Here is a 144,179-nt window from a genome sequence, read left to right as displayed (position 1 = left end):
CAGATTCATTCCCTATTTCTGCAAATACAGGTAAACCTGTGGCCTCTTCATATCTGCCACCTCCAAACAAAAGCAGGGTCTATGAACAAGGCAGTCCTCTTTTCCCTTCCCCAAATTCACTTCTCAAACTGCAGTACAGTAACTAGAGAGTCTTCCTGCATGCTCAGTTTATACACTGCCTGCAACCAGCATGCAAAGTCACTTGTTGGTCGGCTGCAATTCTGGTAATTTGAAAGAGTGTCATTCCTTGCTCCTGGGTGCTTAAGAGCCTCTTCTTAATAGGCAGCTGTGATAGGCAGCACTGTCACAGAGCAGCATTTTGGTGGTGTGTACATTTAGGTTGGTGTTCACTCAGGGGACCATTAAAAGAGCTCTTTGCTATAACTGATGATGCTTTAACTGGCTACCTATTTACCCTTTATGAGCTGTGTAGTGCTCAAAAGTGCCTCAGTATGTCTAGAGGGAGCACTTTAAACACTTAAAGAAGCACACATAATATATTTTATGGGCATTAAAATAAAAATAAAGACAAATAAAAAACATATTCTAATAACTATTCTCTTAAATAAGACCCTGAATAGGGAGAGATATTTCTTGTGTGAACAAATATGTATGTGTTGTGACCGTGTGTGTGTGTGTGTGTGTGTCTGTGTCTGTGTGTCTGTGAGATTACCTCCCTAAATTGCTATGCTATCTAACATCAAGCTTTTCCCATCTCTCTCTCTTTCTCTCTGTTGCAGCATTTGTTCTCTGTTGGAGCCCCTACTTTCTTTTTGATATTCTGGACAACTTCAACATACTTCCTGAGACCAAAGAACGCTTCTATGCATCTGTGATTATCCAGAATCTGCCGGCTTTAAACAGCGCCATCAATCCCCTCATATACTGCATCTTCAGCAACCGTCTCTGCCCTCCTTTTGAGTATTGCTCCTTTATTATCACTAAGAAGGTGGTGGTGGGGGGAAGACACATAGATACAGTTGCTAAACTTCACCAACTGATTACCTGTTTTTGCATGTCTTAATTCTGGCCTTTTTTATTTTCTTTAGGGAAAGAAGGACAAGAAGGCTAGAGGGAACTTTCAGAGACAGAAGTGATGCAGGGCAAGAGATGCAGGTCCTATCCAAACCAGAATACATCTAGCGCAGGCGATGTCCCCCAAAGTCACGCTGGGACCTGTGATGAGGAAAGTGGCGGTTCCTCCCAAGCTCGGCGCGCTGTGAGCATGGGTGCACATCATATGTGTACCAACAGAAAAAAGCAGCTGCCTCCTTCTCGATCTGCAGCATAAGTATTTTGAATGGTACCGCAGCTTCGGTGATTGCACACCTTCAGGGCCAAATTTTTCAGGGGTTTGCATGCATTGCTTTTGTGATGGCTCCTTTTGGCTCCCTGTTTTCAAACAAGCTGTAATATGCACATATGACAAATACCAATGTAAACAGAGCCTCATCAGAATCTTCTCTCTATTTTTAAGGAGTCTCTTGAAGCCATCTACTATACCGTGTGGCTCATATAACTGGTAAAGAGCATTTAAAAGTAATTACAGAGGGAGAGCCCTACTTAAAATGAAAACACTGGCACTTTTCCCATCGGTGCACACACAACCATCGCTCTATGATCTTGTCTTGTTTTCACACACCACCACCTACAATGTTGTACTCGGAGAAGAGGGGAATAAAGGGCTGGATTACTGCCTTCCACATCTCCCGGCCCCGCTTTTCAGCCCACGCCAGTCCTCCCAGCTCCACTGTCCATACAGGTGCTTCTCCTCCATCCCTTGCAGTAAGTCCCTATTACCTTACCTTGTTGCATCAGTGGCACTGTAGCTTCCTTGCAGCACTGCCATATGACACACCCAGGGAATTATTTTTCTCTAGGCTACTGTATGACCAAACTGTTTGCCAGCCCTTACCAAACCCTGCGGTGCTCAGATTCCCACGTGCTTCCGTGACTCCAGAGCACAAAGCCCCAAGCAACCTTTTGGGGATCCTGCGCTCATGCCGGTCAAGGTGAGCTGCCCACGCAGAGCACTTCAGCAAATCCCCGTCAACCTTGCCACCACGCAGCAGCATTGCCCTCACCCGGCTGCCGCTGGGTGACCCGGCCCATGCCATTCCTGCCCTTCGCTTTAGTTTTTCCCTGTCATTTAGGACTCAGGTTTCAACCAGTCAATGTACTTTAAGAGCGCACACACACACACACACACACACACAGTTTGCATTTGCAGGATACCTTGCTCACTTGCATAGAGACTTAATTCCCTGCTTGACTGCGCACACCACTAATGCTTTTTCCGTAACTGCTGCTGCCCCCTATACCTCCCAGGGGAATGAAAACTGCTGCTTTGGACAGCAATTGGTATTTTACTGTCTGGTGCCCTACATAAAAAGTCCATGCCACTTTAATCATGGTTACAAATGGCATACATCTTCAGAGAACCTAAGAGGCAGAGAAAGGCCTGGATGAAATTGTAAAATTCAGATTATATTTATGAGAAATTTATTTTTTAATGGTCCACTCTTGTATATTCATTCCTAGGGTCCACAGAGCACAGGCCATTGGGCAGAGAGCTTGGTGCCCCAACAAGCTGGGTACTTTCTTCCCTATGCTCTCAGGGGACCCTCCTGCCACAGTGCTTTCAAATTTAACGAGAAATGTGCTCACATAGGTTTAGCATGTGGGTAAATGATACTGATTTCAATGTTTACTTTACTGTAAGGCAAGTTGAAGTGTTTGCATGATAATACACTCTAACCAGCTGTACTACACCGTGCATTATAATAGATCTTCTGATATGTTATATCTTCTGCTTTATTCTCTCACTACAAGCTTTGCATTATTACATAAGCAGAATCTGTTTAAGCAGGGTTTTCTCTATTATTATTATTATTATTATTATCCTTTACAATGAGTTTGTTCCCTGCAAAACACGAACTGAATAAAATTTATTTAGTTATCTATATTACAATAATCTTTCTTCCTAAATAAGAGAGATATAAGATCATGGGGCTTTATATTCTCAAGAAAATTAGTAACGTTTCTATTTCTATTATTAAAAAGTTCTGTTATATCTAAATTTTGGTACCAAATTAATTAAAACCATGAATCTATACCACCCTTTACAACAGCCACACTAGATATACTGTATGTAAGGACTAGATGACTTTTTTCCTTGTTGGCATCTTATCACTTTCCCAACAGTGGACTTCTTGATTTAAGCCTCGTAATGAGATAATATATGTATAAACTTTTTCACCAGATACAAATACATTGGCTGCCTACTTTTGAACAGCTAATGGAGTTCATCAGCTTAATACCTAAAAATCACATAATATTTTTGAGCAGCACTTTGGCAAACTTAACATGACCTCAACCTCACTAAAGCTCACTCATCATTTAGCTGGGTCAGCACGTGAATTATCCCATTTAAATTAAGCATATACATGATGACTGTAGCCTTAAATGAAATCCTTACCCATTTACTTTCAGAAAAACAGCCATTTTGTTTCAACCATTATTGTACTATGCATCATTTTCATGTTATTTACATTATTTTTCCTGTGGACCTGCTTGGGATGCTGCTCTTCATATGGGGATCTTTCAGTTTAAATGGTGCCACACCACTTGTGCCCAAATCCCTTCCAAGCAGTTAAATACACATTAATTTGCTTCATTTTCTTCTCCCGCCTTCTTACTGTGCAGGAGATGGATCTTGGCTAGGTTTTTATGTTCTCCAATATTTTTGTTGTATGCTAGGGTGCACTAAGTAAAGAAACCGAAACTAAGCTGAGTTTTGCCATTAGTCCAGAAAACAGTCTCACAGGAGAGGTAGTGAATGTCAATCTCAAGATCTGAATGCTGAGAGAGACTCTGAACGTAACAAAAAAAGGGCACCCAGGTAGCTGGCCTGTGACAGCCCCCAAAAAATAAGCTTCATGAGGAGGTCCGTTTTTCATCAGTTATAGCATTTCGAGGTGCATTTGTCCTTCCAACACTCCCACAGCCACCATAACTATTTGTATGCATGCCTGTTTGGACATAAAATCCTGTATGGTCATGCATTCCCAGGAAGCACGAGAAATCAGATACCCACCCCACAGAAAACAGGTAAGTGTTATAACTCCCAGCCACATCAAACAGCACATGTTTACGATACTTTTCAAAGTAATACGTTAATTCAAGAGAACAGAAGATGTGTGCTTTCTGTGACAGGTGCCAATAAAATCTGAATGGAAAAGCTATTTTAACTTGCTCTTGCACATTTTCGGATGTAATTAAAAATCCAGTTCTCTCAGTCAGATTTCCATCTGTTGCTAAAAGTGCAAAGGCTGTATTTTGTCTTTCATGCTGGTTTTGCCATTGAAATTTCTATTTCCATTTTTATTTTTTACTTTGAAAAAATTAATGAAAGACAATGAAATTAAATGCTCAAATCCCTGGGTGGGTATACTCTAGTAATTTTCTATAATATTCAGTATTGCAACCATGGAAGAATAACAAAGTAAAAGCCTATCTTGAGGCATTTTGCATCCTCCTGCACACTGCAGATCAAGAGCTTGGAGGTGCAGATATTATTGGTCAAGAAATACAGTAGCCAGTGCAGCTAACTGAGCAACACACAGTGCAGATTTCAGTGCTTCAAATGCATAAAGATGTGCGAATAGCCCAGGTTTCTATACTCATTTACTGGCTCAGCCATACATGCATCCCACAACCAGGGGCAGACTCTCATCTCTGAAAAAATTTATGCTGTTGGGACTGGACAGGGGAGGCAACATCTGTCCCAATCTCTGCATACACTGTGCTTTTAGTGGTGTTTTTCTTGGATGGTCCCCATGAAGACTGACTTTTCCCTTTGCTGCGTTGTCATTTAGCAGCATAGCATTCCATTTTAATATTTTAAAAATGGACTCTGCAGTACCTGTTGTTAAGTCGATGGAAAATTTTAATTTTTCTTGAACATGATACTTCTGGGAAGGAGTACGTGTACACAGGATACATAGCACTATAGCTACTCAATGCAATTTTGGAAGAAAAGGATGAGTTTCTGGAATAAAAGCGTTCTCTGCCTCCTAGGCTCCCTAGTTGTCTATGTCTCCACTTGATTTTTTTTCCCCCCAAAGATGTGTTCCACAGAAAAAAAATGTACTTTTTGGCATGATGCAGAATGGTTTGTCTTCCACTGAACAAAACTTCAACTTCTTACACATCTCTAGGTATTACAATCTTTGAATGAATGAGGGTCCCTGTTATACAAGCTATCTAGACATTTAAATGTGAATTCATTTCAATGGGAAACAGGCACATAAATGTCTTGACACAATATAGCTTCAGTGTATCAGCTATTGCAAGCATCAAACCCGTACTGATAGCAGGCTCTAAGAAGGCTGCATAAACAGGGGAAGCATAAGCGAGTCTAGTACTTATTTTAGTTCAAGCCCTGGCATTTGAATAAAAGAAAGCTTTAAGATTATTAAGATTTCTTATATTGTTTTCTTGACATTACAAGACCAAATAGGAAAAAACAGGCCTCTTCTGAGAGCATACGAACAAGTGACTTGAAAAAAAGAACATTTTCAAAGGGACTTTGGCAGAGAATTTCCTCAAGACATGAGAACTTTGGGATAATACCAATCTGAGATACCTAAGAAAAGCTTCTTGGCACTTCCATTGTTGGCAAGATGCTCCAAATTGTGAATCCTTTTAGAAAGTACTGCCTGTGCTGTTTGTATGGATGTGTTTCACACAAGAACTCAAAGAGCTCAACTCTGTGTGCCACTGCACCTTACCCATCCCAAGGACTGCAGGCAATCCTCAGAAACACTTGATGACTACAAAAGAAGGACATTACAGAAAGCAGAGCAAAACCGTACATGTACATCATTGGCACAGGCGCCTTTGCTCAAGCGAGGAATCATTCCACAGATAATGAACTACCAAAAAAGCTATCTGCCTCCATCTTCTAACCAAGAGACTGCTGCTTACAGGAGCACAGAACTTAGTTTATTTATCAGCCTTTTGAAACATGATTGATTTGGGGAGTAAATGCAATTTTTAGTGTAAGGTTAAATATGTTTCACTTTCTATAGCAAACTAATTTATTTTACATAGCATTAAATTTAGATAAGCATTATAGCTGAATGGTTCATCAGATAATCTTTTGTCATGTTTGGATGGCAGCTCGTTCTGAGTACTCATAAAATATGGGGGTAGAGGGTTAAGCACACAAACACAGACATAAATTTACAAATAGACACTGTCGATTCCTTGTACTGAGCTGGTTAGAGTGGTACATAATTAGAAGCTTAACTGTTAATTTAGACTCAAGTGAGGCAAATTAAAATGGGCTAAAATTCAACAGATTTAATCAAGTCAGTAAAAATGAACACAGACTGAGGCATCACTTAGAAAGAACTGGATGATCTTCAGAACTGGAATAGCAGAAACGTGATGAAAGGTACCATACTGTGTGCTACTATTTAATTCCATCAATTACAAAAATTATGTTATAAATTGGGAGCTCATCAGTTGGAAATGTCTGAGGAGGAGAAAGACTTGAGTGTGTTCATGGGTCAGATGATACCTGGTTATTGACAGCACAGTGCAGCTGCAGGTGGTGGGGAGCTAATATGATCCCAACATGTATCTGGTAAAATATATATATATCAGAAGAGCTAAGGCCATGTTAGTGTCATTGTGAATCCCTGTAGAGACCACTCTGTGCAATACAAGTGGGGGGAAAAAAAAAAGAAAAAAAAAAAAGATGGAACGGAACAGAACAACCTGAGAATTTGGCTTGTTGGGGTTAGTATAATGAAAGATGAAGAGAGCTATTATTGCTGACTATTAATACATCAAGAATGTCGACTGGGGGAAAGAGGGAGAGGAGAGACCTACTTAAAATAAATGATAGTTTTGCAACACCCTCCCCCACCCCCCAAGGAATAAACTTATCATGAATAAATTTGAATAATAAATTCATGAGACTTAGCGATCTTATTGCATGGGTCAGAAAAAAGCTTTTATGGGAATAAGAGAGCCCTTTTAGCTTGCATAACTGCTGTTTATTGAGGTCTAAACACAAGGCAAGGAAAGACTTTCTGCGCAAGCTTTTCACAGAAGGGCAGTGAGAGGAGGGGTTAGTTCCTCTCATTTTGAATCATGCTAGTGGCCATGCTTTTGCTGTCATAACAGTGCAGTAAGGAGATCCTAGCTGGGACAACCTGCAAGTCCTCGAGGAATATCACAGTGTTGTGTGGATGTCTCACCTCAAGTCTGCAAGCCATAAACCAAGGGGAAGGACTTGCCACTTCAGGACAAGGCAACATACAGAGATACAGAATACAGAGATGTCAGAACTGTATTTCCTCCAGATTTGAACTGACTCATGCCTAAAGATCACCAGATATCCTAATACCTCACTTAGTAGTGTAGGCGTACAAAATGGCTTCTGCAAGGTACAAAATGACATGGTAGTTGCCTTGACTGGTATGGAGACACTTGTGTGACTCCATGGCCTTATCATGAAGAATGTGAATGGGGGAATATTTCTTTGGAAAGGTAATATGTTTTTAGACTAACTGATGTCACTAGGAAAATGAACAAGCCTTCAAGCACATACATGCCCTTCCCATTTCCAGCCTACCAACCCACATCACAGGTTTTAGAAAAGTACAGACTAGCAACTGACCTTTTTTCTTATCTTCAAACTATCAGGTTGGAACCAAATTTGATAACTGCAGAATTATACAAGCATTATTCTTTGAAGTATAATCCTCTTTCCTGTCTGCCCAAGATACTGTGACTTGCACTGTTCAGTCTCACATGAAAAATGTGTGTTAGGACATCACCTTGTGCCCATACTGCTGTCTTTCAGCCAACCTGACTGCATTCACCTCTTAGTGGGCTTGCCATTGTATTAACATCAGATATGCCTGTGGTTTTACAGAGAATTCATTAAGAACCTGTAATCTGACATACATTTATGCATTACATGACTGGAAAACTGCACCTCCTGGGCAGTACAGACTAATATCAAAGGGAAAAAGTACATGTAGCCATAAATTAACAAACTGTCCTTGACTTAAAGGATTTGGGTCCCTTAAGATGCATTACACAGAAATTAAAGAGAACTCAGAGTCCCTTGATCATGCTAAAAGGTACCTTATGAAGCTAACATAGAGAGAGAAGACTTTAAAGTGATCAAACAGGAAAATATCACTAAGTCCCATTCAGAGCCCATGACTTAATCTCCTCATGTGGGAGAGAAGGATTACTCCAAGAGAGAGTTTTTAAAAATACAGACAGGGGAATTGCTGATTTATGTAGGTATCAGGTAGGTGGAAGAAGTATGCTCAGTTTTGATATGGCACCAAAATAATAATTTAAAAGTGATTCTGCTTTGCAGTGTTTATAAAATGCCATGAATGAAAAATCATTTACAGAGGAAAGTCAAATGCAGTCACTCTTTCAGGAATATTTGGCAATTCCTCTAAATATTTGGCCCAGAGAACACATTGCTGATGTGGTTGTTCACATATGACAGGGAGCAAAGTCATTTGGGAATCTGCCTTGTCAAGCAGAAATTATTATGCAGGAAATTATTTTTGAGAAAAACTTTGATTTTGAAGATTCTTGCATGCAGACTACATCTTATGGATAAAATGGAAGAGGGAGGCACCTCAGCATAACAATGGCCTGGTGGTTAAGGAACACACTTAAGCAAGGACTTGACCTTAGTTTCCCAAATCCTAAAACCCCTGGGTTATGTGGCTGGGTACTTGCCTCTGAACTAATTAAAAATTCACTCGGATCTGAACTACTCCAACAGGAAAGGTGAGGAGAGACTTCTTGGAGACATCTCTGGGACGCTGCAGAGCATGCACGCCCTTTGGATGTGAAATGCCCAGACGGAGCTCCCGACTCCCAGGAGCAGGGTCCCACAGTGCCTGGTCCCCGTGGGACACCTGGGAGCCGGCTTCACTCCCTTGCTTCTGTCTGCTCCCTTCTTTCTCTGCCAGTCTTCCCTCCCATGCTGAGACTTTCATGTGGGCTGGGACTCCTCATTGAGGCTGGAAAAAATGTCTGACCTCTGAAAAAAAGTGAAATTTAGTACAAAGTAGCTTTGCCCAAGAGTGAAGAGGGGTAACATAGCTCTGTCTCAGCTTTCTACAAAAGCACTGTTTGATAGGGGAGACTCATTACAACACAACATACTGCTTGACTACAGTAAATGCTCCTTTCACATCCCAAAGACCCGGGTGAGATGCCTAATTAACAATGTATGGAGACACACTGTTGATAAGGCTACTATAGGGGCTCAGTGAAATATCAGAAACAGCCTGTTGGGAACCCAACATTACACATTTGTACCTGTTTAACATTCTGAGCCAAGTTCTCGGTTCATGCATCCCAGCACAGCTTTATCACCCTATGTAGAAGGGGTGTGTGTGTGTGTGTATATATACACACACACGTGCATGTATATACACACACACACACACACACACGGCCTACATCCATATATCAAGGAATATGCATCTGAATTGTTCTGAACTATGACCAATCATCAGAAAACAGGCATAATTATAATTTTATAATTATTAGAATAAAAGATTAATATCCTTCCCAGCTGGACACTTTGCAAAAGCCTGAGAGCAATTAAGCTGCTATATTTTGAAAGTATCTGATAAAAAAAAAAAAAAAAGAGAGAGAGAGAGGAAAAAAATTAAATTAAGCAGCATGAACTTCCATAGGTATTAGCAGAGGAGGCCTATTTAGTTATGAATAAATAATATTTGATCAGTCCAGGCCTCTCACAAGTCAGGAGGATTCTTCTTACTGGTTTCAGTAGCAGTTGATTGGGCTCTATTCTAGGAAAGCACACGAGACCTCGTTAACGTGCTTACATTTACTATTTCAGTCAGCACTGAACTGATTTAACTGCCACCTCAAATCAAACTGACATTTAAAACCCAAATTGCAGAAATTTTTTCAGGTCAGCCAAGCAAAATGCTAAGAGAAAATAATGCACATTGACATAGAATTACCTAGGAAAGCATAAGAAACAGGCTAGGAGGCATTGCTTAAATGCATGGCAGAAAGAAAAAAAAAATAATAATAATAATGCATCCTCTCTATAAGTACAGGTCATTCCTATTTCCTGAAAGACTTCCCTGATAGCCAGTAAAGTTTAATGGATTCTAATTACACTACAGACCAGAAAATCATAAAACATCGACACTTGACAGATGTGATGCTCTGGAAACACTCTAGTCAAAAACACTATAGAGGCACAGATCACTCCAAGAATATTGCATCAACTTCATACATGTTCTTTATATTTTTATGGGCTGAGTACTGGTGTAATATAATTTCTGGCTCACTGAGTATGCTTAGAGTCACCACCTGTAGGAATTACAGGCAATCTAAAGGACAACATAAGCCTCTCTCTTGTCTAGACAAGAGCTCTGTCGGGTTTCACTCCACCTCACCCTTCACTGCATGCAAGCACAAACTCCACAGGACCTGGTTCAGAGGTCCTGATGGACAAAACATCTGAAATTCAATAAAATTTCCTACCATAGCCTCAGACTGTGACCAAAAGCCTTGGACTTTTGAAAGTGGGTTTGGAGTATTTCACAGTTACCAGGATCTTCATGAAGACTTTGGACAGTCACTGCTGGATACTCTCTTTGCACTCAGAGCAAGCGAAGCTGCAGGCCCTGGGGCGTATCAGATCTTACGGAGGAACTGGTCACACCATGGGTAGCTGCAGCCTAAACTCCCAGTCTGGAGAGAAGAAAGCAGGCTGGAAAGAGTCCAGCCAAAATCTACTTGTGATTCAAATCCACATCCAGACCCTTTATTTGGGTGGCCCTCCCTGCGCTTCCGTCGTGCATGTGTGGGGTTATAGGCACGGGCAAGAAGTCATGTGCCACACTCTGTGCCCATACTACAGTTCATGTGGAGCTGGTTTGGATACCTCTGCTTGCTCCTGCACCCAGCTGCATACTGGGATACTGCCTCTGCATATGTGCCAGCTTTATGTCTAAGGCCACAGTCAAATAGGTTCTGAAATCTGTCTCTTTAATAAGGAAAGGCTTTTGGATTAAACACACAGCATGTTTGACTGCTTTGCTGTTTGTCCAAGAGACGCAAGCAAAAAGTGAGCTTCAAAATAAAAGTGCTTTCCCCTGAAACACATTCTTTTTTAAGATTCATGATATAGTAATCTGATTTTAATCTTCCTATGGTATATAAAGCACAAAAAGCCACCCACATCTCCACCTCTGCTTCAAAAAGCTAATGTGGCTCAGATAATTAACTCAAGGGCAAACAATTATCAAGTCACAGGACATTCACCAGTGGAGTCACTAATCCCTTTAAATATATAACCATGGCTCAATTGGCTAACATCCCTCATGTGATTAGCCAAATTCAGTTCATGAGCTTTTCAATCAGTTACCAGCACAAAATGCACCACTGCAGTTTTCCAGTCCTCCACTTCTGAATTGCCACATTAGCCTCTTCTGAAGTTTGGATCACAAGGATTTGTCTGCTGTTAACTATTAAACTGATTTATGGTTCATACTATTTTATGTCACATACCTGCAAGTAGAGACAGAAATAGCATTTCTATCCTAAAGCTCCTTTTAAGCCCTTTAAAGTATTGTGGAAACAGAGAGAGAGAGAGAGAGAGAGAGAGAGAGGAAAAAAAAGGTATTTCTAGTAGAGACAGTAACTCTCAAGAAATTTTGTTTACTGCAGCCTACAGCTAACAAGAGGACTGTAGCATGACAGCTTGACATATTAACCACCCTTCCCCTCTCCCATTTAGAGCTTTTCCCTAAAACACCTTAAGTCCCATATGACTCCTCAGAAATCCTCCTGACACTGTATCTGGAAAACAGAGACTGAAAAGGAACTAGAGAGAATAATAATGAATTTAAAAAACTTAGCATGAGCACCCAGAGTGATCAGAGGATCACAGAAGATCAGTGAAAAGGAACAAGTTGTTGTTCAATACCCCTATATACCCAATGGGAAGGACAGATGGGGATATTGCATCTTTTTCCCCAAAAAGTTTAAAGAACCTGGGAAGGCTGTGAACAGAGAGCCATAAAAGAATCTGAGGACTGAAGAAAACCTCCTATGCTAAGAAACTTCAAGATCAATCAACCTTGCTTAGAGCAAGGACAAGATTACTGAACACAACATCTGAGAAAAACATAGTGCCAAAAATTTTAGTGGAGCAAGGCATAACACAATTCAGTGGTATAAAGCTGAAGCCTACAGTGAAGTCAGATATTAGAATCACATTTAAATAGTGAAAGTGTTTAACTACTGGAGGGAATTACCATGAGAAATACTGGATTCTTCATCTCTGATGTCTTCTAATGAAAAGTCGAGGACTTTGTGCTTTAGAAACACAATTCGACAGCCCTTCTTCAGTTTAAAATCTTTGAAGAGCAAAGTCATATTCTGCATGGCTTTGCATTGCCTCTTCTAGCAATAGTTAGCTATATTAGATAAAGTGAGAGCCAAAGGTAAAATGGCTGGCTAGCTTTTGAAAAGTCCCACAACCAGATTTTTGCATTCTTGTTTTTGGATAGAAGCAAATGCAAAGCATTGATTATTTATATCTAATCAACAGGAGTGACATGCCCAAGTATCTTTTAGAACATGTTGAGTTGGCATAGGAAAAACAGGAGACGGTACTTTCAGTCCGAGTAAAGCAGACTCTTAATCTCGCCTCAGTAGGACACAGGGGAAAAAACAAAAAAAGAAAATAAAAGGGATGCTGAAAGAAGGGGTGAACAACAAAACAGCTGGACAGCAGAAAGAAACTTCCAGGACTGTGAAGGAGATCTCCTGGCCCTTCTGCAGTTAATATAAATTCTACCTTTGATTTCAAAAGGAATCAGGAATTCACACAAACATTACTTAGTTTACACAGGAGAAAGTAAGGATTTGGACACTACTTTAATATCATTTATATACTACTGTGACAGGTGCTTTAAAAAGATAGGAATAAAGTATATAAAATACAGATATAGAGCAGATCAGATACTCCTATTTATTTTGTCCCATAACAAAAGAACAGAGAACATTCAATTTAATTATAAAAGTAATCACACTTGTAAGCAATAGCTGTAAATACAATACTATAATTAACATATCAGTCTTTAGAATTCATTACTCCATGCTAACACTGAATAGTTTACAAAGATTTAAACTGATTAAAGGCTTAAATGAATAAGAAGAGCACCTGCAGTTACTGTAGCTCTGGGTGGATTCCAAATTAAAAACATAATGCTTGTAACATTCCCAGGCAAAAAATACCACAGGTTGGATCAGAAAAAACTTCCATTCCCTGCATCATACATTAGCTCTGCACAAATGTCCAATCCCATCCTGCTTTTGTGCACGACCTTCCTCTCTGCTGCTACATGCAGCAAAGATCCCTTTACTGGTAAAACAGGACATTGAGGGGATGGTGTTTTAGTCTGTCTGAGGCTATCCGTTGCCCTCTGTTCTCTTCTCACAACTGTTCTGGCTTGATGTAAAACTTTGCCTATAGTACTTTGCATATAGCAAATAGGAAATGAGTCATTTTTCATTTTCACAGAGCAGCCCAGTGATATTACCAATTGTACATTTAATCTGCAATGTGTATTGCCTGTAACTCTACAGCTGAGCCACCGTGAGATTGCTTGAATCTGCTTTTGTAATTTTGAGAAGGATTTATTAAAAAAAAAAAAAGAAGAAGAAGAAAAAAAAGGTAGGCCTAAACTACCTTGTTGGTGCTTGGCACACGTTCCTTTTTTCCTCAATGGCGGATTACTGGATGTTATTCCTTCCTGAAGGCAGTATATTCAGCAGATTCCCAGGGGAAGCATGGTCCACTGTGACAACTGAGATGTTCTGCTTCAGAAAAACCTCACAGCTGCACTTGTTTAAATGCCAGGATGCCCATGGCCAAGCAGTGACAGAGCCAGACCGCCCCATGGGAGGAGCCCTTGGAGCGGGGCCCCAGCACCAGGATCGGCAAGGGCAGCGCACTGCTCCCCCTGCGCACTGCTCCGCCCGGCCAGCGGTGCCAGGACTTTGGTTCGGTTGAGCCATCGTCAAGACAAAGCCTCTCTTTAAAAGGGCAACCAGCAAATATATGCGTTGGTGTCTCGTATGTGGGAGTGCAAGGGTCTGCACCCAAACACAAGGCTGGTAAGGGTCTCCCCAGCAGTTAACCTATAGTAATTTCCCCTTCAATTTTTCTTTCTTTCTGAACTTCTRTTCTTTTCAAGGCCTGAACTTGCAGTCACACAAAACAATGGTGAACTTGTACTATCAACAAAAATACAGGATTAGGCCTGTTTTAGTTTCTTCTGTTTGGAAAAAGAAGTTAATATTGTGCGAGTTCAAGTTTTTTTTAATCTCTCTGTGTTCAGTGAAGTCCAGGTTTATTTTAAATATATTGCTTCCTTTCCACCTCCAAGCTTAGACTATGATTTTTTTATTAAACAAGACAGACGTAGAAGTTATTGATTTACTGATAAAATACTGGCAACTGAGGAAATGCATTCACGAATGCTTGAGGGAGTTTGTTTACATGCACACATTCATTTTCAGTGTTAACCAGATGGAAGGTCTTTGACTTTCTGTATTCCCCCCCGCCAAACAAGACGCTTGGGTAGATTTTGAAGGTTAATTTAGCATTTCCTAAATGTCACCCAAATTCTGAATTCTAAAGTTTGTCTAATTTCTTTTTAGTCCTCCATCACAGCAAAATGTTAGCAAAGTGCTCACTTAACAACTCTTTGGGTGATAACCTCTGCGAGCCGAAGGAGTCTGAAAGCACGAGCCTAGCTCTTGATCGTACCAGAACAATTCCCAGTTCCTGGAGGTTCTCTTGTTTCTGCAGCTTCGTTCTTTTCACAGAAAATAGCAATAGGGCAGCTAACTTCATCTAAATCTTCATCCATTTACCAGACAAGGATGCTAAGAAAGAAGGGATGGCCGTGCTGTGAGCATAGCTTGTAGGCCAATAGCTTGTTAGGTCCTTCAGGTAGCAAGTGTCTGTGAGGTTTCCTTTACAGCTGCTGAGGCTGATCTAAATCTGAGGTGCCACAGCCACCAGGCTGCTAGAAAGCTAATTATTTATTTTTCGTAGAGTTATTTCCAGACAGATCATTTCTGAGAGAGACTAGTGTTAGGGCACGGGGAGAGAGGGGGAACATGCTCTCAGGGACAGGGAGAGGGCAGAACTGCAGCAGCCCAGATTGACTTAAGCTGCCACAGACTTTGCCCCCACTGACACTATGTTGCTGAGTAGTGTCAGTGCAGCATCAGTATATCAAATGTAGGATGGGAGCTACTTACTCTTTCCTCTCAAACTCTGGAAAACCCCAGGAGCAAACACGTACCAGCAGCCCTGACTTACTGAGGAGTGTTTGGCACTTCAGCGACAGACATACCTTGCAGTACAGAAGTGGAAGGTGTTATAAAAATGCACACTCCCTCCCCATACAGATTGCTGATGAGGGTATTGGGAGCTGAGGGCAGAGAGGGGATTTGACAGGGTCTCCGAGCTGTCTGCATCGCTGAGGGGAACTCCAGGCTTCTCCACATCAGCGTTATCACTGCGAAGGCGCACACGTCTCCATGCAAAATTGCCTGCACCCCAGCAAGCCCAGCAAGACATCTCCATGTGACACAAAACTACAGGCACCAGGAGAAAACTCTTTACTCAGATTTCTGATTCCCTCATGCACTGGGGATCTCAGCCCTACAGACACACAGAGCAAAACAAAACCTGGGTGCTTCAGCTAAGACCTGTCTCTGGCTAAGCCACAAAAGACAGACTCAGTCCTTGATGCCACTTTGCACTTTCCCAAATGAGCCACCGATCTGTACAACTGTTACTGTGCCAATGTACAAGACATCTAGATTAGCTGATCAGTTTACAGATAGATCTAACTAGATCTTCTGCTGATGTATCCTCAAGATTGAATTCACTGTTGATGAACATCCACTGAGAATGGAGAGGTTTGGACCAGAGATTTGTGAAAGCTCTGTACCCTGAAATTCATGTATTATCATGCTTGCCACTAGTGATGCATTTTGGTAGTTGAACAACAGAAGGAAGTCATCATTACAAGGAAAAAAAAAAAAAAAAAGTCTGCCTTACCGGATTATGCAGCGACCTTGAATTCACTTCTTTCTCAGTCAGCACAGGGTGAGAAGAACAGTGAGTGAAATATAGTCATTTCCCCAGCATGTGGTCAGCGTTCAAGGTGAGTACCAAAGTCAGTTTGCCTGAAACACATGAGGAAGGACAACCGGTCAAAATCTAAATATTAGTTATTTACACATTTGCCAGAAAAGCTTGATTCTGACAACTCTTTGCACAACAAGTTTCCAAACAGTATTTTTTTTGTTGTTGAATGAGACTGTTTTATTTGGAAATACTGGCAACAATGAGCAAGCTCTCAAATACCAGAATGAAACAATAGCAGGAGGTGGAAGGAAGGGAAGGCATTCAAAAGTTATTACAAGGAAAACTGCAATTTTCTAATCGGCTCATGAAAGGAAAGTTCATTGGCACTGTGACAATTAGCGTTTTAATCAGACTACAAAGACTATTTTGTCTAATTTGCTGATGAGCCCATGCAAAGTCTTCCCATTCATTCCATTTCTTGGTCTAGAGCTAACCACACTTATCACCACAGCTCTGTAGCCTGTCCACCCATGTTTCCCAGAGACTCTCCATCAAAAGACAAGCACGCAGACTAGGTCTGCTCAGTTTTCATGACTGAACATATTTAGTTATCATAGAAAACCATTTTTAGAGTCAGCACTAATCTAAAGACAAGATGTCTTAACAAAAAAAAGATGGTAGTGATAAGACAGCCTTACCAGTATAATAGCTTTACAGGAACTGAGGCTGATACTATCTCTGTAACTATAATTATTTAATAGGCTTTAAAGCAACAATATAATTATTTAGTTTTCACTGTAACCATGTCCAAAAATTACAAAAACATGATAAAAAGATAACATTAAGCAAAGGCCCACTGCAGCCTATGCAGATTCCACTAGATGTACAATCATTTACCATGTAAAGAACAAATAAAATGAGCCAAGAAAGGAGAACTTGTGATGGGAAGGTTGGGTCTCAGAGGAAACAGCTCTCTGCCAGAACCACTCAGTAGCTGGTAGTATCTCCTTCCAAGCAGGAAACACTTGCGTACTGCTCACAACTTAATACTCCCATGGTCCTTGTTTAATCCAATATAAATTATGGCCAGGATAATTCCCTGGTCCCCTATTCTCCTTGGCAACCAGATGGGAGAGAAGAAAAAAGCATTGAGTGTATTTCTGCAAACACTGTGTTCTTTCTTTTTTGTTGTGTTTTTCAAAACAAACCCAACGCTACTCATCCAATGGTCGGGTAGATCTCCATTACCAGTAGAACCCTGATTCAGAAAGGTACTTCAAAATATGACTCTATCCACCGATGACCTTTTGTACAGAAGGTCACATTATTGTCTCCCAGACTTCATCCTCCTGAACTCGCTTAACAATTTGCTTCAGACAGTAAGGCTTTTAAGAGCTGGCATGCAAGGGAGCTAACTTAACGTGGCAGCATATGATTAACTGAGTTGTCTATAACGCCACAGATACCTAAAATATTTTTAAGTATATGAATATATGAATGGAAACAGGCAGAGTACTGACATCCCAGTTCAACATGTAAATTCAACATGTTAAAGATGCTGAGCCATAGAAGAAAAATGTCTTTGGATCCAAACAGTCCTACTGTGTCTGTGCCAGAATGGCTTCTGCTTTTCCACCCTGTAACAGACCCACTCAGCTGCAGCACATCCTGCACCTGTGGAAAAACAGCCATCCAAAAAGTGAGATAAAACCCAAACCAGAGACCACGAACATAAAAACAAGGGGAAGAAGATTCCAAGCACCTCACTAAGAGACTTTACGTGGAGCTGAAGGAAAAGGATGCTGACCAGATGCCTCCAGAAAATCCTATTGAACCTCCCTGGCAGCCACTGCACTTCTGCAGCTTTACTGCATAGATGGGGTTCACATGAGGCTCAGATCTTCCCTCTCTCCATTCCCTGGAGGAGCGATGGATTTTCCAAAAGGCTTGTTTTAGCTTGGCTCAACCAACTGTTGATCAGTATTTCACAGAGTCATTTATGCTAATGAAAAGAATATGAAAAACGCTACCATCCAGGTTGGTGCATCTTAACCTACAGAGAAAGAGTCAGACCCACCTTTTCGGACCTCAGATGTAAGCAAGTCCCAGACAATGCCGGCAGAGGAGTGATTGTAAGAAGCAGATTCCTTTACTCAGCTTTAAATATTAGATACCATTTTAAAGCAATTTCTGACCTTTTAAAAATGTCGTTTTTATTAATTCAAGCAATTTGCAATACTAAGTTTTAAATACTATTCAGAAGAATCCTTTGTCCTTTTAAAAATGTCATTCTATTCATCCAGGCACACACATTTTTTATTTATAACACCTCATTTTAATTCTATTTTATTATATCACTGAAAGCAAAGTGTGTAACCTTTGACTACACTTTGAATTGCACCACTTCAGGACTTGATACTACATGTAGTTTGCTGCAGGGTGGCGAGTGTGTTTCTTTACATTCTCCGAGATTAAATTGTCATGAAGAGGAGTCAGGGCTGTGTTTCCCAGACACCTCGCAATTCATACAAGGGCCCTTTGGTCCTGTGATGCTCCTAGACGTTTTGTGGGCTGTAGGAGGTCACAGCGCAGCTTAGCCAGGCCTGAATCCATCTGCTATCCTGCACAATAAGATTACAGATGCAAGCATGGCTGTGCGGATACACGCAAGGTATCTTTTCACCTAACTGGGCTGACCTAACCCAAGATCACCACAACTTAGAGGCATAGCTGCCTTCAGGACACATTCAGGACTAGTGCTGCTGCAGCTACTTGGCTACTGTTATCTCAGCTTTCGAGACGAAAGCTAGCTTCTCTGCTTTTATGTCAGCTGCAATCTTTAATTTCCTGACTGTACGGTCATTAGACTCATCCTTTAACCAGCCCATCCTCAACTGTACACTGGCAGCAACATCACGCCAAGGATTCTCAGAGCACTGCAGGTTTCAAGCTTACCTGAAACACCCCCTTGTCCCTGGCTATAAGCCAGCACTTGAGAAAAGATGGATTTTTTGTACTATAGGCAAAAACTGTAGTTCCATTCAAAACACTAGAAAAAAACAAAAACTATTCATTTCCCTAAAAAAGGCTCCTGCTTGGTTACTTGCTTATTTATCAGCTAACCTCCAGCTGAGGCTCTGACTCATTGTTGGTATCTAAGTTAAATGACATATGCAAGAGAATGAGTATAGGAAGAGTTGCTTAGTCACAACTTTAGATAGCAAAAGTTCCTAATAGTTAGTTTACTCTAAGCACTTAAAGTCAGGGAAAGAAGAGGTTTAAAATCTGACTAAATCCTAAGAAAAACAAAGTGGACTATTTCCAGGAAGGAGGAGAAATTACATTATTTTTGTATTTCCATTTAAAGTGAGAATTCATTACTGGGTTGTAGTATTAACATATCATTTTGTTATACAGCAAACAAAGCATGGTATTTTAACAAAAGGAATTTTTACACAGAAATGAGCTAAGTTTCTGAAGTTACCTGAGTAACTACTATGTAGAGAATAAGAAATGGCAAGAAAAGATGAGCATATTTTTCCAGGGCTATAGCATCCACATTTATGTAAATAACAGCATATCGAACATTTAACTGAAACCAAACCTAAGACATTTTAAATCATGGTTGACTATCCTTTGATTGAAGCTAAAGATGTGCATTTAGTCAATTCAACCGTAGCATAGAAGTATTTCTGAACTCTGCACTGAGCTTCATTTCTGATTGATTAGTAGACCCTATGGTTTACTGACACTGAATTGGTCTCAGTATCTAACACACTCTTTCAGCTAGACTGCTGTTATTCAGGATTTCTAAATGCCATGTCCAGGATGCAAAAACTCCAGCTTCTCCTGCAAGCTTCTGAGCACTCCTCCAACAAAACAGGAGGATACTGGATCTGACCCTGCCCCACACATTATCAGCTGCTATAGGGTGCCGAGTCCCATTCAACACATCTGCCTTCGTCTTTACAGCACTTCATGGCCTGGGACAACAACTTCTAAAAGCCTGAAGCTGTGGGACTGAGTTAAAACACTTCTGTCCCAGGACAGACATTGCTGATCAATGCCAAATATAAGAGATAAGACTGTCACGTGGAAGCTACTTGACAGTCTGGCTCTAATACCCATCTTTGTGTGTGATACAGATGGCACCTACCTTTAGCAGTGCAAAGCCTGTTCGCTTTGATTGTCAAATAGAATCAGATGACTGGAGTCAAAAGCACTTAGGAATATACTTATTCTCATACCTCCTAGCTACTTTATCCTGATTTCTCTCCAAATCTCTGACTGTACAAACTGAAGATGAGCAAACTAAAGAATAGAACTTTGCTCCTCTTTTATTAGGCATGGTTCATCCACTTCATTTTTCTTCCTGGATTTTCAGAGCAGTGTCAATATTAACTATTGGCAAGGCGCAAGATGTGATAACTTTGTTCTCACTTTTTTTGAGCCATACATGCATTCTGAGGTTTTCCTTATTATATCACACAAGAAAATACAGGATTCCCACTCACTTGTTATATTCCCTTCATAACTGACCAAGAATGTAGGAGAAGGCAAAATAAAACTAACAAAATATTTACAGTGCACATGGTATCTCAGATATGGATATAGCTTCATTCTACAAAACATGCTGATCTCACACTTCCCTCCCCATGTGTATACACACACAGAGCTGGTGAACGCTCAGATGATGATCTATATTCATTAGGGGCCTTATTTATCATGTACCTTCCCTGTTCAATCCAAAATGCTGAATATAAGCTTGAGTAGCTGTCATGAAATGTTTATAATTTTTTTAATGCTGGAAAAGATTCTCTCTGCGGCTTAAATGTGGAATTTGTCTTTTTGCAACAAAGGAAACCTCTCAGCTGGCGTGTGTGCGTGCACGTGCAGGCACTATTCAGTTCTCTATCCAGGGCGCATTCAGAGCCCCACACTGCTTAGTCTCACAGATATTCAATTTCACGTCAAAAAACAGTCCTCACTTTGCACATTGAAAAAGCCTAAGACTTCAGGCTTTAGGGTGCAACATTTTGATGTACAGCAAGTTTATTTTAAGCCTTGTCAAGAGGGTTTACGATAGTAGCTGAGGGAAATTAGTATGTTGTTTTTTGGCCCTCAGCTGTTGGCTTCACACCTACACTCTCATGCTCATGTTCCACATGCACTTTAAGGCGATGTAAGCACATGTCACTGAAAAGAGCAATCCTGTCCTCTCCCACCCTCTCCTCATACTCCTGTTTGCCAGCTCAAGCACACAATCACTTTGAGGGATGTTGCTGTGTTAGCCTTAATTGGAGTAATGTGGATAAATATTACCTCGGTCAGTTCCCATATCCTCAGTTCCCATATCCTGTTCACCATGTTTCTTCATAGAAATCTAGACTCACAAAAGCAGAGGGCAGTAGAGGGGAAGAGCCAATGGACTGTCTTTTCTGGCAGCAACAGCCGCTTATAGAGCTGTATGTGGATGCCTGACATCAGTTTTACATGCAGGAAGAGTGCGGTCCTTCAAATGGTAAAAACTTTCTGAAATAATTGTCTTGTAAAATATATTCTGAAGACAAAGCATGTGAAAACGCTATGGATGAAAGTCTGAATCAACAGACTATCTGGAAGTGACCTGCTATTTCAGACAGATACACAGTCTCTAATTGGGCAGCATATGAATGCAATCGCATGCATATCCAAGCACTAGAAAACCCACAAATGTGTCAAACTTAATCCCTCAAAAACTAGCACAAGTCAAAACTAAGGTTGCCTGTGCAACCTGATTTACCCTTTCTTCCTGTATGTGGATATAACATGATATAGAACAGAATTATTACCACAAAGTGTATTTATTTTATACAGTACACAGAATAGACAACCCCAACAAGTACTTCTTCATTATTTTAATCTTATCCTAATCGTTTAATGTATGACTACAGACCTTATTTATTCCACACTTTTCAAGTGTTCTGCATTAGGTTTTTATATAATACTCATCACTGCACCATGAGTTCACTCTAGCCACATCAGTGAGATTCGCTCCCTTTCACCCTTGTGAGGCAGCACATCACTGTTATTCCACTCTCGCAGACACGGAAGAGGAGTTTTGCACTGTCCGTTTTAAATTTATGTTTTCAGTTCAGAAATCCTGATGGTTTCACAGGCAGCTGTGAGTGCTCAGCGCTGCTCTAAATTGGACTCCAGCGGCCTCAGCGAAGGAGCCCAAGAGCAGAAGAGCGCTTCAGCCCCGGCCCCACGAACACGCGGGTTTAAGTGATTTGCCCGGCATGACATCAGCCTTCCCAGGAGAGAGAGGAAAAAATGGAAGAGAATCCATATCTTTAGGACAGGGCCCAAACTGATCCGCGGTGCGCACCCATGGTGCACGCCAGCCTGCACCCCGGCTGGTGCCAGTCAGCTCAGCCTCAGCAAGGCCTGGGCTCTCTCCTTTGCAATCCTGCGTCTACTAAATTAATAAGTAGACTAAGGGCCTACTAAATTAATAAACAAGTCCAAATCTCAGGTGACCCAGCACTTTCCAAAAAAGCAAAAAAACCCAACCGATCAAGCAAAATAAAAACCAAGATAAAGGATGACATTAAAATAATAAATTCTGCCTGAGACCCCAGGAAGCCCAGACACAGCCCCAAACTTCCCATCCCCGCAGCGCACATCCCCTGAACCTTTGCGCCACACAAAACCTGCAGAAATCCCCCCGCGCCACGGCTTACCTTTCAGCCCTGCGCTGAGGCCTGCTGCTTGCCATGTGGCCACAGCCCCTGCCGGCCGCCCACCAGCGCCCTCCCGGTGCCTCCTGCTCCCTTGCCCAGCATCATGCCCAGCCTTCCCACTCACCTTCAGCCGGCCCAGCAGTCACCCAGCGCAGAGAGCCACCCGCTGCGGGACCCAGAGGAGTCCCGGGGCTGGGCTTGCCTAGAGCCACCTCTGAATTTCGGCTGTGCCCTTGGAGGAAGGCCTGCAGTCTCCACAGGCCAGGTGGAGGTTTGCTCTTCAACTAACGCTCGCAGTGGGGGGCTTCCTGCAGCAGGTCACAGAGCCCCCACACCACTCAGCCCACCTGTGTGGCCTCAGCAGGGGCTCCACGCACCTGGAGCTGGAGCTGGAGCTGGAGCTGGAGCTGGAGCTGGAGCTGGAGCTGGAGCTGGAGCTGGAGCTGGAGCTGGAGCTCTCTCCCCCGGGCCCTCAGGGCACAGTGGGAGCCCCAAGAGGAGCCTCTGCTCCTCCAGCACTGCCTGCAAATTTAAGGCAGGAGGAGGAGCCTTTTCCAGAGGGAGCAGGTGGCTGAGGGGGTGTAATCTCACCTTAAATTTAGGCCAGGGCATCATTCATGTGTTACAGATACCTTGGATATGGATATCCATACCTATGGATAGCCATCTTGATACTTTCCAAAGAAAGGTGCATTTCTTCCTCCTATGTGCAAAGCTGTGCACAAAACCTCTAAAATATAAGCACTTGCCAAGGATAAAACCAGTAGACCCACGAACAGTGAAGCCTGTTCTTAGCCTTCCTTCCCCCTTCCTTTACCGCCATAACCTCGTTTCCCCATATCCTCACTACATCTTGCACAGGCAAGAGACAGCAGCATGGCTGTTAGGGCAGAGGCAGCCACAGCAGATAGGTCTTGCTGGCTTTTTCGCAGTAGGGGAGGTAATGCTGATCTCTCCTACCAGTGTCAGCTGAAAAGCTGGTGTTGCCTGTCTGTATCTTCCTCCATGATGCTTTTTCTCCTTCTTGGTTCAAGTCTCTGTACTGACTGCAAGAAAGTTCATGCTACCACAAGAGATGGCTAGGGCAGAATGACTTCTTCAGTGGCAACTGAAGTTTATGTTGTTCTGCAGCATATGTGAAATTACAGCATTTGCCAGACTAAATCTTTCCAATATTTTAAAATAACTGAGCTGGAAAAGCCTTTAGAATATTGTATTTCAAATACTAGTATTTGTATTGTATTTTGCATTAGCCCTTCTCTCAGGGCTCCCTGCCACCCATCTTTTTCTCACAGCTGTGAATCAGTTAATCACACAGGAATCAATGAAGTTGCTTTTACAGAGCTTATTTCAAAGAATACAAATAATGTTCAGAAGGATTTGCTCCAAATGGCATCTTCTGCCACTGACTGTGCAAAGAGAGAGCAAACAGTAGATACAGGTAATTCAATAAGCATGAGAACACCTGTGGAAGATCTGGTGAGGAGTCAGGGACTGGCAGAGTACAAGGTAGCATGCTCAGCGTGTGAAACTACACACTGACCAAATTCCCATCAGGGCCAGGCATGCATATTCCATTTTGTCAACAACGTCTAGCTGCTTCCCGGGCAGTAGTTTCTCAGGGTTAGCACAGCTGAGATAAGGAAACAGTTCTGGTAGATTTAAGAGGCCCTTAGGAACGAGTCGAGTCCCGTCCACACATCCAGCCTGTGCGTTCGACCCCTGCCTCCAGCAGCATCCCATCAGCGACCCCTCCTTGCAGTTCCTGGGGCTCCCTGTGCAGTCTGTAGTGTAAGTCCTCTATTAAATCTATCCTGTTTAACCCCTTATGAACCTTGAGTGTCTCTCTCCGCCGGTATCCAACCCTCTCTTGCCCACCTTGCGGTCACAATGAGCCAGTAAGAGATTTTGGCTGTTTCACCTTTTACATCTTCAAATGGTCTCACTGCTCATTTATTCTCTATTATTAGCTCAGATGGCAATAGCAAAGTCTGGCCTGCAGTCACACTGTGCCCTAAGAAAGAAAATATGAAAGGGTATTGAAAGATCAGAAATTGATGAAGAGTCTCTGTACCCCTCACTTTCAGTTGTGAGTGGGCTGGTTTCATTCACTTTTACTGCTCATCCAGACTGCAGGGCTTGGTATCATGGCTCTTGGAGTATTTCAGCCTGACTGCATTGGAGCCTTGTCAGAAATGAACTATATTCATGTGCTTCCTTTGCCGTTGATTACAGAGTGAAATCTGATCCATCAGAAATAGATCAATGTTATCTGTTATCAGAAAATACCTTTTTTGGGGGTCACTTTAACATTATCAGAGGAAACTGCTTTGATTTGTGAAGCTTTCAGTAAATTCTGCATGGATCTTTTCTGTATTTGCTTTTCATAATTTGCAGAAGCAAGTTCCAAAGGAAAATATGGGCATTTACAGAATGACAGAAACATGCGGAACTACATCATTGGTATTATTTATTTGTTAAATGTAAATAGGGTAGTACAGAGCAGATAGCTTTCCTTCATAGTTGCTTGCTTTGCACGTGTGGACTTTAAAACTGCTTTAGTCACACGGGCTGTGGAGTGGATCTATTACACAAAGACATTTGAATGCTGCAGTGAGAGATAAAGCACGATGGTAATAAGGTAATGAAGGAAAGGGTGAAACACAGTGTCAGGTAATAGGGAACACTGGGGTCCTATGGCTCACCACACAGATAACAAAGATGACAGCACCCATATATTCAAAACGATAAGATTTACCCAAGAGAGTCAAAACAACTTGGAAAGATTTATGAAGGATTCAGAAAGCACACCAGTACAAAAATAAATGATGCAGCTAAGCTGACAAAAAACAACTCCATATAATAACATTGTGAACTGCAAATAATTCTAGTTTTCTGTTTACAAACACCCCAGACGTCATCTTCTGCTCCAAAGACTAAGATCAGAAGGGGTGATTTCATAGGTTGCATGTTCATTAAAGCAAGCTCTTCAGCAAAGTTTGCCAACTGAACTACTTAGAATAGCAAGACAACATCTTCCTGCTTCTTCTTCAGTGACTTGTCTCAATTTGTTTTAGCATCAATCTTAGAAAGGGGAGGGGGAAAAAAAAAGAAGCCTTGGAGCAGAAGTACTGTGCAATTCTCCAAGGGGCAGCAAAAAACAATCAGCACACTCTAGTCCTACATTCAAAACACCCGTGAGTAAACAGCAACTTGCAAAAATACCCATTGAGGACAGAGATATCGATGTTCTGTGATCGGATGATTTTTTTTAATTGAAAATTCTTGTAACACTTCCAAGATATGCTGTAACTACTTACTGTTGTGCAGCTAACATGAAGTGAGTTAGTAAGTAGGATTTCTTTCTCTCTCCCTCCCTCCCTCCTTTCTCTCTCTCTCCCCCTCTCTCCCCCTTCTCTCTCTCTCTCGCCCCCTTCTCGCTCCCTTCCCTCTCTCTCTCACCCCCTTCTCTCTCAAGATTTGGGAGTTAAAATTTTGCTTTACGTAGCTCATTTTGAGTGACTGTATTGACCAATCTTTCTTTCCAGAAGTTAGGCCAAGATTACATATCCTAAAGCGGAAGCACACAAAATCATTCACTGCTTTTGAAAAGCCAGATCTTCACCTCTTTTGTGCTAAAGTTTGTCTCATTATGTTCACATCATTAGCAACACCAATAATCCCTCATTTTTCTGCTACAACCTTGACAATCATCCTAATTCTAAATAGTCTTCGGTAAAATTGGTAATAAGGTAAGTTAGTTTGAATATTTTGAACACAGCACATATGGCAGGATGTTCTGGGATCTCCAAAGCAACTCCTCTGTGCTCTTTTAGTTAGTTACATACAGTAGACAGATTGGGTTACACTACTACGGAATACATCATGACACAGCATATGACATTTGTCCACAGGATGTTGAAGCTGCAGTCAAAGTCTGGGGGAACTTGACCAAATCACCACTCTGACATAACACAGATGTCAGTCTAATTTATAGTAGTTTCAATGAATACTTTGCTAAAACATACTTCTGGACTTACTGATTAAGTTCATAGCAACATACTTAGTCCTATTTGAAAATAAATCTAACTCCTACTAGACAGGCAGGAATACCAACAAGCATGGACAGCTCCCATTACCTATTTTATCCACATAAGCCAAGCATTTGGACAGACAAGCTTTAGAAGAAAAATGGTCATATTTGGAAGACAAAAGCACCTTCTCAGTTTTCAGCTATTCAGTTTTACTCCATTTTATTCTATTCAGTTTTATTCCATTTTCCAATATGAAAGGGAAGCAGAATCAGACAAAATAGAACACACAAAAACCCCACAACCCGTTCCAAGTAAGGTCTCAGTTTATCGAAACTGTGTTTCCTTTCAGCAGTTCTGCTGGACCTTGACATGGCAAATATTTATGCTTTTCAACTTATTTCAATTGGAACTTTATTGTTTCACTACTTCTTTATATGCAAGGATAATCCTATCAAAAAAACCATCAGTGCTGACATATTTCTTTCTAAATTCATTTATCAGTTCTGCTGCATATTGAGGGTTAAAAGGAATGCAACAGATGTTGTCACAGGCTCCAAATTCAAATGTGTCTTTACAATCCCTTTTTATTTTTGGTAAAAACCTAAACTTTCAACAGTTCAACCAAACAATCAAGAGCTTAGTTTAAAAATCAGGTCCAGTTTCTGACAGCACTACTTACTGAATAACATTTGATAGGTTTCTAAGCACTGAACATAGTAAAATCTAAGACAAAAGTGCTGGATCAGGAGCTCTTGGAATACAACTACTTTTGATCATTAACCTACCATTTTAAGTTCTCTTCTCAAAATATTTTATCTATTTAAATTATGTAATAACACAAAAATGGCCAAACAAAATGAAGCAGCCAGTAGCATGATAGTTGCAGCTAAATCAAACAAGGTTCTAGAACAAAGGAAACAAAGGTTAAGGAAAATATCTACTCCTGGCCTTTTTATGCAACTTGAGTTGAGTGACCTTTGGAATACTCCAGGAATATGAGAATTTTCCTCAACTATTAAGCTAGGTAATTTTCCCTCCATAATCAGCATAAGTCTTCTTGTGCAGCACCTCCGTTTCTTGGCCTCTCAGGCTCATGAACTCATCTCACACAATTCCTTATGGACAAAGAAATCCTTTGCCCTACCCATGTTATTACCTTGCTCATTCAGGATCTTCTGCATTACCCTCTTGTCTTTTTGCTTCTAACTTTAACTTCCAGTGCTCATAAAAATGAGCTAAACTTTACCAAACATAGATGCACTGTATTCTCATAATCAAAACCAAAGAATAAAAGCAATGCAGTAATTCAAGTACAATCATAAAGTTAATTCAGGAAAAAATAGGATGCATCCTATCCTAGGGTATTTTCAGTCTTTGCTACCTTTCATCAGCTAAAAAAAAGAAAATATCAATTTTTTAGAAATAGTTATATTATAAAAGTCAATACTTCAGAAGAGGCTAGGAGTTTTTCTAGTACTCAGAGACATGCAAAGCACAACACTAACTGCCTGTTTTATGTTCCCTAAACTGCATCCTGAGATGCTCTAAGGCCTGGTAATCGGGGCAGCTGAGCACCCAGTTGCTCAGTAATACAAAGACAATACTGCTCAGGTGTCTAAATACACCAATAATTAGTAATAAAAGTAAGAATTTTTGGCATTGAAAATAAGCTTGGTCATGCCAACTGAATAAACTCAAATGACTTGTTTTCTTCCAGATGAACACCAAAAGGTTAGACATTTTCCCTTTAGAAGTTTTTCTGTTTCAGGCCAAAAGCTAGATCTCATCCTTCCTGCCAACCAGGGAAGACAAGTGCTGCTTGCACTCAAGAACCAATTTATACATTGGTATCTTGAGTAGGTGGAAGACTGGCCACAGAAATACTCCCATTTGCAGGAATTTTACAGAATAATCAAGCAGTATTTTCTCACCTAACAGCAAAAGGAGAAGAAACTTTGTAATAAATGACTTCCTGTGTATTTCTGACATGGCTGGGGAGGCCATTAAGCTGCGGCAGCTGTAATGCCTGATCCAAAGTCCAGGGAAATTGATCTGATATTCAGGAGAAGGCTCAGTTGGCATCATTATGGTCTCTTCTGATATCATTGATCAATGTTGAAATGCAGGATATCCTACTTGAGGCCTCAGCCAGATATCAAGTTAGAGTTATTCATTCATCATATTTTCTATCTATACATGCTCTGACAAGAACTAATAAAGTTGTTGGACAACTACATGATGAGTCCACTCAAAAAGCTGACATTTTCATACATTATTTGGACTTCAGTAATGGAGAATTATAGGACAATATCAGAAACAGAAGTCAATTTGCTGAGGAGACTACAGGGATTTTAAAACTGGCAAGTGTAGTTTTAAAATCATTTGGAAAATGCACATTGTCCTTTCAAGATAACACTAGCACTGTTTGACCTGATTTCCCTGTCACTTCACACATGAGCAGGGTGGATCAGTTTTTGAAAAAAAACATTATTAAAATGTTAACTTTGTTATTTAAATAAGCATCTGATTGTTCCTCATCTGTTAACTGCGCCATGTTTAGCAACTTCTTCAAAAAACCTATACTTGAACAGTTACGTTCTATCAAAAACATTGTTTATGGAAACTGTGCAACAATGGAATTTGAATACACAGGTCCCAAGCCATAATTTGCAATTCCTAATTGTTTTCAACAATGCTGATTTCCAAAAACCCTGTACTCTTCCTTATGTATTTACTTTTGCTGAAGGAGCTTCCTTTACTTATCTTGGAGTGAGACCTGTGCTGTGGAACTCGCATCTTAATTGAAAATCCAAGTGAAACTGACCGACTTAGTTTCACTGTTTAAGCTGAACTGCAAAAAAAGGCAAAAGCAAAACAATTTTTTTAAATGGTAGATAAGAATGACAAAGGGCCAGGCAGCACTGAATAGGTCTTGGCATCTTTGTCTCGCAAAGGTGCCTCATTTTATCTTCATACTAAATGTTACAGTTGGCACAATTATCAAAAGTGAGATACTGAATTATAAATTGTGCCCATTGTACTGAAGAAATTTATTGCACTCAAAGCGAGAAGTATTTCCAATTCCAACAGATAAATCAGGTAAATAAGAGCAGAAATGTAACATCAGAAACATGAAAACACTTTACATATTCTTTTTTTATTTAACCACATATAAGTACATGTCAACAGTTGGCATAAACCTCATAAAAATACAGTACCTCTTTGTGCTGTAACACTAGTCACAATGTTCATATAAAGATTTTTTTTCCTGCTTCCTTGAGTTCAATTAACATTTTAAAAAGCGACTTCCTGAAAGCCCTTTTTGTGATAGTTTCCTTATAGAAATTTTTCCAAAATCTACTCTGTAAAAGTTAAAAGGCTAATGCATTTTCAGCCATTTTCCCTCACCCTCTCGATAAAGCAGATTAAAAAAAATAAAAGTTTTTGAATACTGATCAGCTTTTATAGTAGTACTTTATCATAAGTTCTCATTTAATTGTTACTGTTTCAGGTGTGACAGATACTACTTCTATAGCACCTAATACTGCTAGATGCTATCAGGGCTGAAAAAGACCAGTCATGTCAATAGACTGGTGTCTGAACAAAAAACAAACATGAATGATATCCAGAGGATCTTTAAACTACTACAATCTTAGACTGTAGAATCACAATTACTGTAATGCTTCCAATGGCTATTTATACAAAAACTCTGTCAAGTTAGTTAAATACTACAGGGAGTCCTTGCACTGAGTATATTGGAAAGGAATTCTCTAAACCCTTTATAATGTTGGTTTGACACCAAGACAACAGAAAAACTGTAGAACCATTCTAATGTTGTGGAATGATTATGTCCACACCACCATTTGACTATACTCATATCACAACTGGGGTAAATTTCATTTTTCTTTAGAGCTGAAGATCCTTCAAACTATCTGAAAAATTAGCATTACATTACTAAAACTGGATGAACAATGTACAATAAAATCCAGGCAGGATGGATCTAATACATGGGGAAAGAAAATTGGGCATAAATTTTGAAAGTCATTTCTTATCAAGTTAGGCGCTGAAGGTCTAGTTAAGGCAGTGAAGAGTTTATTTTAGTATCTTTCTAAGGCTATGACAGATTTTTCCTGAATAAAGCATTTTCCCTTAAAAATTTCACATACGTTATGTCAGCTTATTCTGAATGCGTAAGAATGCCAAAATCCTTGAACACTGAGAAGCTAAACTATTGCTCACTGCAAATATTACCCTTGTTAGTCCTTTTTAATATCAATAAGGTTCCAGAAAGATGCATCTAAAGAATAAAGTTTCAAGATTGTTTACAAACCTTTCCATTTCAAAAGCAAGCTTAAAGCATGTGTTTAAGTGATCCAAAATGATCAATGTTCTTAATCCTCTCAAAGAAGAAATGTATTTCTCAGAGACATGACTAATGAAATTACATGACTTAAAAGAATTTCTGGCAAGTATCACATTGTCCAGAAGAGAGATGGGTAATGTTAGTGACATGAGAAATGCGATGCCAGATGCTATAGCACTATTCCTTTGCTCCTAGCTGATAGCACCAACACTTTAAACAAACTTGCTTTGCTAAAACATTCTGACAGTCCCATTTCCCAATAGTACTGGTTTTGCGAATGGAGTTTCTTTCCACAGCTACTTTTAACTTTTTTGGATCAGTGTTAAATAAAATGTGCAAACATATAATCATTTGCATAGCAAATCTCAAGGGACTGACCCTGAAATAGAAATCCAAACTGTTAGGTTTAAGATACTTCTATAATCAGAATTCATTTAAAATGGTAAAAAATAAAATACACATTTTTCCATTTCAAGTTTAGTAGAAAAGGTATTTCTGATTTAGAATTCTTAGAGTTACTAGTTTAAAAAATTGAAAGACTGGTGGTTCTTTGCAATGAGATGTTATTCCTTTGGAACTTTCAGGACTTTGTAATTGCTGTTCTCAAATACCATGATGAAATACGGTCTGGAATCCTTGCTCATAAGGTTACATAAAGGAATTTTGCCACTATTGGCAGGATCTTCCACATCCCAAATTTCAGGCATACTGCAACCAGGCCTAGAAAACATTTGAATATGTAAACAGAAATTAAGAAATGCCATCAAAAAACATGCAGCTCTTTAAACTCAGTTGCATAAACTTTCTTATGAATATTTGATTATGCCTTCTCTAACTTTTTAAAAGTTTGTTTTCAAGCTATAAATTCTTATCAGATTAGAGAATTAATAATTATATTAGTAATTCAAGAAAAAGTATTTAGAACATATAAAATTTGTCTGCTTTTGGGGTTACACAGTTAATAATTATTAATTTTGAAGAGGCAGTATATATTACAAAACAACTCTTAAATTATGCAACATACATCGCCGAAGACCCTTAAAACTTCCTAGAAAATGGAAGGCAAAGTTCACACTCCCAAAACTTCCAAAGAAAACTCAGGAAATAAAAAACCTTTTTAAAAAAAGTGGTATCTTCTTGCTTTTTTATTAAGGTACACAACCAACATCAATTCCTTATAGGGTTATCTTTCAAAGTTAAAATTACTGAAAATTTCCTAATTTTGTCAAAGATAAATCTATGCTATTTCTTAGATATTATTTCATTTTATCCTAAATACGTAGAAAATCAAGTTATCTGAACAAACGGTGTTTTAAAGGGTAAAAAGAAAAATTACGGAAAAAAGCATAGCTTTTTCTTGAGTACAGTCTAAACATGGCAAAATATTCAGGGATCTACAATGGTAATATTACGATTCTCAAATTATGTTTTATTCTGCATCTTTTAATCATACTGGACTTTTATTATACACACACATCTGCTCTTTCCACCACGGAATTAGAGGGATCTTAGGGGAGATCTTATCAATGTGTACAAGTATCTGAAGGGAGGCTGTCAAGAGGATGGGACCAGACTCTTCTCAGTGGTGCCCAGTGACAGGACGAGAGGCAACGGGCACAAACAGAAACACAGGAAGCTCCGTCTGAACATAAGGAAAAACTTCTTTAGTGTGAGGGTAACAGAGCACTGGAACAGGTTACCCAGAGAAGTTGTGGAGTCTCCATCCTTGGAGATATTCAAAAGCCATCCGGACACAGTCCTGGGCAATGTGCTCTAAGTGACCCTGCTTGAGCAGGGGGGTTGGACTAGATGGTTTCCAGAGGTCCCTTCCAACCTCAACCACTCTGTGATTCTGTGATTCTGCGAATTATAACTTGTTTCTTTTGTGAATCCCCTCTRTATTGTCCAGTGAAATTTAAAAATAGACACAACACAGCTTTCTAAGTGCAAATGAAGACCACAGTGTTATTAATGTGTTACTAATGTTAGTTATACATATTAGTGTCTGGAGAAGCTGGACTAAAATGTACTTGGGGCACTTTTAACAAAGCATAGATCAGTATTTCAAAACTACTGCTTTATGTGAATGCTAGACTACATATTTGAGTGGCATACTACTCCTGTGAGAAAGACAGATTACTCACTTTGTTCTTCTTATGCACCATGACTCTTCTAGGATGTAGTAATCCACGCCTAGTTTTATCAATTTTTTTTTTACTTCTTTTGCAGGTTTTCGACTGTACATGGAATATACTATCTTAGTTCTGGCCCTTCAGAAAGAGAAATGCCATAAATGTTAGCTAACAACATGGCAAGAAAACTGTAAGCTTCAATTTTAGGCTACACAGGAAGGCTTATTTCACAAGGCAACTAGTCTAAAACAAAGTTTAAAATAAGAGTGTCATTTGCTTTAATGCAATGATTTCTTCACAAAGAGAATTATTCCAAGAACAATATATACAGTCCTTCCATTTTTCTGTAGCAGGAGACAACTTTGTAACAAGATCTGTGGTTACTGGGAACACAAAAGGTAAAGATGTCAAATCAATGTATTCAAAATGTAGTATTCAAGGCTAGATAGAAGACATCAGTACAAGCTTGCTTGGACTGGACATGATCAGAAGAAGTTGTTTGCTCAGTCCCCTTTGCCAAAGGTAATTCTCATTGCTCTTGTTTAGACTATTCTTAAATGTAGAGCCCAAGACCAAAAGTTCACTCTGAAGTCTGTCTATGCTGAACAGAGCAAAACTGTCACTTGTAAACCATGGTCTTGTTTGTATTACCCAGTAATATCCTCCCTTGATTGTGCAAAGCATGACATTGTTAACTCCTGTGCATTTTCTGATATCATCTCCAGCTTACTTTCCCCAAACATGCCCTGTCCTACATTTTGGACTTAATGCCAGATACAGAACTAAGGGCATAAGGCATGTAACGTTGGTGTCCCCATTACCTCCTTTATCCCTCTCTATCTTGTTTTTACCAAACAAATGATCTATGACATTAAAATTAAAAAAAAAAAATAAAATCCAGAAAGTTCATGAAAAGTCAATTTTGATTTAGAAAACTTTCTGGATTTTGAAAATAACAAAGAACACAACTCAGTGCTTCAAGTTCAATGTGGAATGAACTGGTAGAAATTTCATTACAAATTTCAACTTCAGCTAGTCTTAGTATCTCCACAATTAGATATAATAAGATGAAAAATAACACTCAATTGCAGAAAGGTGAAAGGAATAAATAAAGTGGCTCTCTTGAGGAAAAAAAAATCTGTCTATCTACAATGTCATGGGAAAACAGAATGAAGAAAGGATATATTAGTACATGTTAATCCCAGTTCCAGAATCGTATTCAGATTTTTTTGGATATAAGTAAATTTGAAGCTGTATCTATCCTACAGTACATGCTGGCTGATGAATAAAAATCTTGAAAGAAGCTTCACGTGTTTTCAGTCTGACTAAATATCAAATCAAGTTTTACAAGTTATTAACAAGTTTTACTACATAACATGATGACAGTCCTACTGCATATTTCCAATGTTAAGAGAGCCAAGGGCTAATAAAAAAAACTCTCAACCTTTATATTTACCTTAATCCTGCATCTTCGTAATGAGGATGATTTACAATAGGACGAAGAGTAGACAGTTTAACACTTGCCATTGTAGGCATTGCTCCTGCAAAAACTGCATCTGAAACATAGAATGAAAAAAAGTTTGAGATTAAGAATCAATCAGTAAAAGCAGAGAAGTGATCTTCAGATAACTAAAACAGTATTCCTGTAGCACAAAACAACAGAAATGCAAGGAGGGAAAGGTGCTCTTTTGAAAAGGCCTTATATGGCACCCACAGGATACACACAAAATTCACACCTTTTTATTTTTTTTTTCAATCTTGACCCTAATGTAAGTCATTAGATAACTAAACATCTGATAAGGGGTATTTAATGCATATTATTTTTCATTCTTGAATGGGTACTACAATTTATTCATTATGACAACATTTGTTTATTTGTCCCTTCTTACGCCACTGCTAAATGAGTTAAAAAAAGCAAACCCTTACAAGTCCTTACTGGCTGGAAAGTTATTTTCCCACTAAAATGGTAACTATTTTTTTCCAGCTGGTTTTATGACACTTTTATTCACTTTAGTAAAAGACAGGAGAAACCACAACACACAAACTTTGAATCCTTCTCTAGCAAAACAACAATCTTCTATCAGTACAGGATCAGTGTCATGTAAGTAAAAAAAATGTTTTAATTGGACTTTGCACAAACACTTCTGTTGCAGGAATACTACAACAGTGGTTAGAACTTCCAGACTGGTAGGCTGGAGTCTAACAAAACAAGCATTTTGCTATTTTTTCATTTGAGACAACTTCTGCCTGGGCGAATACACATGACTAAATAGCCACGGATAGTAGCAGTAACTTTGCAGTCATTCTACCAAGTCCTATCACATCAAACAGGGAACATCAAACATTATTAAATAGTTTACCTTGTCTGGTATTGACTTTTATCCATTCTAAAAGTTCCTCCTGTGGCAAATTGCTAAATTCCCCCATGATGTTCCATTGAGTTTGAAGGTTTGATGATCCTTCTATTGTCATCAATGCTAAAATGGCAAAGACCAATATTTTGGGCTGGATTTTACAGAAGAGCCATCCAAACAACTGAAATAGAAGAATCAATTAATTCCTAGAGAAGAATTTGGTAACACTATAAGCAGGACAACTGATTTTTATTTCTCTGTAAGGAATCTAACATATATTACAATATGAAACTGTTCTTCTATTGCTTCTCCACTATAGTTTGATGAGACCTCATAAGAAGTACTCACATTTAATGAATGCAGTGCATTATACTTTTTAATACTACAAAAAAAGAAAATTGACTTTAATGCAGCTTCTAAAGTTGTAGTTCAGATGTCAAATTCTGCGAGTAAAGACCATTCAATAATGCTAGCTGCACTTATGCAGTATTTTATCTTCTCCTTATATCAAGAGTTTCTGGCTCTAGTATATGGATTAAGTAGACGTTATTATGCAAATTTCTGAAAATATATCAAAAAAGCAGAATTTTAGAATATGGGCTTAATATTGCTTTATATCCCATGCTTCCCTTTCCTGAACCAAAAAAGATTGCCCTTGCATTTTTCCCTAAAGACTATATGCTGGAGGCTTAAAGCAAATACTAACAAATCTGAGAAAAGTACCAAATTTGCTGTGTTCTTGTTCGGTTTGAGCAAGGATACTTTAACCCATCCATATCTGAACTAAATCTCAGAACACACTAAAATGTAAAATGTTTTTTAGCTATCTGTAGATTGGGAAGCTTTACATTTCAAAATATCAAACCTGCACTAAACAAGCACATTTCACTTGGAGTACTTTTACCCACTTTTTAATTAAAGTATGAAATAACAAAGTTTCCCAGTAAAATCTCCCACTAGTCTGATTACACCAATTAAGTAGCATATATTATTTTTGGTATAAACTAACCTTAAATTATTTTAGATTATTTAATTTCCCAAGCCACCTCCAAAATACAGTGTACTCCACTCTTATCCTAAAAGACTTTCTGCTGAACACTCTAGCAAAAACAGCAGCATTTTCCAAGGAAATTTAATATACCAAATATGTCTGACCCCTGGCACAGGTATGGAAGGATGGAAGAAAAATGAATTCATTTGTATGCTGGTCCACATGAGCAAACCTCCTATTTTAACAGCAGTTGCAATAATCTCAGTTCAACTAAGAACGCATTAGAAGTTCATAATTCTTCAAAAAGCTTTTCAAATCAAAGGAAATCACATACATACAATGCTTTTTTAAAACATCAATAACGTTAAGAAATACCTCAATTTAACAGTATTTTGTTTATATAAAGAGCCTAGAATGGCTGAACTCATATGCAGTGTAAAAGAAGCATTTCTTTCTCCAGGATGTTGTTTCTTTCTCTCTCTCTCTTTTTTTTTTTTGGTATCAAGTTTTTTTTTTTTTCAAATAAACAAATAAGTTTTAAATCTCTCTAGCTGTCCATCAGATGCCACAAGCTGCTACACTGAGATAATGGAAAGTATACAAATTCATGAAATGGTCTCAAAGAACATTATATGCAAAATTCCTTTCCATTTACAGATTACTTCTGGTATATCCTCTTTACAAAACTCCCCCTCAGACTGATGTTCATTAATAAAAGGATACATTTTTACTGGCAGCTGATTAACGTGTCTCAAAATAAAGCAGTTATATTAACATACCCCTTGCAGGTAAATTAAAAAGGCCTGTTAGAGGATAGGATAGTGCTGACCTCACTTAAAATGAGATAATTACATATGTTTAATTTGCTTAGAATTTTTTTTTCATCTGTGAAGACGAATTGTTGCTTGTCAGCATATCCTCCATGTAAACATCTAAAACTTTAAACAATGAAAAATACAGCAGACTAGTCAATCATTTGGTCCCAAGTCCTATCTTCCCCTGCTCACCCCCTCAATCACAATAATTCCTCTATATCATTATTACACATACAGAGTCAGATCTTTCAATCTCAGAAAATTATTTCTGCTCAGAAGCCAGCAGGGCAGAAGAAAAACTTACGAAAAACCAATGATATTTTCCTGAGCCTACAAAAAATAAAGAGTTTTCTCAGACCTTTGTTTGCTTAAGTCAGAGTAGTCTTAGAAGTGGTCTGACAGTCCTATGGGTCAGGATGTCAGAGTTTCTCTCTCATGCTCAAGCCGGTCACGTGTTACCTGCAAAATTATCAGCAGCTCCACACTAAAAAAAGTGTACATCAGTCAGGCTGGAGAGAATCTAGCTTGTCTTTTACAGGTATCAATCAGCATCAACCTAGCGAACATTTTAAAGGCAAAGAACCTTCACTGACAGCAACATGAGATTTTTTTTAAATTATTTTTATTTATATTACAGCTGGTCATTTACCTTCTTCTATACGGAACAACTCTCCCAAACTACAGCAACCTAAGCCTTATTTTTCCTAGCATTCAAGACCTAGTTCTTTCAATCCAGCTACTCCTCCACGATGCTGCAAAGAAGGGGGAAAAAGTCACTGGGCCTGAGCCATCTGGTCCAACAGGAACAGCTCCCAGAATAGGTGATCATTTGGATTTGTACCGTCCAGAGAATCTTGCTCTCATTCTATGACCAAAGAAATAAGAGCAGGACAACCAAAGGACCAAAAAGCTTTTGGAAGCAGAATACACCTCGTCTTGCACTTTTTTGTTCTTTCCAATCTCTTTCTCTTTTTTAACACAATCAACAATCTTTCCTACTGATAGACTGGACAAAAGTTAGTGGCATAAACTAAATCCTAGAAAACTGATACAACTTGAAAGGAAATAAATACATATTGATAAATTACTCTGAACTTTTCCTTCTCTTAAATATTTACATAGTGCTAACACGGCCTCCTCTAAAATCCAAAAGGCAATGTTTACCGAAAGTACCATATTTCATTAACTGGCACAATGAACTTAGTTGCAATAGTACAACAAAAACACTGTTATCCAAAATGAATTTTGAATTATATTCAAAATGAATCCAAAAATATTGCTTTGTTACTAAAACAAACAAATAAATAAAGTTAAAACTTTTGCTAATTTGCCATGTACTAGCTAGCTTACTATATAAAAAAAGCAAAGGAGACAATCTATTACCAGAAACCTTCCTATCAGCTCATCTTTCATCATTACCAGTTACAAGGTACCTTTTCTTATCTTTCAGAGAATACTCTCTCCATACAACAGAAAAAGAGTAGTTCAGATTTTCTCAAGTAATACATTTGTCAATTCTCAGAGGTTTGACAGGGAGCATCAGGCCTTTTCCTGATGTACAGAATACAGAAATAGTACAAAATTGAAAGTTCACCTGCTACAAAATTACACAAGAGTTTTAACTCTTTTTATATTGTATTCTATATTGTATACCAAATGCATAATGGGGCAGAAAAGCCTACAAATTTTCTTTTAGGAACACAAACAGTTAAAACAAGAATTAAGAACAAATTACCTCTGGACAGAATTCACTTGTGTGATAATTTGTTATCGACAAATTACAACAATATGTCAGAAGAACATAAACAGATTTTTTTCTTTTTGCTTTTCTGATGTTTTAAAAGCCATTTCATTTCAAAATACTGTACACTGTCATTTCCACTGCTAGTATAAGACAGGGGCACCTTGTGAAAGTCCACTTAGAAAATTTTAACTGCAGTGTAACTCCTGTTAATTACTCCACAAACAACCAGACCCCCTAAGAGGACACCAATACTACAAGATCAAGTAACCAAAAGCTGGGGAGTGTCATAAGAGCACCTGCCTACCTTACAGAATGGCAACAGAACACAGGAAAAATAAGTTTCTATTAAGTCTGAATACTCAGTTCCAAGGTGAGTAAATGAATTTACTTTTTAAAGAGTATTTCACATGTTCATAGCATTTTATATGTTCAAAGTACAGATTCCTTTGATGTCAGCAAGCACTCAGCACTTTTGCATGTGAAGGCCCCAAGTAACAAAATAGGCACCAAGAAAGTAAGGAGCACAATATTAAACCAGATGGATTACTATGTAGCCTGTACAGCATTATGGAAAAACTGTCCTTCCCTGGATTCTTTATCCCATTGATCCTCATGATGGTGCTCTTCCTGTAGACATTCCCATTAGTTCCCTGAAAGTTCAGGATTAATCATCATCTTTCACTCTCTCAGTGTGGGATATTTACTTCATATGATGTAAGTAACACTTTCCAGACAGAAGACTGCTTACCCTACTTTTGCAGCAGCTGCAAAGCTTCTGAAACAGCTACCCAGATACAGATTCAATCAAGTTCACTTCTCAAAAACACAACTACTGAAACATGGAAAGCCAATTCTAACAGATATTCTATATGTGGAAACCAATCTAATAACATTTTTGTGTTATGGATGATTTCAAGCTAGAAAAATTAAATCTGAGTTAGGCACATTTATTGTTTAAGTTTAAACTGTTTTCAACATGCAATGATATTTAGAAAAACTATTTAGAAAGGTCTTTTTAGAGTAAATTAATAAACAAAAAATATGGAAAACAATCCAAAAAGCTGCGAAAACACAACGTAAATAAGCTTAAATACCTAAAATCAGTATTTGATACAAAGCTTGCAATGGCATAGAAGTGTTCAAATAAAACAAAATCTAGTATATGCCTCCCTATGCTCAAGCTCAATTCACAGTGTATTAATTTGTATAATAATGCAGTTGGACAAGTTGCATAACACAAGATTTTTGCTTTATTTGGGCTGAGGAGAGAGGGGAAAACGTGTAACCTCATTTTTAGACATACTAACTGGTTTATTTTTAACTGGTATACTCAGATTTAGCAATTACAAACACATAAATTTGTTTTAAAACAAATATCTGGGTAATCGTAAAAGTGCTGAGATAGTTACAGAATTAAAAAAAAGATCTTACCTGCTTTGAACACACTAAGGAAGCCATAACACAAAGATGTGGCGTCAAAAACAGTTTTAGTCTCATAATTAAAATCGCTAGGACACTGTATGCCAACAGCTGCAATGCATGATACACCAGCTGCAAAAACAAACATACCACACAGAAGCATAAGCTAGTGTTTGCATATGTTTCATTTGTATCTTAAATATACAACTTCTTTTTCAGTATAGCTTAAATGACAAGCTTATTCAAAAAAGAGTCCATGTCAAAATAAAGATCTTCACATTTCAGAGAGTGATAATGACTTTGCAATCTTCTTTTCAAAAATGTGTGTAGTATGTTAAGGTACGGAACAACAGGAAGGAGAAACAGTAACAATAAGACTAAAAGCAGCTAGAGAAATGACTAACTATCCAAAAGATCCTGAAGCATGAGACAAGCAATAATATATGCAAAATTTCTTGTATAATTTCTTTATAGGAGTGAATAGATCTTATTACTTAATATCTAAAATACTTAACAAGCATGAAATGAAAGAAGCAACTAAAATCATCCTCAGTAATCACACAACCACAGATCTGATTATAGCACCAGACTGCTTTAGCATTCTCAAAAGTAAAAGCTTAGGAAGTTCAACAAGCAGAGTTCTCACTCAACACTCCTAACACTGAATCTATGCTACCTGTGTAAGTGCTGTAGTTAAACATTAAGTATTGATTGCAAAAATACCTGTATCTAATTGATTGATTAAAATATTTTGAATGGCATGAGATTTCTCTCATAGCACAATCCACAATAAACTGCTAAAATACCCCAAACAAAATAGAAGCTCTTTAGGAAATCCTTGGTTTGCATGGGAAGTGAGAGTTCATTCCTTCCTATCTGAATCAATTATTGTAAAGCTGATTCAGTATTTTTGATACATCACTCCATAGTTATATTTTCCTAATTATTGAAATAATTCAGTAATTTCATACTCTAATGAATGAAGTATTTGGCTTTCCAAATGCCACCATGTGCATATTTAAAACTGATCTTCAGTGAACTGTTTGCTTATTCTACTCTAGAGTTATAGTAGGTTTCCTACTAAAGAATTTGAATAAATGGGTATGAAGATCAAAAAGGGTTATAAAAAGCCTTTCTTGTAAGCTTTGACCACATTAGCTGTTAAGTCAGCACGGACAGTGGAAATTTTTCTTAACTGCAAATAAAAAAGAAATCACAAAAGAAAGCTACCATTCAAGTATACTATTTAGGTAATTTTATTAAAAGAACCATAGGTAGAACTATTTTCATTGTAGCATATTTAAAAAGGAATTTTAAAAGGATAATATTATTTGTCAAACAATGACAAGCTTTGTCACCGCAGACAGGAAATTATACCATGAAACTACATATAGTAGCCATTCACCTTCTCAGTCTGTATGGGGAAACTGAAAGGCCCAGCTTAAGATCAGTGTTCTGTGCCTCTACAGCAAAAGCCCACAAGATTCCTCTCCTGCACCACCTCCGCTTCCCACTAGCTAGTACATTTTTTTGTTCAACATTCCAGAGTTATTTTGGTGATATACTGGACCCAATATAGAACAAGGGAACAGAAGTAGATGTGAATACTTAGCTTCAAATAATCACCTATCAGCATCAGACCACTGCAATTTCTATTTCAATATTGAATATTCACATTAACATAGGAACAGAACTGTGCAGAACGAGTCCTACCTCACCGTGGTTAAAACGTTCCTCTCTGAACAAAAAACAGAAAATCAAATTATTTATCTCATACAGAAGCAGTCGTTTTACTTTAGAATCATCTATGACAGTTCTAAACAATTGAACTAACCTGGTAAGCATGACTCAGCACCTGCATAGCTATTTTTTTCTTTATAACAAGCTTTGAAACATATTGCAAACCAGTAACTATTCTCCATCCCTAAGTCTATTTGCAATCTGAAAATTAATTTTAGTAGTTTTTTAATTACTTCCATGGATTATTTCACATATAAAACAGCTTATTTAGAAAATATCTCACTAACATAAAAGAGGCAGAACACTGTCACCAAAGAGTCAGTCATTTACTCAGTTACTACATATGTGATCTTTGGCTTCTTAGAAGAAAATACAAATGTGAATATAATCAAAGTTATGTATAGCTGCTGTTCTGCTAAAACATCTGTGAGGACAGGATAGTGAATCCTGCTCACATCTGTTGAAATTTTGATAAAGGCCATTAGACTATAGAAAGCAGAGATCACTGAAATGATTAGAGGTAAATAAAAGAAAGAAAATGCAGCAAAAGATACGTCAGGGAAATGAACAACACTCAGTTGGCCAAATTCCCCATTCTTGAGCCTAATATCAACAACTGATGCCAAATGGACATAATAGAGCAAGCATTACACATATTTAGTAAATAAAACGAATATGGTAGGGATTCCTTTCTAAAGATGAAACTTAAGTATCTTGATAACAGGAAAAAAAAATAATGGGGAGGAACATGTTTGCATTCACTGTTTATGAGAGAAAAGTGAATAGGAGCATAAATAAATACTGGTTTAAGAACATACAGCAGAAAAACATATTATGAAAAAAAGATTTGGGGCAGGAGGTTAGGATGTCTAAAACTAAGTTCAGCAGCTAAACTTAGTTTTAGACATACTATAAAAACATGCTAAATAGTACATCCAAGAGATTCGGTTATTGAACTGCAAATAATCTATACTTCAAAAAGGGCCACCACAATGTAAAATTCTAAATTATCTAGCATATATCAAACCAAATAAACTTCCAGCAGAAAATTCTGTTTTATATTCAAAAAGAAGACAACATTTACCTTTCACATTGGCCTTTTTGAGATAAGGCCCACACGAGATATTTAATTGCCTGAAGAAAGTGAAAGCCAACAAAAAGCATGAATAAACTTTCAAAAGCATTCCTAAAGCATTTTAAACATTTGCAAAATTAAATTGCACCTGGGCAATCCCATTCTGAGATTATACTAAGATAAAAACATGCTATATTTTAGCTAAAAATTCTTTGTTAGCATGTTTAATTAGTCGGGCAGTTTTCAGTTATTCCATCTGTTCTTGTGTAAACTGTAGGTTGTTTTTACATAAATTACGCATAATGAAATCTACAGAAACAGTTATAAACTATAGTTATAGTTCTCCTCAGCTAAAGGACAGAAATTTGTGTTTGGCGCTTTAACATCAAAACAAGTTTTGCCACTGACTTCTGGACTGCACTTCTGCAAAATCTATGTAAAGAGAATAGAGAATTTTATGTAAATAATTTTAAAGAATCATATTTTTAAAGAATCATGTTTTATCTAGCTTTCTCCTACCTCAAGATAAATAGAGGTCCCTTCGAAAAACCTAAAAAGCAAATTCAAGGTAAAGGCCATTCACTAAATCAATCACTTACCCTTTTAAGGATTACCGCCAAAACTATCAGAACAATTGGTAGTAGCAGAGTCTTGGTGTATCTCACTGGAGTCTATAACAGAAATAACCGTATTAACTGCTTTCCATTCATCCATCATTACTACAATGGTCATTTTACAGAAAATAATAAAAAGACATCCTTCCTCCAGGCAAATGTAAATTCAAACATACAACAAAAACAAAGCAAGCTTAAAAGAGACTAAAATTTCAACTCTACCCAGAAATCTCAGTAGGGATTGTAATACTAGGGTCATGAGCAAATGTTTCTCATTTCTTTGGCAAGCTTCTGTCAGGCTAAGAGTAGACTGTATGCCATGTGAATTTGAGTACTATGGTTTGAGGAACCTATAAAATTTCTAAATACATATCTGGATACTGATTAATTACCAAAGTCCACTAACAGCAAGTTAAAAAGCATCAGTGCTCCTCTGTAATCTAAATCCACCACATAGGACCTTTATAGCTCTAATTACATTTTCCCTCTATTCAAAATCAGTTACTGACAGCCACATAAAATCTTAAGTTTGCAAAACTGTAAATTTCCATTTGTCCCTGAACCAGCACTTCTTTCATTCAAGCAAGTATGTTTTCTAGAACTGAAATCAAAATATTCTTTTATTTTTAGTTAATTTAAAAGTAATAAAGCTAGCTAAATTTAGCTGAAGTCCATTTATGTCTCTAAATTCACCAGTAACCTCTTGAATTCAAAAAAGAAAAGTCTTATGATGCAAGCAGGAGACAGCTCTCACATGTTTTAAGTTACAAACTGATATAAACCAAAAATTTTCCAGTTCCACGGTGATCTGATCTGATCAGATTACCTCTTTTTCCATGAAGTCAAATTCTGCAGCACAGGTGTACATCAATGTATCAAAATCCTTGTAGCCAGTAAATTTAGATTTTAATAGATTACCTATATGAGCCTGGTAGGAAATAAAAAACAAAAGCAGTAGTAAGTAAAAATTGGCCTACGTTCTGCAATGAAGTAGTTGAAATGTAAATGTAAAGATTTTTAATTAGAACAGAAGTCTATAGGATTTACAATATTGTGACAACAGCACCAAAAATTTATTCAGGTAGATTAAATGAGGTTTTCACATATAAGAGAGCTTGGGCAAAATAAAAAGTGGAAAGTGGCAGAAAAATGGGGTTATCACTGGGACTGGGCTCAACAAGAGTATGGGTTTGCATACTCATTTTAAGCTATGAGCTGGCCACCTTTTGCCCCTTGATATAGCATCTGCACAGATAATGTCTAAACAGTAGAATCCGATAATAAAAGAGCCAAAGTGCAATGAGGAGTCCTAGTTACAACAAAGATTTCAAAACTGTCTTCTTAAAAATTAGCTTCACAGAAAAGTAAACTAAAAAATTGAGCAAATACAGGAAAAGATATCAGAAGATATCAGAAATGCCCAAAGCTCTACAAAGCCACATTTACAGACAAACAAAGCATTTGTTAAATCAGTAGTAAAAACCTTTGTCTTTTCACAAACTTAGGTCATAGCACCTCAAAGTGATAATTCATAATGAATGGAAAGCAATTATACAATCTCTCCTCCACTTCTGCAAAAGTAATCTTGGAGTTTCAGGAAAATACATAAGATGATAAAAATCAAAATATTAAAAATTAGGAAGTTTTCTAAAGAAACCAACCTAAATAAATGAAACACATCAATATCTGTCTTGTAGCCTCCATTGACTTCAGCTGATATGCATTACTTTCTGATTTGTCATTAGTTGATTATTTATACAGTTTTATTACTATACCGTTTCCCTTCCCCAATGCTATACAGTTTAATATAACATCTTTCAAGTGAGTTTTTTTTTTTTTTTTTAACTAAAAAATCCATAATGGTAGAACAGAACTGTAGGAAAATAAAGGTTCCAAGTATAAAGCAATGCTCTTCCACAAAACATAAAAGAGGTTTTCAAACATAAATTAAACTTACTTAAAAGTCTGAGAATAGTTTTGTTAACTGAGAATAGTTTAGGCCTAAAATATCTTATTGGACATCTGTACTCCTAGGCTAAGGAAAATTTATTTTTTTCTGTGCTAACTTACCTTCTCTCAATATCACGCTTCACTGGCAAAATAATGTTAGTTTTTAACCTAACTCCCACTTCAGTTTCATTTAATTTAAAAAGGGAAGAAAACAGAATCATAAATGAGTTATCATATAAAATATTATCATAAATATCACTATCACATAAATCTACTATGAAAATAGTACTTAAAAGTGTTACATAATAGCAGACAGCTTTCTGAACAGAAATCAAAATGCCAGATATTAAGCTAAGAGAAAGAACACTTACATCATCAGCTATTCCAAATGCTAAAGAAGTCAGATATTTCAAGGTGACTGTCCCAAATATCCAGGCACATCCTTCAATAACCTTAAAAATATATTCAGAATTATATAAACATGTCTCAAAGGAAGTTTAAATAAAAACTTTCTTTTTAGAAAAGCTTGTTAAATTAAGCACTTAGTTAAAAACTCTCAGATGTCATCACCAAGAAGTGTAACCATCTCTAACCAAGTATGTTTCACCAAGTAGAGTGCACTGGGGTGTTTTTTGTTTTTTTTTTTTTCCTATTACAATTGAAACCATTTTTGTGCAACTGATTTATGTTATGACTGTATCACCACACACTACATTGTAGTAGAGGAGATACCTAAGCTGCCTTTAAACAGGGGCAGCCTAACTCTGAATTCCATTTGTTTTGCATACACTGGGGTAGTAGAATTATTTTCCACTAATAACTCCTCCAACATTATGAGGTTGTACTGTTCTACTAATTCAACCCTTTGTAGGAACTTGCTTATTTATAGTACCTTCTCAAGATAAACTCAAACTTTTAGTTATATATTAGGTTTACCCCTACACCAGAATGATGCAAAAGAAATTCTAGACAATCTAACTGAAGCTATCCCCATTTTTTTATAAAACCAACTGAACTGAATAGGACAACCTGGCTCAGTATCTCGTGTCTGACAGATACCAGCAGCAGATGCTTTCACAGAGAATATAACAACAAAATACAAACTGATCTTTCCTTTAACGTAATCAGAGGAGTAACATGACTGCTGGTTGTGTTCAGTCATCATATTTAATGGCTGCAAACAAACCTAAATTCCTGGAAGGTACTTAATCCTTTTCTAAATGCTTCTATATTTTTTGCTTCCACAGTATCTTTCTTCCATCTCCTATGAACTTGCTGCTGCTAAAATAAGGGGCATCAGAAACTATAATAAACCATAAACTAAACATAAACTGTAATCATATCCTGTTTAATTATAGGCTGCTTATTGTTGTTATCAAAAAGACTCTAAAATAATAATTGTATAGGATAGTTTTATGTGAATCTGTAATGCAGTATCTTAATCTCCATATCTGCAAGCACTGTTACCCTTTAAGCTGCTTCTTCTAAATTTTATCCTTTATTTTAAAGGGAATTTCATATGGATTTTAGTAGTTGTAAATACATTCGAGTTGGGAGCATAAAATTAAATGTGTTGCCATAGAAAGGATGTTATTTAAATTTTATGAAATAAATATATGTTTATGTTCCATTTTTTGTTTTCCTTAAATGAAGATTAATTTCAGGGAATATGGACAATTTACTTGAATACAGCAGTTCAGCTGTATCTCTTGATTTTAAAACACAAGAAACTAAACCAGAAACTATTTCTCTATTTCCTAAAAAACAAATAAACCAAAAAAAAGTAATAGTCCTTTTCTGAAATTCAAAATATATCAAAATCCTTACCCATAAACTGACTTCTCTTCTGCTCTTTTTCAAGAATTTTGGACTCAATTCAAGAATTCCCTAATAATAAAAAGAATGTGCATTTTTAGGTAAGATGTAGTAGCCACACAACATTTTCCAGTATCCCAGATTATTATTTTATTTTAGTAAGAGCTTATTGTACAATGCAACTATTATTAAAAAAAAAAAAACACTCCTGAATCAATGCAACCTGAAATAAGAAAAAATATATTATTCTGCAGTTTCACCCTGCACAAACCAGACATACTAATATAAGAACTTTTACTGCAGTTTACATACAATGAATGGAAGACTACTCTAATCCCTAAATTAATCTTTCTGAACTATTTGGCAATGCAGTAATTTCACATTTTACATCAATGCATTAAATAATAGTACAGCATTATATTCTTAGCATCTCATGATTTCTTTCTTAAACAACTTACCCAGATAACTACTAAAGATGCAGCATAATAGGATGTCAATAACATTGAATTACCAAACATCAGAATAAAACACATTACAAGAGATACCTGAAATAAGAAAATAAAAGTAATTAAATTTAAAATAGAAAAGAATTGTCTAAGTACAGAAATTGCTTTTTAACAACTTGAAATTTAAAGAAACTTGCTTCGCAGCAAATGCAGGCTATATACCCAGCCTAGAGAATTGTTCTGAAAACACCAACTATAAGGATGCAATGGTTATAAGGTAGCCAAATGTAGAATATTATAGTAACTTACATTAAAATGTAAGTAAAAATGGACAAAAAGATTTGATTCTTCTAATTCATTCAGGACTAATTCATTTTATGTAGTATACCACTTACATTTTAAAAGTTACTCCTAACATATACATTTTTTCAAATTATTATATCTCTATCCTGTTTGTTGTCTCTCAGAATCCTAGACAAACATTAAAAATCTTGAATAAATGTTTGTTGTTGTTTTTATTTCTTACACACTAAAATATAATCATCACCAAATTCAATAAAGAAAAATTCTAATCTGACACTTTCATCATATACGCATAACTATTTCAGCTGATAAGGCTGAAACTCAAAGCTGAAATACAACTCTTATTCAGTGTCTTGATTTTCTGCTGTGCCTGTTCTAATTTTTCAAGATTTTTCTCTAAAGAGAAAGCAAGATGAAACAAATTTTCTAACTTGGAAAGATGGTCAATCTCTGGGCCTTTTCCTACATACAGGAACATTAGCAAAAATAATTCATTTATTTGTAAAATATGTAGCCTTTTGAACTTTTTTATTATTTTTCATGGTTATACTTCCTCATATTTCACAGAAAGGTGGAAAGAAAAAAAAAAAATCAAAACCACAAAAGACTGGCAGTTTAGCTAGGCTCACTAAATTTTCTCTTAGAATATCACATACTTGTGCATCTGAAATTGGACTTTTTACGATACTGACAGCAAAATTATGATACGGCTATTGACAGAAAGTTCTAAATATTTCATCCTGTTTCTGACAAAAAAAATTATTAAACCAAGAGGCTTATTTGCAAATTTTCCTGACAAGTCTGACTTGAGACAACCACTTGGTGTCTCCGGTTTATTTCAAAAATGAGTTGTACAGAGCTTACTACTGCCTTTTATTTATGATTTAGAGCATTTCGTCATTCTGAATACATATGAAGTACAATCTCATTCAAAGCTGTTTTGCTGTGGTAGACATTCTCTTTTTGCCCATTGAGTTTCCTTAGCACAATTTTAGAAAAAAATTTTTTTTAAAAGCAGCCATATTTGTTCAAAAAAGTTTACTTTCTGTATATTTAAGACAATAATCTCTCTCCAAGAAGCTTGTAGTAAAACTTTATCATTATCAACCTCAAAAATGAAAATTAGATATATTATGCTGAATCTTATATGCCTTAGGCTTATTACCTCCGTAGCCTTTGTTGACATTCTCATCAATTTTTGACAAAATATTTTTTTTTCCTCAGAGGAATATTTTATCTTCTTTGACTTCCTTGCTACATATTTCCCCAAATAGTTCAACCGCAACATCTTCACATAGTTAAGATTAGAGTAGTCTTCAGAACCCTGTTTTACTTGTGGTTCTTCTCTTTCAATGATAAATAGACTATTCTCCAAATTTGACTAGCTAGCATTCCGTTTTTGGTTTCTATTAATCACGAGATAAGATGAGTTGAACGCTGCATTTTCAACTTTTTATTGTTCATACTTGATTACTTGGTATATTTTCTAGTTTGCTGTTTGAGACAGTATCTTCAAATTCATAGAATGAATAGGGACAAAAAGGAGAGGCAAATATTTCCACAATTCTTGTAAGTTGCTAACTTTCTTGAGTTCAAAGATACTGGTGTCCCAGAAGGATTCTAGTTTCTGACTCTGTGATCTAAGTATATGTCAGATCAAGCTGTTCAAATGCAGGCCCCTCCACCCCTTATTACTGCATCTTTTCAATCATCTTGTAACTAAGCAAAACACTAAAGACAGCGAGCTTCTTTTGATGCTCTAACCTGGTTGTCAGAATTTAGTTTAAAAAGAAAAAAAAAATTACCATATGAGCAGAGAGTATCTTCTGTAATTTGCAGGAGTCAATATAACCCATAACATACACAGCAAATAAAGAAGCTATCTAGAATCAAAAGTGAAAGATAGTTAAAGCAATTTAAAGCGATGTACTCTCCCTAGCAGAATATGCATTCATACGCAAAAAGTAATTGTGAACAATCATACATCAATTTTTACAGCTATATATTTGAATATTTAAGAAATAAGTTTTCAGCTTTACAAAAAAATGAAGGACATTAAAATATAGTACTAAAATAACACCTTTCACCTTTGATTAAAAAAAAGCATTAATAATCATTGCAAAAATATTATAGTTAAGTAAAGTATGGAAACATCCAAAATTTGCTGACAAGGAAAATGCGATTCAGTGATTAAGTAGCTTGCTAAAAGTAAAACAGGAAATCCATGAAATTATGAATTGAGTCCATAACTTCAAATTTCAGGCCCAGAATCTTAAACAGGTATCTACCCCACCTTGTCTTACTGTTTCTGAAACAAAACAAAACCAAAACAACTGGAAGTTTATAATGACAGGTTTCTTAAAATATTTTATATACTTTAATGGCTTCCTCTTTTTTAGTTAGAAAATGTGTGTACCGCAGCACAGACTGATCGTTCAAAACTATCAACTCAAACCAAGCAGTATCAACTCTGAGTGGGATAAACAAGTGAAAAGGTATGGACACGTGGTTGGATTCTGATCTACAGGCTACAGTTCAATCAATTTAAATACTAAGGAAGAGTGCTGCATGTCAATATCCTCTTGCTCACATTAGCCAGTGCTGAAATATAGTAAATGATAAAACTACCTCATCTATTTGAACTCTCTCAGACAGTAAAATTATGCTATTACTCACAGAATCATGAAAATCAAATACAAAATCATGCAAAATCATGCCAGATATTACATGCCATGCAAAAATTGCTCAGCTTAAAAATTCTGTGTTTAATTTTGTATAACCTAAAGTGATGCAAGACCACTGCCTTAATTTATTTTGTAATTCAATTTGCAAAGTTTTCTCTTGTTCTGCACTTGTTCTAATGTACGTATCTTAGGCTGGAGACTGCTTTTAAGGGAAAGCTAAATTGTTTAATCCTGGAAACAGAAGATTGAGTGATGTAAATGGTCAACTTTTAAATTTTTAAGACCACTAGAAAAGGATTGATGTGACAAATGGTATGAATCTTTCCGGAGAGCAAGAGTCAAGTCTGGCTAAAAGGAAAGCATCAGCATAGTTGTAAATTCAGCAACCATCTGTAGAATGTAGTCAATCTGTCTAAATAATTCACAGATACTATTTGAAGTTGCATACGATCTTACCTGTGTGAGAAGAACAAATTGAGCAAACTGCCAGGGAAGCATGAAAAAGATATTAGAAACACACAGTGCAATCAAGCTTCCTGTATTAATATTCGGAATCCTTGGGAAAAAGAGACAGAATAGGTATCAGTAAGTTAAACTACACAGATATTTGCATATTATTCAAAAGTACAGCAGAGAACAGAATAAAAACAAGTTACCTTGAATGTTAGCTAGCAATATTGATCCACTATAGATAACATAGCTGAAGCAAATTTAGTATTAATTTTCCATCAGTTTCCAAAAACAATAGCTCCGATAGTTCTGAAGAATATCTAACTGAAGAGTGGCTATTTACCAGACATGTCTTTTCCTGGCAGCACGTAATATACCAGGCCAAACTATGTCTCTTGCAGGGGTCCAACTCCTTGTAATAACTTAACAATCATGTCACATCCATTTCTTTTTTCTGCCGAGACCACAAATATTCTCAGAATAGCCTGTATCTGATAGTGATTGCATTCCTCTAACATACTATCTCACAAGTTTCTTTCCATATTAACTTTCTGCAACTTTTTGCCAATGTCCCTTCTTGGAATCAAGATTTCAGGGCAGGAGAGAAAAACAAATATAAAAAGGAGCTCTTGAAATCCTCTTTAATAGTTATCTTTCTCTCAAAATTGAAACTCATCTTTAACTGAACAAAGCCCATTCTCCAGGTGCTAGTAGAAGTGCTAATTATTTATTTCTGTGTTAGCTTTGAATTTACTTCTGAAATAAGTCACATTTCAAATTTCACTAAGTGGCCTCCACTAGATGAGAGACCATAAATAGTCTGCTGAAAAAAAACCCAAACCCAACATATTATGGCAGTCTTGCCAAACTCTGTAAAGTTATTCATCAGTTCCCTTAGAAAGCCTCAAGATTAACATATGCTGGAAATCAYGCTAAGCATGAGACTACTGTTTTACTTAATTGACAAAAGCAGTGGAGGATTTAAGTTCTAGCCTCTGTTCCAAAGACAGTTCCTGTATTATAGCAAAAGACTGCTATACATAAAACAAAGCTGCTCCTGAAGCAGGAACTATAACTGAGAATCAGAAAGTTAAATCATAGAATGTTTTAACACCTTTTTAGGACCTGGTGATGAAATGCCTATTTTAAATACCCACTTCTCACTGGCAAGTAAGCTTTAGTACTATTTTATATATCAAGATTTGAAGAACAGGAGAATCAAGAAGCATCATAATTATAGGTGCAGAATACATACACTCTGATAACCCTAATTAAAAGTGCAGTTTTCTCCTTTTTGTTTGACCTTACACTTCAGGAATAACCATTAAATGAAGCGGTGCCATTTTAATATAAAATATAGCAATCAGTCTATAAATTGTTGCTCAAAATATTTTTCTAGACAGTATATAACTTTAGTCCCACCTAAAAATGACAGATTAGTAACAACGAAGCAAAATATATTTTTGTTTTAATCATCAATGACTACAAATCAGCATGACCTAAAAAAGGAAAATCCGGGGTTGCAAATACAAAGCTTAGCTAAATCACAAGTAGACTGAGAATCTGATACCATGGAGTTTGGTGGAAAAGCCCTCAAGTATCATGCTTATTTTTCAAACCAGAGGCAAGATAGTCAAGTAAGGATGTTGTAAGCTAAAAGCAACGACTGCGAAACAAGGCATGTGACCTCAAGAGCATCCTTGCATTAATGTAATGAGATTGCTCTAAAAGCTTGAGCTAATAAACTCATACAAAGCTGCATGGACTTACTAGCTTGTAGGTGCTTATAGCATCCTCTATTGCATAGCATAGGCATATTCTAAGTGCAACCAACCTACCACTCCCAAAGAGGGTCAGAACTAAGGTGATGGAATATCAGCTTGTTTCTCATTAAGAAGTCAGTCAACTGAAAATTGATTTGTAGTTTAGATATGTATTTGCCAACATGTTAAATATGATTTTATTACAGCTATATCTTGAAACTGCAATGCTTTTCCTCTTAACAAATGAGAAATACGACTGCAGTTCTGGTGCAGTGTCTGCCATGTAAACAGCCACAAGGAAGTTTCTGTGCTCATGATACCATTGTTGCATCATACAAAGGCACTGGAACTAGCAACAGCTGATAACGTACAAGAAAAAGCTCCAATCTGCAAAACAACATAGTATTCAAATAATGCCCTGTGACATTCAATTTTTTAAATAATTGTAAATAGCTAAGTATAAATTGAAAGGTACCTGAGAATATAGGTCAAAAGTAACATCTGAAGCACAAGGAATGGGTATGAGAAACTTTCACGAAGAGGCGGAGTCCACATGACACGAGTACACTAAAAATAAGAACTGCATTAGCTGATGTTTGCTGCTATATTTCCATAAAGCAATGCATTTGTATTTCAAAATGAATGACCACTGACACTTCAATAAAGCAAAACCAAACAAGATGAGCTTTTACTCATAAGCTAATGAAACAACATGCCAGGAAGCAGAAAAGGAAAGGACAAAGTAAGCAGCTTTCAGACTTGAGGTCTGTGATGCACTGTTTTTCAGACTGTTATTGTTGGCTCATTCTCCTTAAATGTGAAAATTACAGTAGATTATTGCTTTTCCAAAATTAAATGTGACAGATAACATGAAAGATAAAAGCCAGGACAGCAGCTGTTTGTCACTGTTTCTGCTGAAATTAGCAAGTCATTCACGTAACCAAAACCATTCTGAAATTCAGGAAGTGACTTCCCGCACTTACATGGAGAAAGGGTGTGGCAAGAGGATCTGAAGGATAAATCAACATGCTCCTCACTACTCTTCATTACGCTAGAGCTCTCCAGGTTATAAACATTTCATATTTCCAGCAGCAACAACATAGAAAGTACAAAATTTGTAGCTGTCCTGTAGGCCAGTAAAACTCAGCAATGAAACTAAGCTCTTACAGAGCTATACTAACTTACACCCTTCACTCTTTAACCCTAATGAAGCAAAGAATAATAAAATGASATCAACTGAATAGTTTTTTCATTAATTTCTGGGAGTTCATAGCAAACAGCTCAGATACTCTCATCTTGAATCTTTGAATCTTGAATCTTTATATTCAATTTTTCTTAAAGGTTTGGAGATGGTAGTGACCAAAAAATTGCTAAAACTTTACATTTTAGCACATTACTTAACACTTCATTTCCATTTTAAATTAATGTATCTACATGATTAAATAATGCATTTCATATTTTTTCAACTTTATATACAATGTTCGTTCAGATGCATAAGCAGTTTATCCAAAGAATATTATACTTTATATAGAATCTGTTATAAAAATTACAAGCCTGCATGGAGGAAATACAATCACTTTTAAATCCACGGTTTACAAGCGAAGCTGGAGAAAAGCTTTGATTACCACTATGTAGCTATCACATGTGGGGTTTTCACCCAATATTTAGGAAAAATACTTTGAACAAACGATATCTTTGGTTTGTATTTACTTACCGTTGCAACAGAGAGAATCATGCTTACAACTTTGCACTCAACATTTTTACAAAATTGCTAAGTATGCTTTGATAAATGAACTAAACATTCCTGCAGCTTTTTGTACATAAACCTATCTTATACAACAGTATTACCCATTCTCCTTTTTCTACTTCCCTGTTCATCATTAAGTGATTTGTCTCTGTAGAATAGGTGTCACTGAGTCTGCAGCCAGGAAGCAGGCAAGTACTGCCAGCAGGAGCTTAAAATTACTCTCCCTCGCAATCTGAAATACTATTCAAGCCTGTGTCATGTCTGTGATCAGCTGGTACAATATATTCCAAAACAAATAAAACAATTAAAATGAGGAAAAAGAACATAAATCCTTGTACATTGTTTCTTTTACATGCAACACAAGACTGACTGTGCAAGTAACAGAAGGCAAAAATAAATGAATGAATGTATGAATGAACAAACAAATAAATAAATAAATAATGGCAATTAATAAATAAATAAAGGCAATTACGCATAGGCATAATCATAAAAAACACCCATACTTCAGGAAAGAAAATTATATCCTCAGCTGAAAGAAAAATGCATAGATGGATGCTAACACAAGCTCTTGAGAAGACTGCTGAAAAGGCAATTCTGTTTACAAATTTCAAGGAAGATCAACTAGAAGAGGTGCAGCGGAGGCCTGGTAAAAGAACTGTGTAATGGAAATCCTATCTCAAGAGCGGAAACGTGGAAGGGTTTGGCTTATTCAAACAACTTACGTGAAGGCTGACAGGGGATAAAATTGTGTCAGTAAGTATTCTGTGATATAAGCATTGTGGAAGGAAAATAAAATGTTTCTAGTAGAGGTCAACTTTGACATACAAACAAATCGGTTTGGAATGGACATCAATAGATTCAGGCTAAAAAAAAATCACAAGAAAGTTCTTCACTACTACAGTACAAAAACATAATTCATTCAAATATGGATTGTGATGAATTTATGAAAGTTGATAGTATGAGATGCTGAGATAGCAGGGATTGAACTCAGTGAATAGATATCCCTTCTACTTTGATCCTATAATACTAGAAACATTTTTAAAGTGTTGCTTCACCAAAGAAGTCATGAGAAGCAGTATTAAAACATTCATTGCTTATCATCTTGCTATTTTACAAATATGTTAAATTAATAGTGTAAAATAAATGCAAAGGATAGAAGACAGTCACATTCATCAAACATAAACCTTAGAGTCTAACAGGATTCTCTCTGTAACATTTGCATCCTGATAGCCATTAAAATAAACTTTTCATTGATATAAAAAGTAACATGTAACCTTCAGCTGATTGAAAGACTATTACTTAAAAATTTTTATTAACAAAAAGACTACACTGTTTTAGAATAATCATGATTATGTTTGTTATTTTTCAAGAATATAGCAACATTTGATTTACCAAATCTTTGATAGCAGAGGAGGAAAAAAAAGGGGAAAGAAATGGTGAGGATGTACAACCATAAAAAGGAAGCATCACCTTAACAGTATATTGACTAATGTAACCCATGTTATTTTTCTATATTTGGAATGTAATACTAAATCATCAGTGGATAGTTTATCAAGGATGTAAGCTAACTTTATTACAGGTATAAATACGTAAGATCTGTTTGGGTTTGGCATCATTAAAACATAATAGCACAAGCATAGCACAAATAAAAACATACTGCCTTAGGGATCACCAGCTAAACTCCAGGTTAGCCACTTTTATGTGGCATGGAATCTGAGCTAACAAGACTTGCAAACCAAGTTGACTCTTATAGCTCAGTACTATCCTTTCAGGTAAGGAAAGCAATTTTTTAGGAATTGGTCTAGCTCCACAGTGGGTACTGATGAATCACATACAAAGTGATTCCCACAGACCAAAAAGCATATCAAATTCTCAAAGAGTTATCTGATTAGGTGTAGTAGAAATACAAAGAGCCAGCTGAGATCTCACACTCAATCTTTGCAAGTAAGCCCTCCTTCCTCTCCAGAAATCCAAACTACGCAGGTGAGACTCAATCAGTCACAATACTCAACCTCCACATAAACCCCAGACTAGGTGTGCATACAGCCATGCAGGTGTAATGTCTATGCCATTGTCCCAAATATCCACATTATCTGTGTTTTCTCCCCCAGGTCCAGTCATCCATATAATGGAGAGCTGACTGTACCACAGTGAAGTAAATGCTTCTTTTCAATATTGCTACCACTATCTTTGACACTTCCAGCTTGTTCCTTTCTGAAGTTACAGTTTATCACCTTCACAGATTCATCAAAACAACACGTACTATATCAGTATCTCCTGGCAAAGGATAAAAATATTGAATTCACTTCCAGAAGAGTATTAGTAAGAATGGAAACCCATGCAAAACTCTGTAAGCACTTACAGCATGAAAAAAAGTTTAGAAACACTAATATTTATCTGACTTCTTCCAGGCACTTAATACCCTAGACAAAAACTCCGCACAAAGAATATTCAGAGCAAAACATTTCAAATGAAACTTAAAAATATAATAGCTATTTCACCAACAAGATTCTTGTTTTAGAAGAAAACCATCAAAGCTCATCATAAGTAAAAGAATCTTTCATTCTATTAGGTACAGCTACATTTTGTTACTACTCAGAGACCTCTATAAAGTTCAGCTCAGTAAACTAAGAAAACAAAAAGGAGATTTAACTCTTAACAAAATCATAGGGTATCTCATTTCCTTCTAGACAACAAGCTTTACAGTTCAACTATATTTTAAATAAAATAAAATGCGTGTTTTTAAAAAATAAAAGCAGAAATATTGCCCAAGGGCATACAAAAACAGTGACAAGAACAGCATTGGCTGGGGGCAGAGGAGGACATGTTAGGCAGCAGGGTTTTTTTTCCCTGATTCAAACAGCTTCCTAAAAATGTTTAGCATTAGACTACTGTATATATGTATGTAGTTTCTAAATTCTATGTATCTTATCAAGAGTATAGTAAATATCAGTATAGCATTTGAGAAGAGTACTACAACCTTTTTTCAAATATTCATGAATTTCTGATATAATGTATAGTAATCTAGAGAAAACCTCCTCCATTTTTGAAGTTTGTTCATATGGTACATCTAGTCCAGTTATGCCTGGAATGGGGACAGAAATGAAAGTTTTTGATGTTTTGAAACTTGAAGCCACTGTGCTAAGATTTCAATCTCAAAAACACACTGGAATACATTTCCTCCCCTCACTATTTCTTCTCTCTAAAATATAGGTTTCAAGGAAACAAAATTACATTCTATAAAAGCATACTTAATTTGACTTATTAAAGGGTTTCAATAAATTTGCTAGCATTCTGCTGGTAAACAATAAGAACACTACCAGTCAAAGTTTAGCAGAAGATAATTAGTTAATTGATCAAGTTAGGCTAGATAACACTAATTTTCTCTTAGGTTTCAGTATTTCTTCTATACTATCTCTCCTTAAAGAATTAGTCAAGACAAATTATATCAGAGCTCAGGTATGGGATTTACTCTGGAAGGTGCCCCAAACAGACATGTTAGATACAGATGTTTTCCTTCTGAATTTCATTTTTGTATTTAAGATGACACATTAGACAGTGCTATAAATTTTCAAGTCACTACTACTCTACTTTTGGTAATACCTTATTCCTTTCTTATTAACCCTTTAAATTAACCCCAAAATAGACAAGCAATGTCACTATCTCTAATGAAGTGACACCTAGCCTAATCAAAAAAAAAAAAAAAAAAAAAAAAGACAAGACTTACCTCTCCATGGTTGAAAAAGTAACATATCACAGTAACCAGGCCTCCTAGACGGCTCCCACTGTGAAAAGAACATGAAAAATAAGTACAGCAGAATCTCGTAATAGCCAGTACTGCTTCAGAAACGTGGCTACATACAGTTAAGTTAGATTCTGTGGCTAGAATCTCACTGAAGTTTATAGGGGAAAAAATTATTATTCATGCATCAAGGGAAAGTAATCCAGGGTGTAAAACAAATATATGAACTAGCTAGTCAACTAGTGCTTGTTTCAGAACACACCATTCCTCATGTTTCAGCTCCTTTCTGCAGAACATTTCAAAATTCCAACAGAAACAACTAACAAAACGGTTACTACACTGTCAGAGACTTTCGTTTTGATCATTACATCAGCAACAGCAGTGATCCCTACTTCTTATGACCTTCATTTTGATGTACTTACAGCTTGGATTTGAGAAGTGCCAAGCATTTTTTTTTTTTTTAATGCCAGGCAACAGAAATGGGATATTTCTTCCCTAAGCTGTTGAGCAGGAGACCTTACAAGATGCATGTTTAATCATCCAAAGTTTGGGCATCTTTGCAAATTTTGGTCTGAACCAAAGACTATGATAGGGTAATCAAATCGGGCAAACTCAAAAACATATTTAAACATGAGTTCATGTAACATAGTCAGTGTAAGATATAATTTAATTCTTATATGAAGCACTGTGACATTAGCACAAGGGTTTTTTAACCTTCAACTTCAGGATTTTTATGGGTTTCTAAACTGATCAAGTTTACCTGTCAACTAATTAGTACATTGGAGTCTACACTAAGAAAAATAGCACTTAAATTCTTCCCACCTCAAAACAGCACTAGATATGGTTCCCATTTTGTTTGACTAGATTTGTAGTTATCCATGTTCTGGGATATAAAGCCAAAGAAATTTCTCTGCAAACAAGTGCACTATTACTAAGCGACTGCATTACCAAATCATTACTGTGTATTAGAACACAGCAATATAATTGCTGTTAGCAGCTGCTCTGTTCCTTAAAACCTGCCCTTGAACACTGGATCAGCGCTTCCACAGCATCTTGTACCCCTGCTTCTTGTCAGAAGGCTATAACAGATATTGCTCCTGTTCCCTATACTGTCCATGCAACTGAACTAGGATTTCCTCCCCAGCCTCACTGCACAAACAAGTAAAATACCAACTCTTCGCAGTGCTGTATCCTAACTGTGTCTGCCACATACTGCCTCATTAATCTGATGCACTTCTTGTCCATTCGAGAGCATGCCTATATTGGAGGGTGCTCTCTTTTCTACTCATTAAGGAAAGGAGAAGAGAGCTCTTGTACCACCCCTCTGCTTCTGAGCCTACAAACTGGTGACACTGTCACCCCTAAGCTTCCCCACATACACCTTTCCAGATTAGCAATATGGGAATGGAGATGGCCTGAAGGGAGCTGCATAGTCCTAAACTACATGAAAAGCTGTAAAGCCATAATCACATCCAGTAGCAAGTCTCAGCCATCGTATTCCTCTCATGCAGACCCCCAGACTGCTGAGTCTTGCCCTAGCATTCTGCTTCCTGTGCTTCTCACTTATCCCTCCAGAAAAAATGTATCCTTCATCTGTTCCTGCTGGTCCTGGTACTGCATCCTCCTCACTACCCTTCCCAACACCTACTTTTTCTTAATTCTTCCTTTCCCTGCTGTTTTTGGTAGGTCTCTATTTCACATATAGTTCTAAGCTCTGCCTAAGCTCTTAAGAAAGATGCTGTCCCTTTCACTGCAGACTTTGAATAGCAATGGTCAGAAAAACTGGAGGGGGGGAAATGGAAAAGTAGCAGCCTTTCTTCAGGTCTCTTTCCCTTACAGAACATTCTTGGCTTTAACCAAGCAATATTCTGCTACCTTACCTTTTTTCAAAAGCTGTTATGGTGGTTAACAAGAATGTGCCCTTACTCCTCTACACTGATCTTCCAGGCTTTAGGCTTTTTATACTTGATATATTGTAGCTTTTTATAATTTTTGATGTTATGTACTCTGAAAATAAACCATCAGTTCTCAGAGATGGTAAACTCAAACATTCCAATTAACAAATTAAGTAACAGTAAAATAAACTTCTGACTTACTATAGCCAACAGTCTAGTATTAATCTCACTGATTTTTGCTGCCTACAAGGAACATAAATTTCAAATTTGTAAATAAACTCCTTACAAGTGCACTGCTTTATATTTCCTGTTTACAACGCATACTTGCAATGGATGTTGCATTTTAAATTTGAAGACAGAAAAACCCAAACTCTGCCGATAACACATATTGCCAGATTTGCATGTTAGAGACCATTTTGCAATATGCACATTTTACTTGAACAAATTCTTGCTGATTTTAGATTTGCCCAACAGAAGAACAGAAGAGACTAATTCACTGTTTTCCAGCTCTATGCCAAAATAACACCATGGAAATAAAATTCAATGGTAACATCAGAATCACAGTACAATGCAATTGTGTATTCACTGTATAATATCAAGTTTTGTGCTGCATCCCATATGATGTGACCTAAAGTGAGTATTATTACATACTATTCAAAAGAGAAACTATGGTATACTTAACACTAATATTTTAAAGGAAGGAAAGGAAGGAATGAAAAATATATGACTGTATATACATTATCAAATAATTAAGTTTAAAATAGTATCATTGTTCCTCCCACGTACTAAAGCAAATTTCTGATACCGCAGTGTCCATTTTGCAAAGCTCAACCAAAACACAGAATCACAGAATCACAGAATTGCTGAGGTTGGAAGGGACCTCTGGAGATCATCTAGTCCAACCCCCCTGCTCAAGCAGGGTCACCTAGAGCACACTGCACAGGATTGCATCCAGGCACGTTTTGAATATCTCCAGAGAAGGAGACTCCACCACCTCTCGGGGCAACCTGTTCCAGTGCTCTGTCACCCTCACAGTGAAAAAGTTTTTCCTCATGTTCAGATGGAAGTGCCTGTGTTTCAGTTTGTGCCCGTTGCCTCGCGTCCTGTCACTCGGCACCACTGAAAAGAGTCTGGCTCCATCCTCTCGACACCCTCCCTTCAGATACTTGTACACRTTGATAAGATCTCCTCTCAGCCTTCTCTTCTCTAAGCTAAACAGGCCCAGCTCTCTCAGCCTTTCCTCATAAGAGAGAGGCTCCAGTCCCCTAATCATCTTTGTGGCCCTTCGCTGGACTTGCTCAAGTATACCAGGCATCTCAACATATCAAAAGGTATGGATCATTGAATATCTTGTTAAGGGACAAACAAACGTATTTAAAACTATATGAATATCATCAGCTAAAAAAAAAAAGAAGTAATACTAAACTGAACTTTTTGACATCTTAAAAGTCCAGTCTTACTCCATTAAAATCAATACAGCTTTCTACTAATCCATTCCACTGGCATCAATGCAGTCCAGTAATTGCTGGTTTTGTTTAGCAATATTGTTATTCCTTACTTGACTATCAGTTTGCAAAAAAAAGTATTAACATTTTCAGTGATAGTCATTATGCTGGTGCACAAATAGAAGTCTGTTAGGATCTGGAGAGGCTTACCTAAAAGTTACTGGCCTCCGTAAAAGGCATAAAAATACGTTTAGTCTTTTATATGAGAGGGCACAAGCTTTCTGCTAATGAAGTAATGAAAGCAATTAGCCTTTTAATACATTAATGTGTTAGTCTGAAATGCCCACAGACAAGAAAAGTTTGTGTGTCAAGCGCCTTTGTAATCCCAAAGTGAAGTCAGGCTGCATCAACACCAAATACTTTGAGACATTCACAAAGTGAAACAAATAAATCATGCATTAGTCAATTCTAATGCTGCTATAATACTAAAGTGATGTAAATATAGTGTAAAGCAGCAAAATAAAGCACTTTATGGTATATAATTTGGGGAACATGCCCATATACAGCTCACAAATGAATGACACGAATTGAATTGAATTGTCTTGGTTTAGAAAAGAGGAATAAAAGACATGTCTAAGGATTTAGTTTTGGAAAAGCTGTTTTCCCCAAGACAACATCTGAAATCTGTAAATCAGCTTTTTCATACCAATCCCCAACAGGCTGAAAGAACGATAAGAGAAACTTGGAGAATATTTGTTGTCAGATGAAGATTTGTTGTTGTTGTTGTTGTTACTTGAGTGTTGTATTAAAAAACACCAAATTTCTGTTTTTTTATTTCAAAGGAAATACCATATAAAATTCTGTACACAACATCAATAATGGAAGACGATTAAGGGGCAAACCTAAAACAAGAATAAGGCCAGCTAAATTTTAACTTCATCCAAACAGTTAAACTGATACTATGGAACTTGCAAAATCCTAATCTACAGTCACTTGGGAAAAAAAAAAAAAAACTAACCAAAAATAAACAGTGCTAGAGCAGAAGAGTGTTAGCCTGATGTTTTATGATACAGTTTAGTATAGAAGCACTCAGTTTAAAATAATACAGGAAGAGTGTGTATTACCCGTAATATGTAAGATTTAATTTGTGGAGGAGGATGACAACACAGACATATAACAGCATTGCCCTCTCACATAACACCATAGCATTAGGATGTCTGTGTCTTAGTGGAAAAATGTTTACCACTCCATTATTCAGAAGCTGATTAAAAGAAACAACATCCTTTAGCTATGGTGTTCATTTAATAAGCAAAATACTATTCTAAAGTTAGGAGAATGAAAGCCAGCATGGTTATTATAAATACATTTCTTACATAGCTAAAATAATTTGATTTAAAAAGACAGAGAAGGAGAGAGAAAGAGCGCGATAACACTACTGACTGCTGAAGTACTCCACAATGTATTTTTCAGTTACTAGGTTGCTACTGCATTTTTGTATTCAGAATTGTATTTGCCTTAGGGCTTTATTATTTCTAACAAATGGTCTACATCTTGGCTTCGTTTTAAAAATTCTAGTTTAAGTTGACAAAAAAGTAAACAGGATGGTCATGTAAATAAAAAATTGATGAAGAGTCTACTGTTAAAAGGTTAACACTCACCTAGAAAAATGATGACATTCTATAAACACTGAACTCAGGTTTTAATACAGGATATAACACATTCCCCAAAATGTCAGGTTAATGAAGAGAGGTTTTTTTTGTTGTTGTTGTTGTTGTTTTTTTTAAAAAGAGGCTTTTAGAGGTGGTCCTGAGTTCCCCTAAGTCCTTTAAGAGTCTGATGATAAAAGAACCTACAGGTAACAAGACACACTTTCAGAAGTCTTAAGAACTGAAAAAAAAAATTCCGAAACTTGCATCTAAAAAGAAACTATTCCTTCCTTTGTACTCTCTTCTCCAGGCATTTATCTAACATCTCTACTTTTGTGAATTTCAGATCAATAAAAAGATGCTGTTTATTAGCAGTGTATGACTTTATGTATTAGAATTACTTTCTTAAATCTGTCTCAGCTGAGACATAATTCTTATTATTCTAACTAATTAATTGTAAGTAATCTTCATTTTTCTGAGCGTTTCAATGCACAGTTAGTCAGAAAACAAAAACGGGGGCCAGACCTAGGGAAGTAAATAGCTTATTAGTTTTCAAGTTGTTACTGTTGATCTGTGTAATTGTTTGTTCCATAGCAATGTGCATGAAAGGTAAAATTGTAAATAAAAAGATAAATTTGACCCAAAATACCATTTTTGCTACTAAACAAAAATATCAGTCAGCTGTTAGATTTTAAAAAACCCTCAAATCCTTTCAGATCCTTCACCCATCACTAATACACAGGTCAAACAGTATCAGTGATTTCTGGGTACAATATCTGAGGATTAAAGATACCAGCTGAGTGCTAGAACAGTCTCCAGGGAAAGTGCATTCTTGCACATAACACAAAACCTTTAATTCCACTAATACTAAAAGCATCAACCCTGAAACCTAGAATGATTAAAAGAATGTTCCTAATATTAAGTCTTAGAGCAAACTAAAAATTTACACATGCACACACACACACACTCACAAAATATTCAAGGATTATGCTAAAGGTTAACATTCTGATAAAATCTTAAAGTCTAGCATACCAGGTCTTAATTGTATTGTGAATGCCTTAGAGATACTGGCCTCTGCAAGGCATCAGTATTTTACCACATGAGAAAAGATCAGAAAATCCGTGGGCAAAAATAGGGATGCTTGTCAGCATCATTTCCCAGAAGAGGAAAATACACATAGCATATTTCAGGGAGGGGTACAGGTAAGATTGAGCTAGAATCACTATTTGCTGACAGTGCAATGCTAACATGTAGGAGATACAGTAGTTAAGCCACTCTACACCATATAAAATATAAATGATAACTCTTCCTGTTGAAATTCTTGTACCATATTACAACTAGTGAAGTATATGCACAACTAAGTTTTATAAATTTTTTTAAAAAGTCCTTCAGCTGGAAGCTAAATCCCCCACGTTTATGAGCCTACTAATTATTTATTAAATCTTATTTTAGACTACTCTGTATTAAAGAACTGTAGCTGACCTGAACAGTTATACTTTGTCTGGTAGCATCAGCTCTGGAATAATAAAAGAACAAGTATTTTGACTCCCCAGGTACAATAAACTTATGCCTAAAAAAACTCTATCTTGGGAATGGTTATAAGATATTATTATTGATTAATATGCAAGAAACAATATTTAAAAAGTACTGTCTAGAAGAGATACGGAAAATCTACTGGCAGTTCCTTGGGATGCAGTATTTGACAAGCAGCTTAAGTATTCTGTCTCTCACTCCCTTGACTACAAGAATAGAGGGACTGAGGAGAAAAAAAATAAGAAAAAAAACCCCTTAGACTTTCATAAAGCACTTATCATCCAAATGCCATTCCTTTGTCCATAAAAAAGGATGAGTTCTCACCATACTGCTTCAATTATCTTTCTATGTACTTCAGTTATCAGAATGTTCCAGAGCTTGAAACTAATTTGCATCACACAAGAAGATTCCCAAGTGCCTTGCATAAACAAAAGTTTTAGTTTCACATTACAGCTAAGCCAATTCAACACCAGCTATTGTTGAAAGGATGGTTCTGCTCCCCTTCTTATCCTTGACCATACACTTCCATGTCTGGTAATCTTCTAACCTTGTGCGACACTGGAAGCTAAGGAAGCTAAACAGCAAAAAATTAATCCTACAAAAGCAACTAGCTTTCCGCTAGCTTAACTCCTTGATCAAGCTCACTATAGAGTACAGTGAGCACAGAGGCGCAAACACAGGCTAGCTTGGAAAACTAAGGTAACTAAGTGGTCTTCCACAGTCCTCTCACATTCCATCACTAGTCAAAGTTGTGAGGAGACTAACAGTAAGCAAAGGCTGAAATAGAAATAAAGCATACACTCCATGAATACATATGGCGAGAAAAACTAAGGAAAAACAATTATGTATGCTAGAGATGATTGCTGCCAACAAATTCAGGGCTAAAATGTTAGATGGAATATTAGAGGATGGTCTCCCATGATCAAATAAGTCAGGCTATGAAAAAGCCCTTCAAAAGGCATAGCAGAAACAAAACAGCTTTAGGAAGGAGATTTGCCACCATTCATGAGATTACCTACTTCAATGTATTAGAATTGGATTGCTCCAGAATGGTGTATTTGGTTCTTTTATTTTTCCCACCTTATGGAAAAGCCTAATTATCCTGCCATTCCTCAACTAAGAGGAGCCCTGGAACTGTCATAACAACTAAGCAGTCATCTATATCTGGTATCCAATTATGACTTTCTTCAGAATAAATAAACAACATCATAAAACTACTTGCAGGAAACTGTGTAGTCAGTCATTTTTTGTAACCCCAGATAGCTAGCGGCTTACACCTTGAAAGAACTGCATTTATATTCTAATCATCCTGACTACCTACACTGCAGATCATTTGTATTTAAAATTAAATTACTTTCAACACTTGATATTTATTTATAAGACTAATACTTACATTCAACACGGCCCAACTCACAGTACTGAGAAGTTAAGACAATACTGACTTTTCAATGACATTAGTATGAAATGTTGATTTCTATACATCTCCCTTAAGAGAAACATGACAAGTTAATGATACTAACATTCAAAGTTTATTTACTTCCCCAGAACATGAGGCATTCATTTCATATATCAAGAAACACAAACATATACACTTTATCCCCAAATGCCTGATAGTTTCAATTGGCAACTTCCTCTTTTCACTGTCACATTCAGTTCCTGCCCTGCACTATTCCTTATTTGAACTTTCAGCACTCTTTAGAAACAGCACATGCTTCAGAGAGAGCAGGAACAGAACACAAGAGAGTGAAGTCAAGGAATGAGGGGGGAAAAAATTCACATTTCTTAGAGGAAAATGTAGCACGATTTTTCATTTTTGCACAACTGGCATATGAAAATAAAATTGTAAAAGTCTTTCCACTTCTGTTTTTCTGCTGAATGCGGAGCCTATTTTCATATGAAAGTGTATTATGGTTCCTGAAATTTAAGGACAGATACTGAAAACAGAAATTCACAGAAGAAGAGAAGTGTATACAAATGCCTGCAAAAAAATGCATTATCTTAAAATATTTTTCCTTGTCAGTTAAGTTAAAAATGAAAGAAATGCAATATGACTTCAGGCAAAGCACCATCAAAACTCTAATTTTGGTTGTAAGTACAGCATCATTCAAACTTTATTTACAAATGTGTTGCACTAAAAATTTTAAGAGCACATCATATCAAAAGCTATTTAAAAACCGGATAGTATCTAGTTTCATGCACAACTCAGTGGTGTCAGTAAGATACCCACTTCACTGAAATTTTCCACAACTTTTCATAACATCATTAGTTTTAATCAACAAGCTTCTCTGTCCCAGTAGTATTTAGTGACAATATATGTGGTAATAAAAAACACTACTACTGTACAAACAAACAACATCCCATCAAAACATTTTATTACTCACTTTTTTAAATTTTACTATAAAAACAGGCAACTAGTACCAATTAAATAACTCAGTTTTAACTCAGTCACAACTGTCTTACCTCAGGTATGTGCCATATATGAAGAACAGTGACATCATTAATCCATTCAAAAGAAAAATCACAGAAACATAAAAGGAAGCAGGGTCCCCCAGCCCTAACAAACAAACAAACAAACAGTTAACACATATTGCCAAAATATATGAAACATTATATTGTTTATAAACCACAACCAAGTGAGCATAATATGGCGCACAGCATACTGCTATAATATACTACAGAAACAGAAAAGCAAAAAAGGTAAGTGTCACCAAGATTATTGGCGGGATTAAATCAGAGGACTACACTCCTAAAAAAGGGAGTGGAGAGAGGAGACAGCATTTGAGCAGTCAGCACAAACCAAGAGAAAAGCATTAACTTTAAAAAAAACCCACAATGTATTTAAGGGATAAGCATGACTTTAAGAACATTCTCCAAAGACCACATTTTGACTCCATAGAGTTTTTTTAAAAAGGGGTCGTACTCCCTATACTCTAACTTCCTAACCTCTTTGCAGGAGTAAAGCCATCTTTATATATATCACTGTACCACAAATGTTCTTTGCTTTGTTTCATTAGGAGCCGAGAGTTCTTCCAATAATGCAAGGCTTTCAATTCATTTATTCACAAACACTTCTATGTTCACATGCCTGTTATTCTTCTCTTTCCTGTTATTTTTTAAACCCTCTTGGTTCTAATCATTACAGCTATACAGCATAAAAAGCCATATTCACTACAGAGGATTTAGCAAAACCTCACAGTCCAGTCTGCAGAAATGATTATTCATTATTGCTGAAAATACAGGAGGACAGTTCTCTAAAGTAAGAAGACAATATGCCCACCAAACATGGAAGCCTTGAGAAAGTTCTTCCTCTCCTCCTCCCCCCAAACAGGAAAGATAAGTTACAATTTATCCACTATTATTGCTTCTGACAAAATTAGAGAAAGTGAATGATTCAAGTGCTAAGGAAAGTTCTTATAGCCTTTATGCAATGGAAAAATATTAACATGTCACCACTTGAAGACATTTTAAGTGACAAAATGAAACAGCTTCACAAACTATCTTTTATCATTTAGCTATAACTGACTGTAAAACAACACAATGGTGTTTCTGTGCAAGGTACTTTTATCACATAAAACTTACTCGACAAGCCAATATTTTGCAAAACATTTGCAAATAGTGACAAGCACTATTTTAAGTATGGAAAAAAATGCAAAGAAGTGGCAACATCCAAGTTTTGACATCAGAATCATGATATAAGGTTGAAATTCTTAGGCTGAATATTAGGAGGATTCTCCCAGCAGACTCACTACAAAAGATATCCTTCAAAAGGGAGCCTCATGTTTTCCGTTTCTTCCCCTCCCCCCCCCCCCAAGTTCTGGTTTGGGGAGGAAATACAGAGGGTAAGAATTTGAAATGTAAGATTCCAAAATGTATAGGAGATTCTACAGAATCTACAAAAATTTAATAAATCTCCAATGACCTTCAATTATATTTAGTGACACTTTGCTCTTTATAGCAGCCCAAGACTACGAAGGCTCAGACTTCATCTATAAAGATTAGAAGTGCAGTACAGGAGTTCAACCTAAATATGAGGAGCTATCTAATAGGCAAAGCCCACATTTTCACCCCAACATTCTTAGAAGTATCTTCTTCTGTGCTTCTCACATACATTGTTCAACTGCCAGAAACACAGGCTTAGCAAAATTAAAGCAAGTAGTGATAAAGACATAGGAATATTTATTCCTTCTGAAATATGTAAAGCCACAATTACATGCTTCCAGGAAGAAACTAGACCAAAACACAACTCACCCTCACAGCTTTCAACAGGGCTAAGCCCTGTCCCTCTGTTTACTGTCCAGCATATCTTTGTTGGAACACCCAGGAAATCCATAACAGTAGTATATATGCGGTACCAGCTGGCAAGGACCACCTATGTGGAAAACAGGATTTGAAGTTTCTAAAAAGGAACTTTGAGATTAGGTAACATTTCATGACAACTGGACCTCATCCAAGATTTTTTTTCAAACTTAAAATTTATCTAAACAACTAAGCATTGTTGAACACAATTCACTAAAGGCACCCAACACAGACCAACTACTGACTAAGAGAGTAAAATTATGCCTGCTCTAGAATAGGAATCAATTCAACCATCAAGCTGAAGTATTTGGAAAAACTGGTATATTTCAGTATTCTATGGAAGGTTCCCCATTGACCCATTTTTGTATACTGGAGGTTAAAATTCTAGATTTTGTTGACAGAGGACAGATAGCCTAATTAGATTAAAACCAATTAAGAAGTTCTTGACCTGACAAGAATATTAATGGATCAATCTTTAGGATTTCGAGTCAGATTAATTTTGATAGGTTAAATTTAAATATATATTAGAAAGGGCTTCAAACGTAACATAAAACAGCACTTCCATTTTCCATTCAAAGGTATTAATGTTATTATAATAACAAACAAATCTCAAAATTTGACACAGAAGACATCAGTATTTTACATATAGAAAAACTAGACCTCATAAATGAGTAAGGCAGCCATCCTAGTTAAGCTGTTTTGAAAGTTGTAACCCAGGGGTTATCAGTCTGATAATGTGTTTCACCACTGCAGCAACAGCTGCCCCAGCCCTGTGTCACAGAACACACACATACAGGAAGGATGATTCCTTCTCTTCTTTCCCCATATGATTAATAAAAGTCTTTATGTCACTTTTATCTTCAAAAAGGGCAAGAATGAAATCCAGGGAACTATAGGCCAGTCACCCTGATCTCCAAGAATCTGATGGAGTAAATGCTCCTGGAAACCATTTCCAAACACACTAAGAACAAAAAGGGTGATTGGGAGTAGTCAGCACAGATTTACAAAGGGTAGATCATGCCTGACCAATATGATAGCCTTCTGTGATAACTGGCTTGGTGGACAAGGGACAGCAGGGGATGTTGTTTATCTTGACTTTTAGCAAGGCTTTCAACCTGTGTCCTAAAACATCCTCATAGACAAACTGCTGAAATACAAAGTAGATAAGTAGGCAGTGAGGTGGTTTGCAAATGGGCTGAACTGGCTTGAAAGGTTGTGATCAGTGGCACAAAGTCCAGCTAGAGGCCAGTCACTAGTGGAGTACCCTAGGGGTCAATACTGGTGCCAATACTGTTTAACATCTTTATTACTAATCTGGATGATAGGATAGAGTGCACCATCAGCAAGTCTGCAGAATATAAAAAGAACAGAAGGAGTGGTTGATGGTTGTGCTGTCATTCAAAGGGACCTCAACAGGCTGGAGAAATGGGCCAACAGGAATCACATGAAGAGAAATGTAAAGTTCAGCACCTGGGGAGGAATAACCCTATGTACCAGAACAGATTAGGGGCTGACCAGCTGGAATGTAGCTTTGCAGAAAAGGACCTAAGCATTCTGGTGGACAAGTTGAATATGCGCCAGCAATGCGTACTTGCTGTAAAGAAGGGCAAGAGCATCCTGGGCTGCATTAGGAAGATTGTCACCAGCAGGTTGTGAGAGGTGATCCTTCCCGCTATCCAGCACTGGCGAGACCGCATCCAGAGTGCTGTGTCCAGTTCTCGGCTCTCCAAGAAAAGAAGGACATAGATGGAGTAAAGAAGATGCAGCCAGACTCTTTTCAGTGGCACCCAGTGACAGGACAAGAGGCAGTGAGCACAAATTGAAATACAGGAAATTCCATTTACAAATAAGAAAAAATTTTTACTGTGAGAGTGGTCAAACACTGGAACAGGTTGTCCAGAGACATTGTGGGGTCTCCATCCTTGCAGACATTTAAAACCAAACTGGACACAGCCCTGAGCAACCTGCTCTAGTTCTCCCTGCTTTGAGCAGAGGGGTGGGACTAGTTGATCTACAGAGGTTCCTTCCAGCCTCAGCTGGTCTATGATTCTACGATTTATTCTTTCTTCAAACTAGGGCTCCAACCCTTATAACTCTTCAGCTATGGGTAAAAGTCAAACCTTATATTCTCAAAAAGTAACTACACCTTTCTTTCTAGACCCAGACTCCCTGCCTCAATACTGTGTCCTACAAAGTACACTGTCTTGAACTCCTGAAAGCTTCCTGAATATTTGTGCCAGGCATTTCTGACTATGCATGTATGCATACATGAACCAGATTTTTGATGCTTCTCCAGGTAAGCAACAATAGGACGGGGGAACCAATTTTAGATCCTTCCTCTAATCAACTGAGTGCGATTTGTAAGCTACCAATGGAATGCGTATGGCAGGTTGGAGACATCTGTCTAGTGTATCTGCATGACTAGCCCTGAAACTGACATTGCCCTAAACACATAAAGCATTCTGGCTGAAACAATGCCACATAAAAAAAATTCTACTTGATTTATCAACTTAACCTTTTCATGCCACTAGTGCTAACATCTCCTGCAGACATTATCACATGTGAATACCCTCTAAAAAAAAGCTACCTGATTATGTACTTCATACAAAGCAAAGAAATATTTTTGCCAAAAGCTACTTTACTTGAACAGTTAACACGGGAAGAAAAGTTAAAGAAAATCAGTAGTACAAAATTGCTATGTAAATTAGAAGACAATAGCTTTTTTGAAGTTTCTACTGTCCTGTGTTGGATAAGAAGCAGCAAGTACAAAACACAGAACAGACTATTTTGCAGATCCAGGAGATCCTCTGTAGGCCAATCCTTTGCTGTGAAAGAATATTTAGAAAAGTCAGTCTCTTTTACTAGTTACCTTTGAGTAAGCACCGAAGACATATGGGTATTTGGAACATTCTTCAGCCCAACTCAAATTTTCATCAGCATGGCCACATACAAATATATCAACTGTTTTGTAAAGGTGAACAGCCAAATAGCAAACTGCTTATTAGCATGAAATTAACACATTCTCTCTCTGCCACTTTACATCAGAGACCACAAACCAAAACAGCAACACAACTAATGGAACAACCTGACTATGCAGCAAACACCTAGAAAAATCAAGATTTTATTGGCACTGTAATATTGTGTAAGTACAAAGACTGGCTTGTGCCTTTTGAAATTTTTTTTTTCTGCTGTATATTTTTAATTTACACAGACCACGTAGTCCATGACTGCTAAGGATTGCTGTTTGTTGGGGTTTTTTTTGGAGGTTTCAAGGCTAGCACCAACTGTCCATCTAGGACCTGTTCTATTTTTCTTAATGGCTTCTGCATCCTGTTTAATATCTGGATTTCAAAGCTATTTTTGATGCAATTAATTTTGAACTCCATTAAACAAACAAAAATTTTTATTCAAATTCAGTCTTAATGCTAGTATTGGGCTGAAAAGGCTGGAGAGCTCCTAAATATTAAATAGGAAATGAAAAACTTTCATAAAAAATATGACTGGATACTAGGCATCAAAGGAAATACTTCATTGCCAACAAAGCAAAGAAATCCACAAGCATCTTCCCAGCACACAGGCCCATTATAATTACAGTAAAACGAAAGTACAAAAAATTTGGAGAACATATTTCAGATGTCATGTTGTACCTATTGACAAATTCTATAGATGCAGTTATGTAGAAACAACAGCACTCAAGAAACACCTTTTAAAAAACTATTTACAGGAAGGCTAGACATCATGCAGCAAATGGCTGAAAGGAGTAGAGGAGAATATTTTTTTGCTTTGTGTGCCCACAGAGGCACAGAAATAATGAATGAATTCATATATTATCACAAAGTTCTATGAGCCAATAAGATGCTAGAGAACTCCGAATGAACAGACAAGCCTACACTTTCTGCACAGTAATCTACTTAATATTCTTACAGAATGTCAGCCATTGCATGGTTGCTCTTGTTTTGATTTCATCATCCAGTTTACTCAGGCATCTTTAATTTTGCTACTAATAATTCAGTTAGAGCAAGTTCATTTGATCAGGTACCTTTGATTTTTGCAAGTCAGACTGTAGTTGAAGTCAATACATTTTCTTTTTAGCTAAAGAAAATAACTTCATATTATTCAAATAAGGCAGTTGTTCCTAAGGTTACATTTCTAAAATTGAGCTCCAATCTCTTTTGCATACAAAAAACCAAAAAGGGGATAACAAAGAAGCAGTAGTCTGTACCATTTAGCCGTTCCAGAGCAAAGAATTAAGAAGCAAATGAAACTACTATATGCAAGTTGTATAATATGCATACAGAGAACTCTTAAACATGTAATTCCTGGAAGCAGCTCTGCTCCATCAGAACAGGGGAATGAGTATAAATGCCAGTAACTAGCAATTACAGACATTATTATTCTGCGGTTCCTCAAAAACTAAGTTATTACTGACACATGGAGTTTCACCGAAGTAGATTAACCAAAGGAGGTTCCCCTTTTCAAAATGCTTGAGACACACAGGCAAAAGTGTGTGCACCACCACATTTCACAACCATAAGAGGGAGAAAAACAAATGTTTCTGTACTAGGAGAAGCTCTTTTTTAGTGTCAAAAACAGAATAAGAACTTAATTTAACCAGGTAACAAGTCCAACACCAAACAAAACAATAATAGTTAGTCTTTGAAAGAGAAATTTCTTCTGGAATATACTAAGTAAACAATAACCATTCATGGATTTTAGGGCCAGTGAACGGTGATGATTCGTTAGTTCATTGTCCTACACAAAATGCCAGCCAAAATAAGCTCTCAGTACCTGCATCATTACAGACATTATTCACATGCCTATGCCATATACTATTGATACTTCATGTGTCATATTTCCTGAAGTGCACAATGTCAGCAACTTACCTGCTTTCAGTGAAAAGAACAAAAAAAGACAGACAGAGAAATACAGAATTAGACTGCAACTTTAGGGCATGAATTATTAAGATGCAGAGAGCATTCATATTTGATTGGACATACCTGAAGTCTCAGAATGGTAACTATCCATAGCGGTTGATCAGCGTGTGAAGTAATAGAGCCACACTTTCCAGAATAACATTTCTTACAAACTTATAATCAAATTTAAAGAAACCAAAGACTTCTCAGAAGGTATACTTTTCAAAACATGGCTTACCTCCGGGTAAAGATTGAACCTCTGTAAAGTGTTAATCACTAAAGGATATTCAGTTAGTCTGTCATTCATAATTGCCCGTACTCCATTCCAAAACGATGGTGCCTCAATAATGGTCTTGAAGTAGGAATAATAAAGACCCTACAGAAGTGCAGAATTATTATTTAGGATTAAAGAGGTCACTTCTGCTTCATGAACTGCCATAGATGGGCTTCATTTTTAAATGCAATTTTGTATTATAACAAAATAGGACAAAATTATTCAAGATTACTATGCAGTTTTCCAAATATTTTCTACTAGTACCATTGAAAAAAGCAAAGGTGGGCTTCCTTCTACCTTGTCTCATAAGTGCATCTTAAAATCTCTCATTTTGGCAGGTAGCACTAGCATAGCATTGCACAATTCTCAAGATAAACAAAAGTTGCAAAAATTTATTAATGAAAAAGTGATTTTTAAAGAACTGCTGCATAACATGGCTGTGACTGAAAGCATGTTACAGGGTATTTGCAGTTTTGGATTTTAGGTCCTCTAGAATCGTATTTTTAAATTATATTTTAAGCAAATTATTTGAAGAGATACATTCACACGAACTATAAGACACACAAATGCTCTATAGGTGAAAGTGTAATGAAAGTTAGTTGTGAAATATCAATATATTAATTATATATAAAGTATTATGAAATTTTGGAAGGTCCACGATCACAAGATTATGGACAGAACTTTTCCAATCACTGAGTTTTTGTTAAAAGATAATCTAACCATTTCGGTGCGAAAAGCCATTTCTCTTTCTAGCGTTGACAGGTGAGAAAAATGACGGTCATTTTCAAAAAGAGTTGTTATATGACACCTGTTAAAGAAAAAAAACCTAATAATTAAAAATGAATAAAGAGTTTCAGAACCTGTACTATGTCATACATACCAAAAAATATCCTGCAAAATTTCACTGAAGACCTAAAGTCTACTTACAAACTGATATTTTAATTTACTCTTACTCGTAAGAACATTCTCCTCTATTCAGACTACTTAACTGGAAAAAAAAACATGAAACCACAGACCATCTATTAAATCCTATTATATAATTAGTTATAAAACTTTTTAATGCATTTTAACTTAAGTGCAGCGACTTAACAATCAAAACTTTAATGCTACTAAAACTAACAAGTCTATACCACAGGAAAGAAAATTCAAACACAAACAAGGGCAAATGAAAAGAAGGACAGAATAACAACAGGTGGAAATACTACAGCGCACATGTATGTACTGCATGTTTTTTCCATAAAAGTTTTTCCTGACTTGTATTATAATGCAGTTATCTGCAACTGTAAATATATGTGCTTACCATCAAAATTTAAATAAAGATGCAGCTATGAAAAAATAAAAAGCCCCCCAAAATGCAAGTTTTGCCTCCTTAATTATTCGCAAATTCTGAGCTTTATCTCTGAAAAGCATGGAAAAAGAAGGAAATAGAACAGTGCACATGTCTCTGCTTCTGGGCAAGAATTTGCAAGAAACAGGCCACAACAATTGTTAGTTCTTTTTCAGATAGAAAACAAAACCAGAGTAGCAGGATCTGTTACTTTTTATCTCTGCAAGCACAGCTGGGGGAAAATCACTGTAGAAGCCATTCTACTCCAGGTCTTTACTACAAAAACAGAGGGTGAGGATGGGAATGGAACCCAAAACACAAGGATTATGCTGACAAGAAGTAGTTGAAAGGACACTCTTCTGCACACAAAATATTTGCCAGTCTTCTCTGACAAGATGGAAGGAAACATGATGCTAAACTAAGAAATTAAAGCAGAATGTAAATAATCAGAATGTAGGAGAAAGCTGAAAGGATTTAACCCTGGACCCTCAAAATCAGCTCAAGGGTAAAAGGTCTGCTAGTAGAAATGCACCTGAACTCAGATAGCTAGGCAATGTTTTCCACCTGGAAAGGAAGCTTCACTCTTGGCTGAACAGGCTTAGGAAAACTTTTAGGTCAGCTTCACAGGAACAGAATTATTGATCTTAGAGATGACAATTTGGTTTTGAGAGGAAAGATCTGAAGATAAATAATCCCCATAGCCTGTCTAGGTAAAAGTCAAAATGACATTTTTATTATTTTAAAATATCATATTACTCTCAAGCAATAAATATAATCTTACCAATGTAGCACTCCTGCAAAAGCAGCTGTAAAGAAAACAAAAAGTGCAAAAAGTTACTTAAATAGTTAAACCATAGTACATGAAATCATGTTTTTTAAAGCAATTACAGTACTGCTTCAGAAACTGGGCTTAGTGCACAGAAGGTACTCAGTCTCAAAAGAAGCAAAGATAAAGGAACACCTGAATTAACTTTTTTGGCCAACTCTCAGAACATCTAAAGTTATGCTGATGGCATTAAGCAACAGGTGATGGTCTCACCTGTACCCTGCATCACTCAAATAGATCCATCACAATCTAACCAATCTATTTCAGGTATCAAGAAACAAGACTGTGTTATAAGCAATTATAAGTTATACACAGCATATTTTTAGGATGCCAACACAAATCTAATTGAGACTATTATCTAATTCCTAAAAATGGTGGAACCACTAGATAATAACACACCATTTGTCCATTCTGAGACCATTTGTACTGTTGTCACTGATCACTGCGGTAAAGAATGAGTGAGGTAATTTGAAGAGGGAACAGAAATGACAGATGATGATAAAGCTGTGGGTAAACAGCCTAGGTCTCTGACTTCTTGAGCATGACAAGATACACAGAGAGCAGGAGCCACTCCATCTTGCTTGGGCACCATTCACAAGGTATCTAGAGCTCACATTCTGGATGCAAACCCAGCAAGAGTGAGGAATCAAGGGTAAGCATTAAAGATAGAGGGATCATGGTGCTCCTCCTAGACTGCAGGAGTCTTGGTTGCTCTCTAGACACACAGTGGTTCTCTGCCATAGGAAAGTCAGGTAGACTGGTTGCCTTCAATCCAAGAAAGTATATGTGGTTAGTGAAGGGTCATCTTAGTTGCAGAGGCTATACGGAGTGGAGAGAAAGCTGAGAGGACAACAACCCTTCTTGCTCCTGCCCACCCAGAGCCAGAAAGGTGCTGAGCATCATGTCCCTCTCCATGGTGCTAATCTTCACAAGCCTTCAACAGCACACAGGCCCGAGGGCACAGCTCCTTTGTCTGTACACCACAGAAGGGGTCAGGTTGTGTGCACATCCATTTATTACAAGTAAAACACTTGCATACTGACACAAGAGATAGTCAGAGGGTTAGCAAATGTGCCTATGTTCATAATGTGTATGCATTACATGTGTATGGTGGTCCGCTTCTGGCAAGCAGCAGGAACAATAGAAAGAAAACACCTTTGCAAGAAGACTAAATTTATGTTGAAAGAAGAACATACACTTACTTTCCAGCCATACATTCCCCCAAAATATGTACCTCTGACACAGAGGCAGGAACTGTTGCTGCTTTCACCAATGGCAGTACCTGTTATCATTGTCATTGCAGTTGACAATGCAACAAGCTACATTTATGAATCTCAATTGAGAAACTCAATTAGAGCTTTGTATATAAAGATACGTGAACTGAACCATCAGGGGTGAAAAACAAAAAAGTATCACATAAAGGGAATAAATGAGTCTAGACTACCTGCTTATATGACTAAAAGGAAAACATTTACTTAAAGTTACATATTTCATATAGTAGTTGAGTTTACACACTACCACTTTGAAAATTCCTTAGAAGTTTTTCAGCTTCATTTTGGTCACTGAAGCAGTTTTCTCAAATAGAGGCCTGAATTTCAGTTAGAGAATGAATTCCACAACCTTATATTGAAAACTTTACATTTTTACACATACTTTCTTGAAAAAATATCACTGAGGATTGCTTGGTATACCTCCCATTTAAAGTTTCAGTGAGCTGCAGTTGTTTTACATTAAGGACAACTACATCAATTCTCATGGAGAAGCTGCAAATAGTTTTTTCAGTAGAGCAGACATGATGTATGGAATTCCAGGCAAGCACATTAGCTATATCAGCAATGTAATAATCCATATTTAGTACACAAACTTGTTTCAGAGTAACTGTGTGGACAGAAACAGAACAGTTCATTCCTTTTCTTAACTATTACTTATTGAATCTGACATTAACAGACAAAAGCACAATAATGCATTATTTTATTTCTCAGTAAAATTTTCAATATTATCTTCCCAATAAGATTAGATGCAGAAATATATATATATATATATATTTTTTTTTTTCCCCACACACACATAAACACATCCCAACTACAAAAAAAAATCAAATTCAAGACAGATTACATGTTAGGAAAGTATATACAGCAAGGACATGATGCACATTAACAACTAGTACTTTTCATGATCTCAAATTCAGGAGGCATCAAATCAAGACACACAGTATATTTATGTTGCAATTAAATTATATATTTATACTGAAATTACAATCCAAATTCAAAGGTGTCACTTATTTCATAAGGAAAATAATTTATTTAAATCTGATTTTTCACTTCTGCAAATGTTTTATTTAAAGTCAGTGAATTAAGTATAAATACCTTCAGGCAGATTCAGAAGAATTTCATACACATTTCTAATCAACTTCACAATATCACTCTTTATTGTAAATATATAAAGAAAACCTTTTGTAATCACAGAACAATTCATGTAATTATGTACATTTCAAGAGACAACATGCACCATTCACAGATTCATACTACAAGTACAGATCTACAGTCAACTTTAACAGGCTGTATCCAGACTCATAGTAAGCTAGTTTCTGAAGGAAAACATGTGGAACAGCTCTCTTAAATTACCATCCTCTGACCCCCTTAATCTTCTTAGTGGGGGAAGGAAGGGAAGAAGCAGGAAGGAGAGAAACACTATAGAGTCCTGATGCTACATAGATTCATACAACCACTATGTACTTGAATTTGCAAACGATATTTTCTCACCCAACAGAAGCATGCAATCAAATTTGTGCAAACTAGGGCTGTTGAGTAAAATCTGATCTTTGACTCTTCAGATTTTCTATTTTTGCCTGTGTTCTGTTCTAAGAAAGGCAATGTGAATGGCATACAAGAAGCATTCTAGTTTTGGAAATTAAATACCAAAAAGAGAAGCCATTCTTAAAAAGACCTAACATACGGAACTTATTCATAAAGAGAACAAATGCTGAGATACTGTAATGCAACACTATGTGAAACATGCTAGAAACTGCTTAATACTTTGCAAGGCTCAAAAGTGACTACGCAGGAATACAGTAGGACTGGTAACAATGAAGAAAGTGTAAGGATTGACTACTTTTGCAGCTTACTCAAAATATTTCATTGTGAGATTCTGGAAAGGATGTCTTCAAGAACTAGGCCTCAATTCAATGGTCATAAGAAAACATCAGAATAAGTCAAAGTATTGTATAAGAATGTTCTTGAAAATCCTGTAACTTTATTGTAGTGCCTAAATTGGAGTTAATTTCTAGAAAAGAAAACAAACAAAAAAACCCACCAAACACTACAACAAAATTTACTCCAACTGTGGGAGCCTCTGTATTTTGAAAGCCTGGACTTGAAAGCTTAAACAAAACAACAAAACAGAAATCCAACCATCACTAAAAGTTACCAAAACTACTATTTAATATTTAGTATATTTCATAATTACATAGTTTACTATTTGCAATAGCTTTGCTACTAAAAATTGTAAATAGCTCCCTGAAGCATTCAATTGGTTATTGAGTTTTCACATCCAAATGTAAACTCCAGAAATTATAAGGCTGTCTGCCCAATCTGCTCTCAAAGTTCAATCATAGAAAAGTATTTAATTTTTGATCATTTGGTCTTTTTTGACTATGTTTTTGTGTCATTTAAATAACTACTAGTCTAAGAGAAGCAGCATAAACAGAGGTAAACAAAGCAATTCATGAACAGTTTATTCATCAGTTAGTTTGTAATCTAAGAATTATTTCTCTGCTACAACTTTGCAATGTAATTCATCAAACTGAAAAAATTCCCTTTGGCAAAATGAACTCCTGGCAGTGTCATTAATACTTCCAGCATATCTGGAATACATTGACAGTGTTTTTATATAATAACTTTAAGAGTATATCTAATTATGAATCTGCTAAATATGCTATTATTTAACATTTGTTAACTTTAGGGACACATTTTGTACTTACTTTTGCAAAAGTTATAGATGCTTTTTCCGATAGTGTGGCCATTAGCAATTTTATTATTTACTCCCAAATATTCCCAAGGATAATGACATTTGAATTTACATCCCCATTGTTATATCCTCTTCCACCAATAATCCTTACAAAACAAGCTGTTGTGATTACATTACTGAATAACAGCTGCTATTCAGTGTCTTTTCTAGAAGTTACTGACTGACTAGAATTAGAGATCCATAGACCTCATCTAGACATTCATTTTCCTACAAATGTCCTGGCACATCATCAACTCCTGTAATAACAGCTTTAAAAAAATTACCAAGTAGGAAGTTATTTCTTCTCTCTTTACAATATGAGCTACACTCTTTTTTAAATTATATTTCTAAGTATATTTTGATACAGTTTATGACTTCAGACCGAGAAAGGTGAAAAGAACAGGTTTTTCCCCAACACATCCCTTCTACTTACCCGAAATAAGTGTGAGCCATATCCTGCTATCAGCTTTTAATATGAAGGCCTTTTTGTCTTCAACAAACACTGTTAAAAGAAAACAAATTTTTAAGCATCTGTTAAGAACAGCCTCTCTAAAAGGAAATCTGTTCAAACTCTGCAGCATTAGTTTTCTGTAAAAATCTTGACCAGGCTTCAAAACTGCAGAAAGAAACTTCATACAGCAAGTTAGTAATTACACGTACAAGCTTTAAACAACACAAATAGACTGTTAAGGTGACTACACAATCAGCTTTTTTATTTCTGAAACATCTTTTACAAAATAATCTGTCAAAAGAAAATGTGTACATAAAGTGTACAAAAGTATGTACATAAAGAAAAACATACCCATGTTATGGATAGATTCGTACAAACAAAAAGTCAGACTCTTTTGAGAATAAACAACTCTCCATCCCTTCATCAAAGCACAGTCAAGAAATAGGCAAATAATGCCAACAGAGACAGCAGAGCTAGTCAATATGATGAGACTGCTAAGACAACTTAGGGCACGTTTTTCCTTTTCTCTCCCCCCCCCAAAGGACACAAAAATGATAAAAAGCCCTTTTCCTTCCCCGTACCCCCAGTTCTCGCTGATATCAGCGTGGGTCCTGTCAGCCTCTTTTATGCCCTCCAGCTGTAACAGGCTAGAGGACAGGCACGGGGAGAGCAACCAGCCGCCGACTGCTGCCCCACGCAGCGCACACAGGACCCTCCTGCCGCCGCTCCAGAGGGGAGATGCTGCGAAGGGGAAGGGGGTGCCCGCTCCCATACGGAGCTGCTCCTCTCCACCCCGCCCGCCCCGGGACCTCTCTCCAGGGGAGGGACGTCCCGAGCTTCCCGTTTCCAAGGCGGTAGTTAAAAGCCGCCCCGTGCGATTGGGGCTTTCGCGGCTCGCCTGTGCCGAGCAGTGCTACACACACCCGCGCGCTCAGGGAAACACCCGGAAAGAGGGGAGGGAGGCGAGATCAAGCCCCATCCCACTTCCCCCGCGGGGAAGCGCTGGCCCCCGCGCGAGCCGGGGCAGAGGGGCCGCACAAGGGGGCCGACCCGGGGGCGGGGGCGACTCCCTCCCCGCACCGCCGCCTCACCTCGCAACCAGTCTCCGCAGAAGCGCAGAAGCCCCAGGGGCCCGCGGCCCAGCGCGTCCCGCGCCCCCTCAGCCGCCGGCCCCTCCTTGCAAGGTCTCTGGGGGTCGCCCCGGCCTCCCCGCCGGCCGCCGCCGCCTCCCTTCCGCATAGCGCTGGCCCCCTGCCTGCCGGGCGAGTGCGGCCGGTGCCCGCGGCCGCTCCTGGGGCTGGCGCCCGGCGACTGGTGCTGCTGGTGCCCGGGCTTGAGCGGCGGCGACTCTTTGTTCCTGCCTCGGGTCTGGACGGCCATCTCCGCATAGTCGCCGCCGCCGCCGCCGCCGGGGTGCCGCGCCGGAGGGGCGGGGAGGGGGGGCGGGCCTCAGCGCGGAGCTCCCCCCACCCCCCAGGCAGGGCCTAGAGGCCGAGGGGCGGAGAAGGAGCTGGCGGGCCGGTAGTAACTGGCGGCGGGGGCAGAGGGGCGGTGGGTCACTACTCCGCCGGGCTGCGCCGCCGCCGCCCGCTCCGCCCGACTGGCCACGTGGGGGAGGGGGCGGCGCGCGGCCCCGGCCCTGCCGGGGCGGGTAACGGCTCCCACCATCGCCCGCCCCCTCCCCCCCCACCACGCGCGCTCACGCACGCGCCGCCCCGGAGCCCAACGGCCGCGCGGCGGCGAGAAGCCGTTAGCCCCTCCCCCACCGGCAGCGCACGTGCTGCCCCGCGCCGCGCGTCCGCAGGGGCCGCTCGGCTCCCTCCCGCCCCGGCTCCCGCCACACGCGCCGCCCTGGAGCTTTCGGTCCTGCGTGGGTGACAGGGACGGGCCACGGGGCTACGAGCTCCCGTCTGCCGGAGGCGTTTGGCAGGGCCCTCTCCCAAAACAAAGCTGTTTCTCCTCTTCCCCCCACCCCCACCCCTTTAGGGACAGCCTCGATTTTTCCGCCTTCCCCTTGCGCAGGCGGTGCTGCCCATGCTCCTAGACTGCGATTGCGTCCTGTTTCCCTCTTTTCCCTCGTGTCACATCCTGCGGTGTTACTGTCTGCTGCCTTTTTCTTCCCCTTTCTTACTCCATTTAGTTTTGGGAGCATCATCTAAGTTAATGAAATGCTCCCCAAAGAGAAAGGAGATCGCAGAGTGCTTCCCCCCCCCCCCCAAATCCCATCTGCAAAGTTTTAACTGCCAAAAGGTGATTTGTTGTGTGTTGCCTTGTCCCAGTGGCTTCCCATTCACAGAAAACATGACCACCTCTTCATTTTGGGGTTCATCTGTGGTTTTGCATTATCATTTGTTAAAGATGCTAAAACATCCAGCTAATGCCTGCGCACAGCCCTGAGATCTTGCTATGACCTCCTCCACCCAAGGGCTAAGAGTGCCATGGGTAAGTTGTGTACCTGTCTTCTGAAGATGCCCATGAACATACAGTAAGCAGTGCTTTTGACTGGTGGTCTGCCTGTGCCTTGGGACTCAGTAGATTGCTTAATGGGGAAAGATGACCAGCAAAGCAAGGCCACAGACAAAATGTAACTCTAGTTAAAACATTCTTCTGGGTTCAGAAGTTTAAAAAACGTTGAAACCCGCAGATCTGGAATAACATTTAGAGTGCCGCTCTGCATCTGAGATTTAGTTTAAGGCAGGTAATCGCATGTTTATATGAAATAAAACTCCTTTGAAGTCTGTGAGACTACACTTGATTTATAGCAACTGAGGGTTAATCAAAAGGCTTTCAAGTCTCTTATAACAAAAGGTTAACATTTCTCTCAGAGACTTCACTCAGAGATTTTTAAGATTTCACTTTTTTATTTAACGTATGCCGCTCGTGCTGCCCCGAGAGGGCTTTGTGCTGTGAACCTCACCATCAGAATGGGTCAGCCAGGGTGACAGAGCACATCTCACTTCCAGACTTGCTTGTCTAGCAACCCTATTCCTTCATTTTCCGGGAGATGCCGGGAGAGGAACAGTACTACTCAGCACATTGTATAATTGGTTATAATGGCCTGAAAACATTTATACTTCCTCACAATACCCGGTTAGATTCTGTATAACATGGACCTCTGAAACCTGAAATATTATTTCACGACTTTCTAAAGCAGTCATCTTCAATAAACCATGGTAGCTATTACTGTAGCTCCTATACTAAGAAATAGAATTACTATTTCACTGATGATGCAAATACAACAGTCAGACAAGACTGAGCTACAAAAGAACAGTCGTCCTCCTACCTGTGTTTTTCTGGTCAGCACAACTGTGGTCAGGCAGTGACTGATCTGATAATGACACATCAATTTAATTACCATTTTTGGATAATGGTGATTAAATATAAAAGAGTATAACCTCTTCATTTACTATAATCTCCTCAAACTATCCCCTTCACTGTTCTCTGTCCGACCTGTTTTTATTTTTTCTCCTACAAGTTCTTTCTCAACCGTACATACTTCTTGCTTCCCAGATGTCCATTATTTCTGTCTTAAGTGTTTCTTTTGACCCTGCTCCCTTTTCATTTCTCTGTATTCATGTTTCTGCTCCTGAGTTTTCTACATGCTTGAGTTTTATTGACATCATCTTTCCCTTCAAATCTTTTCTTATGTTTTCCTGGCACTTCCACCCTTTTCCATTCTGAAATAAAAGCCACATGGCTGTTTCTAAAATGTTTACGGCTTCAATTTTTCCTTTTTTGTTTTCTTTTCCTAATTTTTTAATGAATCCTATCCTGCTTGAAAGGAAGGTTTCAGCATTATGCAGCAAATATTACTCTATCATATTATTTCAAAAAGATGTTTAATATAGTCAGATTGTTAGGACAGGAGGGTAATTTTGGTCCAGGTTCAGCCACCAGGGTTATGAATGTATGAGAAAAGAATGGCCTTTGTATCTTTGTGGTAGTAGGAATGCTGTTACCACAATAATAGTGTAAGTACTTATTACCACAATAATAGACATAAGCTGATGCAGCTGAATAAAACAAACAAGTCTAGGAGATTGACAGAGGGCCTTTGTATCCACAGATACTCATAGCTCTACATTCCTTAGCTTGCTGAGGGAAAATCATTGCTTTACCCCCAATTTTTTTGGGAAGTAAATTCAAATGGCATATGTCCTGTGTTAACATTTATCTCAAAAATAAGCAGGGCAGATCTTTTGGGAAGAAATAATACCTTTCATTTGCCCAGTTTATATAATTGTATAAAACAGCCAGTCTCCTGAGCACACAAGTCCTTCTTCAAAAGTGAATTACCTGCAACAGATTAACATTACAAGAAACATTTATCTGTGCTTGTTATATACTAAGTATATCTAAAACTATAAAAGTAACACTATTTTAATGTTTGAAGACTACATACTATTTTTCTATCTGTTTTCCAAGTGGCTAAACCAGAAGAAGTTTCACAATCTACTGTTCTTCATACCTGATACTTATCATGAAGCCTTGTCATAAATTTAGTAACTAGCCAAGTCTGCTGTTGCTGGCTGTGTTTTGAAATGTGCAGTCTCCAGATATTTAAGGAGTTCTACACTTAACTGGCATAGAAAAAGAGTATTATGTTATGTTCTGCTGACTTTTAACTCCTGAAACTTACTTTTAAATTTTGTCAAAGTCAATATAGCTATGGAACACTTAGGAACTAGAAGGGTTGGCATTATTAAGGTTCACATCATTGCCATGGGATGGCTAGACTATTAACTGGGCCTAGTCAAGCCTGTGGCAAATCAATTACCTTCAGATTGTTTTCTTTTACTATAACTCTTCAGATGATAATTTATTTCGAAAGATAACACCCACAGTGCATAATAACAAAGGCACTTACTACTTAAGTAAACAACCCAAAAGATTTACAAAGCTATCAGCTTTGTGATAAGAACACAAAGATAGAACATCAAATCCTTAAATGTGAAGGTATTCAGCAACTATAAATTGTGATAGAAACCCATTAACACTACCTTGAAAGCGCTGCAATAGAGCAGTATACCTCTAAAAATAAAATGAGACTTTCTTCAGTCTAAAAAAGACATAAGTAGTAAGAATCCAACAATGTTTCATATGGAATAGATCATTACTAAACCTGCAGATCACAGACAAAGGAGTGATCCCAGTAAGCCAACACATACCTTTCTATTAAGAACAAAAAGAAAAAAAGAGGAAATGTGATAACTCAGAAAGTAAATTTGATTTCTCTCAGCTCTTGATGGTCCTGAAGGACATGGTAGGCCCTAAAAGAGACAACACTTTAATCAGCTTCTGCTAACTTCTTTTGCCCAGGGACAGCAAAATGCATGAGACATCACTCCCAGGACAAAGCACATCCTGAACCACAACATTCATGTTTCTGCTAAGTCTTCCTTATTTCTCTGACCACAGATTTTCCATCAATGATCATTTGACTGTCTTCATATTTCAAAGTCACTCTTCCAGCTTTCAACAGTCTCAGGATACTGAGTTGGATGTTATTTTTGACACTCTTTCAATGGAGATAATTCATAGCCCTTCCAGTAAAACACATTGCCTTGGCAGTTCCTATCCTTTTTCTGGCAGTATTCACCCCGGCCCTGGACAGGTACTCCTCATCACCAAACAGTCCAGAGCTTACTCTCCTTTCCTCTACTCATTCTCATCTTCTGTACTGTTTCTTGCCACCAGTTGTCTCACTTCATTTTGCTGTTTATTACCAATACTAACCCCTTCCCTTTTGCAAAGTGATTTGAATAAGACTGTCTGTGGAGAATTCCCTTTTTTATGTCTATAATGTTTCTTCTACTGCTCTGCTTTGTCCCAGTTGTGTCGTCTCTGAGTGTATGCTGCAGATTTTGTAACTAGGGAACAGTTAATCTGCCATTGGCCACTACCACATCGCTCTGCTTCTTTGAAGCATATATTGATCCTCCACACTTCCCCATATTCTTTAGCAGGCTCTTAATAATAGGATTGCATTGTAGCAATTGTTAGGGAATTTCATCTTCCCTTCCTTTCCCTTTTTCAACCCAAGGTTAGCATGCAGTAAAGGCATAATCTGGAAGGTATGTCAGGTCTGTAGCAAATGTGTGGCTGCTGCTTGGTTAGATGTGCTCAAGCTAGCATTAAACTAGCTATTTTGAGTACTGAGAGCAACATAGCTACAGCAATATGGAGCTCAGAGCCCCAGGTAAATACCCAGGCAATTAGAGCTTTTTGAGCTCCTTACCATATGGCCATGTCTGACTTAATTAATTATTATTCCTGCTTGAACTTCAGTCACAAGGCAGACAATTTCTTACCTAGGGAAAGTACTTTGTGAGGACAGAAACAGTTGGGACCTCTTCTTGTGAGACTAGGCTGAATAGAAGTGCAGAAGTCTAAGGAGTCTCTCAAGGTACATGTGAAGAAGCAGGATTGCCCTAGGACTTTGCAAGTGATGGAACCTTCCAGGAGAAACAGCAAATGTGATGGTAATCAAGCTATAATGTGTATCTTGTTCTATTTAACAACTCTGTGGGGCCAATTCTCTTTTTGCAGGATATGAATATCTCCCCTTGAGTTAACTCTCTTAAACATGCGTTACCTGTATCCTGAAGAGAGAAAAATGGGCTCCTGGCGAGTTAGTAATACAGCAGTCTGATTGCTACTGGCACATATCTGTTTACATCCATCTTCTCTCACTTTTAAAATTGCAGTTGCATTTCTAACTATACAGCTGCAGCATCTCAGTATATATAGCTAACCTCTTATACAAGTGAAAGCTTGTTTCTACTAGAAACATATGAGAACAATTTACTCAGCTTTCCTGTCCTGGCAACAAAAATCACTCTTTTAGAATGGAAAGTCCTGAAGACCCTTCTTTCTTTGACACAGAATTTACCTCCTTCCTTTCCAGAAAGATGATTGTGAGTCTCAAACTGCCTGCTGCTAAAATAACACTGGAGAGCATTAGTGACTCAGAAAAACCCAATTATCCTCCATAGACCTTTTCTGATTTCTTGGCTTTCAAGCTCCAGTACCACCATTTTCATACTACCTTAAATACTTACCTGCAGCTCTGAAAAAAATAGTTAAAAGACCATGAATTATTATGAATATCAATAAAAAATTATAAGCTACATTGTGAACCTTTTAGATCTAAGATATCTCCAGTTACCCTTCCTTCCTTGCTGCAGACAGAACGATCACAGCAGCACAGCCTTCCACTTGCCCTGTTCAGTAGCTGATTTGGGATATTTGCCAGTGCCCATTTTAATAACATGGGATTCACTGTGTACAAGTAGTCATGCTGATTTGGCATGGATGCCATGATTCATAGCCACAGCAACTGCATCTCATTATGCTTGCATTTGCAGGAGAAAATTATAGAGCAAGTTATCTGAGGACCCCAAAACTCACTGTTACAGAAAGAAGGGATGGATCCAGCTTATCCTAACCTGATTTACCAACCACCAGGGTTTTGCTTCATTTTTCATGAGGTCAGTGCTTATTTGGCAGCTCTTTAAGCAGCTGCTGACAGAAGATGTATCAGAAAAGACAAAGGAAGAAGCCTGCAGTGACAAGCAGGAGCTAAGTGACAGTAGCAGAACAGAATCATATGAAAATGGACTGAGCTAGTACTATTTTTCATGGCAGATGCACTCTATGCAAGAATGAGAACATTGGCACCATTTCTGGTGGAAATACAGGAAGGCCAGCAATGGACTTAGGACAGTAACATGAGAAAAGCAATGATCTGGAGGTGTGCACAAAATAGCTTTTCAATTAACAACTGGCAGAGCAGTCAGATGTGAGGAACAGTATTGCTCTTGAAATACATTGCTATTGCCATACTGAAGTCAGTAAACTTACACTGCTGGAGATTTACTGGCAAATCTACTTTAGCAAGAGAGAGAGAAGGTTGTGAACCCCTGTGAAATACTTATGGACAGCTGTATCAGAAACACTGGCAGGGTCCAAGCTCACCTACTGAGAAGTTAGCAAGTTAATTTATTGTTTGCCTTTTGCCCACCCTGATGTTCATGTCAGTAGTGATTTCAGTGTATCCTTTACTGCCCCAGTTAATGAAGGCAGAGAAGAGGCAGACTCAGTACTGGCAGACAGTGACAGAAAGTGCCTTTAGCAAATGACGTAAAATGGCAGACCAGATTGAAGGCAAGATGATCTTGCACATCAAACACATACCCCATAAATGGTAGACAAAGCCATCACCTGGGAATTTTGTTTCCTATATATATCTGAGCAAAGGTGAATTCTTTGTCATGAACTGAATCACTGACATGGTCGTTTTGAGGTCTGCATGTCATCTCACTTCTTGGTAAGTCTGGTCTTGATGCCAGAGACTTTATCTAGAGAAAAAAATGTTGGTGAGGCTACAAGCCCTTTAATTTTACACCCACACACAACTAAAAATTAACACAAATTTTATTTGAAAATCACATATAGAGTCCTTACTGGTGACTAACAGCAACAGTTTAATCTGTTTTCCTCATCTCCTTCCTCACCTTTTTCACTTTTTGATAATCTGTGTCAAATCATGGTCCTGGCTGTTTGCATGGTTTCTTTATGTGTTCTGAGACCTTGCAGATAGCAGGACCCAGGCTTTAAAGACTATTTGCCAAAATATTTGTTTCACCATGTTAAAGAACTTGACAGAATTCTTTCTTTCAATTTTCCGTGGTCATTCACAGGCATCAGTCTGTCCCTCTTTACCACACCACCACTGTAGTCTCTTGAACTACCACCAGATAGGTGGTGCTTCCTTTCAGCTGGAATAATGCTTTTGTCTGTGTCCTGTCAGCTAGGCTATGACAAATAGGTGGAACTAGTTCCTAGTTTTGAAGCATATTTTTGAGGTCACAGTGCCCTCTACTGTCAAAGGCATCCTCTTTACTTCTGCGTCATCTTGACAGAAAACAAAATGCAGACAATATTTAATACGTACTCACTGAAAAGAGCAATATATTTTTTTCCCTGAATTAACGCATTCATTTTTGTTTCAACATACACTTTCATCTGGCCTAGAGGACCAACTCTTGGCTGTTTGACTAGATAGAAAATAAGTTGACCAGGGCATGTTCATTTGTTGCTGACTATAAGGCTATTTTGTCAGAGTTGCTATTAATTTAAATTAAGCCAATAATCTATGAGGAGTTTGAATCACACCTGACTTGTAGATGTAGAGTAATTCCATATAATTAAATGCCCTGGTGTATTCAAAGTTAGAAGAACCAGGCCTGTGTATAAAGTACAAATTATAAGTATGTCTGCTAGAAATTTGTATTGCTCCTGGTGATCATTCTAACTCTGTAGATGAGAACCACCTATTACATATTGAGACTTTTTTTATAAACTCCTCTCCTGTCTGTGTAAGCCTTCACCCTTTCTCTGATGGGTGATGGGATATTCTAGATGGTCTCACTCCCTTTTGAGTGTCCACTGGAGCACAACACACCGTCCTGCAAGTGAGCCTGAAACCATCCCTGCCTTCCTGCCAACTCAACTCTCACAAATAACCAGAGACCCCTTGTGGCATTCCCTCCCTCACCCCTAAGCAAAACCTCCCCCTTTACCTTCACACAAGACAGGGACTTCTCTCATCCACCCTTTCCCTACCAGAAAGTCATGCTTGCTTATGATTTTAGTAAATCATAAGCATTTAGTTTAGTAACTAAAAGAAAATTAGAAATTAAATAAAAAATTCTAGCTTGGCTCACTTCTGAAGAAACCTGCAGCACATGGAAGGTAGCACTGAAGTGGGGAGAGCACTAGGTTTAAACAAGTACTATTTGTTTTGTATTGCGAGAACCTTTCATCCTTAAAGAACATCTCAGAGTGCTTAGGGTAGCAGCTGGCTTGTTATTTTCCTATATGCAGATGCATCCACTCAGGCTCCTCAAGGTGCTACAACAACTTGTTTCCCAGTATGGGACATTGTAGCATGATTACACATAGGATGACAGGCAGGAGCTCAGAGGATTTTGCTTGATGAGAGGTCACACTGTATGTCGATTATGGACTAAAACTTGAATATCCATTCTTTATGCTGATATGAGAATGAGGAGAGGTTACTGAGCAATCCACTTTCAAGTGTACACATATATTCATATATATAAATGTGTGTGTGTGTGCATGCATGTATTAAAAAATACCAATTAAATACTAAAAATCATACAGTACTGCTGGGAATGGAAGCCATATTTCAAATATAGTAGGCATAGTTGTCTTTATTTAGCCATTTTGCCATGTAACTGCCAAATCATAAAGTCACAGATAATTTCAGTGATACCGAGTACAGATGAGGACAAATCCAGAATGGAACTGGGGCTACATTGAAAGGAACTGTGGCCCGACCTGTAATCTTGAGTTTCTCTGAAAAAATCCTTCACAGGAAAGCTGCTTTTAAAATTGTCCCTTAATGGAGAGAGAAAAGGAAAAAGAGCTGAAGAGTGTGCTGGATGGAGTGAATGCTCAGTGCTGGTTATTGGTACAAGAACACATTGCTGGGACTATGCAGGGGAACAGAGAAAGCTGTGTACGTAACTGAAATGCAGAATGACTACCAGCAATAGGTGCTAAAATGTTAACAAATCTTTTGTCTTTAGAGAGGTTTCCTTTTTCATATATGCTGAGGCAATACATGGAAAAGTTATATCTACTTTTCAAAAAGGAAGAGCTTCACTGCCCACTGACAGCTCACAAATGGCTGCCAGTAGCAAATTTAAAGTAACTTCATGTTTACATGCCACATGCATATGCAGAAGTGCATTTGCAAACAATGGGGAACCCCCGCAGTTTCAGACAATGTTATAAGCCTTATAGCCTAGGCTATTAGAAATGTTGCAGTAGAAAGAATGCAAAATACATTATGACTGTGCTGCTTTACTGTAAACTGATACAAAAATCTCTTACACTATAGTGAAATCAGTCAACATGTTGCACAGCTGTAGGAAAACAAAAAGTGCTACACTGGGTATGTGAGCAAAAGTTTCATGTCTCATACATGAAGTCATCTATTGACCCAGTTTTCTCGGTTAAGGAATGTGTCCAAGAGTGAGCACTGCACTTCAGGAAAGATGTAGAGCAGTTTAAGAGTAGGGATTTTTTTTTCCTCATATCCTCCTTTACCCCTTATTGTAATACTTATTGTACACCAGCCATGGTAGTTATAGAGTAGACCCTTCAACATGCACATGCAGCAGGAAAAACCCTTAAAGTCCACACAAGGAAGATGTGAAGAACAGCCTGGAGAAAAGTAATAAGAGGAGATGTAATATCAGTTTTCAAACAGGTAAAAGGTTGCTACAAGGAAGAGACAGACAGCACAGGATAAGGAATGAAGAACTAACATTACAGTCAGGGACATGCTAGACATTAGGGCAGATTTCTAATGAAAGGGTAGTTAAGCATTGGACTCTGAGGGACCCTGGAAATCTCCATTGTCAGAGGCTCTTAAGAGCAAATAGGACAAACATCTTTCAAAGGTAGTTTAATTACAAAACTCATCTTGGCTTGAGCCAAGGGGATGATCTCTGAAGAAGCCTTCCTGCCTTATTCTTTATTATGATATAGGAGCTAATCCTCAATGAGTTTTTATGAAAAAAAAAATCCATCCCAAGTATTCCCTGACCCAGCTGTGAGTTAGAGACCATGCAGCGGTTCCATACACTGAGAAAAATGCTTTTTTTTTCCACTTTGAGCTACCATTCTATGGTTGTTCATCATGAAGGCTCTCTACAGCTCAGGGAAGATCAATTCTCTGCGATGAAATACATGACAACCACTTCAAATTATGCTAATGCCTGAAAAAACAAGAGAAGAGAATGAACTCCAGAAGCAGAGGAGCAGGAACATTTGCTTGGGCTTTTGTTTTAGGGTGGGAAAGCAGACGAAGAAAGACAAAACAATGAGTTTACAATGAAAAATTAGGTTGGGTCTGAGACCTGAATGTCTAATGGATCTGCCACAGACCTTCTTTGTAAATACAGTGGATGGTCTAAAATGAGGGTGATAACAGAGAAGGAAGGGTGTTGTGACAGTAATTGATTAGTAGTGTTGAGGACAGGGACCATATGTGTAGAACAGGACTGGAAGGGGCAGGAAATAAATGAGGAAGAAAATGAAAAGTCAGAGGACAAAGAAGGAAAGAGGGAGGAAAAGAAAAGTTATCTTGGGAAATAAATAATCTTAAATGTGCATGTGAAAAAAAGGCCTAATTCCAACAAAGAATTTTCCATTTTCAGCATTTTGTATATTTTTAAAGAAGAGGAAGAGTGGAGAGTGGAAAAGGGATGCCCAGACACTACAAAGAAACTTGGTCCTAGAACCCGGATCCCTTGGCCTGCCACTCAGTAGGTCAGAAACTGCGAGGGCTCACATTTCTGCAGCACTGCATAAAGTCTCACTCATAACTAAAATTTTCATCTCATTCAAGAGATTGAGAAGTCCTCCTTCTATGTGTTCTCTACCCCAGGATACAATAAATGTTGCTTTTTGGTAAAATGATATCCAGTCTATTTCCCACATTCAAAAAATGGGTCTGTCTCATGTGATGGATTTTTCCTGCCTTCCTCTCCTGAACATTAAAAGTCTCTTCCTTCTCAAGGAATAGATTCCAAAGGTCTCCGGGAGAGCATGTTTTTCTGGTACTTCTTCCTCATTGTCTGTCACTACTATCATCTGAAAAAGGAGAAAAGTTGCACCCCTCATGCTTGAAAGAAAGGAAACCTAAAGAAGGTAAAAGAGCTCACACCAACAGATGCTTGTTTATGCAGTAGGAAAACTTCAACTGCATCTTCAAGTTTTTCTTACATTCCTCCTGTTGTTAGCTTTACCTCAGTAAACACTGTCAGATTTCTGTTCTCTGACTACTTTACTCTTCAGAGATGCCTTATCCTTCTCTTACAGCCCCTATGTTTTCAGAACTGTGTTTGGAATCAGAATCTTCTCTTCTGGGGTTTAGCCCTCCTTTTTCAGAAAAGCCCCCCAAATATGGCTTGGAAGGACAAGGAGGAATTCAAACTCCATGACCTGTCAAGCGTGTGTCTTTACTTCTCAAAGATGGCAAGGTTATGTCTAGAGTCAGACACATGTTCTATACTTCAACATTTCCATTAAAAGGAGATTTATTCTCATTTAGCTAGAGTCCAGCTGAGACACTCTTATCCTCCAGCAGACACCATAATTTTTTCCTCTCATTGTGTCCACTTGAATATAGAATCAAAATCATGAAAGTTGAAAATGAAGATAAGTGTCTAAGCTCCTGATTTTTACTCAGTTACCTACAGAAATAAGATTTAAGACTCTGTGTGTGCATATATGAGTTTGTCTAGCCATGTCTAATGACTGTACTATTTAGCCAATTTCAACTTAATTTGACAGTCATGCTTTACAGTAGTAGCGAGGTGTTTTTGTATTCAGTTGGTTTCTGGATTAACAACAGTTTAGATCTGTGCAAATAGTGAAAGGATGGGAAGACAAAATTTTGAGACCGATGCAAAAGACTAAATCACAGTGTTTCTTTATAGCTCATTTTCATCCTGCTCAAAGTGAAGATCTGAAAATGTATGAAATGTATTCCCACAAAAGGAAATACATTCATCTTAATGCAAACATTCCATCTGCATAGCTTTTCCCTGAGTGAGGTGTTAGGTGTGGCACACTTACCCAGTTCAGCAACAGCAAGTCCTGAAAGACTATCCAGTTACACAATTCCAGTGCATAAAGAAAGCTTTAAGTGGGTGCACACATCTGCTTTAAGCTTTGTAATGCTTCCTGAGCATTATAAATTGGCTTTTGTGTAAACGAAAATAAAGCTCTGTATTTTCTGCCTGGTATGATGTGGAGTACGTGCTCCAAAAGTATTTAAAGATAACTCCTTTTTTAAGATATGGACTGGTACATTTGGTTTGCCTACTGGGAAGAAATTAAAAGTAATGCATGTGGATATGAGCTAATGCTTTTCTCTTTTTCAGATAGCATTTGTTACGGACAACACTATTATTTGCTGAAAATATGTAAGAATAAAAAAATGATCTTACATCCATAATCCAAAAAGACATTACAAAAGACATTACAACTTACTGGTTGGCACGAATCCAGTTGTAAGTTTAAAAAAAAAGAAAAAAAGGAAAAAAAAGAAAAGCTCACTCAACTTCAGAAACAAAAAGAGTTAGCAGGTACAAGTCAGCATCCTTTCACTCACCTTGTGGATTTTGCACCTGAGGATCTGGTAGAAAATCTGCGAGGATACACTCAGGGCTGAATGCAGGTTTTATATTGCATAGGAAAAAAATGGATTTGGTGCCTGAAAAATGCTTGAAGCCACAAAATGAAAATTTGCAGCAGTGACAGAGTAGGTTTCTGGGGAAAGAAGTGAAACAATTACTGTTGAGGGCAGAGGCTGGGAGCCAGGAGAGGAACAAGGGAGTTTTGGGAATACCATTAATGGGTGCACAGGGAAAAGATAGGATAAAGATCTGGATAGACCAAATTCTTTTTCTCCTTTCCCTTTTTCCTCTTTCCCTCCACCCTACATTGCCACCATGTGCTTGCACCTTCCCGTGTTTCCCCTAACCGACAACACACTGAGGCAGCAGGACATGTACTGCGCATACATCTGCTGCCAGTGAAAAGGCTGTCGTGGCCCAGGGAACTGCCACCGTGCAGCCAGCAGAGGGCACAGAAAGTCTGTGAAATACCTGACTATAATATGGTACCTGAAAAACATGTATTTTCTGTTTCAGGTGGCATTTTTCTTACAGCTCTATCCAAGTGTAGGAGGGGAACAATCAGATGATTTCCAAAAAACTTTTAGTTTTTGATTAGAAACAAAGATGGGAATTGTTCCTGTGCCAAAGTAGCTTCAGGTTAGGCCGATTGTTAGGGCAAGGAAGAGGAAGTAAAGAAACCCACTGGTGGCCCCAAGCAATTGTGAAGGTGGACTGCCCTTCTACTGCCAGTCCTCCATTTACTGAGGCACGCTCCATCCTCCCCTGCAGTGGCCACAGTAGGGAGTTACTTTCTGGGAAAAGGTTCCCTGGTAGTGGCTCCTGAGCAGGGAACATTTTCATGAGGTTTAAAGTTTGATGGCAAGGCTGTACTGCAAGGGACACCTGTGCCAGGGATTATATGCATGCACACACGGACATCAGCATGGGAGCAAGGTCAGTTGTGAACCGGAGACCCAGGCAGTGCTTATTGCTGCAGCATGGCAGTGAAATGGGTTTGTGGCATGAAGAGGTGTAAGCTGTTGACCCTTAGCATGTGTTCAGAAGAGAGCTGGGTGCCTACCTCTATACAGAAACTAGGAGAAAGGGGAAGGACTGCAGCAGCCCAGCAATATAGGGCATCTCTGTCCTCCAACACAATCAGCGCTCTGCAGTGCGAGGCTGGGCGGCCAGCGGCAGCCCTCAAAGCAGTTACCTAGTGCATACAAAAAAGGGTCTAAAACTATCACAGCATCCCAAGCTACAGAAGGAGGTGTGAAATAATATATAGTCCCAGTCTTTACAGTAGCCAGCACTGCAATTCTTTGTTTCTTTGTTTGTTTTGCCATCTAATGATAAGAGTGTAATGGAGTGACAACATATAAAAGTGTAGAGTAGGGATTAGATACTCAAATGAAGGAACGTGACTTAGGACCAGACATGGCCAAAAAGTTCAGTGATGAGTGAACTTGTCAGATGAAAAACCTGTTTCCTGGAAATTGAAATGAGTTTCTAATTCAGACCAAGTGATTTTCAGCTGGAAGGAAAAAAAAAAAAAAAAAACCCTACTTCACATATAAAAAAAAATGTTATTTTGATAGGTGATAAAGTGTTTTACTATTTCATTCTGAACCAGTGTAAATAAATTACTTAAGGAAGAATGGTAAATAACCTGAGGACAGAATCAAATATTTTCAGTGAATGCAACATTTCAGATTTGCCTGCAATGTGTTTCTTGTTCTCCCTTTAAATTAGCCATTTCTGCCCCTCCAAACTCTATTTTTCCATTTTCAATTCAATCTGAATCAAGTTTACCCTAATTTTTCAGTTCAGCATTCAACCAAAAAGTACCCCCAAGCCCATTATTTTAGATTCCTAAATACAGCTGTGTAAAGAGCAACACAGAGAAAAGTCTCTTTGCCATTATAGCTCATCTTGGTTATGCAATTGGGATAAATTATATTAGAAATAAATGTATTTGCTGGCATAGCAACATCAGCAAAAGTTATTTTGCTATTGCCAATACCAGTATTAAAAAACAAAACAAAAAAACGAGTCATGACCTAACTAGGATCATAAAGGTGTTTTAGATGTTAATATAATGATTTGGGACTATATTTTTAATCTTACTATCATTTGGGTGCTGAGTTTTGAAGCAGGTTTACCTCACCTCTATCTGTTTGCAACTTTAAGGGGCCTCCTCCCTCCCTCCCACCCCCATAAAGGAAGCTGGGGTTCTTATGAAATTTTGATTCTCATGGATATATTTTTAAGAGAAAAAAAAAGTGAAACATCACAAAACACAATTAAAATACAAAAGAAAAATCACAGGGGCTTTTGCGGGGGAGGGAAGCCCTAATGCTGAAATGAAATGTTTTAGTTTTAAAACTAGATTATGGGGATTGCAGCCATCCTGTATTCAAATTTAAAATGAGTTTTTTATCTTACAGCTCTCCATCCAGATATTTCGTTCATGTGATGTTGGGTGGAGCATACTAAAACAACCAGCTTATAACCTCTTGCAGATATAAATAAGGAAATCCAATAAAAATAGCTGAAACCACATTTACATTTTATGAACAATCTCCCTGCTATAATCCTTACCATTTTAGAAATACATATCTCTTACCAAACCAGGTTTGTGCCTACGCTTTATCATGTTTAAGAATCTTTGCTTTCTTTACCAAAGAGTGCACACTCTTATGTAATATTTTTGTAAAGGCTCGCTTTTTTTTTTTAAAACTATGATTTCCTCACTAGCTTAAGATGCTTCTTTTAAGTGCTTCTTCTCAAAGCAACTTCACATGAAAAAATCTATTTTCAGGCATTTGTTAATTTACCATTGGTGAAGTGTAGAGCAAAATAAAAATGAAGTCATTATTCATTTTAAGATTATTTATGTCATATGCAGTGGTAGGGGATATTTTGCAGAGTTCTGTTTCTTTCCTCAATTTCTTTCCAACAGCTTGGTCTACTTATTAATTCTTATAACTTTCATTATTTAAATAAAGATGAAGTATAGTTCTCCGTTTCTTTTTCTGGAGTCCTTTTTGTCTTCTCTGAATAATTTCTCCATCTGGATGCATGCTCAGCCTTTGTCATTATTCACAGATAAAGCAGAAATCCATTATTTTGGTCCCATTTGTTGTATTTGTGTGTTTGAATCATTGGTTTAGCCCCAGCCATGCAAGTTATTTTATGTGGGCATACTCCAGAACCAAGGAGGTAAATAGGAAATCAGCATTGTAACACAACAGTTAGGATAAGCACTCATTTTTCTTGCACTTGGACACAGTTCATTGCTGATTTTTAATGTTTGCTTGAATCAGAATCTGGTATAGCATAAATTTTGATGTATGCCCTGTTTTTTCTTCAGGTTATATAATAACAGAACCCTTCGTTCTACGCTACAGTAGTCTTTAACCATGCTGCAGTTTTGTTTATGCTCATGCAGCATGTGTGGGTTTTTTTTATTTAAGAATTCTGTTTGTTGTTTGCAATTTCTTATGCAATTTTATGTTTTAAAATGTCTCCCCTGGTCTCCTGTTATCACACAGGGCATATTCAGTGCAAAGTTTTACATTTGGCACATAGAGCAATTCATCTCAAAATGACATGTTATTTGCTTAATTTGGTATTTCTATTTACAATGACTCTAAATACCCGCTTAGATCTTATTCTCAGCTTCCAATTTATTTCTACTGTACATTTCTACATCTGGACAGTTGCTATTCTTGTCTTTCTAGTTTTTCCCAGGGTGTTCATTCTGGTGAAAGTGCCCATCTCATCACAGCTGCATTGTGGATTTCCAGAATAATACAATTGTTAAAAATATTTAAGTCATCAATTTTTGGATATCCCATTTGTGGACACATTTCTATTTGTAAAAAATGGCTTTACCAAAGTCTTGCTAGAATTTGAACTTCAGAATAAGTATCATCTAAACTTCTCACAGCTTTCCACTAGGATTTTAGATGCAGGACTAGGACCTTGTTCAGCCCTAACATGCAGTTAGGGGACTGATCTATGAAAGAGACTTGAACATTGCAGATCTTAGTTTCTAGGTCCCTAGATTACCAGGGCAATCCACAGCCTTGAGTAAAGTCAGCTCTGCACACAGGCTGACAAGGCAGTTTCTGGGCATCAAAGAGTGTGTGTGTTTATATGTGTGTGGACAGGGGGGACAGACTAGCCTCAGTTCTGCTACCTACTTTGCTCCCTGTACCAAACCGCTGAAGAGCAAAATTTGCTGAGGAGGGTACTTGAATGTGCCAGGGCAGCAGCTACTGCTCAGGAGCGAGGGTTGGAGGCACTACTTCTTGGCTGCAGTAAGAGCATGTTAGTCCTAGTCTACCCCATGCAAATCCACATTCCACCTTTTCCCAGCTTCCTTTGTGGCAAAAGAGCTCTGGCTGGAACAGCAAAATTCAGTTTTGCTGAGATAGCAGGTCTGGCTTTGAGACAACTATATAGACTCTTCTTATGCAAAGCAAGAGGAGAACCAAAATCCTAAGAAGAGGAGCCACAAAAGCCAGCATGCCCCAGTCCCTGCAAACAGAAGAAGTGAATCTCTGCAACTTAGATGAGTGATCTTATTATTGAGATAGCAAATAAAAAGGAAGTATCCATGTGTCCCCTAACAGTTTGGCCAAGGCTGTTGAAGGAACAGGAGAACAAAGACATGATATTATGGCAGGGGGCAAAAGAAACTTTAAAAGAAACTACAGTTTCAGGAAGGGATGGCAAGACTTTTAGGTTGGTCTCTGAATAAGTCATAAGACTTTCAAAACAGGACCGGGGGAATTGGAAGCATGATTCTTACTAAAATTAGTGGGATCTGTGCATCTATATACCTAGATGGCTTTTAAATCTCAGCCTACAATATTCCTTATTAATCTTTTTCCCTTAGCAGGCATCTAGGATGGAAAACATTTTCTCTGACTGAAAACACAAGTTGTCTGTCCAGAAGAACTGGAAACCATGCCAGGTTGTCTTAAGTGCTAGGCAGGATATACAGCACATGATAATTCATTTAAAAACAACTGAAAAATGCTTAAAGCCTTGTAAAGAAAATTAAGGGGGCACAAGCATTTGACTTTTTTATGCGCATACAAAAATGTGTGATGTTCCTGGTGCATTGTAAAATGAAAGAGCAAAGAAGGACAAAGACTTTAACCATCTAAAACAATCTAATCATCCTCTGGAAATGCACTGTTTGGGGTGACTATGTTAACAGAAAACGGGAATGATTAAATAAAGTCAGGCTGATAAATCTCCTGAGTACTACTAAGTTATCTGTAACATCATTGAAGCCAAGTAGCATGACTGGTGTCTCAAGTCTAAAAGCTATGACATTCAGTGGAAGGTAATTGAAGCCTGCCGTTCCAAAGCCCTCGGTACATGTTCAGATATTATCAATGCAAATTTTACAGCCAATGATTTGCATCTAGATAAAAATGAATTCCACTTTTGGCTGCCTTGGGATCTATGAAAGAGCAGGGAAAGCAATAATAATAGACTTAAAAGTGACTATGCATCAACCATGACTAAGATGTGGAGCAAAAGAAACATGAAAAAAACCATCTCTCTCCCACACTCAGTTTTTACACTAGAGAACATCAGTGAAGATCAACAGACTTTGTGTCTCAAAAACGTAAAAAAAAAATGCAGGTACTGACAGAAGTGGCGGACGACTGACTCCTTATGGAAAGGTCCCTCACTGATCGCAGCCACTTCCAGCAGCTCCTGTTAAACACAGACAATCAGTTTAAGAATCACAGCTCATTCCAGCTCTGTGATAACTCAAGGAGACAGACAGAGAGAGTGGATTCTGATGACAAAGACCCAAACAGTTTAGGATTTTATAGTTAAAGCTATAATATAAATTGTCCCTAAAAGCTGACTGTAAGCTAGTGCAGACTTTAATTAGAAGAGTTCATGAACTTCCGCAATTTCATATTATTGCTTTCACGACATTTTAAGGTGCCTTAAGACAGAGGCCCATGTAAAAAGTACAACAATAACTCTAGTCTGAGGTGACAAAAAGTATATGAATGGATTGCCTCTGAAAGAGAAGATTATAGGTTTCTGGGAAAGACACAAAATGTATGATATATACTTTATCCCTGCTATGAATCTCTAGGGATACCTGACCATAAGTTAAGCCTCTAAACAGAGAAAAGTTGTAAATGCTCGAAGAACTTTATCACTTCCACCTGTTTTGGGGATCATTTTTCCTAAATGTCATCAATTATGGATTCAGTGGCAGGTATTTGCCCTTCTTTAATTAGTCTTATTTTTTGACCTAGTCCTCTACAGTAGCCAACTAAATTTAAACAGATGAAGAGCTAGTGGAGTGTCTTCTGCATATCTGAAACACTTATTTGTGTCACCACTGTTTCTGCTAATCACCTTGCTCCAAACACAGGAGGGTGACAGAAATTTGAAGCAAATACTCATGAAGTCAGCCAAACCTTGGCTCAGAACTAGGAGATTCTCTAGGACACAAAAACCTGGAGCCACTCAAAATAACAGCACACATCCCTGGCAGGCTTCACAGTCGGAGTGAAAGCAATTCAGAGTCAACTAGTAGATCAAAAAGAGCCAGCATGGTTGCTTGATTTTAATTCAACACTAGCAGATGATGAAATAAGTTAGTGCAATCTCTGTGTTAAGTCTGTTTTCCAACATAAAAGGCCTAAAAGATGCCAGGTTTTGCTGTATCTGCTTGTAAAATTGTATTCTCTATTATTTCTTTAAAAAGAAAATAGATTGAAAATAATTAGCAGAGCTAAAAGTGCTGCAGTGATCAGGCATCTAATACACTCTGCATTAAAAAAAGTTATCATCCTACTCTTCAAAAAAACAAACAAAAAAAGCAACAAAAAACCACCCACCTCACTGGTAAACTTTTCTGGTAAGCATCCCCACAGGATTGTGTTAGTTCTTCCAGATATCATCAGGGAGGGTAGTTCCCTCAAAGGAATTACCCTCTAGAGCCTTGCTGACCAACACTGCTTATCAATAACTGGCTTTAATAAGGATATTTGACATCAGACTACTGACAATTTAAATCCTTTTTCTTAAATAGAATTGTTATTACTGATTATTGCTAAATACAAATATTGAACAGAAGCTGTATAATCTAAATGTTTTTATGTAATTGTCTTTTTACTTGTGATTCAAAATATCATTTATTTCTCAGTGGCTAGCATGCCATTAAATCAGTGTGTTCATTATATAATGTTTCTACACAGGAAGTTTAGAAAAATTACTCTCATTTTCTGCACTCCAAGATAGGTAAATTGGATACAAATCTGTTCACTAGATGTGACACGCAAGACCTAACCTACAGTCACCATGACTGTTCATCAGTTTTCAGAGTAATTCTACTGGGAGGCAATTCAGGAACTTTGTTTTATTTAATCTCCTGGTTTCTCTATAATTGGAATCTTCATTCACTATTATCAATAAAGGTGTGTGTTGCATGAACAACTTGTTCCCAGAAGTCTTGATTCCACAAAGCACAGAGGGTTCAATTGCAGAGTCAGTGAAATACTTAAGCAATGATTTAACTTTAAGTGAGCAAGCCTGCTGATTTTAATGAGGCTATTGGCATAACTATAACTTGAACAAGTATACAGCCAGTATTCCTGATTCAGGAAAGTGCCAAAGAACACACTTAGTTTATCCTGCATTCAAGAAAGCTCCCCAGCCTGAGGTTATGCAAAGACTTTCAGAGCACTGAATATTCATGAGATAATAAATAGAAGTTTTTTGCTACCAAGCAGACATGAAAATATAACAGAGACAAAGGACACCATATACAGTTACTAACTCACTGAGCTGTCTTCATTTTCAAATATTCCAAATGTAAAGGGATACAGTAATGCATGGTTGTAACTCAGCATAGTTAAAAGTGTATTTGAATTACCTCAGGCTGTTCTCTCCTTGTTTATATTCACAGACAGAAACCAAATTAAAGCAATGCTACAGCTGTCCAATGGAACCTTGTGCTCTTTTATCACATCAAGTTTCTCTATAAGCCAACCACTACTGTGAACTAGTTGCAAAAGACCCAACAGCTGATCTCAATTTGAGGATAAACTGAACTACAGGAGTGTAAAGATAACCCTTAGAGGAACCTGAGAATTTTGTCAGAAGCTGCTTTAAGGAATGGCTCTTACAGAAAGTTGAAAAGCACCTCGAGAGATCATTTGTTTGTCCCAAGGCAATATTAGCTCTATTCACATCATTCTTAACAAATGCATGTTCAACCTGTTCTTAAAGACTTCCAGTGATGGAAATTGCTCCTTAACTTCCCTATGCAATCCTGAGTTTTGCTTCACTACCCCTCTTTGAGTATCTTAGATATCTCACATAAATCTCCTTCGCTTTAACATAAGCCTATTAAAATACAAACAAAATCTAAGCCTATTAAAAGCCCGCAGTAGATATGTAGAATAATTTATTCCTTCCATCTTTACATTCTTCATAGATTTGAAAACCTTTTTGTGTTTTCCCATAATCTTCACTTCTCCAGACTAAACAGACCCAATTCCTTTCCCCTCTTTTCTTGGGCTGTTTTTCCTAGGTCTCTGATCATTATCTCGGTGATCCTGGGAACCCCAAATTTCAGCCTCTTATTTGTACTCCTGTGAAAAAAAAGCAATTTTGAGGACTGTCTGAATAAGAATATGGCTGCAAAGCACCTTGAAAAATCATTTGCGTAACAATGCACAAGCTACAATTACATTTAACTACAATATAACCATCATTCCATACGGATCCAAGATTTAGGCCACCTTTTGCAGATGAGCAGCTCTTCTGAATTTTGTGTGTTCTCAGAGAAATCCATCACTGGTATCATTGCACACAGTGACTTGGCTAGAGAAAGAACAACAGAAGGAGAAATCTTTGGCTAAATAAGAATAATATATCAAAACACCCAATATTTTAATGAAAGAAACTGAATATCCACACATTTGTACTTCTGTACAGGTTTTGTGATATATATATATATAATTTTAAGCTGTTTACAAATAACATTTAATGCTTCAAATATTACATAATGTTGATATTATTTTTCTAGCAGAAATAAATATATTGCACTTAAAAAGAAACTTTTCATTAGATGTTGCTTCATAGTTTATGTTCATAACTTTTTTCCATAAAAAGATTTCCCCCCTGTCCCCACCCCGTACACGCAAACACACACTTCAGTACATGGTGAATGTGCTCACGCAATGCATTATAAACAACAAAGTCAACACAGCAAACAGCAGAACTGTGGTACATTCTGTTAAAGAGGTTACATCCAGTTTTTACCTTCCTTATTTTTAAACAAAATCTTTCCTCCTGTTTCTGAAGGTACAATAAAAAAAGAAAAGACTGTTTAAATGTGCTAAAGGTAAAATACAGCAAATTGTATTTTTTGTCCTTAAACTATTATAAAAAGTTACTTGAGAGTTTACTTAAATCACTGCTTAGTTTTCTTTTAAAAAGGTAAAATAAATGAAAATAAGTTGTCATTTTATAAACTAGAGACTATATTCAAGGACAGTTTGTCACAGAGTAATTATAAATCCTCTGGCCAGCAAGTATGTGGTTACTGAAAAAAACCCACATCTGCAGCAGAAAAGGCTCAGTTAGGAATAGTGATAGTAAGAACTCACCAAAAATAAAAATAATCTTGCAACGAGTGAATGTCATCCTTCTGCAGATGATCAGCATAAGAACTGCAGCCACAAATGCCTCCCAGCTAATGAGCTGTACGTGTTACATTGATCTCACTATTGCTTTTCTGTCTACAGGTAACTTAGTACAACTTACATTAACCACCAGTTTTGGAAAGTTCCCCGAGTTTTCACAATAATTTTCACTGGTATTTCTGTTTCCGTGTAATACACACACATACATAAAGAGGATACAGTGCATAATCAAGTTCCCAGGCCAAACTTTTTCAGTGTCTTCCTATTGCATTTTGTAGACTGTACTACTATTACACAATTATCCTTGAACTTGTAAAGAAGCATTCTCATTAGAAAAGCACTCCTTAATTCTGCACTGTTATCCACTTGGTCTACGCTTGTTTGTCAGTTTATACCTAGAAGAGTACCACAGAAACCAGTGGAACTGAATTTGTATCTTTGACAGACCGTCAAGCCATATAAAGTAATACTGCAAATCAAACAGCCAAATTTAAAATGTTTTAGATGTCTAGCTTCTCTCAGGACTCCAAAAACAGAAAAAAAAAATCAGACAAATGCATCTAAGTCAGTTCTGTTAGTCTTTGGGATGCTTTTGTTGGATAAAAGACCTGAGGCTGTTGACTATCTATGGATAAAAGGGTAATCCAGAAAACATCCAAATGCACTCATAACACTTTGGAGGATAATCTTATCATTCTCTTTGAAAAGCATATTCAGGCATGTTTTCTCCACCCTTCTTAAAAAAACAACACAAAACAGCACCAGTTTGCTGAGCCAAGAAAGCTCATAAAGGTGAAGAGCACTTCACATGGGATATAACATGTGAATTATATTGGAAAATAAACTCTAGATTATATTTGGCATTCCTAGACCATCCACCAGCGACAGATGTTCTGTACTGAAAGTGATATAATTATGACAGCAGTACAGCAACTCCTTAAATAAATTACTGAGTTATTGTCAAAATAGTACAGATTGTTTTAGGCAAAGTGATTTTCCTCTTTAAGTGATTAATAACAAATTTACATTCCTTTTCTTCCAATTGTGAAATCAATGCTAAAGGTGTAGCATTGGTTTGTAGTCTTTCCTGTAGAGCATTGCTGGTAGCTCTACAGTCACCATCCATACAGCTGGACTTCATTTTTGGATAAGAAAGTTGCATGAAATCCTGTCTCCATTACAGATAAGAAATTTACTACGGACTTCAGCAGGGCAGTAATTTTATCCCTGGAATCACTCACATGCTGCCCACTGCCCACAGGAAGCTGAGATGGACAGGGGGCAGAAATTCCCCAAGGTGGCACAACTTTTCTGGCCTATGCTCTGTGGTGTCTATGCATTTAATTCCTTCCAGCTAAACTCTATATAACTAACTGTTTTTGGAGACTGGATTGTGAGGACAAAGAAGAGGAGTGGCGAACTGGACATACCTATTAACCTCATTCCTGGGGAAGGTTCTCAGAAGCTGTCCTCATTCCCCTGACGACAGTTCTGTTTGGGACCTGCCTGTGATTCTGCAGCAGTGGGGAACCCAGTGGGTTTCTGATGCAAGGGACACCATGGGGGAGCAGCGTAGGTCAGAGAATAGCACAGGGAGGAATAAGCACTCCAACAGAAACTTGATCTGGCTGGCAAAATCAGTCTGTGGATTTCCATTTTTTAAAGTTTAAAAGTCCTGACAGATGGCTTTGTAGAACCCAGCCCTTGGTGGGCTATAATATGAATCTCGGAGAATTTGAATGAGAAGTTGGCCCTCTCTTATTTTTATATAGGGAGAGTCTACAGGCATATTTTTCAGATATGCATCATATCTCATTCCTAGTGATAAGCACTTGTCTTTCATTTAATATCTTTGTAAATGATAATGTCAAATTCCAGTTTCACTGTTTCAGGAAGAGCCAGGAGAATTTTCTCTGAAACAGTATCAGAGGAATTTGTGCCAAATACTGATATTTATAGGACAAGGTCCAGGAAAGAGCTAAAGAGATCATATAGTTTATTTTTTTGGACATGCTTCATGAAGGGAGGGTAGGTCACTGTGTGAGCAGGTTTTATATAACTTCTAAAGCTTACCTAAGTCAGTGTACCTGTTCCAAACATTTCTGGAGTCATCTGAAAGCTGCCTACTTACTTGACCATTTTTTGATAAAAGTATCAATATTAAAGCCACTGGCTTGAATTCTGAACCTAACTGCATCTCCTGCAACTCCAGATAGCTTAATGGATCTGCAGAAGAAAACAGATGCAATAAATAAAATAGGATTTCCTCACAGGCTTTAGTGAAAGTCATCATGGGATCTTACCTAAGAAAGACAAATATAGCTACGTATATCTTACAGAAGTCAAGCAACTGAAGGACAGGGATTAAAATTTCCTTCCAGATCATCCCTGAAATTCTTATTTATGTGAAATCATCTAGGTATTTGAAGATTTATTTTCTTGTGGAGGCAGTATCATCTGATTTCCTGAAAACTAGGGTTCTTCATATCAAAACAGGGCATGAGCAGGCACAAGAAGTGCCCTTTGCAACATGCACTTTTCAGATGATGTATTGCCTAGAGCAAAATCTAATGTTTACATCAGCCAAATTCAGTGTTTAATTCTAAGCCATTTAAGTACTGCAGAGCTTGGCTCATTGTATGAACTGGCTCATTATATGGAACTCCTCATCAGCTCATTTGGCTCACTACATGGAACTCCTTGCAGTAACTCTGGATCCAGAAACTGTGAAGGGTTTCATTGCTTGTCTTTGTTCACCTACAGATCAGAAGACCTGCAAACTGTCTTAAGTCATCTTTTTTTTGTTCAACAGTGAGTACATGGAAATTAGGCTAATATTGCAGATAACTGAGATACTCAAAATGGCCAGTTTCACAAGATTTTAAATTCAGCTACTGGGAAATATACCGAGATGGCCCTTATCCATGGGACGCATGTACTGGCCTACAATAGGAATTGGGAAAAGTCTGGGAGGGTGTCATAGCTATGTATGGTTGGGCATGTTAGATAAGGAAATGGGCTGAAAAAAAGACATGTGGCTCACCTTTCAATTTACTGAGATGGGAGGTAGGTGACTCAGTGTCTTGCATTCTCCCTGCTACCATATGATGCTGACACACATTGGTAAAAAGTAGAAGAGAATAGTGCCAAAGAAGTCTGTTTTCCATTCCGTGTTTTATCTCTACACAGATCTTTATTATGAGATCGTATTGCTTGTTCTTTTAATATCAGTAGAGTGTGAGAATTGAGGTCATTAAGTCTCTTCTATGACTTGGATGCAACCATACACAGCAACTCTGTGTTGACCTCTTATTTACAGTGAAATCCTAGCTCCTGCCGTGCAGAAAACCACAATCACACTGGTACTCTTTTCAGCAGTGCAAAGGATTCATGCTAGCCCTCTGCAGAGAGGTCATTTTTTCTGATGACGCTAAGCACAGTTCCTCTGTTGCATCAGACAAAACATACTAGAAAGTGTGGACTGTACTTTGAAAGAAGTGAATTCCTAATTACTGACTCAAAAAGGTAGATATGAATAAAAAAATTACAGGCAAAGTTCTGCGCTGATATTTTCCTAAGAAAACTCCACCATTCTACTGGGACATGAAAAAGGAGAGAACACAGCCCTCATTTGCCTGGCCACACAGCTTGTCTAACAACAGGTGTGACCAAACCCAAGAAAATCAGAAGAAGTAGGAAGACACTCCAATGCCATTCATCTTACACCAATCCGTTGCTTATATCTACAGAGTAAAATAATAGCCTGAAATTCTGTTATCTTGGTATTTGCAACTGGACACAGGTCTTCAGTGGGAAGTGCAGCAGCAAATAAAAGCTTTGATTTAATGATCTGATAAATTTTGGATTTCTAAGTTTAAGTAACAGATTGTCTAAAATCAGCACTTTCCTTCATCATACCTAACAGACTGTGAAATTGCTCCTCTTAGGATATGGGACAGGCTTATTTTTAGACTGAAGAAGACTACATCATTACTGCTACAGTCCTGTACACAGTTCTTTTTGGAGCAGATAGAGTTTTGTGAAGGAAACAAAGAAAGAAAGAAAGCCTTGTTAATAATTTCCTCTTTGAGATTATAGTAGCAACTATGAAATACTGCTCTTGGTGAATATAAGCCAGTCTTTTAAAAAGGACAGTGGCCTTCTCCATCTTGTCCCCTTCCCAGCAAAYGTATGCTGAGATAGCCTAAAATATGCTCAAAGCTACAGCAATACATTTTTCTGTATTGATGCTCATTAGTCACAAGAACAGATGAAGATGAATAAGAGCATTACCTTTTTCAGAATTCTTGTAGCACATGAAAAAAAGACCTATACACAATTAATTTGTACACTGCTGCATAAACACAATCTCTTTCCACAAGGCATAACGCACCTTGGAACAACCTGCATGCCATTAAAAATCCTGGGAACTCTGGGATCCATTTCAGCTGTGTTACACATCTGTGAGCAGCTCCACGCTGCATGCCCTCTTCTTGAGATCCCTCAACGGAGGAATCTATATCCATAACACATTTTATTAGCTGGTTTGTTATGAGTTTGGCACTTTCTTGCCATAGGCCTTTCAGGAAGGTCCCTTGTATTTTTCATACCAAACTTGCACATTTAAAATCTCGTGTTTCTCTTGTCTTACATCAGTCATACAAATGGCGTCATCACTGCGGAGGAGTGACGCAGTCCCTGGATAGCTGCATAAGGACCCTGCTGAAAATAATGGTGGTACCTAGGCATGTGGAAGGAAGGGAAAGTGGGGCCACTACCTTGCATGGAGCTGGCAATAGCTGAAGGTGTAAGAGGCATTCCCAAGCGGCTGTATGGAGGCAGAGATCCTTGGATTGGATGAGGAATGGGTGTAGCTATGGATGCAGTGCTGGTACCCAGGGCACTCAAAGACTGTGGATGCTGAAATCCAGGAAAACTGGTTGAGGAGGATACCCAGGAACTGAGGGATAGGTTATCAGATGTTGTAAAAGCTGATCCTGCAAACAAAGAGAAAGAATGCCTGACATATGCACTGCAACACACAAAGCTTTTAAAATAGCAAAAAGGAAGAAAAAGTCTTTCACAGCAAGGCTGATTTTTATGACAAGTTATCAGTGCAAATACTTCCCAAATACATCTCTCTCCTTATGTCTTTTTTTACATTTATTTGCCAGTTGCTCTCTTTTATCCCTATACCTTAGACAAATTTCTTTTTTTAAGAAGCTGGTTGCAGTGGCTTGATCAGTAAAATCAGCTTTGCACATTGATTTTACATAGCTCCTAGTAAAATCACCATATAATTTTGTTCTGCAGAGTTGTCAGTTTGTGAGTAGATGTATAAAGTCCATCTCAGTGCTGGCATGAAACACTCAAGCATCTACTCTGACATGGAATCTCATTGCACTACCTCCCCGTTTTGATGACAGGCTTGTAGCTTTTTACATCAAATCTTCAGTAGAATTGATTAAGTTTTTCTAAAATTTCAGTCTGGCAAAAAGGTAGAAAATGTCATTTGCAATACAAGGGCTTTTTTTCCCCAGTAAAATCTTGTCAACACGCCATCTTCTCATTAAAATTGGCTTTTCCAAAATTTAGAATAAAAAACCTCTAAAATGTCAAAAAGTTTGCTATTTTTTTCAACTGCGTACAGTGCTCTAATAAAAAACAGTAATAATGAATCATAGTAAGAAAAGTTGTTTTTTAAGTGAAATACACTAAAATATGAGAAACACGCTCCCAAGCTAAATATGTACTTCAATCTAATCAGTGGTTTCTTTGGCAGCTTTTTTAATTTGAAAAGTTACAAAAATTTCTTTTTTCACAAATCTTCCACTCTTTAAAATATGTTTTCTCTGAAGATTTCAGAATTAGAAAAAAAGCAAAAATGGTGTCTTTAAATTGTAAGTAATAATTTACTTTATTTTGACAGTAAACTTTGGGGGAAACTAATGAATAATTTGTTTTAATAATTATACATGGTCATTTTCAAATAATCTGATGAAGATGTTGCCCTTCCTCTCTGCGGTTCTTCTGTGCATCTGGTTATCAACAGATGTCTGATTTCTAGGCATGGTGAATACTACAGAATTCTATTAACTATCTCTTATTTTTTAGTATGATTAAACAACAATTCAACTCATGTCCCATCTCTATTTTCTTTCTTGTCCAACACCTTCCATTGTGAAAAATGTTTCTTACTTTAAGAAATACATTTACTGGCAGGAATATCTGTTAAAGCATAATTTTAAGCCAATATTTAAAAATAGTCACAGACAACAAAACTTGTAATTATTATTAGAGGTATTAATTCCATAGATCTGATTCTAGAAGATAGGTTCATCCAGCCTGTGAAAAGAAAGTATACACAAACATCTATATGTGAAGACTTATCAGAATGATGTGTTAACTAATCATAACCAGCTACTCAAAACAAAACAATAAGCAAATAACAATAGAAACAAAAAATGCAAACTATGACAAAAAAATCATAAATCTCTTCAGGGAGAGATTCTCAAATCAGAAAGAGGTGAAGGTACTCTTTATTAGTTCCTCCTCTGCTTAATGAAATAAGTAAAATGGCCCAGTAACAGGAAATAGAAATTGTGTCAATTTGGCAGTAGAAATGGACTTGAACTATTTACTGACCCTACCACTGAACCAAATCCTGACTGCTGGGAAATTAGGATCCAGAGTCAAACTATAAGGATATCACCATACTGGCAGCAAAATACTTTACAAATCCAGGAATACCTGACTATTATTGCACTATAGGGAAGGCTGGATGCAAATCTGGATTTGACTAGAAGTTTTACATTTAGTTCAATTCCAAGTGGCTACTACAGTGTGTGGATGTGCTAGAGCACAGGAACCGAGACATTATGGATTAAAAAGTTTTAATTTGATGTATACATTTCCTAATGGTTAATCCCCTTGGAAACAGACTTCCTGTGATGGATACTCTACTGAATGCTAGCCACTTCCATCTTTAGATGGCTGAAAATGGCTGAGATGAGAATGCCCTGGATGGGTGTTGAAGTATTTAGAAATAATTAGCAGTGATAAACTTTCTTTTTCTACAGAGGTAAGGTGCCTTGCTCTGAGCATCTCCGGCAAGGGAAAATTTAACATCATCTTCAACAATAACTGGCCAAGGATCTAAGCTGACATAAAGTGAGGTAATCCCCCAGAAGTGCTTGAAAGGGTGGCATTGTACCAGCTAAGGAGTTGCTCCAGAAACTCTACAAGTTAAGGAACTAGTCTTAGAATAGACATGTATGAACAAGCCCAACTAATCATATTTTGTTGAAGAGCAACTCATGGTTAAAAATAAGTGTATTTTCCCTTCACAAGTCCAAAGAGCTTATGACCAGAAATAATGCTCTTATCTTAGCAACACTGTATGAAGCTAGAGGACAAGACAAGGGCACTGCCAGTCGGAAGGCAGATAGAACTGTTTTACCTCAAGTGGCTGTTGCATATCAGACAGGTCATGAAGTCAACATGCAGAGTATAACGCAACACAAGTTTATGCTAATCAGTGATCCCTCAGGATGGGTTCGAGGTCTGTTTCCAGTGGCAAATTATGGCAGATGCAGTCTGTCCTGCAAGCATCCCCATAGAGAACAAGGTCCACATTGTCATTAGTTTTGTGACTGCTAAAGGAGACAAACCTAAGTGATTTGTGGTGAAATGCCCAAGTAAGAAAGACATCTTCTGGAGACCATGAGATAAAAAAATAAAGGTCAATTTTCAAAGGCTGCTATGGATTTTTCTTTCTGTAGAGGTAAATCAGGGTAACGACAGGCTGGTTGAAGGTGGTTAGAACTGAGTCCTCTATTGGCAGAAGGCTGGAGGGGCAACAAAAGGCACATCCACATGGTACTTCACAGGTGGTGCTGAGCTCCAGCTAGTAAGCCCTGCCAAGGGATGAGGAGCATTAGCTTGTATTCAGCACCACATTAATGAAGTTGCCTGTTTTTCAGCCAGCTTGAAGAGGAAGCAGAGAGCGTTCTTGTCTCCTGGCAAATGCTGTATAAGCAACTCCAGAGCTGCCTCCTGAACCAGCCACCTGCTCCAGTGCCATGGGCATATACGATGTGCAGAAGGGCCATATAGGAACGAGTATCCTTCACTGTTACAACACCTTATGCCAGAGGCACACACCAGAGAAATGTTTCAGGATACCACAGTACTGGCTGTGGTCCTCCTTTTCTCAGGTATAACTTGGTCACAGTGGTTTAGCTAATGAGAAGATCTTCCTACCTCTGCTTTGTGTTGCCTGACTCTCATCTCCCAGATCATCTTCTCCTCCATAGGTTCGAATGGGGGATCGGGCATAGGAATGCTTTTGGATAAGACTCTCCACACTTTCTCTGTGGAAGAAAACAACATATCATATCAATAACTTCCTAAACAGCCTCCTGTCTGTTTCAGAGAATAAGCCAGATGATCACTCTATGATTGGCCTAAAGGAGGCACTCGAAATTTGGACCCTGGAATAGGAAAATAATATGTTAAGTTAAAACTAATGAATATGCTGCTTTTTTCCTGTCCTGATTGTAGTTTTCTCACATAGATTCTTTCTTCAAAATTATTTAACAAATGGGTTACCTCACAGCATGTTGCTGGAAACCCCAAACTTGGCCTGTGATGTTTTATCACTGCTGATCACTTCCTACCTGCATGATACAACCTCTTCAGCAGACAAATTAGAGTGAACCCCCCACTGCATTTCCCGAATCTGGTTTCAGGTGGCAAAAATAAGACCAGCACTCCTCACAGATTTGAAGATGCAAGCATAAAACCTGTACCTTGTAAGTATTTGTGCTCGGTGGCCAGTCTGGGTTCAAAGGAAGAACTCCCTTTGAGCAAGCTTTTGTGTCACATATGACCACCCCATCTGGCACTCTCCCATTCTTCTGAAATGAGGGGCAAGAGATAAACATGTCCGGAGACAGTTCACCTCTAAACATACTCTCTCCACATCAGGGCTTAGGCCAATTCATAACAGGAAGTCTACAGATACTACAGATCTCGTGCAGTATCTATTCTGGGAGGTTAAAAGTGTCTGCCAGACCCATACCTCTCCAGGTGCATAAAGCACTGAAGTCACCCAAACAATTTTTATATAGAAGAAAGCCATATCTGCATGATAAGCCATAGCAGTTTGTAAGGAAGATCCAACCATATACATTCCCAGCATGTTTCCATGTAAGTAGGTGGCATTATACCAAAGATGAATCTGACCTAGGCACATTTCCAAAATGGCTTTGACCTTTTGTTCCCATTTAACAAATCTAGGTAGAGATAGCTGTCTAAATCTGCTGCTCAGTGAAGGGTTTGTTTGAACTCACCATTTGGCCCGTTGTATTTGCTAAACGCCTTTCACTATGAGAGTGTGGCTGTTGCAGAAATTCCAAGGAAAAATATTTTCCAAGTAACACAATAAATCACAATGGCACATGTTTTCCTTTCCTACAAAATGCCCATTACAGTCATTTTGTCCTTGGTCTATCACTGGCATCATTACTTATGCCAGTCTCCTCAAAAAAAATAAATAAAAAGGGGATCTTATCAAAGTGATTTACTTGTGTCAGGATTGGAAGTGGACTGAAAGCAATGGCAGTTCCTATACAGAGGATGATATAATTGAATTACTGCCTTTTAAGTGATTGAAAACAGTAGGCATATTAGGGCTATCTTGAAGAATATTTTACAAAGAAAAAGACAGATGGCATTGTTTACATTATGTATTGAATGCTTCTTGAAACTTTTTTTTTGAAGCACAATGTGAAATGCAAAGAATTTTACTTAACTAAAAAGACTGTCTCATGAGTACAGAATAACAGAAAAATGAATTAGACTACTGTTGCCTGACAGATTCAGATACCAGTCTATAAACACATTCATAGCCAAAGAATTACTAATCTTTAAAGGCCTGAAAAATAAATGTGATTCAGGTGATTGTCTATATTGTCTCTATTGACTTTATTTCTACTAAAGGTCTGCTTATAATGATAGACATTACGGCATGTAATAATATCCTGATGCAACAGAAACAATGCAGCTCTAGTTCCAGTGCAGTGGGCCAAATTCATCTCTAACCTCACTGGATCCAATGGAGGTTTGGGGATAAACTCACCCCAATAAATTTACATTTGAATTACCTACAGAGGTTTAAAACTAAATCAAATGCCCACAATTATTGCAGACTAAATTCTTTCCAGATGGGTTTGTATGTTAGACAGAGAACTCTATTACTCTATATGGTTGTCTTCTTTTAAAGGAAAAAGAGAGATGACTTCTTAGTGAACCCTAAATCTGAAAAGTTTGAAAATAGGAAACTATGTGGTAGGCTTATTTATTTTTAATATTGTAATTTTGCAGGTAGTATGCTAAAGATTTTAGAAGATTAATTTCACGCATTGGTGCAAGAAGCAAGGGTTTTTATGGCATAGGGAACAGTCTGAAAGAGGAAACTCAGATCAGGGAAAGCAACTCATTTCACAAGAGCAGGTAGTTTTGTGCAGCTGGGATTTAAAACTCAGAACTGTATGTGCTTATCTAGCCTGACCGTGTTGGTGGTTTAAGCTATTATCACAACACGCCTACAAATTTTTCATTTTAGAGGTTGAGGCTGTGATTCACATCATGTGTGCAAAGCACTCAGATTCACACCAGGATTTAGGCACCTGATCTCCACAGCAATATCCATGACCCTCAGGTGGATAATTTCCTTTCTACATACATACATACATACATACATACATACATATATATATGCTGCATATATACCTCCAAACAGACCTGCAAAACACGAAAGGCTGAGCAGAAAACCACCTTAACGTGCCAAAAGGAAACAAATAAAAGCCAGAAGTGGTGTATTTTCTCCACACATTAAGCAGATGTCTGAGTGCTCCCACTAGGCACTGTTCCTTCCACCTAGAAAAACAGGGATCAGGTCTGAACTCAGGTCTCCCAGACCCTGGACAAGTGACCTAACTACTGAAATAAAGGATAACCTTCACTTCTATCTGTGTCTCAAAGGAAAGAGGTGGTGGCCTCTGCACTGTGTGCAGGTATTTCATGCTCAGAGAACACTACCCAGAGATCTCGGAGAAGACAGGTTTGCAACTAATCTAGTCTGTGGAAACATGTAGGCTTAGGTGGGAAAGAGGAGTTTAACCTCCTGCACTCTTTGAAGATGGAAGTGCCTCAGGACTTGCTCAAAGCAGACCTGTAGGACAAAGTAGAACTCTAACAAGAAGATTTAAGTGCTGTTGAAATCTAGTTAACCTGAAGTAGTAGTTTAAAATGTGGGAACAAAGCCAGCAACCTGGAATGTAGGTTCCTGCTTAAACTCTTTTCTCAAACTGAGCCAAAGGACTTAAAGGTCAAAATCTTCCTGAAAATTCTGTTTCTAAAAGTGTGATCTACTTAGGATACCCAGAATATAGTGCTATCAATGCCCCAACATATAATAACAATAATAATAATAATAATAATAATAATGAATTTATTTAGAACTTGTGGCTTTATAGTTCTCTATACAAAACATCTTCAGCAAATCTATATAATTTATAGCAAGACCACTCATATCTCAACATGGTTCAAAGCATTTCTGTAGATAATTTTATAAATTACTGAACTATAAATCAGTATTTGCCATATTATGATTCTTCTCAATTAAAAAAAAAAATGAATAGCAGGAACAAAAATAGGATTTGATGGAATTTTTTTTAAAGCTTTCCTTTAGTTTCTTCAGACCTGATTCATACTAAACTGGCTGAAGGGCAAAGTGATTTCAAGTTACTCAATGTGCAACTTCTGTTACTCAGTTTGTGATCAGACACTTGTTATCTAATACTTGGACCTAATGATTTTTACTTTTTAATGCATCTTAGAACTCTACAGTGTCTTCTATTAGCAACAAGTTAGCAACAAACTTTGTTTTGAGAGATCAAAAGCTGTCAGCTAGCTCGAAGAAAGATGTCTTCTTTCTGTCAAATTTTTTTGTGTGGTTTCCCAACCATTTTCAGCCTTCCAGACTGCTTTTTAACTCACAGTTATCTTGTAAATACCCAGAGGGGAAAAAACACACATGCACAGGCATAATATATTACTATGATTAAGCTGTGTGATGTGTACAACTGGATAATAGTAGCAGATGACAGGCTGGAAAATAGCAAGTTAGGGGCTAAAGCTGTCTGAGACAGAGAAGAAGGAATCATTTGCCAAATGGAGAGGGAAAACCTAAGCTGTTATTGGCTATCACACCCTAAGAGAAGATGCTGAGACAGGATAAATGTGAGGGGAGGTAACATGGGAAAGGAGCGCAGGTTGATCCCAACGACCTGCATTACGACAGAAGCACACCTTGAGCCCAGCCCTTTTAATAAACCTCTGCTTACTATGAACAAAGTGCTTCTCTCCTTTGTGCAAGAAAACAACCAGTAAGTTTGGGACTGAGAATCCAAGGAAGTGAAGGATTGGTAGAATTTATTATTCAGGAAGCTTTAGGGTACCTAGACAGCCCCTTGTCACTCTGCAGGTATTAACCTCTGGACTGAACAGTTAAATCTTGTCCCTGCTGACAACCAATTCCACAGTTAAACTCTCAGCGAAGGATGCTTTCTCTCTTGCAGCTACAAGCTGTGTCTTTGGCCTTGTTTAGTAACACTGTCCTGTACATACAGAGCAGTTTCAGGGGATCAAATATAGACAGGAAGACTCTGACATGGCTGATAAATAATTCACTAATACTTTACAAACTAAATCCAAGATCTTGCCATGGTACTGGATATGAACTGGGAAACAACAGAAAACATGGAGCTGATTTAGGAAGCAGCCAAGGAGCAAGGCCCTGTGTGAGGACACTCACTTCTTGCTGTCAACCCCAAGTCACAGAAATTCTCGCAGGAGATGGTAAAGTCCATGCTTACCCTGAGCAGGATCTTCAATCAAGATGAAAGAATAGTGCTGCTTTGTAGGTGGAAGCAGGCATTTCTTTGATGCCCCCTCAAATCATTTTTTCTGCTGTTATTCTTTTTCAGGCATGCATTTGCCACAGCCCGCTGACCACCATGACCCTGATCTTGAAGCATGTGACCATAACAGACTCTGTGACCCCTGAGGAGACATTGAAGAGGGCTCACCTGAGCACAATGGACCATCAGTACAGAGGCCACTACATGCTTGCATGCACCTGAAGCTATGGATTTTCCTGAATTTGGTAGAGAGAGCACCCAGGGGATGGAGACAGGATGTCTACCTTCTCCCTTTGTGCTGAGGAGACTTGAGGCAAATATATTTAGTTTTGGCAAAAGGTGTTAGAAAAGCTAATCCAGAAGTAGCCTGATGGTACTACCCGTCTTAGATCCATCCCAAGGATCCAAAGACGATGGAGTTGATGTAATACTAGCCATTCACTCCACTGCAAACCCGGATCAACATCTGTTGAAGACAATGGGCGAAAGACAATCTGAAGTGAGAGAGAGCAGGTTCCAGAGCCAGGCAATCTAAATTTATATCCTCTGGATAAGCTACCATCTCATTTAGGAATGTCTAAAAGGGGGAAAAATTTTAGAGCAGTGATGAGCAACCCATTAGTATTTTCTCTATTTGCCCTTACTATCCAAGTGATAGATAAGCAAAAATGGAAGAATATCCTCAGAATCTTCTCCCTATTCCCAGTATCATATTTTTTTGTCATTTTCTTTTTAAGAAAGACAATGTTAAAAAAAAGATTAATAGAAGGAAAATAATAAAACTGGCAACCATGTTTTGCTTGGCCATTCAGTTCTACACAAAGAGAAAATACAGAACAGGACATAAAGTGTATGAATTATCAGTTTGCAGCCTGAATGACTCCTTTAGTTCTGCATTTCAAAGGTTTCCTTTTTTTTATAGCTGCCAGTTAGTATGTTTGGAAGAAAGCCCAGATAACAGAAGACATCAGAAGTGAGGTGAGGTGAAGACAGATGGAATAAATGGGCTGAGAAGGCACAAAAATAAACTTGTCGGAAGTCGCACTGTAGTAGAACTTTTTTTCTAAGGGAAAGATGACTAATTTGTCCAAGATGCAAGCGCTAAAAAGGAGTCCAAAAAACAAGCAGGAGGAACAAATATATTTCCATAACAGCAGCTAGGAGCAAACAACAAATCTGTCAGAACTGCTGTTCAGACGTCACTCAGCCTCCATGCTCCTGTGGCTTCTAGCTGTTACTTTACATGTGCACAAGCATAAATACAGACACAGATTAATATGCTACATATAGTTGTTCTTATATGGGTATATTAATATCACAGACTGACATTAGGAACAGTTCAGCTCTGACACTGTATGGACCAAATCCTCAATCAAAAAACTAGCACTGGTCCACTGATTGGGTTAGAACTGAACCAGTTGCTACCGGCTAAGAACCAGGGCCCATCAAATTTTAAGAAAGAAGGGGAATCAAAATTAAATTATAACAAATCTATATTTAGAAGACTGCAGGAGAAAGAACAAGTGAAGTATGAGGTTATTAAATATATCTCCCCCACTTCTCTATCTACAAAAAAAAAAAAAGAGAGAGAGAAAAACAGCTAGCTTTATACAGGGAATGAGAAAAGTGAAGAGGTTATATTTCTCTTTTCTCACTGGCCCAAAAGCACACACTTACAAATGCATATTAAAGCTCTTCATCTTTTTCTCCCCAAATATACTGACACATTTAACACTAACATAACCCCATCGGGCTCCATTTCACCCAGTGAACACAACCAGTTCTTTCTGATTGTCAGGCAAAGGACACAAACAGTGCTGTGAAACCGGGACTGGGGAAAGTCCCTGGGAAATTTCCCCTCTGCTGGAAACAGTAGGTCTGACATGACATTGTCCTGTCTCCTTTTGCACGCACTACACCTGCATGAAGCAAGTGGAAAACACTAGCAAAATAAAACACTTTATACCATTTTGCGCAAGGGACAAGATAACAGAAAATCAGGCCTCTGCGAAGAATGACCTAGGGTATGAGTACTTAAAAGTTTGGGAACTGAAGAGATTTTAGCTGGAATGAAGGGATTTCTGCTGGGGAAAAGGAAAGGTTGTCCAGCTAATAGGAAACAGAGTTGGAAGAACCAGACTTGAAGGGGATGATTCAGGTGTCTAAATGTAGGCAGCAAGGGTGTTCTAGATGTCCTAAGACATCCCAGCCTCCTGCAAGGGTCTGGAAGGTGTGATACAGAAACTACAGATAATTTGTCTACCCTTTTGGAGTAGCAGCAGCTGGAGGCTGTAGTAACCACAGGGCATCTGAAATGGCAGCAGCTACAGATGTTTAGGCACGTGAGTTCCTGGTGGCTCTCCCTAAATTCAGGACTTCTCCCAACTTAGAGATGATCTCCCATGGCTGGTCATTGACATCTACAGACTGAGAACTAGCGAGGGATAAAAGGTCAGCTGGAGAGTTTGACTTGGAGGAAAACTATGGCAAAGCCCTACTTGACCATGGATATGGGAGTAGGTCCTAGAGAGTATGTATTTCTGGCTGTTGGTAGGAGGGTTTCAAGACTCAGAAAAGTTCTTCTGGACCAGTAGGAAGCAGTGGGGAGGAAAAGCAGCTGCTGTGTGGCAAGCAGGAAAGGAATGGGAGTGAGGACTGCTGCTGACAGCACATAATTAAGCACATGGCTTTGACTGCTAATTCAACAGGGCAGTACCCATATCCAGGCATTAGCATTCATTTCATTTACAGCCTTATAACTCACTACAATATATTTCCATGTTTCAGACATGAAGTTCCTCAGGGGAAAATTCAGAATCTGATTACCATGCAAATCCAGCTGGGATGCTGTGCTACAGCTCTCTCTTATGTACTTCCCCCATCCCCAATCCTTCCTCTCTCTGCTTAAAAATTATTTTGGTGTGCAGACCATATTTTTCCATTACCTAAGACATTGCCTCTTGAAGCATGCATCTAGCTCCCAGAAGCATTTATGGGATTTGTGCAGATGAGTGTACTCCCTTAGTTCTCTGTAGCAGTTACAGGTCCATCCCTTGAACTCACCTATCGCACACTGGATCAAACTGAAAAACTATGTTCAAAAAATGATTACGATCTGTCAATTCTTGTTTGATCATTATTTTATGATTCAGTAGTTCTGTTGACTCACACTCTTGAAATAATCATGTTTTTGTTTGGATTGTCTGCATGATTTTAACTGTTACGGTTTTATTTATATATCTATTTATTTTTTAAAGTCTAACTCTTCACCGCAATCCAAAAGATAAATTCAAGCACTAGATGAAAAGTGAATCTATTGTGTTCTGATTTGGCATTTTCTATGGGTTTGTCAGTTTTTCCTTAAACAGAAACATAAAGACATTACCTTAAAACTTCTCTCCAGAGTCCAGCTAATATTAGAAAACCTGTCTTCTTTACAAAGGTTACCATTAAAAAAGATCACTCTCAAGACCAGCATCCATACTACAGTGTTTGGCATCTGGTAGTCAACACCGCAGTATGTCAAGTTCCACAGTCTGATAATTTCTGCTAAATATTCAGTTTTTCAATCACAACCACGGTAGGAGCCTTTTTATAGTAGAAGAAATGTAAATACCATATAAAAAGATCAAAAGGTGAATCATCAACTTATCTAAACACAGTAGCCCTAGATAAAGTCTGTCCTGTTAATGTAAATAGATTACCACAAGTAATGTATGGAAAGAGCTGATTGTGGAAGGAGCTTCACATTCTACTGAAAATTTGCTATATACCAAAAACACATAAGATTTTTTCAACAGTTAAAAGATTTGCATAATTAGCTATGAGTATGAGGAAACTGTTCTACAGTATTTAGACAGGAACAAAAGAAAATGTAAGAACTTCAATAGCTTGCAGTTGCCTAACTCCTTTATCATTTTGCAGACTTCACTACCTTTACATGTATTATTTTGACTCCAATACATATAATGCAAACAGATTTAATCCTAAAGGCATTTGCAGTTTGAATTTCCTACATAGGGATCGTAAATCTAGACTGGGAAGCCTGAAATCGTTAAAGTCACATATTTATAAAATCATATTCAATTAGGTTAAAAAAGTGCAATTTCTGTCATCATGTCATAAAAAGATGTGTTTTTCTCTCAGATCTACTATAAAGAAAAACTCCCTATATTGTTACAGATAGAGGCTGTTTTCAATCAGTTACAAGGAGCAATCCAATTACTGGATGGTTTAGTGCAGTAACTGACTCCAGACTAATTTAATTGCTTTAGGTCTCTAAAGATCAATTGATCTGATTTGTTTCCCTCCCCAAAGGCTGTTTAGGAAAAAGCAGGCTTAAATACCTGGAAATGAAATACAAAGCTCTGTACACTTTCACACTACTTAGGTCACTCCGAAAAGCTGGAACTTGCAATAAATGAGTGCTCTCTTGGCCCTAACATCACAGGATACTTTACAAAAGACCATTAAGATCACCGCACAACATTGCAGATTATGCACGCACACACTGTGTCTCAGCCTGCTTAGGAAACATTACATGGAAGCTATTTACACAACTTCTAGTTAAATATTCGTCTTCAAGAACTCTGCAAAAGTGCATTTGCACTGCATACTATTCCCAGGCAAAGAAATATTTTTATCAGCAAGCCGTCTTATTGAACCTACTAAGTTTCCAAGTAGACCATGCTGGAGTCATGCTGTACTATTCAATGGATTACCTTCATCTTGTAATGCATGCCTCAGCGGACATAGAACAGGAAACTCTTCCTGCTGTTGTATCTCACTTTGTTATTTCTTTTGGTTTATACGAGATTTATTTAAACATTTTTTCTGGTGCTATGATGAAATCTGTAAAACCAATGCTGCTGAGGAAACATAGCAATGGGGCTCTGAGAGYGCAGTACTGACTGACACGACATTCTCTTGTGTCTGAATATTTTAATGCTGGAACTGAATAAAACCCTTAGTATGTCTGGACCGTACCAGATAACTCAGGAGAGGAAAAATGAAATTCACAGTCTCTTACTAGCCCTCTTGTGTGTCACACTTTTACTATCTTTTTACTTGATGTGTTGTGCAACAGTTTTTGTTTTTTTTAAATACAGTTGTCCCCTAATAAGAGCTAAACTTTCCCATTTAAGTCAAAATAGATCTGACCCAAACCTGGACTCTCAAAACCAGGTTTTAGTGTGGTTTCCATACTTTACACATTCCCTTTCTTGTATTTATTGTAGGTTTCACGCTTGGATACCTTATCTTTTGTGGCAACATTCATGCCTGGGCTAGGCTGACTGTCTCAGGCTCTGTTCTTACACTTATCAATAAACAAAAGGGCACTGTGGTTTCAGCTCAGCATTTCTGACTTCATGCCATGTGCTGTTATAATAAGATGTCCTCTGGAAAAATTCCCTTCATATCCAGCACCACGACAGTCAGTTCGTCTGCACAGAGGTAACTAAGTTTTTCTCTCAGCTTATCTCTTCAGACACTCTCAGCCCTTGTAAAGATGTGTCATTAGATGTTGCCTGTCTGTAAAAAAAGGAAACTCAAATGTGAAAATTAAGGCCTCTTCTCTTCCTACGGGTTCTTTTTGGACTATTTTCTGCACAAAAACCTGATCTCTGGACCTTGTTTACCTTAGTACTCTGCCAATATGCCAGGCTATGTTATTTCAGTTAAATCTACTTTGTTCTTCTTCATTTTCAACTAAGACTTTCACTTAGGAAGCAACTTTTAACAACAATGTAAGCACACACTGTAGTCCACAAGCTTTCTTTCTGATAAATAACTGTTCTTGCACCCAATTATTCAACAGATCACTAATAATCCAGTAACTAGTAAGGTATAAAACACACTGCCATTTCCCAGCCATAAAACTGCTTGGGACTGACGTATTTTTGAAATGCTGTAAAGACTTTCTCTAGCTGTTTGAATATTAGCAGCTTGTCCCTTATATGCACCCATGAAAGATGAATCATAGAGACATCTGGATATCCACACATAAGAGCCTGGAGGGTTTCAACCTCTCCAAAATTTTCTTTCACGATCATGTTCTTACAGGAAAATTTGGATGTGCTATATCCATCTCCATCAAATTCGCTTCCAGCCTAAAGGATTCAGACAGCTTAATTTGCTTCATTTGCCAAAGCATTTGACACAGTATCATAAAATTGTGATGCACTGGAGGGATACCAAGAGACTGAAGTTTATTCCCTACCCAACCGCGGGTTAATGCTTCAGTCCCTATGGCAGCAGTTGCTTGTAATGAACTGTAACACAAAACCCCACAGTTTCCAGATAAAGCTTTCCCCTAATGCTGTACAGTATCGGTGAAACAAAGATGGCATGTTTGTCGGCAGAGTGGGAGTTATGGGATTTGTCCTGGTGACAATAGTTGCTGACTTCAGTGCCTGGGATGGCTGAAGGGCATTTTGGGAAGCTGCCCTCTCTCTTTTCCACTGTGTAGAGCAGTGGGCAGCTATAAAGACGTTTTTCACAGGACCACAGCCCTTGTTTCTCAGAGATCCAATTCACAGCCCTCAACAGAATTAAATGGCATGATAAGAAAAAAGCTTTTCATTCTGAAGTTATAAAACTGACCCTCTCTTCCTTCAAGAAGCCCCATCAGGAAGATGAATATACGGGCCTCAACTGAAACAGATGTCACAACTCAAAACAGCTCTTTCTTCATAAAGTTTATAAGTATTTTTAAAGGAGGTGGAGGAGGCTTACTATACACAACAAGATAACATTAAAATGCACAGCTTCTCAGGAGTTGAAAGGATGCTTTTCCTACAAACTCTCTCTTCTCTTTATCTTATCTGCATGGAAAGTAAACAGAAAGTCCCCATTACCTCTCGATATCAGTGAGTCTGGAAGAGTCCCGGAATCCTTTAGCAAAAGGGTTGCTGTCAATTTTCAACTTGGTTATCTGGAAACACAGAAAAGAACAATACAACATAAACACAGTGTTAAGCTGTTGCAGTGTACAAAGTGTTAACCAGCCCACCCTCCTGGCTTCACCACTAATTTTATCCATGCTGCTTTTGTGTGTGTGTTAGTGTGTTGTTTATGTGCCTGCAACTCTTGGGATGCTGCAGAGCTCCGGAGGCAGAGCCTGGTCCTTCTCTCATCCCATGGTGAAGAAAGAACAACTCCTCTGAAATCAGTGAAGTGACACTGCTATGAAACTGGTATCAGCAAAAGAACAAGTCAGATTTCCTTTTGGGAGCCTTATGTTGAGCCAGCTCAAGAAGCAGGCTGTATCATTCATATGGCAGTGGAAAGACCAAAGGGCACAGTGGGTTGTGGCTTCATGTTACCCAAGCAGAGGGAAGCCGCACACGTACAAGGTTATTGCTTCCAAATACTTTAGCACAAATTAGGTAGTGTTTTCCATCAGCAGTGCACAGCATCCTGCTAAGATCTGAGCCTCTTTGGTGGAACTGCACAGCAGCTAACCTGAGCCCAAACCACGGGCCTGTTGTCTGCAAACTTGAGAATGCTATTTCAGTTCGGTCCCACCTGTTTTTTTTAGTTATGCAACTGTTCTCAGCCAGACCTACCAGCCACCACACAGGGCCAGTATAACTGTTTTTGTAGAGATAAGACGCTGGGGAAGGGAAGGAGGGAGAGAAAAAGTGGGAAGAACCCAGATCTGAAGTGACACAGTCTGGGTGTTAAAAGGGCGGCCCCGTTAAAACTGTTCCAGTCCTAAAAGACTAGATCTTTTATAACCAAAACTCTCCTCCCCTCTTCAAATTCAACTACAGATCTGTTCAGTGCATCCCACCAGCCTTCACATCTGCCACAGAAACCCACTGGTTAGGACTCCCTCTGCCCCAAGGCATCAGGGCTCCCCTTAACTTTGCAATGTAACTGTTCAGGAATAGAGGGTGGCTACCACTGTGCTTTGGGGGATCAGGAAAAAATACACACCATCGTCCTTCTGAAATTTTCCAGCTGTCCAAAAGAAAAGAGATTTGGTAAATAAAACCTGAGATATCATAATAATATTCAGATTCTCCAACTATACTATTTCTTCTAGGAATTAAAAATGAACTATAAGTGAGTAGTTAGAATTTGATTGTACACAAGACAAGGTCTACCCTGCAAGGCAGTGAATGCCACCCTAGCAGAAGCCAAAGAAAATCAACAGCTCTCAGTATTTCATACTGAGCAGCTATTTCAGCTTGGCTTTCTGTGAAAAAAGCTTGTATAATAGAGCCACAACCTCATTTTTAATAGCTGGCCCTTGAGACTCAGAAAGAAAAGGGATCTTTTCCAAATCCGCAAATGATCAAATGCTCTCATGAAGTAAAGGTATTTCAGAATTGGGTGGCTCCTCCAAAAAAGGAGCAGGACAACTGAACTGAATCCTCTCTTGTTCTGAGAGAGAGGTCTTTTGGGAGAGAAACACAGAGGGGGAAGGACAGGCTCACAAAAAGTGAAGTATATGGGGCCAGTAATGAGTTTTTAATTACTGGTCTGCAGTGTCCAAAAGGCAGGTCTGAGCTACAGCTCTGGACACAGCAAGAAGAGGAAGGGAGCACGACAAACAGAGAGGCAGTCTGGCCTGCTGGGTAGTGCGTGGGACTGGGGTCATGAAACCTGAAATAGAAACTAGCTGTCCTGATGTCTTTGGCAAAAACAGACGTCAAGAGGAGAGCCCACGGGTGCTCCGAGCAGCCGCTCTCGGGTCTGCCACCCACCCGCTCTGCAACCCTGGGCAACTCACGTCACCGCCGTGCTGCTGGCTTCCCTGCTCAACTCTTTCCATTCAGTGTGCAAGCTCCCTGGGAAGGCAGTGATCCTTGCTCTGAGGAATTACGCAAGAGACAAACCCCTGCGTTGGCTGGGGTTTTAGGCTGTCTCATCACACAAATACAAATGATAACAACTAGCCTGAACACCAGTTTTGTCACAGGATCTTGTAACAGTTCAGCAAGCCAGTTAGAGTCTTCTCCTACTCCCAAGAGGTCGGCGTCCTTGACTCACGGTCACGTTGCAAAGAGCAGGGGGTTAGCGTCTCATGTATAGTGAACTGACTTCAGTCTGTGGCAACATTTGAAAACTACCTTGGAAAAAGGTAAGCTCCAAGTAGTTCCCTTGACTTAGATCACCAACACGCTGAGCCAACTGTACTGCAGAATAATAAGAATTTCTATTCATCTCTTGAGTGCGTTTTCACCAGTCAAACTTCCATTTTCCTGATATTAAAGGTTTGGTATGACATCACAAGAGAAACTTTTTGTATCCACCAAATCCAGATGAGACTCGCAATCATTTATGGCCATGTTTTTCCTGAGAGACTGTCTCACAAACAATCAGAGAACATCTGCTAGAAAGCATTTTAAAATGAAATTTGACCTACAATTCAACTCTGTGGCAGTGGTTTGACTGTTTAAATAAATGCATGCCCTTTAAATCTTAAATTATGAGATAGTTTGTTGAAAGTGTAATGTATTTAGCTTTTATCTAATAACCTGCAGAAATGTAATCAACCCCTCCTTAAAACAGTTCTGAAAGAAATGGCAAAAATGAAAAAAGGTTCCATTTTCATTAGTCATAAATAAAATGACAGCATCAGCCTCTAGGGGTTCCGGAGATGTTCCATTGAGAAATTTTCCAGGACTCGTTGTGTGTGCCTTGGGAAGGTTAGTTTAGAAATGTCTCTGATGTAAATATTATTGGTAAACACAAATCCATTCCACAGAATGAAATTCCAGTTTAAGTTGTTTTTGTGTTTGTTGTTATTTTGCTAGTTTCTACAGAAAGTTAAGTGGAAAAATCTTTTCTAACCACAAGTCCAAACTTTATATTCTTGAGATTGCCACACGCTGAATTCATTTTCTTTAACATTCAAATACATACTCAAGTTTACAGTCAAAACATTCTGATATTAAAGCCTTAAAGCTGGATGTGGGGTCTGTCACAATTACTGACATAGCCCTACTACTACTGCATTCTTTGCTTATTCAGCATGACATGCAGTAATTTCATTTTATTCATAGCACTTAGAAACGAATCATTTTTGCCTCAGATTAACAAATGCAGTGGTTTTTTTTTAAACATAAACCAACAGATATTTTGACTCTGTGATGCTACCTGCCCACATGTTTGGAGAGCACTTGTAATATATCTGGAACAGCCTGTCTTAACTTGGGGGAAATTGAGAGAGAAAGAGGCAATTTAAGAAGTGCAGTAGTCATTAAAACACACTCTGAATTGCACTGAAGCCAACAACATCTTTCCACTGACTTAAATATTAAAGTTTTATACACTGTTGAGCAAAGCCTCTGTTTTCCAATTGTTTATATATGTCCTAAAATTACTCATTAGCAATACATTGTTATGATCTCCTCCATTTTGTGTATATTATTCACTGGCATGCAAATTGAAATTCAAACATCTGGATGTAATCTGGGCAGCCTCTGAAAAGCATGTCTCTCAGCGATTTCCCTTATATTTGAGCCTTACAGCTTAATTAGTTGAGTTTTTAAGTCCATGAAACTGTCATGTGCAAACCAGAATGTCTGCCAGCTACTAGCTCAAAGCGTGAACGAACACTGGAAATCAGAAGAGCTCCTTAATGAACTATAATTTTAAAAGCGCTAAATGATAATATGCAAACAGCTTTGTGTAGACAGAAGGGAAGACAAATGAAAGCCTCTTTCATGTCATCTTTACTCATATGAGCAATCCTTATGTCCCTTTGAAGTTAGGAGAACTACCCATATACATAAGAATTACTCCTTAATATGTTAGGCCGGACAAGGTCTACAAACATTAGAATGGAAAGGTAAGTTATATCAGAAAGTTTCCTCAACCACATCTCAATGTGAGGGAAAAGAAAGAATTTCTTAGCTGTGTGGAATTTAACTAAATCAGAGGAAGTTAGCAACCGTACTTACCAATTGATTCTGATAGGCGGTAACAGCTGTAAAAACTGTTTCTGGAAAGATAAATGTCCTGAACTCTTCAGATTTCAGATTTAGCAAAGACGCCGTGTGATCCTTCTTCTTAATAATGTGGACCCTTGGCTGGTACTTGTGCATGGAGTTTAAAATTATCTGAAAAAAACAGTTACAAGACATTGTCCTGAGAGGAAGATTAACAAGACTGTTGAAGACAATAAAACTGTATGGAAGAAAAGATACAGTTAACACTGTAGAAGGGACATCTTAAGTCTAACTAGCCTGGGGCTGGTTTTCAGAGCAAGCTCTCCAGCTCATTTGGGCGAGTGCTTCCTTCTGAAAATCAAGCCGTAAGAACAGGCATTTCAGGAGCTGATTTCGTCTCATCCCTGTGCCACTAGTGAGCACACACTTTTGAAGCATAAATACCTGTTCCCCCAGGTGAGATGTTCTACATATACAGTGTGTTATGGCTAGTTTGTGTCCTGGTTTGTAGGTGCCACCGACAAGTGTAAATATCAACTCTTGAAAAGCACCTGGCCAAGAATTCACATTTGCAAAACTGCATGGGTGACAGAATAAAACCAGGCAGGAATCCCCCCCCTCCCCCCAAAGCAAAACAAAATGAAACTGCAAAAAATCTGCCACCATCAGCCCAAAGAGCTGAAAAAAAGCAACCCTCCCCCGATCCTTTCACATCCTTCAAATCTTTAAAGCAATCTACTTTGTAGATGCTCTTCACTGCAAACTACCAGAAATGAAATCATGGAGAGAAACCAGTACAGAAAACTAAACTGGCCAGGTTTTGCCATTTTTTCTCGATAATAATTGTTTATGAGCAAAAGCATAATTCCAAACCTAATGGACCAACTAACCAATTTCAGTGTTCACTGGAGTCAAACAGAGATTCCCACTTGCTTCAATTAGCACTGGATGGAGGCCTATTTGGCTGCCTCTTAACCACAATATTACAATATAAGAATTAAATACAGAGCTCAGCTTGCACCGGTCCTTGTTTTGGATATAATCACAGTCATAAGACTAAATTGGCAATGGTGTGGGTGGTTCTATTTTACGGGGGCCATAACGACATTACAGACAGTTCTGTGCATCTGGAATAGCTAATCTACATTCCACGGGAAGCGTTAACTTCAGCTGAAACACAGCAGAAGTGTAGTATTTCATGCTAACTTAGTAAATAAGAAAGGTTGCATATTGCCTAGGAGCGGGGAGCTTCGAAACAGCTTTTTCATGGCTAAAATTCCCTACAGCATTTTCTTCTCTTCTCCTTTGGGGCCAAGATTGCTGTGACTTGCACTGCAATTTTGGCGGGCTGCACACGGGGAGAGGGCAGTCACTATGATGACAGGGAGTCATCGCTCTGAAAGTGTTATATGTCAGCTTTTACCAGTTCAGGTCCTTTCTCAAATCACTTCATCAGTTTATACACACACACACAAACACACACACACACACACAACGGGCACATGTTTTGCGGTTAACATTCTCAGTATTTTTCCCTCTGTTTCTGAGATTTTGTCTCACCAGCCTAGTCAGTGGGACCCACCAGACGCTCTGTACATTGGGACCAGCTCTAAGCAGTCGGAAAAGACATTTCAAATGACAGTGTGTGCATGGCGATCAGCTTAGTGAGGAGTTGGCCTACAGCACTCGGCAACACGCTTTCCATTGTCTTTAATGGCTGTGATATTTGTGCCGTGGCATTACATCTGAGCAGCAGCCGAGCGGAAGGAGGAAAAGGCTGTGATGGAGCAGCTCCCACACATACCCTTTCCTTTCACTCCTTTGTGAATGTGAATTGTGATAACAAAACTCCATTTTTCAAACAAGACCACGTAATCCTCTATGAAAGTTTTCCAAAACCAAAAGTGCACTTAAATAACATCCTCTACCATGATACTCTACCCCACATATTCCCACCAGAGAAAAGTCAGGTCATTCGGGTACAAAACGCAGTACCGAACTCAGCCAGGAGTTCACAAAAATTCTGGGAGACCCAAGGCCAAAGTTAAGGTCACTATTTCCTTTTTACTAAGGTCTATGCAAGTTGTGCTCCATCTGCAGCCCCACAGAGGCTGTCAAGGTTGCAGCATTCACTGACATTAAAGTCAGCTGGATACTGCACAAAGATACCCCTTAATATCTGTGCATCTTTTTGTATTCAGACCATCAAGGCAGCCTAAAGGAATTAGATACACAGAGTGCATCTGCAGAGTAGTCCCCAAGGTTGGTTTCCAAGTCAGAACGGTCCCCTACCTGTGCTGCGTATTTAGCAGAAAATCTCTGATGCCAGCTCTGAGATACACTGGTGCGCTCAAAGAGAAACATCGGGTGCATGAACGCTTACGGCACCCCCCCCAGCACATGCTTACTGACAGTGCGGAGTGATCACAGGCCTCCAGCCATCACATCTGCCTCTGTGCAGACAACCTCAGGGAGGGGAGATGACCAGGATCCTTCGTGGCAGGATCCTGCTCGCTGTGAGGTCAGGCGGGCTTCGGAGGCAGCTGGCTCCCACTGGCCACCAGAGGCAATCTGGATGCCGGCTGCAAAATCCCTGAGGTGACTTTGAATTCAGGAACTCTGCTGTGAGTACAGCTTCCACATTCACTGAAGAAGAGCACTACTAGGCAAAGCTTACTTTTTAAAAGCATTTAGGTTTCAAACTTCTATCAGCTTAATCTTTTAAAAAATGTCCATCATTCCCTAAGACTATTCTGAAACCCTTGCTTCACAGTTACTCTTTGGTCATGTTCACACCTTTGCGCCTGTTTTTGCAAATGTTCACGCATTCAGGTTTTGCTGTCACAAAAGCCATGTATGCATTTGCACCAGAAAAGCAACTGTGATAATGTATACACTCATGACAGATCTCTCCGTGAATCAAAGATGATACCACTGCAACTATGTGCAATCCAAAGTCCTAAGACCAGCAATCGGTGTGAAAAATATCACCAGAAATATGAAAAAATCACGATGTTCATAAATGTCCAGCAATCAAGAAAACAGCAATTACTTGCTCAGCACTGAAAATCCAGAGATGGAAGCCATTTCCTTTCTCTGCTGAGGATATCTGAAAGCGTTTCCATAGAGCAAGCCCTATGTCATGCACACAGAGATAAGACTTCTGTGTGACGCTTGGGAAGAATATGTGCATAGCTACAGGGTTACGCAAGCTGCTGAAGATACATCAGCAGAGATGCTTGCCAAGTCCAAAAGTCTCAGAATAAGTGAAAACAAACAAACGCTAAAACAAACAAATGCCTCTCCTCTCTTCAGGTGGATTCCTTTTCAGGAAACGAACCACTCCACAAATAAAACACCACAATTATCGTAACAGCCAAAAAACCTGTCTTTTGGGGGATAGAGAAAACAAGCAACTAGAACAGACTGGAATTAGGTTGGTTCCATCTTCTGTACCTATAAGTAGTACTTAAAGAGAGTTTTTAGGCCATTAAAACTTCATCAGGAGCCAACATACCTTATCAAACATAATTAACATTTTAGTAGCTCAATTAAAGAGATCTCCTTGGTGAAGAAGGGTTCTTTCAAACAGAAGGGAGAGGTTTCAGAAGGCATTTCAATTCTCCCCTCCCCTTAGCACACAGGAGCTCAGAAATACCATTGGCCATACCACAGCGAACCACCCTTTTTAAAGCTTCAGAGAATGAATTTGTTCCTTAATTCTACTGAGCATCCAATGATGATATTTACATAGCTTCAACAAGGCAGCACATAAAACTTGACACCCTAATTTGGAACATAAAACACCACAAAATATTAAAAAGGGAGGGCTCCACGAAGCCATAATGTCTGTCACGCAAAGCTCAACCCAGCGTCAAGCCTTCGGGGCTTATTCTTAACTGAACAAGCAAAACTTTCCATTGATTTCAGCTGTTCAAAGCCTTAGTGCAAAGAATCTGTTCCACCTCTGCTGTTTCTTGGAAAGTTAATCAGGAGGCCACATCTCCTAAGCTACGGATCATATTCTCCCACTGCGTGTATTTGAAATGATTACATCTTGCTCTGTCACATGTCTCAGTTCCCGACAGTTTCTCAGATCTACTTCTTTTTTATACTCATCTGGACTTCTGGGAACTGCACCACTCCTAACTAGTTTGCAATATACTGCTGCGAGCCCTTTATTAGAGGCACACATGGCCCCTGTTACAATGAAAAATGCTTCTTTTTAAATGCGCACGTATACTGCTCTATCATCACTCGATGATAGAGCCCACAAATCTTCAGCTTTTCCCTTCTGGAGATTATGAAATAAAGAGAAAAAAGACATTCTCCGCCAGCCAGGAAGGGAGTCATGGTGGGAAAAGGATTCAGGAAAAATATATCCACCGACAGATCTTTACAAAGGAACAATTCACAGGCATCTAGCTGGACTTTCTTTTGATTTTTTTTTCTTCTTCTTTTTTCTAGTTTTCAGGATATATTTCAAACTATAAAGACTGTGGTTCAGTTTTTAGGTCTTGAAATGAGCAAAAATTCCCTTTCAAATGAGAAGTATTTGCACAGAACACAGCTCAGACAAATGGCCACTATGCCAAACAGTCTGCAAAAGCAATAAATAGCTCGCTACAGGAGGGCTCTCTGATATCACGTGTCACTGTGCCACAATTATTCTGCTTTGTAGGTTAGTTATCCTCCCCTATGTTTCATTGTTCAGAATCAGCCCTGTCTTGCTGACATCTCCTTTATCAAAACTCTTTCTTTTTAATTGTCCCATTCTGAGCCAACAACTCTTTCAAATCTGTCCCCTTGCTTCTTCAGCTTTCCCATGGAGAATTGCCTAGCTCAAAGTCACTTTTAGCCCTTCCTTCTCCATTACAAGGTGCCACCAAGCCGTTCCTGCACTTTTCAGGCAGCTTCTTAGGAGAGACTCTTACTACCTGGCATTATACAGTCCAGTGGCTAAATGCAGCGTCTCCACTGATGACTGAAGGAGCATAGCAGGAGCCCATTGCTAAGCAGCTCCGCATCCTATTTTCCAGCTTCCAGCCTCAGAGCTTTTGACAACAGAGTGGCACCGATCAGTGCTGGGTGCTGGGACCCTTTAGAGTGCTGTTCCCAGTGCTGTTCCCTTTAGAGGCCCAAGTCCACCCTGCGGCACATTGGGTATCAGAAAGTCTAAGGTTATTCTGGGAACAACTGAGGCGTATCTATTTTTATAATTCTAGAGCCCTTGCTTTGGTGTTACATTAACAGTTTTCTGCTGACTCTGTATCCATTCTGCCTTGAGTCTGGAAGTAAAAAAGCTATTATCCATGGACCCAACCCTAATAGGTTGCCTGTAGTCATGACATGCTATTCAGCAGAAGGGACTCCTCCCAAGCACACACTGAAAAGCATGGGAGCTTGCTAGCCAGTGCGGTGTGGCAAAACATACCGCCAGGTCACAGCAAAATGAAGATGGAAGCACAGCAAAAAGCTCACCTGCCTCCCTTTCTCCTTCACCGTTATGTGCAACCTCACCCTGAATTTTTCCCCATTGGGTGCTCTGCCTCCGACTGGAAAGGGAGCATGATTTGACTGCTTGTGTTGACCTGGGCCCTACCCATCTATCTCAGGAACAACCCAGCATGACACAGCCTCTAGGACCCGTGTGGAAACATGTGCTCGTCCAGCCTGTGGGCTCAAACATTCCCAGGCAGACAAGGCAGATGATGCCACACTCCCTCCTCCAGAAAGGTAAACACAATGGTGATGCTTATGCAAAGGTAGTGCTTACGAACGATAATAAACAGATTTCTGAGATTATCAAAAAGAGAGATTAAAACCCAAAGTATTTAAGCTTTGCACAGCTTCCTCCTCCACTGTGGTATGAAGGGCTGGACAAGAAAGGTGTCACCTTGGGCTAAGGCAGCCTTTTTCCTTTGGGACCTTTGTCCTACAGGATTAGTCCTGAGGTACAAGTGAGAAATTCTCTCATTGCATTTTTTTTTTTACCCTTTCCCACCAGGAGGGCTACTCACATGGCCATGCTGATCCAGCTCGTTGTTTGTGAGCTTCACTTTTTCGAACGATACCATCTGCTTTAGTAATTGCTCTCCTGTAAATGGTGAGTCAGGGTGCACGTACAACCTAAAAAACACACAGAAAAGGCACGTTCATAAAAATCTCACTACTTGGCTTGCGTGTGGGCACCACCTCTGTAAGATATTAAGAAGCCCACAATATTTTGCTTTCAGGATATGCAATGGATTCATATAATGAATTTCCTTGAGAGCTTAGGATAATACAGTTTTGCTGCAACCCATAATCTCCCTAAATTAATGAATGCCTGAAATATGACCATTAATGAAAGACAGTAGAGCACATGACTGGAGTTCTTTCATTCACCGGAATATAATGAAGAATTCTGTGTCCAAGTGCTAGATTGCTCTCTAACCATAGCTGTTATTTTATCTAGTTATCTAAAATGGAGACATTAACTAACATTCACTGTTTTGTCTTTTCCCAAATGAAAAATTGATCATGTCTTTCCCCACAGCTGTACTAACAAGCACTTAAAATAACAATGACTACAGCTCCAAGAGAAAAAACATGGTGTCATTAGAGAGATAATGGGGGAATGCAGATAAAAATGCATTTTTCTTTATATGTAACATTAAGCTGTGATAATGATTTTAACCTGCACTCGATCACACGTTAGCTGTGGTGATGTGTGTTTACAAGAGGTTGAAGGCTGCAGTCCAGCATAGTGATTTGACATTAAAAAATTAATTGCAGCTATGTAATTAACAATCCACAACTTGGGAAATTAAGCAGAAGAAAAGGAAGCACAGAAGACATGTAGATATAAAGATATATACATTATGACTAGACTATTTACAAGTGCTGGGCTATTTAAGAGCAATGATTTTACAGGAATGGTAAATTGCTGAAAATTATTTAACTCAAATGTTCTTTTGTGACATTGAATTAAAAGCTAATTTAGCTCTTCAGCTGGGTCAAACTGGAATTGTTCCACGTCTGTCAGTGTTGATTATTGCCCGTGGAGGGCCTGCCTCTCTCTCTTCAGATGATGTACTTGGCCTCACTGATAGATTCGTTCCATTAGGCGGGTGGGTTAGTGCTGAGATGCAGGGTAAAAAGGTAAACATATATATATTTTTTCTCTTATTGAGCTACAGTTTGGGTTAGGGAAAAGGAGAACTGAAAGACCACTAAGTGACGGGGCGTAACTCTGACAGACTATGTGGATCCCCTCATCAAGGAGCGTCTGTACTAAAGGCTTTGGGGAGCCCAGCTCTGTTGCTCACTGAGGAAAGGTTTGATCCTGGATTCTGTCTTTGCCAGCAAAATCCCCAAGACACAGTTCTGCTAGCAGAACTGAAGTTTTACCAGTGTAGCTTACTTCAGATGTTTGGGGTGTTTTCCTTAAATTGATATGAGCACAGCCTGGCTGGTATAGCTATGTCCACAGCAGGGATGCTGTGCCAGAATTCGTACTGCAGTAAAATGTTCCTAACATACGCAGGACCTCGCTGCTCTTGACTCTCCTGACTGTACTGCAAGGCTTGTGAAAAACAATGATTTATTTGAAAACCCAAGATGTGGAATCCTGTTATGTCAAAAGAATATTACCTTTCATGAAAATTAACTTCTTTGCCTTCCTGTAGAAAACTATGAAAATCTGAATCTTTAAAGGGTTAAATCACAAAGGCAAAACAAAAGGAATCTTAAACGTATTGCTTTCAACCTCTGCAATTTTTCAGCCAGTCGTGTTTCGTTTTTTTTTTGGAGCCTGAATCCTGATTCTGAATGGCTGGATAGCTAATACTGTTTACTGTGATCACAGAGTGTCAGGCTTAACAAGGTTTTGCTAATTGGGACCAAAAAGCCAAACTATTTCAAATATGTGCTTGGGGAGTGAGTAAAGATCTTTAAGTGTTTAAAAGCTGAGCACAATTGTTTTACCCCGTACACAGTTAATGTTTGACACCACTACCAAGCTATGGATTACCTGGGTGTTAGCAGAGAGCTAACAGGAAAGTCACTGAAGGATTGGTACCTGAATACCAGTTACTTAAATGTATTAATAGACCTTGTTTTCTTTACTGATTTGCTACATCTTCGATCCCACATGAACACGTGGTTCCCCATGTTTGAACTACACCTATCAGCATACTTCTCCTATGGCCTGATCTTGTACAGCCTGGAATGGAGGATTCAGAACTAGATATAAAGCCATCTGAAGCAGAGGGAATCCATGAGACTGCAAGTGTGCATGAGCAAAGGGATTAGAGGACTAAACGTGCACATTCCACCGAAGCGCACACAACTCCCGCTGCAGTGAGCGCGAGCTCTGCCGCCAAAGGTCAGCCACACGGGAGAGCTTGCGCACTTGAATTCACAATGGCTTTAGGAGCCTTATTTGGACCTAAATTTGCTCCAAGGTATTTAATGTTTCATGAGATATCCATGATTTGGGTACTGCTTGCTTCTTGTATATTTTGGAACACTACACCATTTTCCTTCTATCTGGTTTACAGTTGGACCGGTCCTACAAGCTCTCTGTGCATGCAACTTTTAATTACCTTAATGTTACAAACAGGTAATTTGCAAAATAAAATAATACCTTTTCTAAAAGTTTCCTTCCTAGAGTTTTCTGTAAGTGTGTAAATACTGCAGCTACATTAAACAAATGATTATGGGCAGGCCAATGTTGCCAAAAACCTAAAACAACAGCAAAAAAACTCTTTATGAAAAGGAAGGTAGAAAAGGAAGAATAGGCACTAAAGGTACATGCTGAAACTTATTAAGCTGATACTTCTTTCAAATAGTCTTTGCAACTTGGAAGAACAAACACAAAATATCACATAGGAATTCTATCCCCAGATAGCACTTCAGGAGAYTTACAAAAGACTTTCTGAAAAGTACTTTTATTGAAGTGTCTGTGGCAAAATAAAGTTGTCTTAAATGTTGACAGCAGGAAGACAGGGATAAAAACTGTTTTTTGTAGTTAAGTTCCCTGAAGGACTAATCTTTCAAACAGCATCACAGAATACTTACTAATTTTGAGAAGAGTTGTTTTAGTGTTTAAAGTTATTTTTAGACTAAAAAGAGCAAAAAGTCCTATGGGTTTGAGGCAAAGCCTTACACCCCTGCATAATGTGACTTGGGCATAATTCCCCTGATGCCTTTGAGACTATCCAGGTGAATAGAGCAATGTGCATGTGGAGTTAGCACCTTGGCACGACCGTCCCCAGCACTAAAACATTTGAAGGAAAGAAATCACGAGCGATAACTTCATTGAAGGTTTCTGTTCCTGGAGCAGGACCATTTTAAGATGGGGGGACTGCTACTTTTAATGTGTTCGAGCAGGATTGAGGCGTCCCACCTCAAAAGATGCATTAATGCTCCAGAAACAGCAACAGTGATGCAAGCACACCAGCATGTACCACCCCTTGACAGCCTTTTCTCATCAAATAGGAGTCCAAAAAGCAGAAAGTGCATATACATATGTGCAAGTACCATTTATAGAAATAAAAAGTAATCTGTGCCCATGTTGTTATCAGTTCTGCTTTGTCTAAACATCCTGAAAATGAAACAGGCTATGCAGCATATGTATACATTAGCACACAGGGGCACTGACCTGATGGGGACCTTTAAGAACTACCAATATGATAATAAATAGTAAACTGCAATAAGGTTTGACCTCATCTCTATAAAAGTTGGTAAGGAATTTGCTAATTACTTCAAGGATCAGCCTCCTGTCTTAGTCTCGTGAGAATTTCTTCATTGAGCTATTCTATGCCAGATGGTATGTGGATTAGCAGTCTAGCTAAAGGTACCCCAAAAAAGCTAGGGACTTTAACACACAAAGAAGAAGGGGAAAACCCTGCCCTGAGACTATTTCTGTCTTTCCTTAATTTTTGTTTGACGCTGACTCCTTTGGGAACAAGAGTCATCTTTTTCCTTGGGGTTTGAGCAGTGCCTATTACAATACTTCAAAATGAAGCCCTTAGCTGTTAACCACATTACAAGAAGGAGTTTTTGGCCCTGAAAACAAAGCCAGCATAACTCCTAGGTTGCTGTCTTTAATAATAGCTTCCACGCATGCACTTTTTCTTTACTTCCCTGAGCTGCCTTCCAGAGATCCAGAGTCAGCAAGATTTCAGCAGAACTATTTATATAAGAAAATTGTTCGGGATTTGGTCTCGCACCCACACCTAAAAATGTGCTTCCATTTCTTCTGTTTTAATTCCTGTTCTGTAATACCCAAGATCTTAACCCTGGGCTAAGACACCTGGAGGGGATCTGTGTGCCTGCGCAGAGCTCTCCACATGTCAGAAAGGTTTCTTGCGGAGCCAGAACAGCACCCACGTTGCTGCCGTATCTCCAGCTCTGACTCAGCAAGGCTGCATGTGCTTCTGCCTTACTGGTCGTGGGGACTTAAGTACATACTGAAGTGCTGTGCTAAATATGATAAAGTATAGGTCGCCGCTGAAATGCTTTCCTACCATAAGGCCTAGGGCTGTAGCCTCAGTTTCCCGGTGCCGAAAGAAGTCAGACATTAATTACAGTAATGGAAGGATTTTAGAAATGAGTTTTCTACACATTTTGTTCTGAACAGGAAAGGGTGCTAGTTTACTTGATTTTTTTTTTCCTAAGGTATCAGAAAAATGCTACGATTCCTTAAAAAAAATAAAAAAGCTCTACTGGGGATACACCAGTACATACCTTGACTGCTGTGTAAGAGATAACTAAAAGCAGGAATAAAATTATTAGTTAGTAAACATCGGATATATTATCAAGAAATAATATCATTTCAAGCATAAACAGCATTGTACTGTAATGTAGTATTTCTACTTGGACTTGCCTGGTGGTGCTTGGATTGCTTTAAATTATAAGGTTGAATTGTGGGGGGAACCAACACACAAATCAAAGACTTTTTTAAAAAAAAGTTTCATGATCTAAATTGAGACAAGTTTCTTCTAAAAAATATAAAAGAGCATTAAGCCAAATCCTGCACAGCTTTGGAACATTCAGTATAAATCAAACCTCATGCAGAGACTTGAGGCCTGATTCTGCCTCACAGAAATTAATCAGAGTTTTCAAATCAACTTTTTTTGGCAAGGTCTCAGGCTCGCAGATCACTGTTTGCAAACAGCATTGAAAGGTTAATAGGTATTTCTTGAAGGGACACACACACACACACACACACACACACACAAACCAGCTGTAAAATCTACAAACCTTGCAGGGAGTGGAGGGTCAGCTTTTCCAGCTACTAGCCAGGAAGACCTGTGGTAGGCATATCTGTATCTTTTATTGTCCACAGGAACTATATCCATTAACACAATGTACTTGGCTTCAGGATCCACTCCCGAAAAGGAAACCCTGATCGTAGGAAACATTCTCCTGAAATAAAGGCAGATCAGAAAATAAACACGCGGATGGAGAGCAGAAATAAAAACTTCTGAAAAGCTACCACAAATAAGAATTACATTTAAAACTCCTGGAAAAAAATGGAAACATCAATTGCTTCTATTTCAGCGTGATAGAAATTAAATCCCACGTATCTCTATAATAGACACAGAAACAACAACTAGAAATTGGAATAATTTCTTTGAAGCAAAAAGATAAAATGGTAACAGTGAAAAAGGAGAAAAATGCATTTTTTGCCTGGTTCTTAATGTGCACAAACAATGATTTCAGAAAACAGTTGTACCGAAGGTACATAAGTTCTTACAAACATTTATTTTTGTGGGATCCATGCTAGGGTTAGGGAAATACTGCAGAAATTATTTCCATGAGTATCCCCACAAACTGCAGATGCATCTTGTTTTAGCCTGTCCACAATATTCCCAAGAAGTATTGCCACATGTAAGCTTCCTTTTCTTCACTTGAATTTTGACAAAACGTAGATTTTAAAATGCAATGTTTTGCCACATACCAGAAATGAAGTTAAGCAACTTTTTAAAAAATTGAACTTCACATTGCAAATTTTACACGTTTTTTTTTAAGCACACACTGATATATTTGGCTAGTTATAAAAATCATCAGGGAGCTATATTAATAACAAGTAACTTTGGGGATTACAAAAACTGACATTTGGCTCCTACGACTGCATTTTGCTGACCCAAACCCAAAGAGCCTTAGGGAGAAAGCTCAATGCTTTGAGATGACTAGAAAACCTGCGATTGTTTTGCACATGATATGCAAACAGAGAAAAGACACGTTCATCCAAAAAAACAACAAAAAAACAGAATTACTGCTCCGCGACCCTGCATTTGCATATATCTGTACCAACGCAGCCCTGCAAAGTCGCTGCGCAACGCAAAGCAGCTTTCAGCCACAGTGCTGACTTCCACTCGCTTGCAAGCTAGGGGCTTCCTTGCAGATTATTAGGGCGTCTAAATTTGTACCAAAAACGCTGGGACTTGTCCCGTASGAGCTCAGCCTCCCGCAGAGGACAGGTCTGCGCGGTGGCCGAGCAGTGGCCGCGGGGAGCCGAGTCCTGCTAGCAGCGCCCGCCGGTGGGGGCCCCCCCGGCCCTGCTGCTCCCCCAAGATCAAGGCTCTTCTGAATGTTTGGGGGGAGGGGGTTGTCGTTGTTTTTGTTTAATTTCCACTTAAACAGCTGCCCGGAGAGGACATCTCGGTGCCCTGCCCTCCCCCGGCGCGCTGCCGTCCAGCCTTACCTCCCCGACTTGGTGATGATCATCTCGGTGCCCAGCTCGTGAAACTTGTCCCAGAGCTCCTTGGTCTCCAGGCTGCAGGAGATTTTGGCCATCTCCTCGCTGGGGATGATGGGGGTGGTGGGGATGAGGGGCTCGGTGCACAGGGACGAAGGGCTCGTGCTAAAATCCCCGTGAGGGTCCAGGCTGGACAAGTCGGTCAAAGGCTGGGCGCAGGAGGATTTCTCCACGAATTGCTCTGCAGGGTTTGGGGGAGAAAAGAAGGGAGGTTCAGCCGGGACGGGGCTACCGGCGACAGCAAGCTCGTTTCCAGAGGCAGGCACTCAGCCTTCACCCGAGCAAAGGGCGTCAGCTCATGATTTGCGGTGGGAGCGACGCTTTTGCTTTTCGGACGGTAGCGGTTCGCCCGCGCCAGCCCCCGCGGCCCCGAGCGGCGCCTGTGCCCCGAGGTGCCCGGGGGCCGCAGGAGCGCAGCGGCCGCGGCCCCAGCTCCCTCCGCGGGGCGCGGAGAGGCCGGGCCGCCCTGCGCTCTGCCCCCCGCTACCGGGGGGGATTTCCGTGGAAAGGTCATTAATTCTCGTTAAAACGGGAGCGCTCGGCTCCGGCTGCGACAAGGGCCCGAGGCACCGCGGCGGGATGCGCGGCCGCGCTGCTTGCGCGGGGCAGCTCGCCCGGCCCGGCAGCCGCGGCAGGCGGCGGCGCATTTACCGGTCCAATTTGCGTGTCAGCGGCAGGAATTGAGAGGATGGAGCATTACTGCAATAACCTCAGCCGCGGAGAGCCCCGCTGCCCTGCTGCGGCTTCTTGTGGGTGGCTCGCCCGCGTCTGCCGCCGGACTCAAGGCAACAAATCCGCGGGACCCGTGCAAAAAAAAAAAAAAAAAAATCAAAATAATAATAATAAATAAATAAAAGAGCGAGATTCCGCCCAAATTTTCAGCAAATAAAAGCTGAGTTACGGACAGTCGTTTTCCCTCAGTTTCTAATTGAACTGTGGGGCAATGGAGTTAAAAAAAATAGAAATATGAATTGAGCGAACGTTTTCAAAACAGCCTTGTAAGGAAAAAAAGAAAAAAAAAGAAGAGAGATGTGTTTAACTCGAGACTGTTTAAATATGTCAAACAGGCATTTTATAACATACCCGGCCTACACTATCGCAGACTAAAAAAACTATATCTAAACTTACAAGGAATTCCTAGAATACGTGAAATCTATTAAGTCATTTAATTAGATGGAGCAGACATTAAAATTCCTTTAATCTTGAATGAAATCTTGTTTATTGGCGCCGAGAATTTTTAATACATTCTTTTTTTCGTAGTTTTCTGCGAACTCTTGTATGCATCCAAGGAATACAAGTCACAGAAATGCGGGGTGAGGGGAGATACTAACTTTTTTTAAAGACTTCGGGAATCTGAATCAAGGCGACCGAATATGAGTGAAATCGCTTACCCGAAAATCCCGAAGAATTATTATAAAAATCCTCGCAATTACTGTAGACTAAAACAGTCCGTATGAGCCCGCATCGAGTAGCTGTGGAATAAGGGAGTTTTCAGGTCTACGTACAAATGTTATTAGTCCTTGTTAACTAGGAACAATACCGGAGACTCTTTTTATTTGACTTTTAAAAGCACAGATGACGTGCAATAAATATTTAACAGAAGGTTTAGTTCCATACCAGCGAAGAGAAACATCACTACCTTAGGGTGTGATATTATTCAACGAACGGCAAAGCCAGATAAATAAACAGAGTAACTTAAGCTGGAGGTATTTAGAAAATGGCTCGTATTATAAACAACTTCGCCTGAAAAGGACGGTAATAAATAAATAAATAAGAGAGATTTAAGCGGCCTCTGTGGTGAAGCTTTTGCTTCTGCAAAGAAAAAAAAATTATATATATATATAATGTGTGTGTGTATACACACACACAC

At 38.5% G+C, this 144,179-nt stretch overlaps 3 protein-coding genes across 3 annotated transcripts in view; 1 reads left to right on the top strand and 2 right to left on the bottom strand.

Annotated features, from left to right (window-relative positions):
- Positions 1-1,143, top strand: part of NPSR1 (neuropeptide S receptor 1) — a 20,297-nt gene extending 19,154 nt beyond the window's left edge. The window contains exons 6-7 of the mRNA XM_026083544.1: positions 741-921; positions 1,050-1,143. Coding sequence (XP_025939329.1) covers positions 741-921; positions 1,050-1,143 — 275 coding nt within the window. The remainder of the gene's footprint in view (positions 1-740; positions 922-1,049) is intronic.
- Positions 1,144-30,125: 28,982 nt separating this feature from the next.
- On the bottom strand, positions 30,126-83,120 carry DPY19L1 (dpy-19 like C-mannosyltransferase 1). Its single transcript, XM_026083550.1, has 23 exons — positions 82,831-83,120; positions 81,722-81,790; positions 77,239-77,263; positions 75,851-75,938; positions 75,095-75,232; positions 69,896-70,016; positions 68,108-68,201; positions 59,114-59,171; positions 54,115-54,206; positions 51,883-51,982; positions 50,548-50,625; positions 48,452-48,538; positions 48,006-48,065; positions 46,550-46,630; positions 45,055-45,156; positions 44,214-44,285; positions 43,624-43,673; positions 42,513-42,537; positions 40,812-40,931; positions 35,837-36,011; positions 34,933-35,032; positions 33,489-33,614; positions 30,126-32,064 (listed from the first exon to the last, which is right to left on the bottom strand). The coding sequence occupies exons 1-23, from the start codon at positions 83,117-83,119 to the stop codon at positions 31,908-31,910; spliced, it is 2,307 nt and encodes a 768-aa protein (XP_025939335.1). The 5' UTR covers position 83,120; the 3' UTR covers positions 30,126-31,907.
- A 27,204-nt stretch (positions 83,121-110,324) lies between these two features.
- The window catches only part of TBX20 (T-box 20), a 173,322-nt gene continuing 139,467 nt past the window's right edge, over positions 110,325-144,179 (bottom strand). Inside the window, exons 2-8 of the mRNA XM_026083543.1 lie at positions 142,256-142,537; positions 140,809-140,973; positions 135,579-135,687; positions 129,571-129,729; positions 125,512-125,588; positions 113,931-114,040; positions 110,325-110,665 (exon numbers count right to left, since the gene is read on the bottom strand). Of these exons, the coding sequence (XP_025939328.1) occupies positions 110,325-110,665; positions 113,931-114,040; positions 125,512-125,588; positions 129,571-129,729; positions 135,579-135,687; positions 140,809-140,973; positions 142,256-142,537 (1,243 nt within the window). The remainder of the gene's footprint in view (positions 110,666-113,930; positions 114,041-125,511; positions 125,589-129,570; positions 129,730-135,578; positions 135,688-140,808; positions 140,974-142,255; positions 142,538-144,179) is intronic.

Source organism: Apteryx rowi, unplaced genomic scaffold (genome assembly GCF_003343035.1).
Source record: "Apteryx rowi isolate R43461 unplaced genomic scaffold, aptRow1 scaffold_608, whole genome shotgun sequence".
Lineage (NCBI taxonomy): Eukaryota > Metazoa > Chordata > Aves > Apterygiformes > Apterygidae > Apteryx > Apteryx rowi.
The sequence above is the reverse complement of the archived record's forward strand: the minus strand, read 5'-3'. Positions and strand labels throughout refer to the sequence as shown.

What these genes read in the sequence shown, in the direction of transcription:
- DPY19L1 (XM_026083550.1), bottom strand. Translation starts at nt 83,119, where the DNA reads ATGGCCGTCCAGACCCGAGGCAGGAACAAAGAGTCGCCGCCGCTCAAG. An exon ending in AAAAGTCAATACCAGACAAG is followed by an intron (nt 35,033 to 35,836) that starts GTAAACTATTTA and finishes TCTATGTTTCAG; the next exon opens with ATGCAGTTTTTGCAGGAGCA. An exon ending in TACGAAGATGCAGGATTAAG is followed by an intron (nt 33,615 to 34,932) that starts GTAAATATAAAG and finishes CTCTTTCTGAAG; the next exon opens with GGCCAGAACTAAGATAGTAT.